We start from the raw sequence: 138,407 nt of genomic DNA on the forward strand, positions 1-138,407 counted from the left end.
GCGCAGGCTCAGCGGCCATGGCTCACGGGCCCATCCGCTCCGCGGCATGTGGGATCTTCCCGGACCGGGGCACGAACCCATGTCCCCTGCATCGGCAGGCGGACTCTCAACCACTGCGCCACCAGGGAAGCCCCCTTTTGTACAATTTTTAAAGGTTACTTTCCATTTACAGTTACTACGAAACATTGGCTGTATTCCCCGTGTTGTACAATCGTGCTGGTCTTTGACTTATTGTTTTTCTCTGGTTATGCCCTAGAATTCTTTGACTTTACCTACAACCTCAACCTGTGCGGGCTGACAGAGGACCCGGACCTGCAGCTTTCTGCGATGCAGCATCAGTCCGTGCTGGAGCTGACGGAGAGCGGGGTGGAGGCGGCTGCAGCCTCCGCTATCTCTGTGGCCCGCAATTTGCTGGTCTTTGAAGTGCAGCAGCCCTTTCTCTTTGTGCTCTGGGACCAGCAGCACAAGTTCCCGGTCTTCATGGGGCGGATATATGACCCCAGGACCTGAGACCTGCGGGAGGCCGACCAGGGCAAGCCCGACCCCTCTGGCCTCAGCTCTTCTAGTCGCAGCCCTGCTGCTGCCTGCCTGGACTTGTCCCCAGCTGCCTCGCATCTCAGGTCTGCCCTCCACCTGAAGGGCTCCCGTGGGGTCTGGTGAGGGGACCTGCTTCTATCATCCCTTCCCTGTGACTCTCCAAAGCACTTTTTGCAGCTTTCTCTGGTACAAATACAGCAGACCCTACAAATAAAACCTGGCAGACCATGACTTCCTCTCTCATCTGCCTTTCAACTTCAGAGGACTAGGGCTTCCGAGGCCCCTATATCGGCTAGCTATTGCTGTAACAAGTCACTCCAAACTTAGTGGCTTAAAATAGCAAGTATTTATTATTTCACATAAGTCTGGGGGTTAGGGCTGAGTGGTCTTGCTGATCTGGGACGGACCTGGCTGACCTTCCCTGGGCTCGCTCATACATCTGTAATAGTTGGTGGGTTGGTTGGGGATGACTGATCTACGATGGCCTCAGCTGGAACACCTTGGCTGTCCTCTGCATGTCTCCGGCATCCTTCCAGCAGTACTAGCCTGCAGTGGCAGAGTTCCAAGTGAGGAGTCAAAGACAGGCAGTCTTTTTCACACCCTGCACCTCTGCTTGCGTCACATTTACCATTGTCCCATCAGCCAAAGCAAGTCACATGGCCAGACCCAGAGTTAGAGTGGAAAGGCACTACAAAGTGGCAGGGCAGAGTCATTAAGTGGGGGCTTTTCATGCAATCCATTTATCACAGCCCCTATCTCGCTTATTTGTTTGCAACAACTGTGACAACAGTAATAACAGTAGCTAACATTGCTGGGAACTTACACAGGCTATCTGCTAAGAGCTTTGCAGACATTTAATCCTCACAACAACTTTATATGGTCAACTCTAAACTCAGAAAGGCTGTCTTGCTCAAAGTCCTGCAGTTAGATGGCAGAACTGGGATTTGAAAGCACATCCTTATGACTCTGAAATCTAAGCTCAAACCCACTCTCTTCTATGTCTCTGCCTTTCTATCTTCATGTCCTGCCTTTTCTTCATATTTTATTTGCTCAACCAACTGATTGAGTACCTAGCATGTGTCTGGCACTATACTAAGCACAGAGGATATAAAGATGACTTAAACCTAATGTCTGCCTTTAAAACCTATCGCTTGGGACTTCCTTGGTGGTCCAGTGGGTAAGACTCCACGCTCCCAATGCAGGGGGCCCAGGTTCGATCCCTGGTCGGGGAACTACATCCCACATGCATGCCTCAACCAAGAGCCCACATGCTGCAACTAAGAGCCCGCCTGCTGCAACTAAAGAGCCCACATGCTGCAACGAAGATCCCATGTGCTGCAACTAAGACCTGACACAGGCAAAATAAATAAATTTTAAAAAATAAAAACAAAACCTATAGCTTGATGGGGGAGACAGATAGGAAGATTGATTTTTAACACAGAGCACTTTTTTTAGATATTAAATATCTCTGAAGATATTTCTTAATAAGTTTTCCTGGGGGACTTCCCTGGTGGTCCAGTGGTTAAGACCCCACGCTTCCACTGCAGAGGACGCAGGTTTGATCCCTGGTCAGGGAACTAAGATCCCACATGCCACACATCGTGGCCAAAAAAAAAGAAAGGTTTTCCTCATTTCCAGCTTCTACTCTGAGACTCTGAAGCTCCAGCGCTTAGCCCTTCTATTTCCCTGTTTGCCGTCTTCTTCCTTCTCATCCTGTCTTTTTGTCTCAATCTCCTGTCTCTATTCCTTTCTTTGCCTCCATTTCTCCCCCACCGCCCCGGCCACTATGTCTCTCTCCTCTCCCATCCTTCCTCTCTCCTTGTTACAATGTTGTCAAGCCAAACATGCTCACTGATTTCTGGCTTTAGCCCTTCAGCTGCAGGTCTGGTCATCCTTGCCCCCTGCCACTTACCCCCCGCTTGCCCCTCACCTCCCAGCTCTCTCACACACTCAGACATTCAGGTTCCCAAGCACAAACAGCCCAGAGGTATGACTACTTTCCCAGGACAACACATGGGGATTCAGCCATCAGTCCACAGACATTTATCAGGTATCTGATTTAATTTTCTAATAGTGTCTCAATTTAGGTCAAAGTAGTCCTGCCTGAAATGTTTCTGTGGGGAGAGTGTTTTCCTTAAGGCCATGAGAGCCATTAGGATATACGCTTACATCACTGCAGCTCTCACCGTAGGGACTTCTATAGAATCTGGCTTCTCTGTACCCCTCTCACATACCCTGGTGATAAGGAGAAGCAGGCATGGGAGGGCAGTGCAGTAACTGACCTAGCTGGATACTGCAGCCACACTTGCAGCTCTCTGCCCTTTGGGCTGGTTTCCTTCTCTATGGCCTGGGAGGGGTGCCAAGATCAGGGCTGAAGTGCAGGATCGGTGGTGACCCAAGCTTCCTTTTTTTTTTTTTTTTTTGCCACGCCGCACAGCATGTGGGATCTTAGTTCCCCGACCAGGGATCGAACCCGTGCCCCTGCGTTGGAAGCGCAGAGACTTAACCACTGGACAGCCAGGGAAGTCAAGACCCAAGCTTCCTGTGTGCTCTTTCTAGATTATGCATGTTCTGGTTGAGGTCAGGGGTTTCTGAGAGGGGAAGAAAGAAGACATGGTGGGTGTTCATGGCTTATCCCCTGCCCTGTCGTTCATCTACTACTGCTTGCTTCCTGATCTTCAGACTGTGCTTCAGGACCCGGCTCCCCATGTGGACTGTGGGCAAAACCTAAGAATGGCAGGTCCCCAGCCAAAGGCCTTCCCTGCAGCTCAGTCTCCCAGCCAAGGCTGAGAGCCAAATAAGAATCACCCACACTTGATTTGTAGTTTGGTGGACATGGAGAGACCGCTCACATCAGGCTTCATTTGCAGAGTGATCTCTGTATGTCCTTCCCTTCTCAGTCTATTTCTCAGGCTGCTGGAGAGATGCCAAATTCCCATCTGGGGGGCTGGACTTACACTGAGCCTTATATGAGGAACTGTTGAAAGCAGTCACCTCTCAGATTCAGGAAGATTCCCCCCTCCTTGGGGGAGATCCTGATGTCATAAAGATGGTGCTCAGGGCCAACCCAAAATTTGACGGAGAATGTGATCCTGACCCATGGGCACAGAGCTTTACAAATTTTTTAACCCTCCTGACCATGCTGAGAGCCAGGTATTATTCCTGTTTGTGAGATAAGGAAGCGGCAACTCAGAAAGATTAACTATCCAGATATCACACATCTATAAATTGATCTCACATTGTCTGAATTCGAATGTACGAGGTGACTTATTGGGCCAGGTGTATTTCCTTTCTACTCAAACTAGACTATACATCAGATTTGGGACTTCCCTGGTGGTGCAGTGGTTAAGAATCCGCCTGCCAACACAGGACACATGGGTTTGAGCCCTGGTCCTGGAAGATCCCACATGCTGCGGAGCAACTAAGCCCATGCACTACAACTACTAAGCCTGCGCTCTAGAGCCCATGAGCCACAACTACTAAGCCCGCATGCCACAACTACTGAAGCCCACGTGCCTAGAGCCCGTGCTCCCCAACAAGAGAAGCCACCACAATGAGAAACCCACGCACCGCAACAAAGAGTAGCCCCTGCTTGCTGTAACTAGAGAAAGCCCGTGTGCAGGAACGAAGACCCAATGCAGCCAAAAATAAATAAGTAAAATAAATAAATTGAAAAAAAAAGAAAAACAAGAATTGCCTGCCCATGCACAAGACATGGGTTTGCTCCCTGGTCCGGGAAGATCCCACATGCCATGGAGCAACTAAGCCCGTGCGCCACAACTACTGAAGCCCACGCACCCTAGAGCCTGCATGCCGCAACTACTGAGCCCGCGCCTAGAGCCCATGCTCTAGGCGCAACAAGAGAAGCCACAGCAATGAGAAGCCCACGCACTGCAACCAAGAGTAGCCCCCGCTTGCCACAACTAGAGAAAGCCCGCATGCAGCAATGAAGACCCAATGCAGCCAAAAGTAAATAAAATTAAAAATGATAATAATAAATCGGATCTGTGTTTTTTATGCCCTGTACCATGTGCCCCACCACGCCTATCAAAGTGCCTTACATTAAAAAAAAAAAATCTATTAAGTGAATGAATGATTGAATGAATGCATCACCACATCCAGGTAGGGGCAAAGAGGAGATCCCTTTACATCTGGAAAGAGTAGAAAGTCTGAGAGTGAAGGGAATTTAAATGTTTTCTGTTCTGAGGCTTCTCTTGTAAGAGGGCACGTGTCCCTTTTAGGGGGTTAGTTTGTTGAAAACGATAAACATTTATTTAGCTCATGAGTCACTGAGTCTGTGAGGGCCTGGCAGGTTTAGGGTGGCCTTGATTATGTGTCTGCTGGACTCAGCTGGGTAGGTTAGCTGGAAGGTCTGATGAGGTTTGGCTTTGGGTTTGTACAGGCTCTTCCATACGGCTGGGACCTTGGCTGAAATGAATCAGCTCACCGGCTCTGCTCCATTTGGTCTCTCATTTTCCAGGAGGCTAGTCTGGTCTTATTCAAATGGAGGTTGCAGGGGTCTAAGAAAGTGGGCAGAAACACACAAGACCTCTTGAGTCTGAAGGTAGGAAGTAATATAACATCACTTCTGCCTCATTCTATTGACCAAAACAAATCATCAGGCCAGCTTAGATTCAAAGCGTCAGGGAAATGTGTCCACATTTTTTTTTTTTTTTTTTTGGCTGTACCGCACAGCTTGCAGGATTTTAGTTCCCTGACCAGGGATTGAACCCAGGCCTTCAGCAGTGAAAGCACAGAGTCCTAACCACTGGACCGCCAGGGAATTCCAGAAACGTGTCCACTCTTAAGACCTGCAGAGTCATTTTGCAAAAGGCATGCATATAAGGAGGCATGAATAACTGTGGCCATTTTTCTAATCTACCATAGTGGTCTTATGCATATGTAGAGAAAGTCAGTAACTTTCCCCAACAGCTTGCTACTCTGAGATTTTCCTTAAAGAATCAAGACCTTTTTGTCTGTATCATTATAATATTAGAAACAACTTATTACATGGAATGTGATGTTGCTTGCGTGTAATTTTACCCTTCCTTTTCTGCTATCTCTGTGGCTGGCATACTTAACCCCCAGCTCCTCCACCCACAGGGGTCCCTTTTGAGGAAGACAGAGGGCCATACACTCATAAACACACACATCTAAGACGCCCACCTCCTCGTCCTGCCCTGCAGTCCCACTCTGGGATAGGCAAAGTTCCAGTGATCTGCTTCCCATCCCCAGTGACACAATGCTCTGCTGGTGGATTTAGTCGAGGGTGTTCAGAGAAAGAATCTTCGAGTGGGATTAGGGTTGCATTGCAGTTAGTCCTTGCTGCCACATGGCGTCACTGTTGAAACTTTGTCCCGTGTAGCCTCTTGGACACATAATCTGTTCCAGATTCTTAAACAGCTACTGCGGGGATTTAAACTTTGATTCCAGAGTTAACAATTTACACTCATTCAGCCACTGTTTTCAAAAGTTCAATACCTTTAGGTTCTACCTGGATTCCAGAAGACTTCCCGACCTGAGCCACATGCTGTGTCAGAATCCCCCTGGTCCCTAAAAACCCTTAGGGCTGGGATTAAGAATAACTGTAAAAACTACCTAATATGCATTACGCATTTACCAAACTGAGACATTTTCATGGCGTACATAATTTCATTTAAGAGGAGATCACACCTTACGAAAAAGATATGCTACCGAAGACGCTGGATAATTCAAGACTCATATAATTTGACACTATATTTCCCAGAAGAGTAATTATAAAAGGTAGGGAAAGGAATCTTCAACTACTGTAGAATATGTTTGCCTTTGTGCTATTTTTTATTTACTGAACACTAAAAGTCTCACGTTTCACAGAGTAGGCGCTCCTAAACTAACTTCTTGGCATGTTATGACAGTTACTTGGGCTTTTTCATAATGTTTTATCATATCTAACTTCCATTACAAAGTTATTGATTTTGGAGAGCGTTTTTTGGCGCTAACGCCACCGCTTAATGAACTCTAAGATAACATCATTCTAGGATACAGAAAATATTTTATTTATTTATTTTTTTAATTTTTTTTTTTTTTTTTTTTTTTTTTCGGTACGCGGGCCTCTCACTGTTGTGGCCTCTCCCGTTGCGGGACACAGGCTCCGGACGCGCAGGTTCAGCGGCCATGGCTCACGGGCCCAGCTGCTCCGCGGCATGTGGGATCTTCCCGGAACGGGGCACGAACCCGTGTCCGCTGCTTCGGCAGGTGGACTCTCAACCACTGCACCACCAGGGAAGCCCTAGGACACCTCTTGTATCCTGACGTGCTTTGGCTACCAGGGACCTCAGGAAGGGGCGTGGTCATATCTGTTATTTCCTCCCTCAGGACATGGCTGCCTACCAGTCAAGTGACTTCTTCAAACTGAAAGTCCCCTTCAAGTGAACCCAACAAAAATCTAGCATTTGATGTATTCTTCTCATTGCATATTTAACCATGTCTTGACTAGCAACTTAGCACACATGCACACTCATATAGGTGTGTGTAAGTACACACAAACGTACATAGGTGCACATGCATGCATACGCTGATACCAGAGTCACAAATATACACATATATCTGCATTCACACCCACGTACAGAAGCACACGCACACCAGCCGCTGGAAGACTGTGCCAGAGTTTCAGGGCAAACTTTACACCCAGCCCCCGCCCTGAGCCCTGAGGAGGGCCTCCCAAGCAGGAGGAGCAGGGAACACTCCCCCAGGGGAAGGATCTCAGGGCCAGTTGGCACTAATTACAAGCCGTGGAATACGCTCGCTCATCCATCATCCCCGAGTGACAGTCTGCCCGCCCAGCCCCCTCCCCCATTCCATTCCATTTCTCCTTGAGTGACCGGGAGATCGGCTGTACAGCGTTAAGGGCACACTCTGGCTCAGCTGTTGGCCTTCTGTTCTTCCCTCTCCACACTCCAGGGGCTCTTGTGAAGCTCCCCACTCCTCTCCCTCGCTTAAGCCCCTTTCACTCGGGCTTTTATCATGTGCCCCACCCTGGGCTTCATTTTCAGTATTTCACTGAAACTTAGCAGTAATCCTGTGACTTGGTATTGTTTTGCCAGATTTGCAAATGAGGAAAAGCAGCCTCTCAGAAATGATTTGCTCAGGGTCACCCAGCTGGGCAGGCTAGCGGTGCTATTCAAACCAGATTCTGCCATTTGCGCAGGATCCCAGCGTATCTCCTACCCTCCCCCACCTCCATGCGGTGACTCCCCAGCTCGCCGTCTCAGGTTTGAAGAGCCTGCTTATTGCTGAGTGTTTCCTCCTGGAAACCCCACGAGCACTTCTTCCTCGTCTTCTGTCCTAAATCAACGAAACAGCCAGAGTCTGAAGGAGTCCCACAGTGGGAGACCAAATACCAGTCCCACGGGCCAAGGGTCAGGGGCTGAGCAGAAAATGCATGGCAACAGCCAGGTGGGTGAGACGGGCGAGCAAGGTTCTGGAGGATGGCCTCACCGTGGACACAAGGTGCCTGACTGGTGGCCAGCTCCAGGGTACAGCGTCAGAGCCAACTCCCCTTCTGCTGCCACAGCCAGACTGTCAGCCCTGTATCCCCAACCCCTGCTCATCAAGCTGTGCTTCGTGGGGACTGGGTGTCCTGGGGGTGCCTCTGGGCCCCTTCAGAGGGTGAGGCCAGGGCAGTGTGGGCCTCATTAGAAAAATCTGCTCCCCTGATGAAATAGTTTTGAAAACCTCCTGGAAGGCAGTGACTATGTCTTTTCGTCATTATCCTCGGCTTCAAGCATGGAGCCTGGCTCCTACCGAGTTGGCCCTCAGTACATATTGGCTAAATCAAAACAAAAGAAAACAATGCCTTTCTGAACCCTGTCCGCTTATTTAAATGCTGTCATTCTTCTAAGTCCAGGGCAAACCACATCCTCCCCTCCCCACCAGTAGTGTTCTCTACTTTTCCCAGCCAATGTCACCATGTTCGTGAGTGTTTGCCTTCTCACTCCAGCCACTCGGAAGCTCTTTGGGAAGCTGATTCAGTCCATGCTTCTCTGATACCATCTATGCCTATAAATGCGTAACAAATGCTTTTGATTCAAAGTGTGCAACACCCATATTTGGGTAAAGATTTCCTTGTATAATGATGACATTGACGTTATTCTTCTTTTCTGTGTCTCCTATCGAAACCACTGGAGGAAGGAACACCAAGGCGCAGCTTCTCATAGTTACTATCGCTAGGGTTTTGCCTGATAAGTTACTTCTCAACGAGAGAACCACACATTTGTGTTAGGTGGTCTTTCTTCCTTACTGCTGCTCGAGGCCTTTGATCCTTGGGGGTCAAGATTTAGGATTCAGGGGTGGATGGCTTCAGTCAGAACTCGACAATGGTTCTGCACCTTTCCTGTAAGTAGACATCTGGAGTCTAGAATTTTAGTGGCCCTAGGATTCAACAATGTGACAGCCCTGCAGCTCCTCTTATCTATTCAAATAGACCGCCTAAAGAGAATCTGTACTCTGTAAATGTCCTGAGGCACCTTGTCCCTTTCCCTCTAATTGATATGCAGTATCTGTAAAACTCCCAGATTCATCCACCTTGTTTCCACCTAAGATGTTTAACCTAACAATTATTTACACACAGGAAAAGAAAAAAACAAACCAACCATGAAGCTCCTCACCAAAGGATAATGAAAGAAAGAAGAGAACTAGTCTCTGATACTAAGTAGTCTCGTAAGAAGCACCATTCTTGCAGCATTAGCCGCAATAGCTCAGAGATGGAAGCAACCTAAACATCCACTGGATGAAGAATATGTGGATCGGACTTCCCTGGTGGCTCAGTGGATAAGAATCCGCCTTCCAATGCAGGGGACATGGGTTCGAGCCCTGGTCCGGGAAAATCCCACATGCCGCAGAACAACTAAGCCCATGCACCACAACTACTGAGCCTGTGCTCTACAGCTCGCGAGCCACAACTCCTGAGCCCGCGTGCCTAGAGTCCGTGCCCTGCAACGAGAGAAGCCACTGCAATGAGAAGCCCGTGCACCGCAACGAAGAGTAGCCCCCGCTCACCACATCTAGAGAAAGCCGGTGCGCAGCAACGAAGACCCAAATGCAGCCAAAAAAAAAAAAAAAGAATATGTGGATATAGAAAATATGGCATATCCATACAAAGGAATACGATTCAGTTTAAAAAAAGGAAGGAAATCCTGCCACATGCTACAACATGGATGAACCTTGAGGACATTATGCTAAGTGAAATAAGCCAGTCCCAAAGACAAATGATGTACAAGTCTACTGATGTGATGCATCTAAAGTAGTGGAACTCTTAGAGAGTAGAATGGTGGCTGCCAGGGGCTGGAGGGAGAGGGAACAGGGGCCTTGCTGTTCAACACGTGCAGTGTTTCAGTTTTGCAGGATGAAAAAGTCTTAGAAATCTGTTGCACGACAATGTGCGTATAGTTAACGCTTCTGTGCTGTACACTACAAATGGTTCAAAGGGTAAATTGTATAGATTTTTTTACCACAATTTTTTTAAAAAGCACCATTCATGGGCAACAAGTCTGTCCCAGGGATTTCCCAGGAAATCCCACCATAACTTTACACAATGGGCATTGTTTTCTTCACTTCAGAGAGGGAAGAAAGGAGAGGTCCAGAGACATACTTGAACCTGTGGCCATCTGACTCCAGCAGCTATGCTTTCTCACCACTGCACAGACCCCTCCACTCTCACGTGGGATTGGGCTGGTGACCACCGCACCACAGATGAGAGCAGTGAGTGGGGTTGTGAGTAGAGAGAAGTTTCTCTGGTTTTGTAAGACTTTCCAGGTCAAACCACCTCTCCCAACGTGTTAACAGTCTCCCCCAATATGTTCCCCACTTCTTCCTTTGTAATAGAGCCCCTGAGTTTTAGCTGGTTACCTGGAGGAAATAAAGATTTCCTCCCCTGAAATTAGCTGTGGCCATGTGACTAAGTTCTGGCTAATGGGATGTAAGGAGAAGAATCATAGGTAACTTCTGGAAAGTCTCTTTATTTATTATTATTATTTTTTAATTTATTTTTGGCCATGCCGTGCGGCATATGAGATCTTAGTTCCCTGACCAGGGATTGAACCCGTGCCCCCTGCAGTGGAAGCTCGGAGTTTTAACCACTGGATGGGCCACCAGGGAAGTCCCTGGAAAGTCTCTTTAAAAGAGGGGCACACCCACGCATTCATTGTAGGAAACTTATAAAAAGTGGACAAAAAAATGATAATGGTCCAAAAATAAATATTCTTAATAATTTAACGTAAAAAAAGAAAAAAAAAGAGGGGCACACCCTTCTTCAGTCCTTCTTCCTGCCTTCTATTGGCTGGAATAAAACATGATGGCTGGAGCTTGAGTGGCCATAATGGGTCATGAGGTAGAAACTAATATTAACTGATAACTCCAACCATAGCACGTTGATACCATCATGTGAGGCCCTTGCACACAATGAGGGCATCTGATTTATCGATGCTGCATATGTTACGTATGAGAGAAATCTGAAGTCATCCCATTGATCCTGACAGTTCTAGTAGGACCTAGATCCTTCAGTGCTTATGGTTGGATGAAATCACAAGATCCATGTGCCCACAAAGAAATGATAGAGGTTCTGAGGACAAACATTTGTAAGTTAGAAGCCGAAATCATTGACTTCTCCCGTTTTCCCATTCATTCATTCATTCATTCAACAAGTAGAAGTTGAGAGCCCACTATGTGCTAGGCACTGTTGTAGCCCTGGAAACATAACGTCAAACAAGACAGACAGAGTCCTTGTCCCCGGAGATCATGCACTTTTATGGACTGATAATATCTTCCTTCTACTTCCCACCGTGTGGTATGAAATGTCCCATGTAGTGGGAGGTGGGGGCGGGGGTGACTGGAACGTGGGAGGAATTTTGAAATGTGGCCAAAGGGAAGCAATTTTCTCTCACCCCAGATTTCCTGAGAAAGTCCATTTTGGTGCCACAGAGGAGACATTCCTATGTCTTGTTCCGGCTTGTGCTGGGGGTGGGGATTGAGTCAGAGCTACAATATGAGATCAATAAACTCACCTAAGAATCCACCACCCGAACCAGTTCTTTAAGTTTCTCCAGGGTCCGGACTCCCTGGTGGCGCAGTGGTTAAGAATCCTCCTGCCAATGCAGGGGACATGGGTTCGAGCCCTGGTCTGGGAAGATCCCACATGCCGCAGAGCAACTAAGCCCGTGTGCCACAACTCCTGAACCCGCGTGCCTAGAGCCTGTGCTCCGCAACAAGAGAAACCACCGCAATGAGAAGCCCACGCACCGCAACGAAGAGTAGCCCCTGCTCGCCGCAACTAGAGAAAGCCCGCGCGCAGCAACAAAGACCCAATGCAGCCAAAAAATAAAAACTAAATTAAATTAAAAATTTTTTTTTAAAAAGTCTCTCCAGGGTCCCAAAGGGCTCCAGCTACCAAAAATGATTCCTGGCATTAGTACTGGCAAATGTGGTGAGAAGTTCACCAGTGGGGAGGTTTTCTAAACCAAAATCATGGCACAAGATTTGAGAAGTTCCCATCCCTGTGGGGTCCACTAAAACTGAAAACTTTTGAAATCAGAACTCTCCCCAAATATAGATCTGGAGCCTGTGGCATTGTATCGTACTAGCTAGGCCCATCACCCTAAAATCCTTTTGCTGTTAGAAATTAATAAATCTTAAATTAATAGTTTGCAACACTATTCACAATAGTCAAGATGTGGAAACAACTGTCCATCGACAATGAACGGATAAAGAAAATGTGGTAAAGGCGTACATGGAATATTATTCAGCCTTAAAAGAGAAGAAAATTCTGCAATATGTGAAAACATGGGTGAACCTTGAAGATATTATGCTAAATGAAATAAGCCCAACTCAGAAAGACAAGTACTGCATGATTCCACTTACATGAGGTTTCCAAAATAGTCAAACTCTTAGAATCAAAGAATGGAACGGTGATTGCCAAGAGCTGGATGGAGAGAGAAATGGAAAATTCCTAATCAACCAGCGTAAAGTTTCAATTAGCAAGATGAATAAATCCTAGAGATCTGCTGTACACCCTTGTACCTATTGTCAATAATACTGTATTGTACCCTTAAAAATCTGTTAAGAGGGTAGATCTCATGTTAAGTGTTTGTTAAGTATTCTCACCAAAATAAGATAAATTTAAAAAAAACCCTAGCAGTGAACTAACAATTGATCCTGCACTAATCTAGGCATTCTGATTGTTGCTCCTGAGAAATTTTCGTTCCATCTGGGGAGACATAACAAGGAAAAATAAAAAAGCACAATCTCTGCTTTAAGGGAGGCTCTTGGCCTGGTGGGGAATCGGACATAAACTAACCATAACTGCACGAGGCAGAAGGTGCAGCTAGAAAGGCAGGTAGAGTTCAGTCTGGAAGGCATCGAATGCCATGCGAAGAAGTTTGGAATGTAGTCTCTGTATGAAGGTCTCACCCGAGTTGATGAGAGGCTATGTCATCAAGATATTTAGGAATATCTAAATATTCCATTTAGGAATATCTAAATATTCTATAGAGCCCACGTTGCAGACGCCAGAGGGATCACGTGATCCTCTTGAAATGTACACCAAAACACAAAATACAGATTTTTCCAGAAAGAGTTACCTTACCCATAGATTTCATCAGCTTTTTAAAAAAAGGGTCCAGAGACTTCGCTGGCGGTTCAGTCGTTAAGACTCTCCGTGCTTCCCCTGCAAGGGGCACAGGTCTGATCCCTGGTCGGGGAACTAGGATCCTGCAACTCCACGCAATGAGGCGAAAAAAATTTTTAATAAAAAAAATAAAGGGTCCATAACACAATAAAGGTTAGAAAGCATTGTCTAAGCACCAGGGAGCCATCACAGTTTGGGGCAGATGATCTGAAGTCTGTGTTGTCGACTCACACTCTGACGGAGTGGAGATTGGAAAGAAAGTTTTTCAGAAGATGATCCAAAACCCCAAGGTGGATATTGAGCTGACAGGGGAATGGAGAAAACAGGGCATGTCTGAGAGGTAGAATGCACAGGATTTAGGGCAATTCCGGATGAAGGCGGCAGAGGGAAAGGAAGGTAAAGATTAGAATTTTGATTGGAATTCTAAGGAGAAAGACGTCAAAGAAATTATGACTGACTTCCAAATGACACAATTCTTTTAGTCTGCCTTAGAGACAGAAGGAATATTTTCACAAAACCAGTCCGGGGTGCCTTCCAAAGGACACGGTCACCAGGCAGTTTGCCAGAATTTCACTTTGTCTATGGTATGTTTTGATATGAGGGTCAGATACAGTATTCTCATCCTCTGAATCGTGTGATTCACATCCAGAAATTCTGTAAGATTCTAATGACTTGGAGAAAAACCTAGTTACTTGTTTAGCTGTATAGTTAAGATTGTATTTCATTGGGTCACCTTAGAGCCTCCCCCATCTTTGCGAAGGAAAAAGGTATCTCCTACGGTTCTATAGAGCCCATGTTGCGTGGGCTATTCCAACCTCCACAGCAAGTAAGGAAGGGCAAAAATGACTTCAAGGTTTTCCCCCCAAGCAATTGTGTTATGCTTTTAAACTGCAAAATAGAATCAAGGAAGAGAAGCAGGTTTGTGGGGAAGATGAAGGTAAGATCATTAAATTGGGTTTGGGCAAACTGAATCCGAGGTATTTCTGAGACATTTTATCCATTAGGAACCTTTTGGTTGTGGGTGGCAGAATCCATCTGAAACCGATGTGAGTAGAAGGAATGTCCGGGCTTACATAACTGAAAACTCGAGAGGTTCTGCTGTAGGCATGGCTGTATCAGGTTCTCACATGATGTTATCAGGCATCTGTCTCTCCCCATCTCTTGCCTTCTTGTTCCTTATTATGTTTCCAGTTTAGGCAGATTCTCCTCTCCACGAGGCAGTGGTTATGACCAACAGCAGTTTCAAGCTTACCCTCTTCTGCCAGCAAAACTATGCCAGCAATTCCACTCTCTCCAAAGTTCTGGCAAACATCTCAGGTCTACTTCTTTTTTTTTTTTTTAATGCGTGCATGTTTTTGGTTTTTTTTTTAAATTAATATCAATTAATTAGGCTGTGTTGGGTCTTCATGTTGCTGCACACAAGCTTTCTCTAGTTGCGGCGAGTGGGGACCACCCTTCGTTGTGGTGCGTGGGCTTCTCACTGCGGTGGCTTCTCTTGTTGCAGAGCAAGGCTCTAGGTGCGCGGGCTTCAGTAGTTGTGGCTCGTGGGCTCAGTAGTTGTGGCTCACGGGCTCTAGAGCGCAGGCTTAGTAGTTGTGGCGCACAAGCTTAGTTGCTCCGCGGCATGTGGGATCTTCCTGGACCAGGGCTCGAACCTGTGTCCCCTGTATTGGCAGGCAGATTCTTAACCACTGAGCCACCAGGGAAGCCCCTCAGGTCTAATTCTGATTGACTTTGATCAGATACCCATCCTTGAATCAATTATTGTTGTTTAATCGGCTCAGTCTTCTGTGGTTGACAGCCTCAATTATGTCCCCCAGTGATCCTGCCTCCTAGATTCATACTCTTGTTTTATCTTCTCCTCTTGAGTAACTTACTTCTAACCAACAGAATATGGCAATGTTGAGGGGTTGTCACTTCTGTGATTAGGTTACAAAGACTTTGACTTCCATCTTGCTAGCAGACTCTCTCTTGCTGGCTTTGCTAATGCAAGCTGCCATGTTGGAGACACCCACATTGCAAGGAACCGAGGGTGGCCAACGGCCACCAAGGAACCGAGACCCTCAGTCCAACAGCACTTGAGGAACTGAATCCTGCCAACAACTCTGAAAGTTAACGTGGAAGCAACTCCTTCCCCTTTGAGCCTTCAGATGAGACCCCAGCCCTGATACTTTGACTGCAGCCTCATGAGAGACCATGATCAGAGGACCCAACCAAACCCTGCCCAGATTCCTGACCCACAGAAACTGTGAGAAAATAAATGTGTGTTGTCTTAAGCCACTAAATTTTGGACTAATTTGTTATACAGCCATAGACCTAATACACGTGGGTTGTGGGACTGCCCCTGAAGGGGTAGGTGAGGTCAGCCTCGTGTGAACCATGCGGAACGAAAGTAGAGAACAGCTGTCTCCCCAGAGGAGAGCTAAGGTGTTACTAGAAGCAGGATGGAATTCAGGCAGGCAAAAGCCCCTGATACCTACCTCATACATCTACTTGGGAATGTAAGGAAGCAGCTGCAAACATACCTGGAGATATATTAGGTTGGCCAAAAAGTTTGTTTGGGTTTTTTCGTGTTATGGGAAAACCCAAACGAACTTTTTTGCCAACCCCAATAGACTTGGGCAGCGATTCTTGCACAGGTGATTGTTGAAACTGTAAAAATGGATGAAATTGCCCTCAAAGAGAGAAGGGCCAAGGGCAGATCTCTTAGGAAGAGCAACAATTAAGGGGCAGATGGAAGAAGAGGCAAAGGTGAGTAGGTGAGGGGCAGAGGTATAGGATGATGTGCTCGATAGGGAACAAATTCAGCTTGTCTGGTCGCTAAGACAAGCACCTGAGGAGCTGCAGCACACTGTTAGAAATCTGGGCTTTCAGTTCGGAAGTTGTACATTGGGAAGTCATCAACGTAAATGAGAGTGTTAAAATCAGGTATGTGGATGATTTTGTCCAGTGAGAAGGCTTGAGGGGAGAAGAGGTCATGGACAAATCCTTGCAGAATGTGTATTTAAGCAGCAGGGGAGGGAAGAACACCCATGGGAAGGGACCTGAGGAGGAATAGTTGGAGACATAAGAGGCAGTTCAAGACTGGTCTAGTCTCCCAGAAACCATGAGCATTTCAAGACTGATACAGTCAAGAGAGGCAGAAGCTAAAGAGAGGTTGTGTGTGATGAGAATCGAGAAAAGAATGATGGGCCAGGGATGGGGAGGTCCGTGGTGGTCCCAGTGGGAAACATTCCAGGGGAAAGTAGGGGCAAAAGCCAGACTGCATAGGTTTAAGAGTGGGTGGGACATGAAGGGGAGATGTGGCAAACTGACCAGCATTGTGAGAAGTTTCACGGTGGGTTATGGGAAGATTTGAGCGTATCTGTAGGCTGAGGGGGAAAGTCTGGGCTGTGCCTTTCCACTCCCATCTCAGAGTAATTTCAGTTGACTTCCTTGAGTTCTGTTACAGCTTTCTGAGATGACAGGGTCCAAAACTGTTCACAAACCTTTGTTGTAAAGAGCGAGCTAGTAAATATACTAAGCTTTACCAGCCGTAGGGTGGTCTCTGTGGTGACCCCTCAACTCTGCCATTGTAGTGTGAAAGCAGCCATAGGCAATGTGTCACCAAGTGAGCAGGGCTGTGTTTCAATGGACCTTATTTACCAAAAAAAAAAAAAAAAAAGCCACACACACCAAAAACACAAAAAAAACCCCAACAGGCAAAGGGCAAGATCTCATCCGTGGGCTATAGTTTGCTGAACCTTGCTCTAGGCTCATGGAAGGGGATTGGAGATGCAATAAATTGGGCAACTGATGAAGCAAGGATAGCATCAAGACCTCGGGGAAATGGGTTTGCCTCCCAAAGAAGGTTCTTGCGTCTATTTGGACACCTGTCGTTCTCTGACTTTCCTCTTTATGTGTCTGCCTTGTAACCCTCAACTACGAGCACCTTGGGGCTAGGAATGTTTCCCAGCAATGATTCCAGAGGCTTCCACACAGGAAGCCCTCAGACACATAAGCAGCTGAGAGGAGACACAAAGGCGCCTTATTGGGAAGAAGGGGAAAGGAGAGAGACACATATGGAAAGGCCTGTGTCACCTCTGAGTTAGGAGCCATGAAGCCAAGTTCCCTCCACTGACGTTTAAGCAGAGAGGCAACATGTCTCTAATATTAGTTTCAGACTGCGTCCTTCCAAGAGGCAGAGGACTGAGGTAGAGGTCTTGCTGTCTCACAAGTGGTATACTGGAATCTGGGGAGGACTCCAGAGATTAGGGAGGAGGGCAAAGGGCCACCTCCAGAAAGATCCTGGACATACTGTGGGATGGTGAGGAAGAAAGGGTACTGCAAAGCCCAGGAGCACTCTGGAAGTCCCGAGGGGGGGAAGGGGGAGAAAAGAATGTAAGAGGGGCTGGGGCCAAATAGCTCCTGGGTACCTTTTTTTTTTTTTTGGCCGCACTGTGCATCATCTTAGTTCCCTGACCAGGGATCGAACCTATGCACCCTGCTGTGGAAGCACGGAGTCTTAACCACTGGACCACCAGGGAAGTCCCTTGGCCTCCATTTTAAACTCCTGAGATGGGATGGGGCTGTACAGAGGTTTAAAAGGTGGTAAGTGAAAAAGGAAGCCTTCTTTATGCAGCTCACACCTGGGCACAGGGAATCCAGAGACTGGAGACTGAGCTGAGAGGGACCAAAGAGAGTCCATCCCCTCGCGGGGAACCAGAGTCCACTCTGCCTTGGGAAGGGTGTTTGTGGAACACAAATGCCAGCCTTCAGACTAAGGTAGAAGCTGCAGAAACCTGAGGGTGGAGGCACTGGGGTAGCTTGATGAATAGGTAGGAGGCATCTCTTGGCAGGGGAAAAGGGTAAGGGCATCTTCAAGAAAAATGATGTCATTGGAGCTGAGCCTAGCCTAGAGGGAAGTGTTCAAGCCCTCCACAACCTTTCTCAGCCTGACTTTCCATCCTTGCTATTCTCCTTCCTATATCCTAGGTTCCTACTGAATTTACAACCCATTCTAAGCACATACCACCATTTCCCCACCTTCCAGCCTTTGTGTTGTTTCCTCTCCTTGCCATTTCCTGGTCTTCCTTCCTCCCATCTTCTTGTCTTTAAATCCTTTCTGGTCTTCAAGTCTTAGATGCTACTTCCTCCAGGAAGCCTTCTTAGATTCCATTCCCAACTGGGAGCAATCCTTCCCTCCTCCAAACTCTTTGTCTGTCACCAGAGAAGTCAATTAGCAATTTTCACCTGTAATAAAGAAGTGCTGAGGACAGAAGCCATTCTCCAGGCAGCTCTGTGCCTTCCCCTTACCCAGCGCACATTACCCAGGCAGACGCCCTCCACAAGTGGGGACTGGACAAGGGTCTGTACAAGCTCAGGCAGGTGCTACAGTCCCTTTTACCAGCTCCTGGGGCTGTTCTGTCTGCTGGGTTAGGGCCCTGTATGCACCAAGCCTGTAGCTACCAGAATCCTGGACACCCTGCACCCCTCCTCCTACAGAAGCCCCAGCTGCTTGCTAATTCTGCTTCCTGCTTTTAACCCAAGGATAAACCCAGGCTCACTCTTCTGTCTCTCGGCTGGCTTTCTCTCCTCATGGTGGGGAATCCCACAATGGGGTCTCTTAAGCACATTGATTTAGGAAACAGGCTCTGAGCTACCTATGTTCTTACAACCCAGGAGCTCTGGGTATTCACGTGCTGGTTGGACAGCCTGTCTGCCTCTCCCATGGAGCTGGCTATCCCTTGGTATCAGCCATATTGGCTGATTTCAACCCCAGTTCACTTTTGGCCTGGGCTAGAGAAGTGCATTTAGTGAATTAACTTAATAAAGTATGCATGGTGGGCGTATAAGAGCTCCAAAGAGATGCACTAAGTTTATTGTGTTAAATTGCTGTGTGCCCTTGGGCAAGTGACACCCCCCACCCTAACTCCTGTCGATATCTTGGCTTCTATCTTTGAAAAAACAAGAAGGTTGGGCAAACTTGCAAATCCTGCTAGCCCTAATCTTCCGTGTGTGTCGTGGGTGTGTGTCTCAGCTCCCACAGAGCAGATCGACAATCATAAGAAAAGGGTTCCTGACAAAGGTGACAGGGATTCGAATATTTCCTAGGCGTTGATGCCCTTGGTGATTTGCAATTTGCATCTGGGAGATTTTGCACCTGAAGACAAAGAGAAAGGATTATTTTTTTTAAAGAAGATGTTGGGGGTAGGAGTTTATTAATTAATTAATTTATTTTTGCTGTGTTGGGTCTTCGTTTCTGTGCGAGGGCTTTCTCTAGTTGTGGCGAGCGGAGCCACTCTTCATCGCGGTGCGCGGGCCTCTCACTATGGCGGCCTCTCTTGTTGCGGAGCACAGGCTCCAGACGCGCAGGCTCAGTAGTTGTGGCTCACGGGCCTAGTTGCTCCACGGCATGTGGGATCCTCCCAGACCGGGGCTCGAACCCGTGTCCCCTGCATTAGCAGGCAGATTCTCAACCACTGCGTCACCAGGGAAGCCCCAGGATTTTTTTTTTTTTTTTTTTTTCCCCAGCAAGATTCCTGGGATGTTGTTCTCCAGCAGGACCACAGGGATTCTGGGCCTGCGCTGTCCAGTATGGTGGCCACTGGCTACATGTGGCTATTTAAAAGTGATTAAAATTAAATAAAATTAGCAAGCCATTTCCTCAGTCATAGTAGCCACATTTCAAATGCTCAGTAGCCACGTGTGGCTACGTGTGGCTAGTGGCTACCATATTGGATGATGCAGTATAGAGCATTCCCATCTTCACACAGAAACTTCTATAGGAAGTTCCGGATCAAACTTCTGTAAATCAGGAAACTGAGGCCCAGAGAGGCGACATGACCTGGTGAAGCATGTTATGGCAGATCTGGGCCTAGAACAAAGGTACCCCGTTCCCAGGCCTGACTCATTGCCCTACCCCCTGCTGCCTCCTTCCTCTATGCCCCTCTGGGCTCCCAGCTCAGAGCCCCTCGTGGGTCCAGCACAGGGCCAGGCGGCTGCGTTGGTTGGTCCCAGGGGGTGTTTGTGACTGAGCAGAGCTCCAGATGCTGCACATTCCTGGTAGGGTCAGACCTGCCCTGCGGCGATCAGGGAATCAGCCTCTCAGAAGAGCCTCAGATATCCTTTCCGGAGCTGCCCTCTTCCTGCCCGGCCCGGGGGGCTGGTTGGTTCAGGAGCGCTCTCGGATCGTCTTGGGTGAAGCTGAAAGGCTGCGTGGATTCCCTGTTGGAGAGGTACTTCTGCTCAAGGAGGGTTCGGAGACAGGCAGGAAATTGCACCTCTTGCATCTTCTAAGGTCTCCAGGTCCAGCACGAGGGGCATCTGGGAACAGGGTTTCTGCCAGTCCACCCTTGGGGCCGCATTTGGCGGGAACCGGATCTGCCCTCACCTGCAGCCCTGTGGCGGGTGTGATGTTAAGGGCAGGGAGACCGGCGTCCGGGGGTGGAGGTACGGGGGGCTGAGAGGCCAGGGGAGGGGGCGCCCGGGAGCGCCCAGACCTCGCCGGCTGCTGGGAGGCGGAGGGGATGGGGGTTGGGGGAGAAGAGGGGAGCCTGGCAGCCAATGAGAGGGAGGATCTCGTTTCAAAAGGGTTAACCCACAGCCAATGGGAGCCTGGGGGAGCGGATCCTGCTCCCTCCATTCAAGAATCCCAAGTATTCAAGATGGACGGCAGGGAGTGTGGAAGGAGAAAGGGGGCGAGGGGGGAAGAGCGAGATCGGCAGAGGCCAGGGCGCGGCGGCCGCTTGGTCCCCGGACCTACCTTGGTCCCGGCCGGCGGGCGGAGGGGCGGCCGCCGGGGATCCGAGCCCGGCCCGGGAGAGGAGCCGGCGGGGCGCGAGAGGGCGTGAGAGAGGGGGTGCGAGGCCAGGGAGGGAAGCCAAGAGGGAGGGAAGGGCAGAGAAAGAGCCCGGGAAGAAGGAGGTGGCAGGCAGAGGAACGTAAGGAAGCGCACTGTGTAGGTATCTGAGCGCCCTGAGGGGTAACGCCACCGATTTTCGGTTTTATTCTCTCGGTGAGGGGAGGGGGCTGGTCTGGGCTCTTCCCTTCGTCTTCCTTCCCCCTCTTCGTCCTCCTCCCCTCGTGGGCATCTCTTCCATTTGTTCCTTTCGCAGCGCTCGTAACTGGCGAGCAGCAGGCACGTCGTGCTGGGGCGGCTTCGCGGTCCTTTTCCCGCGGGGCGGTGGTGCGCAGGGGAGGGCGGCTGCTGCCGGGCTGAGGCCGGGCCGTCTGGGGCCGGGCGTGCCGGGGACTTGGCGGGTGTGTGCAGAGGGAAGCGCCGTGGCCGAAGGGCTGCAGCCGGGCGGGGAGTTGTGCATCTTGAGAAGTTGTGGATGAGCCAAGGGGCTGTGTGTGCGTGTGAGGCCCGCTCTTGGGCTGAGAGTTGTGGGGTTTTGAGGGGTGTGTTCTGTGGAGCAGCTGTGGCTTCGCACTCCGGGGCTTGCTGTTTGGGTGAGTGTGTAGTGAGGGCTGAGTTGTGCAGCGAGTGTGGCTGGGAGTTTGCGTGTGCGCGCGTGTGTGGTCCAGCCTCTAGGTGTGTGTGTGTCCTGGGGGGGGGCACCGTTGGGCGTAGAGGGCGAGCGCGCCCCCCTCCCCCCACCTCCCCCTTCCCCTTTCAGCCTATTCACGGAACGGGGCTTTCAGGACCCTCCCGGGCCCCTCCCCCTCCAGTCGCCATGGCTGCGGGGAGGGGGGGAGGAGACAGTCGGGGCCAGCCCCTGCCCCTGGCGCTCCAGCTAACCCTCCACCTGCCCTTTCTCTCCCTTCCGCAGGCTGGGCCCCATCCCCCGCTGCTCCGGGGAGCAGGGCCCGGAAGATGGTGGCCAATGAGGAGGGGGAGTGGAGAGAACTTGAGCCGGGGCCTCCCCTCCCCCATTTCCTCCTCGGTCTCCACACCCGCCTCTGGAAGGAGCTGGGGGATGGCTCCTGGGCCCACGCTGGGGGACGGGCCCTGCTGGCTGCTGAATCGCAGGGCCCGCTCTGCAGTGAGTTGGGTGTGAGAGCCGAAGGGACCTTGGCCCCAGCCCCGTCTCCCTTCTCTCCCCCGGGAGAGATCTGGGAACTCCTTGGTGAGGAATCTTCCCCTCACCTCCAGGAACTTGCTGGGCAGTCCTGCCTTTGCTCCTCTGCCCCCTGTTGGCATGATCCAGTTCCCTGCTGGGACTGCTTTGCTCAACCCAAGAGCAGAGGCCTGGCGACTGGCCCTAGTGGGGCCTGGGTCCCCGTTAGAACGTTTTGCAGATTACAGGAACAAACTCTGCCTAGGAAGGCGGGAGAGAGGCTCTCCTGCTTCCTGAGGGGGTGGGAGGGGGCCGGAGGGGAAGCCCAGAGGAAGAGCTCCCAACTGGGAGTCTGTCCGCCATTCCTCCGGCTGCCGGCTGTGGAAGGCGGAGGTTATCTCCTGGAGGCCTTCCCTGTTCGGTGCACCGGGGAGTTACCCCACAGCCCCTGACCCTCTGGGCTGCACACAGTTCACCAGGTCAGAACTGGAGTTGAGCTTCCGGGGCCACAGCTCTAGCCAGGAATGTGCCACCCTAGAGCTCTGCCTGGCTCTGAACCTTTGGCTGCTGTCAGGATTGTTTATCCAGGGTTTAAGCCCGTTAGACCAGGCAGGATGGGGAAGTTCTGGGTGAGCTGAAAGCTCCCTAACTGGAGTCCCTGGATAAACAAGAAACAACTCAGATTCTGATCCCACTGCCAATGAAAGCCTATGTCTAATGGTGAGGGAATGAACCGCACCGTTTCGTTTAATGCTGAACCCATAAAGTGGATTTAATGACCTCCAGGAGGAGATGCAGAGGTGGGACTTTACCTGCAGCTTCTACCTCCAGAAGCACCTCCCCTCCTGTGCAGCCTGGGGACCCTGCACCTTTTCTCCACCATCCCTCTGGTCCTGAAGGTTCATCTGAGGCTGTCCCCTTAAGGCCTAGAACTTGCCTTTATCTAAACTAAAAAGGAGAGCAAGCTTTGGCATAGGGAGGAAGAGAGGGTTCTCTGGTCCTGGTCAGCCAGCTCCTCTCTGGAGGGAAGCTGCCGGAGATACAAATCCAGATGAACACAGCTTCATGTCACCTCCAGATTTCGGGGGTTTCTACCGCTCATTTCCTGTGAAGATTGAGTGCCAAGCTGCCTCCTTGGACCCTGTGCCCCCAGCCCCAAAACCTCAGGGAAAAGGTGGTCTCAATGCTAGGAAGGGCGTGAGGAAGAAGGCCAGAGGAATGGGGGGAAAATAGAGGACCTACGCTGAGAACGGAAGAGAAGGGAGGAAAGCTGTACTGAAGATGAGAAAGGGCAGAGGGAGGCCAGGAGAGCTGAGTGGCCCGGGGACTGGGAGAAGGGGCGAGGAGGCAGGGCCGGCATGCCTCTGCTGCGGGCCGGAGCTCTTTTCACATTGTGCTACTGTCTGCGCCTATCACTAGCAGTGCAATGTTAAAAGGGCATTGGCCGCGTAGTGCTACCCAGCGCCAGCTGCCTCCTCAGCGTTGAGACTTCTTCACCCAGAATCCTCCCTACGAGTAGTCCTACGAATAGCTCACATTTATGGAAGCGCTTCCACGTGCAGTCCACGTGCTAGACACTAGGTACATTATGGTGGACCTCTAATGACTTTGGCAAGTAACACCCCCATTTTACAGATGAAAAAACTGAGAGTCGGAAAGGTTTCAGCAGAGCTGCCAAAGTTTTACAGCTCTTAAATTGCAGAGCCTAGATCTAATCCTGTCCTAAGCCTGACAGCTCACCAGTCTCTTTGGAGAGGCTTGAGTGGATTCTCAACTGAGATTGCCGGAGCTGAGGGGTAGAGGGTTTTGATGCCACCTGCTGGTTGTATGCGAGTATCTTCCAAAGGTTCAAGCCTTTAAGGATACAAGTAGTGGCTTGCTGGCTTAGAAGGAGGAGTTCCCAGACTCAGTTTGGGATCGGAGTGTGGGTGGATAAGATTGGGAGAAGCACTGTTAGGACCAGAATAGACCTCCATGAGGAAAAGGGGATGCCCAGGAAAGGAAAAAGGGCTAACCTGAAAGGACTGCTCCCTGGGGACAGGAGCTCGTGTGCCCCTGGCATTCCACACCTGCAGCTCCCTCCCTGGCTCTTGGGCAGGAAAAGGAGACCTCATCTCCACCTGCAGTTCCCAGCATGACCCCTCTTAGTCACAGGGTATTTGACAGTGGTGCTTCTCCAGGGCACACCTGTCTGGGCATCCAAGATTCGGACAGCACTGCCCACGGCCTGATCTTGAAGATTAATAGGATCCCTTGAACCCAACTCGCAGAATGATGCTTCCGGGAGAGACTGCAAAGAACTTGAGGGCAATGACTGCCAGTCACTTCCCTGTTTCCCACAGTGTCTAGTTGGCTTAATAAGTAAATTGAGAGAGAGGCAGATTTGGGGAGCTTTAAGAAGGTGGCTAGTTTGTGTCTGACGTTCAAAGTCAGAGATTTTCAAGGACAAGCCTTCCTGAACTTTGGTGCAGGAAGTGGAACTGAGAGGGACAGCGTTTCTGGGTCGCTTGCTGGAACCTGAGAGAAGGCTTTAGGCATCACCAGGCATGTGGGAACTGAATGATGGGACAGACCCCCATCAGGCCTCTCAGATGGGGGTGCTGGACATCATTCCTTCATGGCTTATTTGCCTTCATCTAGCACCTGTGTCTTCCAGGTCTCTTCCTCCCTTCTGCCCAGACAGCCTCTCCATCCTGACGTTGACAACAGTAGTTGAGACGGTACAGTTAGCTTCATGTTCCTTTTTTTTCATTCTTAACATTTCTATTAGAGCCTCTTCTCTGGGCACAAAACAGCCATTTGGTGATGTGACTCCACTTATTAAGAAGCAAGAAAAGTTCAGTGTTTCCTCAATGCCCTTGAGATGAAATTCCTAAGTGTATTATGGCCTCTGCCTGTCTTTCCTGTGCTGTCTTATCACCCACTTGCATCTGGGCTCCAGCTTTGGAAACTTTCATTTCATCTAAACTTGAGCCACTTAACACACAGTTCTCTCGGCCTGAAATATCCCCCTCCCCTCAATCTTCCTCTCTGCCCACGTAACTTCTTTTTTTTTTTTTTTTACTATAAATTTATTTATTTATCTTTGGCTGCGTTGGGTCTTCCTGCCTGCGCGCAGGCTGTCTCTAGTCGCAGCGAGCGGGGCTGTTCTTCGCTGCAGTGCGCGGGCTTCTCTTGTGGAGCACGGGCTCTAGGTGCACGGGCTCAGTAGTTGTGGTGCACGGGCTTAGTTGCTCCGCGGCATGTGGGCTCTTCCTGCACCAGGGCTCGAACCCGTGTCCCCTGCATTGGCAGGCGGATTCTTAACCACTGCGCCACCAGGGAAGCCCCGCCCACCCAACTTCTCATCCTTCAAGTGCCGTCATAGTCATCACTCTGCAAAGCCTTCCTTGACTCCTTAAGTCTAGGCTAAGCCCCTCCTACAAGCTCCCGAGCTTACTCCCCCATCCCCGCTCAGAGCCCTTGTCACCCACTGGAATTGCCTGGTTCTCGTTTGTCCTCGCGCTAGACCGAAAGCTCCATGAAGTCAGGCCGTGGCTGCCTTGTTCTCCACTGCATCCCCAGTGCTGAACAAGGCCTGGCAAGTAAGAGGTGCGCTTACAAATAGTTGCAGTATCAATAAATGAATCTGTAAATAACAAGCTAGCTCACAAAAACAATGATTTTCATGATGCGTCCAATCCTCCCTGCAGATGTCGGTGACCTCACAAAAATAAGATCACATCACTGCCAAAAATTGCACTTGCGTCACGTGGTTGCATTGATGCTGCAGTTTTGAGCTATTTTGTTCCACTTTGTATCAGCTGCTAAGGCAGCACCTTGGCGGATCGATTTTCCTTTTAGCTTTAAGTGTGGCCATGAGCCGACCAAAACGTTCCAGAGCCAGGCTGAAAGGCAATGGGACCCAAGAAAACCCTTGTTCTGGAATAAACCTCTTCCAGGTGCCCGAACCAGGCAAAAGCAGATTCACTTGTCAAGGGCTCCAAAAGACAGGAGCTGTTTTGGATACTCCAGCTGGAATACCACTCACAAAAGCCATCTCTTATAAGCAAAACCTCACCTGAATCTCCATCCCCTGGTGTCTTGCCATTGACGAAGCAACTGCTGCCCCCTAGTGGTGTGAAGGGACAGGCCTGGGATGGGGGTGTTATGTGACCGGTACGGCACTTGCACGAGGAAGAAAAGTCAGAGGACCGAGTGCCTCACAGTTGCTTTCCCCTTTTTATTAAAAATAGACTCAAACACTTTATGTATCATACAAAAGTTTCGTTCGCTGGTGGCAGCCACGAGGAAGCCTGGCCCCGTAGCACTGATTTCCCGCCTTCCCCCCAAGGGACTGGGTGCCAGGGAGCAGTGGCTGGGCCTCGGAGAACGCCCACAACGCCGGCTTGCTCTGGAATCTGCCAGCTGGGGGTGAGGCTGTTCCAGGGCAACTCTCCCTAGCCCACGCAAGGGTCAGATACTTGAAAGTGCCTCTTCAGTGCCAAGATAAACAAGTGGAGTGAAATGGAAACCCCTGCGATTCTTTTATTACCCAGGACCTGGGATTTGGGATTTCCACCCCCAACGAATCCTTGCTTCTGCAAACAGGGGTGGGAAACTTCACCCTTAGAGACTCCGGGATCTCCCGGTGTCTGAGGCCAAAATTTCACTCCATCTCGAGCCTTTTCCCACCTGCTATTCTGTGGCCTAGGATCTACCAGTCCCATGACTCAAAGTTGGTCCTCTGTTCATTCACAGAGGTGGAGCAAACACCGATTCCTCCCGTGGTCCTCTCTGCCTGAGTCTACGCCCCGCCATCCCCTCAATTTTCAGGACCTTGGGGCTAGAAGGCCCCACAGCCAGCCCTTTCCCCCAGTCTGTCTCCCTGGCTGCTGCCCACTCCTGAGCCTTCAACACCCCTGGGGTACCCCAGGGCCCCGTTCCAAAGGGGCCTGGGAGTGGCGAGGTGGAGGCGGGGGAGGGGGTGGTGGGAGCCGGGTTCCCCCCAGGGGTGGGGCAGTACTCATGCTGGTATGGACGCTTCGCAGGGCCAGGGGACGGGGGTGGGGAGGGTGGGGCATGCGGAGGAAGGGCACAGCCTGCCGGAGCCCCTCAGTCCCAGCCGTTGTCCTTCACCATGTGTGACATTTCAATGATGTACTTCCCTTCTTTGTACTTCTGGCTCGTCTCAAAAGCTTGTTCCTGATGGAGGGGAAGCCGTGAACGCAGGACAGAGCAGTTCCCTCCCCGGCACTCCTGCTGCCACCTGTGTTACCCCTGATCCCCAACCCCGCTACCCCCCACCCAGTCCAACCCACTACTAGCTCCCTCTCCCCTCTGGATCATGCAAAGACCTAACATGTGGGCACCGGGGCTTGGAGGGCCACGGAGACTCCACTTCAGAGGGTGGCCCTGTCCCCCCGGTACTTACATATTTCCAGCCGAGGGTGGTTTTGCAGCTCTCGCAGAAGATATCAGCTACCGAGTGGAGCCCCGTGAGCAGGAGACGCTGCTCAGCTGGCCCGCAGCCCACGTTGACCCTGTCTCAGGAAACAGGAAGGACCCAGGACCCGGTGGGGTCGCTCTGTCAGCCTAGAACCCGAACAGCCCAAAGGACCTTCCATCTGGAGAGAGCTTAACCCTCCAAATGGAAGCCCCTGCCCTCAGCAATCCACCCTTTTCTGGCTAGTGCTTGGGCCTTTTTCTTCCGGTGCTGGGATTCCCCGCAGAAGAACTGTAGACTGAGTTCCTGAACCACTTCGCAAAAGGAGAGGCCAAGGCAGCAGGTGCAAAGCCGCCTTCAGATGGCTCACCCTGTTTCTCCCAGAGGAAAATTATTCACAACACAAGCACACATGCACAAGGAGAGAGGGAGACTCACACGGAGTTAAACAGGTAGGCTCGGCCGTGGCTCCCTTGGAAGGACTGCGGAGACATAGGACAGACGGTGACTACTGGGTAGCCCTTGACCCCAGGGTTACCCTTGCCCTGAGTCACCCCGGGACGCGGAGGAGGGAGGCTGGACTTCGTTGCCTCACCCCTAGGTGATGTTTGGACTACCCTGGGGGGAGAGCGGAGGGGAGTGGCAGGCCCCCACTTGGCGTACCTTGGAAATAAGCTCATCGTGTTTGGCCAGGTGTGCGCGGCAGTGGACGCAGCTGTAGGTGCGGTGGCAGCGGGGCAGGTAGCTGCGGAAAGTCTTGGTGGGGAGGCAGGCAGGGGCCGGGCCAGGGTCGCAGCTGGGCATGACGGGCTGGAGGACGATGCCCTGGCGGGCAGGAGGGGCTGGTGCCGTGCAGCTCCCACACAGACGGTCGCAGGTGAAGCAGCGGAGCAGGTTGGCTAGAGCCGTGTTTCAGGGCAGGAGAGATGTGGGGGGGCTGCCCGGCCAGGGCCCCCCCAGACGTGAACCAGATAGAAATGGAAGTCACCTGGGAAGAGGGGAAGGTGCATCAGGAGAGCCGAGACCACGTGAGGAGCCCCTCCTGCGGGGATGGAGAAGATGGGGCTCCGCTCACCTCCACCCCTACTCCCCCCCACATCGCCAGCAACCCTCCTCAGCGTCCGGTCGCACTGGGTCTCCCTGTCCCCTGGATGACAGTCTGCTCTGGCAAGCCTGGCAGCGGATCCAGGCCTCTAGCCCAGGAGGTGGTGTCTCTCCCTCCTGGGGCGGGAGCAGCCTCCACCATTTTCCACCGAGAGCAGCCCGCCGGCACCAGCGCTGCCATGGGAGCAACGTCATTTGCAAGCGTTCTTTCCTTGGTTTTCAGTTCTTTTTTGAGGATCTGCGTCCCACATGCACTGGTAGGCTCTGTGTCTCTGGAGCTCAGAGCCTTTAAAAAGTTGGGGGTGCCTGGCAGTTCTTCTTTCTCATGGCCTCCGTTTGCAATATAATTGGTCCATCACACATTTTGTGTGGGAGGGAGGGGCGTGATGAGAAAGGGAAGGAGAGCAGGCAGGCAGGTACACACACTCCGCTCCAGCCCTCTTCTGGGCCTGGAGTCCTGCATTCTGGGAACTAGAACTTGATGGATGTCTCATCGGGTACCAAAGACCTCAGACGTGGCTGCTGCCCGGTCTTGCACCTTGGTCCACTCCTTCTGGCCCAGAAGCAACACTGGGCTTGTCTTCTCAGCCTCTGAGGCCCTCGGTCTCTCTTTCCTGCCCTCTGTAATGGCTGCCTCAGCCCTCGGTTAAGGACTTGGGCACCCAGCCTAGGAGAGAAACTCTCTTTCCTTCGGGCGCATCTGACAGCTGGAACCAATGGGCAACGGGGACTGTGTCGGGGAGGCCAGCGCTCCTGAGCTGTGTCTGCAGGGTGGAGCAGCGTCTAAGATGGGCAGCAAAAGTGGAGGCCCTTATTTTCAAAACCCGTGCTTTGGGGCCCAAGGCAGAGGATGTTTCTCTTCACCTTCTCCTAAGGGCAGGACAAACAGCAGTGACTCTGTGGGTGACATGAGATAAAATAATTGCTGGGTCCTGATTAAGAATTTTGAGGAAGATGCCCAGACTCCAGACCTAGAATGGCTGAGGGTGCTGGATAACGAGGGAGGTGTCCCCTGTTGGTTCTGATAAGCGAGTGAGCGGCTGTCTTCTCCCTCCTTCATGGGGCCTTCAAGCCCGTGGTGGACGGTTCAGCCCAAGTCTGGTTCCGAGATGCCAGCTGAGTGCTTTGGCAATGCTAGGCCACTAGGCAGAGCAGAGGCAGTGGGACTGAGCAAGCCAGGGCGACGGGCTCTCATCCTGTCCTCTGCGGTGGCCGCCAGCACCCCTGCTGTTCCAGTGCTTCCTGGGGCCGCCAGGCACTCTCTCTACAAAGACCCCCTGGCAGAGACCATCTTCAGATTCAGGTCTTCTCCCCCTGCTGGGGCCCAGGAAGACACCGTGGGCTGTGCTGAGGGTGACACTGGGCTCTGGCTCTAGGAAACGGGCCTTCCTCACCAGCAGAACACTCTTCAGCCTCCACTTCACAGGGCTGCCTTCAACTTTGCCTGCAGGCTCCCCTCTGACGCGCTCCAACTAACACACCTTCGAGGGGCCTGGGGAGGGGGCCGGGTCCTAGCTCTCAGACTCCTTCCCCAGCCTCCAGCACGCCTCCCTCCCTCTCTCTCCCCTGCTTCCCCATCCAGCCCAGGAGAGGCTGCACAGAAGGCCGGAGAGTCACTCACGGGAGGGGAGGAGGGGTCACTTCTCTCCCCATCTCAGATTACCGAGAGAAGCGAGTAGAGCAAATGACTGGGAAAAAAACAAAGGCAAGCGGAGTGCGGTGGAGAGGATGCTCCCCCAAGTGAGATGGGGCTGGACCGTGGGAGGTGGGGGAGAGGGAGGGCTGGGGGAGGGGGATGCCGAGCAACCAGCGCTGACGGCAGAGGCGCCGAGGCGGAGGCTCCAGGAAACAGGTGCGAATCCCGTGCCTCTTAGGGGAACAAAAAGGGAGGGGGACACCTGCTCACAAAGGATTTTCTCATCTGCTCTGAGGCTTCGGCCCCCTCCGGGCTGGCATTCCTTAGTAGGGTAGGGTCCGAATAATTAGCAGCGCAGCCGGCTCCCAGGGCGGGCTTTGGGGGTCTGCACCAGCAGCAAAACAATAAACAGTGATGCCTGATGCCGCAGCCAGAGTTGCCGGGAAATAAGTGCGGGAACCGTCAGAGCTTGGAGAGGGATGAAGGAGCTGAGAGAGGCGCGGAGGCAGCGGGGAGGGGGAAGGGAGGACAAAGGGTGGATGAATAATGCTTTTGCAAAGGGGAGAAAGCAACACGCAGCAGAAGGAGGAAATTTGCAAAGGGAAAAAGATTCATTTGGAGAAGGGCTGCCCCCTCACCTTGAGGTCTGCTCCAGAGATCTCCGTCTATCTCTCTCTCTCTCTCTCTCTCTCTCTCTCAATCTCTCTGCTCACTCTTCTCTCTTCTCCTTCCGCTCCTTCAATGGGGAAGGGGATGGGGGCGGGGGGAGGGTAGTTAGGGGCTCAAGACTGGGGCTGCAAAGCTGGCCAGCTGCTAAGGGGCCAGAGGTTGTCTCCCGTCTGTACCTCGGGCTGTGGGTGAATGTAGCTGTATGTTGTGGAACTGCATCATAACACTGTGAGTCATCCATCCCCCACCCCCCTCACCTCCCACGTCAGAGCAGGGCTGGGAGACACAGGAGGAGGGTTGGGAGGAAGGGAGCGCGCAGGCATTGAGGGATGGGGCTGGGGGAGTGATGCAGAGGGATGGGAGCAGAGGGGCGGGACGGGAGGGGCGGGGGCAAGAGGAGAGGCTGGCTGCTCTGGAGGAAGGCGGTGTGGCCAAGGAGACTGCAAGAACCTGGGGGAAGGACAGGGCTGGGCAAGGATGGCGTACAGTACGGGTGGCAGGACTGGAGGAAAGGTGGTGGCTAGGCGGGTGACAGTGAGAGACGGGTGCAGAGTCAGGAGCGCGCGCGCACATTCAAGATGATACATCTCCCATTTCAGCTCTGGCACCAGCCTTGACGCAGGGAAAAGAAAGACACAGTAATTGTCACATATGGCATAGAGTGCCCCCAAGCTTGTACCAGGCACTTCCAAGCCTCCAGCTGAGTACCCCCGAAGGAGTCATAGACCAAATATGACATCTCACATGCAGGAACGTCTTATCACCTACCTCCAAATTACTTGTGCTACACCCACGTTACATAAGATTCTCTACTGGGCTATAAACTTTCTGAGGCAGGTCCTCTGGGAAACTCCTCTCTGCATCCCAGGACTGCGATGCCTAGCACAGAACTCTGCATACAGAAGATGCTCACAAAACAGCCGTTGAGTTGCATCTTCAGATGTTGTCCAGGTGTCTGGCTTTGGTCTCAGAGAGACCTGAGCTGGAATCCCGGCTCTGCCAATACACTTACCAGACACCACTGGGTGAGTTACTGATAAACTTCGTGCCCCTGTTTTGCTCTTCTACTAAATTAAGCTAATGACGTTTACCCCATGGAGACGTGAAGTAAAGCGAGACAACGTGTAAACACCTAAAAAACGCCTGGCACGTGATAGGCACTTAGTAAACCATAGTTGCTGTCATTTCAAAACAATGTTCTCAACTTAATACCCCTAAACCCAGAGCAGATTTACTATTAAATTCTGATAGCTCAAGAGACACATGCCAGATTTATGTCTGATGAAGAATTTAACATCTTTCTTGCTATTTTTGTATCGGTTTCCAGTTATATTTCAGTTGACCCAGAATATTTCTCATGGAGTGTTGCCCTATGCAAGCTGCTAAAGTAGGTGGACACAATATAACCCTCTAAGATAAAAACTCCCATTTCTAACCAAGGCTAACATTCAGAAAACAAAGTACTTTTCACAAGCAAGGAGGGGGAAAAGTTAAGGTAGGGAAATAAGGTTCATGGGAGGCACTGCTAGCTGGGTCTGAAAAAGTGAAAGGAATTCTGAATATTTAATCAGGGAAGATTCTGGGGTTTAAGGTAAATTCTGAAAACACAGTGTGGGTATCTTGAGCGACGTTACCAGAGGTTTGGAATTGAGAGGTAGAACTGAGTAAAGAAAGAGGGAAATATTCTTGCCTGGGCAACAGATGAGAAGGGAAATGTAAGTGGAGGAGGCATTTGTTGAGGAAAGCAGTGGGAAGTGGGAAAAGGAAGGTGAGTAGTTTTTTAGGGCAAGGTTTGGAAGTGTGGAAGCAAAAAAGGATGCCACTTAATTTAAATGAACTCAGGAAGAAAATTATCAAGGATTTAGCTGGAGAGGAGAATAAACAAGACACGTGAGGACAGTATTATTTGGGGGTGGGGTGGAGATGACAGCAGTGCTTGTTGAAAGATCGAAAGTGAGGAAGGAGAGTGTAGGGAAGCATAGATGCTTTCAATGTTCTGCCCTGACTCTGTTTAAGAAGCAAAATGGAGAGCAGTCCAAAGGAGGGGGAGGGGTTTCTTCTCCCTAAAGTCAGCTTGAGATGGCTATACAATACCCAAATTACGATGACCTTCAGATAACTGGGAGAAATTGCCTCAAGGGAGAGGCAAAGAAACAAATCTGGGAGATAGACTGCATGGAAACAGGAGAGGATGAGCTCCCTAAGGGAGAGAATTTTGCAAAGGGAAGACTAGAATTGAATTTTTGAAGAATGGTGAAAGATTAGGGGATACGTGGCAGTTCCCTGGAGAACTAATAGAGGCGTGGTGAATGAATTAAATAATTAAAGCAAACCACCAAAGAAAAAGTACTGTGAGAAGTGAGAAGTGAGGGACTTCCCTGGTGGTCCAGTGGGTAGGGCCCTGTGCTCCCAGTGAAGGGGGCCCTGGTTTGGTCCATGGCCGGGGAACTAGATCCTGCACGCATGCCCCAGCTAAGAGCCCGCATGTCACAACGAAGATCCCGCGTGCTGTAACTGAGACCCGGTGCTGCCAAAATAATTAAAAGAAGTGAGACGTGAGGAAGGCACGCTTAGGAAGGGAATGGTAAAATGGGGCCAGCCGGAAAAAGGCAACCCAGAAAATCTTACCAGGCTTTTGTACTCAGATTAACCCTGTGAGCTGGACTGAAAAAAGTACTCATCTCTAAAGCAGGGATGACAATTACAGTGTGTACTTCACAGGATTCTTGTGAGGATTTAATGGATTTATACCTGTAATGCCCATAGAACACTGTGTGGCATCTGGCACTATGCATTTGCTATTATTATAACGGCACTCAAACTCCAAAATCTTGGGTTTGAGTACTAGCTTGGGCAAATCGCTTCACCTACCTTAGTCTCCTACCTCACCTGAAATTGAAGATGATAACGCTGACTTTACTGGTGGCTGTGAAAGAGGATACCTGAAAGGGCTTTGAAAAATGTAAACTACAGATAGATGGCATCGTTATAGCTTCCCCTCCTCAACTTACAATAACTTAAGAGCTAACATCAGATGCTTTCTATGTTACAGGCATTGGGCTTAGTACTTTACATACATCATCCTATTCAGTCTTCAAAACGACTTGAAGAGGTTGGGTACTGTTATCGCTAGTTCACAGTCAAAAAACTGGGTCTCAGAGTGTTTAAGTCTGTGATTTGCCCAAAGAATACAAGATTCCGAAGTCCAAACGCATCAGAAGCTTAAAGACGTGGCCTAACCTGTTGCTTGTGGGGTTAAATGACTGACCTTGTATAACTGTCAGGGATTTAGGGCGGGAAACAGAGTCCCCAACAAAACTCCCCACTCAATAGGAGAGAGGTTGTTGGGTAATGATTGACTTGCAGAGTAACTGGAAGAAATTCTTGGACTTCTATTCGTTTATTTAAAAAATTTTTTTTAAATGCTCTCTAGGGGGCAAACATTGTGTCGGGTTGGGGATGACAGTCCAGGTTACTCTCTGATAAGCTGTTTTCCTCCACTTTCCCCACCCCTTGGTTTCCTCGTATCCAAATGCGGTTCTGCTAATTTCCCCGTTTCCAGGCGATCGTGGGACCTAGACCAGCGAGTCCCCTTCCCATCCCGCCGCCCTACCCCTTCCCGGATGGATGGCAGGTGAGCGAGAGTACTGTGGCGAGAGGCCCTGACCGCCGCGTCTCAGCAACCGTTGGCCCCCTCTGCTGGTGCCCGCCCCGCGCGGGGGCGTAACCGCCACTCCTCCTACTCCGCCCGCCCCCGGGCTTCGCGAACAATGACGGCCGCCGCCCGCCCACCTTTGACGTCACGATCAAAAACAATCCATTAACTACAAGTCCCAGAAAGCCGAGCGGCTGCGCGAGCTCGATCGCTCGCGGCTGTCTGGCACAACTACATATCACAGGGGGCATCGCGCGGCCGCGGCTTCTCCACTGCGCAAGTGCGGAAACGCCTGAGTTTCCGGCGTGGGTCTAGGCGAGTGAGGCAAGCTGTTAGGCTTAGGTCCTAGTTAGTGAGGGCTTTTTGGTTTACAAGTTTGGGCTCTTGGCTGTACAGGTAAGATAATAAGCTCAGGAACGCAACCGTCGCTTCCTTGGAGCCTGGGCAGGTTTCGGTGCCTGGGGAGGCTGGGACAGATGCTGGACCTAGAGCTGCGATCCGGGATCGGAGATGATTCTTCGCTGTTCCTCGGCGTTTTCTAGTTTATGTAGTGATTTTTTTCCCCCACTCCAGCAATCGCTGTTAATCCCCAGAGCAACACTTTGTGTGAGGAAGTGTAAGTTCCTCCAGTTGACAGCTGAGGAAAAGGTACAGAGAAGTTAAGTGATTTTATTTGTCTAAAGACACTGCCAGTGGTTGCTGAGCTGTTTTCTTATTGCTGTTTTGAGTCCGAAGCCGGTATTCTCTGCTTTGCATCCGGATTGCTGGTTCCCTTTCTTGTTGACTGAGAGGGTTAGGGATTGGGCATCTATTGCCTTTTTAAGTCTGGAGTATCCCAGTAGGGCGATGAAGGTGATGTAATCAAGTCTTTCAAACTGTAGATACCGTTTTCTTACTCCGAGTCATGTATTCACTGGGTGTTTCTATAGAGGTGCCTTTGTGTTGTCAAGCTGTACTCTAGGTACTAGAGTTACAGCAGCAAACAAAAATACCCCCCCTTACGTCCTAGTGAGGATAGACAGACAATAAACAAATATATAGTGAGACAGATGGTGATCGGAGGTAAGAAGAAGTATGAAGCAAGGTAAGGAGAAACGTCCACTGGAGGATTTTGAAGTGAGTCCTGACCTCTGTTTTGATCTGATATTTGTGTTCTAGGCACAGCAGCCACACAAAAAAGATGGGAGAGGAGGCCAATGATGACAAGAAGCCAACCACTAAATTTGAACTAGAGCGAGAAACAGAACTTCGCTTTGAGGTGGAGGCATCTCAGTCAGTTCAGTTGGAGCTGCTCGCTGGCATGGCAGAAATCTTTGGCACAGAGCTGACCCGAAACAAGAAATTCACCTTTGATGCTGGTGCCAAGGTGGCTGTTTTCACTTGGCATGGCTGTTCTCTACAGCTCAGTGGCCGCACCGAGGTGGCTTATGTCTCCAAGGACACCCCTATGTTGCTTTATCTCAACACTCATACAGCCTTGGAGCAGATGCGGAGGCAGGCGGAGAAGGAAGAAGAGCGAGGGCCCCGGGTGATGGTAGTGGGCCCCACTGATGTGGGCAAGTCCACAGTGTGCCGTCTGCTGCTCAACTACGCAGTGCGTTTGGGCCGGCGGCCCACTTACGTGGAGCTGGATGTGGGCCAGGGCTCTGTGTCCATCCCTGGTACCATGGGGGCCCTCTACATTGAGCGGCCAGCAGATGTTGAAGAGGGATTCTCTATCCAGGCCCCTCTGGTGTATCATTTTGGCTCCACCACTCCTGGCACCAACATCAAGCTTTATAATAAGGTCAGAGCTAGGGCCAAGGTGGGGTGGAGGGAAGGGCTGCTGTCAGGGTTGGAAGCTGTGCAGAAGTTTGCCAGTTAAAATTCTTTGCTCCCTCTCAGCTGGTATTATTGCCACATGATTTTGGAAAAGACGGTTTCAAAAATAAGTCAACCTCAGATTGGTACACGTTTCTATGGACCTGTTCTTAAGTGATTTATTAAATTTCTACTTAGGACATGAAACACAAGAGACAGAAGAAGCAACATAAAATAAAAATTAAATCCACGTTATGGGGTCACAACCACAGCCATTAAGAATGTCCATTTTTTTATATCTAATTCCACTTATTCTAAAGAAGGCTAAAAGAGCTGTGGGTTGGTTTGTTTCTGTGGGGTTTTTTTTTTCCCTCACCTCGATCCTTTCTTCTGCAGATTACATCTCGTTTAGCAGATGTGTTCAACCAAAGGTGTGAAGTGAACCGAAGGGCCTCTGTGAGTGGCTGTGTCATTAACACCTGCGGCTGGGTCAAGGGCTCTGGTTACCAGGCACTGGTGCATGCAGCGTCCGCCTTTGAGGTGGACGTAGTTGTGGTTCTGGATCAAGAACGACTGTACAATGAACTGAAACGGGACCTACCTCACTTTGTACGCACCGTGCTGCTCCCTAAATCCGGGGGCGTGGTTGAGCGCTCCAAGGACTTCCGGCGGGAATGTAGGGATGAGCGTATCCGTGAGTATTTCTATGGATTCCGGGGCTGTTTCTATCCCCACGCCTTCAATGTCAAATTTTCAGATGTGAAAATCTACAAAGTTGGGGCACCCACCATCCCAGACTCCTGTCTGCCTCTGGGCATGTCTCAGGAGGACAATCAGCTCAAGCTAGTGCCCGTCAGCCCTGGCCGAGACATGGTGCACCACCTCCTGAGTGTCAGCTCTGCTGAGGGCACAGAGGAGAACCTTTCAGAGACCAGTGTGGCCGGCTTCATCGTTGTGACCAGTGTGGACCTAGAGCATCAGGTGTTTACTGTTCTCTCTCCAGCCCCCCGCCCACTGCCTAAGAACTTCCTTCTCATCATGGATATCCGGTTCATGGATCTTAAGTAGAGACGAGCAGGAAGCTTTGCTGTCTGGGGCATAGAGATCTTCTGGCCATCACCTAAGGCAGATGGGCTGAGGTATGAGAATCTCCCGAGGCCAGGCTGACTGGTAAATGGTGGACTACTCGAAAGCATATATTCTACCTCTTAAAACAGGTGGTGGTAACCTAACTCTTCAGATCTTGAACCAGAAGGAAAACCATGAGAATATAATTGGTTTCTTAGATCACCTGAGTTGCCACTTTGAATGATCTGAGTTCCAGAAAAGTCCCATTTTTTTTCACTATGCTACTATGTGGACTAATTTACTACTGCTTTATATTCTGTATATAGTACTTGTTAGCTTGTTTGTCCAGGATGAGAGAGTGAATTCGAAGGACTCCTTCCAATAAAGTTCATACTTGGGGAAAAAAAAAAAAAAAGATTTTAATAAACATTTTTGCCATATCACAGAAGTTGGTGTAATTTTTAAAATTTTTGTTTTTCCCCTAAGCATTATAGAAACATTATTGGAATGATTTATTGCTGAATGCCTAGAGAAGAAGCAAGCCAAGAACACCTGTGAGCTAAGCAGGTGAATTTTTATGATGAGTCCCCTTTCCTTGGCACTTAGGTAAATAGATGCTAAATCTGTTGTTTAATTGGAACCAGACCGTAAGTCAAAACGTAAATTGAGCTTTCAGGTGGTAAGCTGGGAGAGCCCATTCTCTTTGATCTCTTGTAAATAATTGTCATTCCTGGTTTGGACTTGCATTATTGAATAAGTATCATGATGCCTTTCATCCATTCATTCATTTTTTTAAATAAATTTATTTATTATATTTTATTTATTTTTGGCCGTGTTGGGTCTTCGTTGCTGCACACGGGCTTTCTCTAGTTGTGGCGAGCGGGGGCTACTCTTCATTGCGGTGCGCGGGCTTCTCATTGCAGTGGCTTCTCGTTGCGGAGCACGGGCTCTAGGTGCTCAGGCTTCAGTATTTGCAGCATGCTGGCTCAGTAGTCGTGGCTCACGGGCTCTAGAACGCAGGCTCAGTAGTTGTGGCACACGGGCTTAGTTGCTCCGCAGCATGAGGGATCTTCCTGGACCAGGGCTCGAACCCGTGTCCCCTGCATTGGCAGGCGGATTCTTAACCACTGCGCCACCATGGAAGTCCCCATTCATTCTTTCCACACATTTTTATCATGCACCTATTATGTGACAGGGACCATTCTAGATGGGGGAACAAGATAGATGAAGTCTTGCAGAGCTTACACTAAACATAAAAAGATAAGTGCTATGCAGAGACTTAAGATTGGGTGATAGGAGAGAGTGGCTGGGAGGCTTTTTAGATTGGATGGTCAGGAAAGGCCTCTTCTGAGCACACATTTTGAGTTAGGACCTGAATGGCTGTGTGAAATTGGGGCAAAATCTTCCTGGTGGAGGAAACAGTGCAAAACCCTAAGAAAGGGGAAAAAAAACTTAATGTGTTGGATGAAGGGAAAGGCCAGTGTGGTTGGAGTGTAGTGAATCTGGGGGAGAGTGGTAAAAGTTGAGGCTGGGGTTGGGGGAGGGAGGCAGCAAAGACCAGATAATGTAGGGCTTTTGTAATCCAAGAGCAGTGGGAAATGATGGGAGAGGGGTAATGTCTTAGTCCCTTCGGGCCGCTGTGAAAAAATACCACAGACTGGGTAGCTTATAAACGTCAGAAATTTTTCACATTTTTGGAGGCTGGAATGGCCAAAATCAAGGCACCAAGCATGGTCACGTTCTGCTAAGGGCTGTCTTCCAAGTTGCAGATTGCCTGTCTCAACTGTGTCCTCACATAGTGAAAGGGGCAGGAAGCTCTCTGGAGCCTCTTTTATAAAGGCACTAATCCCATTCATGAAGGCTCTACATTCATGACGTAAGCATCTTTCAAATATTCCATCCCCTAATACCATCATCTTTGGAGATTTCAGCATAAGAATTGGGGGGGGGGGGCGCAAAAATTCAGGCCATAGCAGGTGGTTGGACAGACGAATGACATGATTTATCAATAATTTACATTGAAGAGATCGCTGCTGTGTGGAAAATGGGTTATAGAGGCAAGAGAAGAAGCAAGGACACAAGTTAGGAGACCTGTGGTAGCTTCAATGTGAGAATGGATTAGAAGAGAGCAGCAGAGGTAGAGTTGGTGAGTAGATTGCCTTGGGATATTTTGGAGGTAAAATTGATAGGACTTGCTGATGGGAGAGGTGAGGAAAAGCAAGTGGAATCAAAGATGATTCCTACATTTTTTTACTTGAGCAACCAGATCCGATTTGAGATCAGGGAAACTCTGGGAGAGGGGAAAAGGAAACCGCAGGAGTTCTACTTCGCCAGCGTTAAGTTTGAGCTATTAGTCATCTATAGGGGATGCCACATAGACAGTTGGAAACATGAGTCTGGAGGGTTGGGGAGAGTTAGGGTTGAAGGTTCGTGGGAGCTTTTGGCCTACAGAGGGCATTTAAAGCAATGGCATTGGATGAAGTCACTTAGGGACTGTGTAAGTGGAAATCAGAAGGAGGCAGAATAATGGGCTTTCAGGGCATTCCAAACATAAAAGGTAAATTATAATGGGAGCTAGCGAAGGAGACTTGACTATTGATCTGGAAGCATGGATGTCGGTGTTGACCTTGAAGGGTGTTGTCTTGGAATGGTGGGGATGAAATCCTGTTGAAATATATTGAGATAGATAAACAGAAGTGGAGATGACAACTATAGAGAACTCTCAAGAAGCTTTGCTTAGAAAGGAAGTGGGGGTGGGGTTATGGAGTCAAGGGAGAGTTTGTTGTTAGGTTTTTAGATAGGATGCCTCTCAGCATATCAACAGATTCTAGAGGGAGAGAATTTAATGATGGGTATGGGTGTGTTCTTTACATGGGTGTGTTTTTCATTTTTCAAATAAAATGTCAGAAAATTCAGAAGAAAATGAAGGGTGTGGGATCCAGAGCACAAGAGGGGAAACTGTGCCTTAACACAAGCAAAGACATTTCAGAAGGACAGGAGGGAAGGCAGCAGTATTTAAACATAAAAAGGTCTTTGGTGGTTTTGGTTGTGAAAGGGCATTCTTTGCACCTAAATCCAAGCCTAGCATTTTGTTCCTGTCTTCCTGTAAATACCAGAGAGTTGAACTAAAAAAAAAAAAAAAAAAAAAAAAAAGTCCCTGTAGTTTGCCATCTATAGACATGAGGAAATGCAAGTGGAGAGGATTTGAAGAAGTACAGATAAACTACACTAGAAAAAAAAAAACAAACTATAAGGTATTACTTGACATATATAGGAAAGTAATTTATTTGAAGTTCGGTGGTCTGGATATCTCATTGTTTTAGTCTAGATCAGTGGTCCCCAACCTTTTTGGCACCAGGGACCGGTTTCGTGGAAGACAATTTTGCCACAGAACGGAGGGAGGGGGTGGGGTGGTGTTAGGCGGTGATGCTAGCGATGGGGAGCGGGGGAGCGGCAGATGAAGCTTTGCTCGCTTCCCTGCCGCTCTCACCTCCTGCTGTGCGGCCCGGTTCCTAACAGGGGGTTGGGGACCCCTGGTCTAGTTTTTACTGTGCAGTACTTTTCAGAAGTGGCTGTCAGTTTAAACCTTATGTTCTATTAAACATCCTTTCCAGGAAATATCTTGCACGATCCTAAGGAAAACTGGATAAGAAAATGGAATCTCTCTCTAAACCTTGGGATAGTGATTATGCCACCATTAGTGCTCACCTATCTAAGAGCTTGGCATACAGTAATCCAGTGTCCTAGGGGAGTTTAGTATATGTGGTTGGTTGACAGAATGTAGGATACTCATTCCTATTTAGCACTGTCTAGCCAAGAGACTAAACAATTTACAGGTTGTTAGACTGTTGAAAGTGGGAAGAGAAAGATCCCTAATCCGTGAAGTTGGGTAAATGAAGTCTTAAAATCCAAGAAAAATATACAATAGGAGAATGACATTTGATTTATTCCTACGGAAACAACCTGATTTACAAATAGAAAATCCTCTATAAATAAAACAAATATTGTATCTCCAATACCTTACCTTTACCTTCTATAAGGTCTAAAGTTTTTAAATTTTTCATTTTTTAAATGAACACTGTCATTAAAAGAGAACTCTCCAGTGTGGTGCAATAAATGGCAGATTGAAGCCCTTTGCAAGAATGAACTAGAACCTGTTATATATGCCATGTCAGAGAAGGAACTAGACTAGACCTCAGAAAACAGAAGGTACACTTTCTCCTTTCCCTTCCTGCTTAGTGCTAACTTATCAGAGCACAGTCAAACCATCAACATTTGACACCAAAGCCGAGGACAGACCACAGGATTTAGAATCACACTTTACAGGTGAGACACCTTGGCTTCAGAGAAGTGGCTGGTGGAACACTTTTTTGAAAGACTATTATGTAATAGCCAGAGCCGCTTTCAAAAGAGAAATGGCCTTGAGCGAAATGAGAGAACACCGGGCCTTGCTCTTGGGTTCACAGCTGTGTTGGGCTAATTAGGGCAAAATGTGGCGCTGTGAGCTAAGTAGAGCTGGCCAGCAGCTCGCCAGGGACTGGAGCTTCTAGAGAACCTTTTCCTTCCTGTCTGTATTCCCGGATTGGGAGAGGTTAGGCTTGGGGGCGTCCAGCCTTTGTGTTGCGGTGAAACACAGGGAAATAAGCGGAGCCAAGAGCCGGCCCTCATTCCAGGGGGCTGCCACCACCTCAGCGCGTATTCCCTGCGCCTCCTTCCACGGTTGGCACTACGGTTCCAAGGCTCGCGGCCGCTCTCCTTCCTCTTCCTCCCGTGCCTTAGGCAGGAGCTTCGGCCCCCACTGACTCTTCCAGTCCCTGCGGCCCTTCCCTGCGGAATTCACAGCCCAGACTTTTCCATCATCCTGGGATTCTGCTGGTACCAAGGAACTCGTCGGAGTTCCATAAAGATGCTCCATAAAGATGGTTTTAAATAAAGTTTTCGCCATCCAAAAAGGGGGGAGGGATTGGGGGAGGGCTATTTAGTGGCCAAACCGCATTGGCCAATGCATGAAGGGGCTGAAGCAGGAAGACGCAGGGGCCAGTGGATGATTGGTTACGCCAGAAGCCTGTCTAGACTGTACCATACTTATTGGAGGGGGGGGTTTGGCGAATTCGGGAGGGTAGCTGCTTGTTCTTGAGTACTTTCAGTAAACACATATAATTATTTTTTACTTCTGAGGATTTCTGCTTCAGGAGGGGTAGAAAGCAGGACAAAGGAAAAAGGAATATTCGCTCGGCCATTTCCCCAGTTCCAACTCCTGCGCAGTACGCCCACCCTCCTCTCCCGGTTGCCTGCGGAGCCTGACGGCCCTGCGCGCGCGTTCTCGTTTTCTCGCGTGGTACGGCGCTGTGCTCCTGCAGCCAATCAGGCCGCGAGGTCGCCGCGGTCGCCAGGGTGCGCGCGCACGCCCTAGAGCGGAGTTGGGGTGGGGGCTATGGGTGAATGGGAGAGTGAGCGGGGGCGGGCACGGCGGCGCGAGCCGCATGAATGAGAGAAAAGTGCCCCGCGCGAGATGTCGCGCGCACCCGGGACAGGGAGCCAATGAGAACGCTGGGAGGGCTCGAGACCCGGCACTGAGGGCAACGGCCGCGCGCCGGCTCGAAGACGAGCGTCGCCGGGCCGGGAGCGCGCGGAGCGGGGCGGGCGTGGAGCGTGCGGGGGCCGCGCGCTGCCTCTCAGAGGCCGGACGGCGCTGCTGAGAGGCGGCGGCGACTACGACGGCAGCGGTAACGGGAACCGCGCCGGGGGTGAGTACTGGGGACACGGGTCCTTGCGGAACCGGAAGTGCCGGGCCAGGAAGGTGGGAGGGGAGAGTGACCTCTAGGGAAGGGGGACCAAGGAGGGGGAGGTGGCTTGAGGCCCCATTCCTCCCCCGGGCCGGGTCATCCAACTGCGGCGGGACCCTTGGGCCCCGGAAACGGACGACGCGTAGAGGCCGGGGATCCACGGCTGCCGGGGCTCAGAACGGGTTAGTGTCGGGCCGCCGGGTCCTAGCTCGGGACCCCGGTCCCTCCGCTCCCGGCGCCCAGCCGCCGCCCCTTCCGCCCCCGGCCCTGCGCCCCGAGGCTCTGTCGCCTCCCGCAGCCTGCTCCCGCAGCCCCAGTGGGCCCTGCTGCCGCGGATTCCGTCTTCTCTGTCTCGGCCAGCCCTGCCCCATACGGTGTTTCTCAGTGCCCCGGCTCCGCGCTGGGGACTGGATGCTGTTCCCTCCCTGCGTTTCACGTCCCCTCGCCCCATTCTTCTGATACTTATTTTGGCTCAAGCCTCATCCTGTTACCTGTTCTTTCGCATCCGTCCGCTTCCTCCCCTACCCCCACCAGCCGGGAGCTCCACGCTTTTAGTACTTTGTACTTTTTATAAGTGGGAACTCGAATATATTTGCCATTTTTTTACGTATAGGAATCTGTTATGGGACAGGGCAGAAAGTGTTTTACCCACTTGGCCGCATGAAAACATTGAAATGAGAAGTAAGAAAATGACAGCGTTATGAAAGGAGGTGTAGGATCACTTACATGTTATACTCTAGACCATTTTTCTGCCTTGCATTTTTCACTTACTGGTTAATGCCATCTCGTCTAGGTTGGCCTTATATTCTCATCTCTATCCTTTTATCCCAGTATCCCTTTGTACTATATTAAATCTCTTCAGAATATTCATTATCACTCGTTCTTTAAATGCTTACAAGATTTATATTGCCATGTACTTTGGTACCTCGGTATAAGATGATAATACCCATATTAAACTTCTGTTTGACTCTTCAGCCAGTATCTTGACATGTGGATTATTCCATGAAACGTTGATAACTGTGTTCAGATTTACTGTATTATACTATTATACCACTTTATTTCCACAAACAATACTTTTGCTCTCAGTCATGCTGCCATGTCCATTTACCCCTTTAAGGAGGTACTTGTATTAAACGTTTGTTAAAGCCTTGAAACCACATATTCTATAGTTTGTTTTGTATATACATATTACTATTACATAGATTAAGCCTGAAATGTGTCATACACATTCCTGTACACCTTTCTTACACTGGTATGGATCCAGACTGCTGGCTCTGATGAGCCACACTCACCCTGCAGTCTCATCCCTGCTACCCACAGTACATCCTTCTGCTAAGCCTTGGTGCATCTTTGTTATACCCAATACATTCTTAGGTTTTGTCTTGTCACTTCTAAAGCATATGCCCTAAACATCTAAGACACTGATATCTTTTGTTTCCCAGTATTGTACTCCCTAGATGCCGTGGCCTTTTATGTCTCTGAATTACTTTGGCAGTATTAGCCCATGTGACTTTTCTCCTGTCAGAAAATATAATCTGAAATAATATATGGTGTTTAACTGATATCCTACCCTAGATAAAATATAAGCAGTGCAATTTTCCATCTTCTCTAATCTTTGGGGTTTTGAGGGGCAAGTTTACTTTAATAGTACTGTCTGTAAAGCAAGAATTTGCTTCTCATTGTTAACAAAGTTACTTAAGCCTAAATTCAGAAAGTTCGGTTTTGATTCCTGTAGGAATCAATCTATTCTAATAATGCTGTTTGGCCCTCTAAAACTCTTTTTTTTTTTTTTTTTTTTTTTTGAGAGAGAGAGAATGAATGAATCTTGAAGGAAGGCACCTTAGCCTTTCATGCCACAGAAAAGAAAGGAAGTGCTAAGTTCCAGGGTACGTTGATATTTCACTATTCAAAACTTCTGGTATTTTAATTTCAGCCTTTGGAATTAAGGAAGCTATTACTCCTCTTAGGTGGAAAAAAACCTTAAGTAAATTTTTGGTCTGTAGATTCCAAGTTGTCATCACTGAGCAGGTAGTGTAGTGGGTGAGAAAGAGGTAAAAAGGGTTTGTGTCGGCAAAGGGGCCTGTGGACTCTTGGGTTCTGAACCTGACTGCTTAAGTCATTCAGTGGAATGGCCTCAGGCGTTCTCTAGACTTCAGTTTTACCAAGTGGGATAAGGAACTGTGTCACCAGATAATGAGTTAAATGCTTTGCAATCACTAGACGAAAAGCATCCTATAAAATCCAAAGTGCTAATGTTATTTTACTACTACCATCAACAGAAATAATTGTTATTTTTAATCATATAAGGGAAGGTGGGGCTCACTTGACTTCCTAATAGGCCAATGTAGGAACAAAAAACTGTTGAATTGGGAAGAAAAAGACCAGCCCCCCCCCCCTTGTTGACTCAGTTTCTCATAGAGGGCATCTCACCTTTCAGTGCAGGGACATTTCTCATCCAGCTCCTTTCATGAGTTATTTCAGAAGACCAGAAATTCAGCTTTTGCCTCTTCAAGTTTATAACTAAAAAGTATAGAAGGGTAAGAGTGAGAGAGACATACACAGAAAGGAAATGAGACTGTCCTAATTTCGTCCTACTTTTTTCTTTTTTCATTGTAGCAATAAATATTCTCTTTGTTCAAAGACAAGTCTCTTTTCTAGGACTGCCCTTCACTGCTGTGCCTTTGTTTGTTTTTAGATTTTGATATTCTTGGTATTTGTTACTGCCCATATGTGTCAGGTGAGATGGGCCCCATCTGTGTCAAGAGCTAGTTCTTTGATGACCTTAGGCCAGCTGAAGCCATGTTTTTCTTTTTTCAATATGAAGAGGACTTAGAAGAGTGAAGAATTCTGAACCCATTGTCCTCCCAATTCTCAGTCCTTTCCCACATACACATAGTGAAGTAGAAAATCATCTTTCTTTCAAAAGGCACTTTTTAACAGAGTAGCTTGTGGGGTTTTAGCCTTGCTGGTCTTAAGAAATGCCATGAAAAAATTTCTCTGATAAAGATATTTGTTTTTCTCCAGGTGAGGCACTGTAACACAGTTGAACTCTGCATCCAGAAAGCCCAAGATTGAAGAAGAAATATCAGAGACATTGACTAACCTGGAAACAGGGACCTCTTTGGAACTTTGCTTTCATCCACAGTAGCTTTTAAAAGTATCATCGAGTGGAACTGATTTCTTCATCTTATTTTGCTTATTGGGAAGAACATGGCTTCAGGGATTATATGTTTCCCTTTAGTTTTGCATGAACTCCGTAGGAAAAGGAGCCCTTAAAGGGTTTGGGAGTAACAAGAGACTGAAGACAGGCAAGCTTGCACCAGCTCGAGCTCTCTCTCTGTTTTCCCTCCCCCTTCAAAGAAAAGGATTTACAACTTAACCTTGTAACAGCTGCTGCCCAGCTTTAACCATCAAGAGAAAGTAAATAAAATTAAACCACCATTGCCAGACTACAGGCCCTGAAGTCAAGGTGTGGGAGTGGTGGCATTGAGAAAGCTGCCTGAAAGGGACAAAGACTGCAGTAAAAACGGCTTCTCTTTAAAGCTGGAAGGGGCGCCAGATTCCTTCTTGGATTGAAATAGAAACACCTCTTTTAGGTGCTGCTCACATCTTGTGGAAGTGTGGTAGTCGTGGAGGTTCTGTAGTATCTCCTCCAAAGAATTTTTCCTTGCTTGAAGTGTTCCGTCCTACCCTGATATCCTCCCCTTCTTTCCTTTGGAAGACTCGCCTCCCTCCATGAGCTGTTCCGTGATCTGTCTGACTGCCCATGTTCTCTACCTGCAGCCATTTTCATGTGTACAGCCTACTGTTTGTCTCCAGTTTTTAAGCTGTACAAGTTGTGTTTCTTAATCTCTCCTTCTGCCTTGTTCTGGGGAGGTGGTTATTCATCATTTGGAATCACCTTTCCCCCTCCCATGTGCTTTCCTTCATTTGAGATCTTTTGACCTTTGGTTTTATTTGGGAGGGGGAAGGGTGATAATTCTAAATTTTCTGCTTCCCTGGTTTCCTTCTGTACTCCTCTGGCCGTTGTCTCCCTCATCCCATTTTCTTGTCTGTTCTGCCGCTGTGTGGGCCTGGGCTATGCGGCAGGGCAGATCTTCCATCAGAGCTCCAACATGCCCGCGGAGTCTGGAAAGAGATTCAAACCCAGCAAGTATGTTCCAGTCTCGGCAGCCGCCATCTTCTTAGTGGGAGCTACGACCCTCTTCTTTGCCTTTACGTGAGTTTTCTCCCAGTGGTGGTATGGGCGGGGGAGCTCCATGGGAGGCGGGCGAGGGGGTATTTTTCCTCTGGAGTTCGGCTACTTACTTGCAAAGGCAAGTGACTGGGAGAGTTTGAGGTCTGATACAGGTAAATCCAGATCCCAGAGATGCGGCAAGAAGAGTAAGAACAGGCCTACCCTCTCGACCTTGTTAGGAATTTTACTCTGCTGACTCCTCTACTTTCCCCTGCCTCCCTTCCTTTGAAATCACAGATGTCTTCATATTTTCCTACCCAGTTTCATCGTTAGATGATTCTGCACTAGGAAGGAAATGGGAGGGAATCACCAGAGTCTTGAAGCAGCCTAAGCAGTCAATTCTGTGAGAGAACTGGACTAGATGAAAGGTTTTTCAAAAAGTAGTGGCTTTTCCCCAGGATATCTGAAGCTTAGATTTGAGACTGTGGGAACTGGGAGTACTAGAGAACTTCAGAGTTGATTTCGAAGGTATACCAGTAAGATGGTCTTGGCTCTTAGTGTTATCAGATGGTTTTCTCTGTATTCTTAAGAGCCAAAGCCTGGAGAAGTGAAGGCCACTGGGAAAGGGCAAGTTTTACTTAGGAAGAGAGTTCTAGAAGGCTTCCTTTATGTTAGTTCCTGCTGAAGGGAATGACAGTCATTTCTCCCATTCCCTGGTCCTATTAGGAAAAACAGTTGGTGTCGAAAGATTTCCCACTTAGGATATTCAGCCTTTGTTCGTCTGCTTGTTACTGGAGGAGACGTGAGTGATTTACATCTTTTTCCTTTTCCCTGGTATTTCAGCTGTCGACTACCTGGCAAGCGTCTTTGCCGTTACCTGTTTATAAATTAACAAGTACCAGGCTTCTGAGCCTTAAACTGTTGAGTCATTGAGTTAGTGTTCCGGTTGTGGCTCTTGGAACAATCAGAGCATGCTAGATTTTCTGGGGAGTTCACTTTGCTGTGATTCAGGCTCAGACCTAATGGTGGGGTGCTGTTTAGAGCCAGTGTGAGGTTGCTGGCAAGAGGAAGAGAATGAATTGACGTGGTAGGGAATAAAAGCAGTTTGGAGTCATTGAAGGATGAATGAGCAGGAGTTGCTGGGGTACAGACAAATTAAATCTGAGATAGGAGGGAAGGGGCACCCGCCCCCTCCACCCAAACAGAGCTTCTGATGCCAGAAGGAATTCTAAAAACTATGGGTCGTTTGGCCAAAAGAGTAATAATGCAGAAGTAAAGTAAATACGATGTTTTCCTATTTAGTTTTTAAACAAGGAAAGAGTGAATCTCTTATCTAAGGTGTGGGCATCATCCTGCTTCCCACCTCTTCTTCTAAAGAGTAGAAGTCCTAGATTCTTTGGCCCCCAGCTCTTCAGCCTGAGCATACCTGTTGAAACCCTCAAGGATTCCACTCCTACCCATAAGGAGTGAGTCTTCAGTGTCAGACTTGTTTTGGTTTCTGCTCTTATGACCACTAAGTGGAATCAGCATTTTAACCAAGGGACATTTATATGGGATCTTAGTATCTTTGTAGTTGTTGTGGTGCTGTATCAGGAGGGATAAGTACAACACCAATTTGACACCCTTAGACCTGCTTAATTGGAGAGGGTCTGTTTTCCTTTAAGAGGCAGAGCCTTCGGGAGTTAGGAAATTTGGGGAACTGGCTAAGTGGTTTCTCTTTCAACCCATCCATTCTTGAGTTTGGACAAGCAGAAACCTTGTTCTTAATTTGCTAATCTGGAACCATTGAAGTGTTTGGCTGGTTATACCAGTTTTGCCACAAAGAGTTGTCCTGACATAGACATTTTCTCAACTGAGAGTTGAAGCTGTTTAACCTACTTCCCCGTTGCCTGATGCTAGAAGAGTAGGGGGCCCTCCTTATTCCATGGTCTCTCAGCCCTAGGACAAAGAATTTTGGAGGACAGTATTGACTCTTATTTGGAATTACTGCCTCTAACCCAAAGTTAGAAGAGCCTTAGGTCTTAGCTAGAGTTCTCCCTGGCAGTTTCCTCAGGACACGTTTCTGGGCTGTCTTTTCCTCCCTAGGCTTTCCCCTGTCCACTTTGGGGAGACATAAATACCCTGTTTATCTTACCTAGCTCTTGGTACCTCTGAAATTCTCATCTCTTCCTTGCCATCTGACCATAGCAGTTCCTCTGCAAGTCTACACCTGGGCTGAGGTGTGCCGCTGTTCTCCAGAGCTGTTCTGTCCCTTTTGATGTTCAGTTCTATGTTTAAAACCATATACCACCTAAAAAAGAATTACTGGTTTCAAATAGAGATAAGAGGAAGGCTCTTTTTGAACCAGCTCCTATTTGGGGCCTTAAACCTGTAGCTACTTTGTCATCCTCCTGTTCTCTTCTCTAGGCTACAGCTGTCTGTTCTTACATCAGTATAAACCCCAGGTGAGAATTACTTTAGGACCTATAGGACTGGAGTAGGAGGACGAGCCCTTTCAGTTGGCAGACATAATTAGTGGAGGCCTGTGGGCTTCCACTAATTAGGAACAATTTACCCTCGGAGTCTCTCTGTCAGGTAGGGAGGGCTATGAGCAGAAATTATCAGTTGGGCTTCGTCATCAAAAAAATGGTGATCCTCTTCTGCCCCAGAGAACCTCGAATAGAACAGTTGAGGTCTCCCCCTTTGCCCCCATCCCTCTTATTTATAGGGTTTGTCCAGTACTAAAACTAGGCAGGAGTTATTGGGGAACCTGTGTTAATTCTTTTCCCTTTTCACTATTTGGGAAGGAGAGTGTCTGCTAAAGTAACCCTCCTGGTCCCCATTAGGTAACAGACACTGCATTTAAGATAACGGGCCTGGACCCTCATCTGGCTTAGTCTCCTTTTGTGATTGGCAGGGGGCAGTGCCAGGTGAGAGGAATAAGCACTGTTTGGGGCAAGCTGATTTTGGTAAAGTCTGTTAACCTTTGTGGACCTCTTTCTTCTGTGTATAATGAGGAAGTTGACCTAGAGCAGTTTATTTAAGCAATATGACCTTTTTTTTTTCCAAATGAGATCTTTTGGGGAACCCCAGTATTTAAAATGTCAGAGTAGGGCTGCTCTGGTTCGAGTGAGGCTGGTGCATAGAGGCCCATACACTGCGTATCTCCTCTTTGCCTTCCTGGGGACCCCTGAGACCTTCTTAGGGCTCCTGGCAATACCATTTGAAATAAATCGCAGACTTGTATCCCCTAAAGTCTCTTTGAGCTGTGAGTTAAGTCAGCTAGTTTCCCATATATCTGTTTCTAAAACTGATGAGGTGGGGACTTCCCTGGTGGTCCAGTGGTCAAGACTTTGCCTTCCAATGCAGGGGGTGCGGGTTCGATCCCTGGTTGGGGAGCTAAGATCCCGCATGCCTCGTGACCAAAAAACTAAAACAGAAAACAGAAACAATATTGTAACAAATTCAGTAAAGACTTTAAAAATGGTCCACATCAAAAAAAGAATCTTAAAATAAAATAAAATTGTTGGGGAGGACATGGGGGTAAAGTCTACGCTGCAAGTGATCCTCTGTGGGAAGGCTGAGTCAGGGTTATCCAGAAATCCATGATGGTCTTTCCAGTGTCCCATCCATGAAAGAGCTTTCTCCATTACAGTTTCTGCTTCTATCCTCTCTCAAGCATTTCATCCACAGAGTTAGTTGGGCAACCTCAGTGACTCTCCCTTCTGGCCCTTTTTTTCCATGACTGCAGAGGTGCTAGCACCTGATTTGAGTGGGAGCAGCCTCGTGATTTAGGGCATTAATTGAGCAGTGGTTGTTCTTTTCTTCCCCACGTTGTTTTCTCAACAAGGAATAAGCGCCCAAGTCCTGTATCTTGTACTCAGCTGCTTGAAAGTCTGGTAAGACAGGACAAATCAAGTCTCTTACGAGAAATTTATCCACTAGAAGCGGAGAGATTGTTTTCCTGTGGAATCTTGAGGATCCCCAGGGGCAAGAAGTGGGATATTCATTCTAGCCTTGCCTCATCACCAAAGAACACTAGTCACAGTGTTCATACACATAGTCAAAGTATGTGCTAGGCATGGGAGGAATGCATAGACCTGTTCTTTAGGAGCAAAGTGCCTCTGTTGTTAAATGTTCTTGAATCTAGTAGTTCAGAGGAGAGGAAGTGGAGTTAGCGATGAAGGTGGAGCTGGAATGATAATTGATGATGATGGAGATAGTTAATAATGTGGTTTTTTTTGTTTCTTCTATCCCATGAATGCTCAGTATTAAACCAGCTGGTTTAAAAAGAATTCTAGGCTCATTTAAGACACTGTCTCCTTCATTCTCGTACCTGTATTAGGTAGCTGACCTAACAAGCTTGGAGACTTTCCTGTGAATTACCTAAGGCTACAATAGCAAAGCATTGATCAAGACAGGGTTAAAATCCAAAGCTTCTTGACTCCTACTTTATTTTTCTTACCAGGAACTTATCCATTTTTTATAATGGGCAGAGTTAGAGAGGGCTAGGAAACAGATTTGCAGGAGTGTGGGTATTGAAACCCACTCTCCCAATTTTATTTGGCCTTGAAAACAGGAGTGCTAAAGGGATGGGCAGAAGAGCCTGTTCTCCCTGGGATGGTGTAGGTTTGGGAGTCTCATCGGTGAGTCAGCCAGCCTTCTGGGCTACGGCCACTCCCTCTGCTTTGGAGCTCTGTGATTATCGCCATCGGCTAAGGACGAGCCCAGCAGCTCCTCAGCCCAGCCCTCCTCTCCGTCCATCAAAGGCAACAGATTCAGATGGGCCACTTGGGGTGGTCACTTAGGAATCTGGCGAAGTTCTGCAGCAATGGCAAGCCTCTCCCGGAGCCAAGCAGAATGTGGGGTACAGTGGGAGCAGGCTTTGGTCTCACAGGCCTCTCCTTGGTGGGATGTTCCCTCAGAGTGCTCAGGTTGGAAGCAATGGTCTTTGACTTGAATCTAGGAGCGGCTGTTGCCTGTGAAGTTGAGTTATTTGCATCATTTCCAGATACTGCCACTGTGAGGGTAGGCTTTATTTTGGCAACAGATATTGGAACTTGATTCTAGAATTACACACTTCAGCTGGGATGGGTTGATATCAAGAAGGTTGTAGGGGTAAAGTTCATTATCTAGGGGCAGGTCATTGGCAGGCTGTCCAAGAAATAGAGTGATTTGCTTTGTTTGGAAATGCAGAAACTGGAGGAAGAATGGGTTCAGAAAGACTGACATCTGGGCCTGCAAGGGGACTGATGTCTCATTCTCATTCACCTTAGTTTCCCTCAGAGATGGAGAATACCCTTATTTTTTCAGAAGCTCAAGAGGCCATGTAGCCAGTTCTAGGAATGAGACATTTAAATCACGGACACCTCAGTGTTCTAAGGATTTCATTTCTTTTTCCCTTCTAATTATCTTCCCAGGCTGTAGGAGTCAAGTGAGTCACCCTTTCTCCTCTTCCCTGGGTGGAAATTGAAGTGACAGCTAAGTACTAGGGAGGTGCTCTGACCTGGACGACTGGTTTTCAGTTTCTCTCCCTCCCTCTTTAAGATCCTAGGAGGTCAGGCTTTGGGTGGGGCTGTGTAAAGACTCTTGCCTTCTTGCTTGTATTCCACCCCAAATCCTGCCAAGGTATGGGGACATCTTTTTTGAATGAAAGAACCCCCAGAGGAAGAGGCTTCCATAGGAGACTTTGGTAGAATAAAACTAGAGCTGTGACTGAAGGTCGAAAGTTTTTTCCTTGAAATCACTGCCTGCGCTCTAGCTTCATTATTTTGTCTCCCAATTATGTACTGACCCATAAAGAGAAGCAGAGTTAATTGATAATTACTATCTAAAAAGCCTGGCACATCATAAATATTTACTTAAAATTTTTTTTTTAATGAATGGCTAAATGGAATTTGAATAAATAGATGGTGCTGGTAAAGACTTGTGAGATGCTTTGTGACAATCAGTTTTACTTCTTATCATTAGTTTATTTTTCATTGAGGAGCTCAGTTCTTTTGAATTGTCCTGAATCACTATTCAGGGCTGTGCTTTTTATTTTTTAAAATTTATTTATTTCTGGCTGCACTGTGTCTTCGTGGCTGCGTGTGGGCTTTTTCTAGTTGCGGCGAGCAGGGGCTGCTCTTCGCTGCAGTGCGCGGGCTTCTCATTGTGGTGGCCACTCCCGCTGCGGAGCCTGGGCCGTAGGCGCGCGGGCTCTAGAGCACAGGCTCAGTAGTTGTGGCGCACGGGCTTAGTTGCTCCATGGCATGTGGGATCTTCCCGGACCAGGGCTCAAACCCGTGTCTCCTGAATTGGCAGGTGGATTCTTAACCACTGTGCCACCAGGGAAGCCCTGTTCTTTTTATTTTAATGGAGACAGATAACCTCTCAACAGAATCCAGGACTGCTGTGGATTAATTCTCCGGAGTCAGTTGCTGTCTTGTTCTCTTGGTCCCTTCTTCCTTTCCTTCACTGAACTCTTCCTTTCCTTCCGCTGGTCTAGATAAAGGGAACAAGGACAGATGCTGGCCTAATTCTGGAGATTAAGTTCTCAGCCACAAAGCAGATTAGGGTGTTTAGCCACTGTCTTGTTATGGGAAGTTCTTCCTGAGCTGAGACAGGAGAGAGGGTGTTTGATACCACTGACCAAGCAAGCAGCACATCACATGTTCTTTTGACACTTCCAGCTCCCAGGAACCATCTTCAGAGAAAGGGAGAGCTCTTGCAGCATTCCTGAGACATATATCCTGACAGAAACTGAGCTTAATCCTGGACTAGGTCACTATTTTGTCAAGGAAAAGTTACCTAAAGCATATCTCTTGATTTGAACCCTGTGGAATATTGGATATGTGTGGCCAGTTTCTTTTTCCTGCAGGATTTGGGGCTGCTTTGGTCTGATATCTTCCCTTTTTTTTCTCCTCCACTCTTCTGCTTCATTTATTCATCTCGGGGTCTAGTCCTGTGTCTTGGTATCCTTCCTTACCTGTGACTGGTTTCCTTTTCTTTACCTTGAGAACTAGCCTCTAGTTGAATAAAATTCTGAGGAATATCTGATGTATAATGTGTCTGGAGAGACTTTAGGCAGTTGAGAGTAGTTCAGAGCCAGCCGGGAGGAGGGAAGAGAAGCCAGAGAGGCAGGTGGTGTCCCATGCTTTGGGTGAATGTGCAGGTCAGTGGGGCATGGCTGGGGTCCAGAAGCCTCAGGCTGTTCCAGAGAAGGGAATGCAGCTGGTGTCAGTTACATACTTAGTCCCTAGCTCTTGTGCCTGGTTAAAAGGAGGTAAGGACAGAGTCCAAAACATGTGCAAAGATCCACGAGGTAAGAACACAGACTTTAGTGCAAAGGGTTATGAGTCTTGTACCTTGATCAAAAATGAGTATTTACTTATTTATTTTGGGCTGCGCTGGGTCTTTGTAGCTGCGCGCAGGCTTCCTCTAGTTGCAGTGAGTGGGGTCTACTTTTCATTGCAGTGCATGGGCTTCTCATTGCGGTGGCTTCTCTAGTTGCGGAGCACAGGCTCTAGGCACGCGGGCTTCAGTAGTTGTGGTGCGTGGGCTCAGTAGTTGCAGCTTGCGGGCCCCAGAGCGCATGGGCTTCAGTAGTTGCGGTGCGTGGGCTCTAGAGCGGGCGGGCTTCAGTAGTTGTGGTGCGTGGGCTCTGGAGCGCAGGCTCAGTAGTTGTGGTGCACGGGCTTAGTTGCTCCACGGCATGTGGGATCTTCCCAGACCAGGGATCGAACCCGGGTGTCCCCTGCATTGGCAGGCGGATTTTTAACCACCGGACCACTACGGAAGTCCTAAAATGAGTATTTCTGTGGGAAACTAGACCCACTTGTTGGGAAGGATAAAGATAATTTGAGACTTCAAAGGTGAACCACACAAGATTTATATATAGGTATGGGGACTGAATCTTTTTTTTTTTAATATTTATTTGTTTGGTTGCACTGGGCCTTTAGTTGCAGCTTGCCGGCTCCTTAGTTGTGGCATGTGAACTCTCAGTTGCGGCATGCATGTGGGATCTAGTTCCCTGACCAGGGATTGAACCCGGGCCCCCTGCATTGGGAGTGTTGAGTCTTAACTACTGCGCCACCAGGGAAGTCCCTGAATCTTTATAGATTTTTTTATGTGGTTGGTGTCCAAAGTGTTAGAGACAGCCCCTCACTTTCTTTATTATCTGTGCAGCTGTCCAGGACTAAGCCTCTACGTGTCACCTGCAGTGCCCATCTACAATGCGATTGTTTTTCTCTTTGTGCTGGCCAACTTCAGCATGGCCACCTTCATGGACCCAGGGATTTTCCCTCGAGGTAAGATCTCCCTCCTCTCTCTTGGAAGTATCTTACTGCCTTTGAAAAAGAATGATTTTTGGACATTTATACATTTGGTCTGGGGCCTTAGGAGTCTTGGGTTTTGGGATACTTTTATAGTCTAATGATGAAAAGCAAGTCAGGATCTTAGGAATATATGTCATAACTTCTAGGCATCTGATCCACTTTGGGTCAACTCTTTGATTTTCAGTTACTCATTCAGCAGAAATTTATTTCGAGCACATGGGTTGGGCATTGTTGCTAGTTTTGATACTATCTAAGATGAATTAGAGAGTGACAGTGTGATAACAAACTGTAACGGAAGCATGAGAAAGGTTCTCTGAGACCTTAGAAAAGGGCACTTATATCTGCCCAGATAAATTGGGGAAATGCTGCTGAAGGTAGGTAGGAAGGACTTTACCGAGTAGAGGATGGAAGGGAAAGGCATTCAAGGAAGAGGAAGCGGCATATACAGAATTGTAGCTGTGAAATGCAGAATTCAGTGGGTGGAAGTTAGAATGCATGGTGGGGCCAGAAGGGGCAAGAGATAAACCAGAGCCAAGTGTAAAAGACTTTATGTGCTAAATTAAATAGATTATAATTCTTCCTTTGGACAGCAAGACGTCTTTAATTGGGGGAATCACAGGATCACATTTCCTTTTACAATAATAATTCTTATAAGAATGTACAGATACCTTTTGGGAGGCTATTGCAATAATGCGACCAGATGAGAACTTGAATTCAAAGCTGGATTTACAGATTTTTCATTAGTAGACCCAGCAGAATTTTTCATTACTAATTGCTTACTAGGGGAGAGCGAGAGGGTGAAGGAATTGTCTAGGGTAGTTCCAAGGTTCCTAACCTGAAAAATGGGTTGTATGCTGGTTCTTTATAAACCAAGACCCAAGTTATAGACTGTTGAGTGGGTTTGGAGGGAAGACAGAGCATCTTAGACATGTTGAATTTGAGATACTTAATGGATCATTCAGGTAGTTACCCAATGGGCAGTTGAGTGGTCAGACTCATGGCAGAGTCCTCAGCCACGTAGTATTTGAAGCAACAGGAGTAAGATCGCCTAGAGAAAGTAGAATGAGATTAGGAAGGAACGAAAGTCAGCCTGACCAGCACTAACACTGTAATAATGAGGAGAAGGAGGAGCCGCTGAAGAGCCACTGAAGAGGGACTGAGCAAGGAAAGTTAGGAGGAGGACAAACCGGACACAGTGGGAACTGAGGAAAGTTCATGAAGTAGCTGATGGTTGGCAGTATCAGAAATTAGGTCCAGTAGTGTGGTAACTCAAAGTTGCCCATTGTTTTAGTGTCTAAGAAATTAGTGATCTTAACAAGAATAGTTTGAGACATCCCTGGTGTTCCAGTGGTTAAGAGTCTGTGCTTCCACTGCAGGGGGCATGGGTTCGTCCCCGGTTGGAGAACTAATAAGATCCCGCGTGCTGCGTAGTGTGGCCAAAAAAACAAAACCAAAACAAAACAAAAAGCCACACACACACAAGACTAGTTGTTTTTTGTTTTTGTTTTCATTGTTGTTTTTTTTGGCCACATGGCTTGCAGGATCTTAGTCCCCGACCAGGGATTGAACCCAGGCCCCAGCAGTGAAAGCACTGAGTCCTAACCAGTGGACTGCCAGGGAATTCCCAACAAGAATAGTTAATAGTGTGTTTATGTATGTATGCGGGAGAGAGACAGTTAAATTACCAAAACTATAATGGTTTGGAAGGCAGTGAATAGGAAATGAGGAAGCAGAGTCAATGAGTATTAAGATTATTCTTTCAGGAAGTTAAGCAGAGAAGGCAGAAGATGGACTATCTTAGGGCAGAGGGAGGAGTTTTGTTTGTTTAATGATACAGAAGACTTTAGCATGTTGATAGCATGAGGAGGTGGAAGCAGAAAAGAGGGAAGCAGGAGGTGATGAAAGAGGGTAATTGAAGAGTGGCCATCTGGAAGGAGATGCTTTCCTCTGCGTGTTGGAAGTGTTATGCTTACAGAAGTAGGCTGTTTCTGGAATAGGAGGTGAGAGTGAGGACCAACCAGCATTAGTGGAATAAGAGATAGAAAGAGAACTGATGATGGTTGTTACTGATGACATCTCATTTTTCTCTCAAATGTGAAGTTACCTTGTAAGAGTGAGGCAGGTGGGATTGGGATAGCAACTTCAGTGAGATGAGGTTTTTCTGAAATTCATTGTGCTCACAAAGCCTGTGTCACTGTGCATGGTGACTTTTGTTTCAAAGCGTAGATTAACAAAAGGTGCTTTGAGTCCCTAAAGCCAAGGAAGGCTATTTTAATGAGTGTTTAATGTTCATTTATCAAATATTTATTGATTATTATGATATGGTCATTTGGAATGATTATTATGATGGTCAAATAGCTCGGTCTTGAAGGGAAGATAGAGGAGACATTTACATAAATACACTGTGGTAACTTTAAAGAGTAATCAAAGAACTGTAGTACTTTAAGAAGAGAAAGCTCACTTCTGATACATGATAGTGTGGAAGAATCAGATATTCAATATAAGTAGCATTTGAATTTTTTTCCTTTAAAAAACTTTTTTTAAAAACGATTTTAATAAGTAGTGAATATTGATTATATAGAAAGTATAAAAAAGATAAATATATTTCCCAGCCCAGAGATAACTACTGTTACATTGTGGTATATTTCCTTCCAATCAATATTGTGAAGATTTATACATACAATATTTATTTATATATACCGTAAATCTGTAGCATATATATGTGTGTTTTTATTTGTTTTCAAAATGGGATCTTTTTGTTTGTACAGTTCTTTACCTTGTACTTTTTCACTTAGTTACATTGTTAGCATTTCCCTAAGTCAGTACATTTGAAAACTTCTAATTCCTATACCATCACTTACTTAATTTTTCCTCCTCACGGGTATTTTTTTTTTAGATTAATAATAAAAAATGAAAATTGCACACTATAGATGAGAAGGCAAATGATGTCCTTTAAGTTTTGAAGTGGGGTGGTGAGTTTCGGACAGCTGAAAATTGAAAGGGCATTCAGGTAAAGAGAATGTCTGCAACCAAGAAACAGTCCTGAAATGTATATAGGGAACTAGGGGAAGATCTTTTGGGCAAGGGTGTCTGTGTGTGGAAAAAAGGTTGATGTTAGTTCGTTACTTCCTCTTTCGGATTGTTGTAGTTCAGTCGTGTACTTGTAGACACTGAACTGTTACGCAAACTCATTATAGATGTACTTTGATATATAAAGTGTCTCTTTCTTTTGAAATATAATATGTAAACCAAGAATAGCAGCATATCCATATCAGAGCCACCTCTGAGTCATATTCTTAAACCTCGTTTCCCAGTGTAGAATAAATTGCTTCCTCATCTGCGTTTCCATAGTGTTGTATATAGAGCTGATCTCACCGTATTAGAGTTACTAGTTCCTAGTCTCTCTCACCATTAGACTGAATTCCTCGAAGGCAGAGGCCATATTTTAAATATCACTGCATCCCTAGTGCCTAGTACACAGTTCTAGCATAGTCATTTTTTCATTAACTTTTACTCTCTACAGCTGAAGAGGATGAAGACAAGGAAGATGACTTCAGAGCTCCCCTTTACAAAACAGTGGAGATCAAGGGCATCCAGGTGCGCATGAAATGGTGTGCCACCTGCCGCTTCTACCGTCCTCCTCGATGTTCCCACTGCAGCGTCTGTGACAACTGTGTGGAGGTAAGAACTCTGGGTGGGGTTAGCTGAACCTAAGTTATCTTCTTCCTACCCACAGAATAAGAATTGAATCCAGTGGATTCTTGGCCATGGACGAAAATGTAGCCCTGTCTGACTGCCTGGGCTGTGTTCTAGCTCTGGCAGAAAGTGTTAGCAACGATGTACACACGAGAGGTAGAGCATAAATATTCTGTTACAGGAGGAGCCCAAGTGGGTAGGCATAGGCTTTCCCAGCACCATTAGTCAGAGCTCCAGCCTTCCATCCCTGGGCTCATCTTTTCAGTTATTTGACCTGCTTAGTGTTCTCCATTCCTTCCACTTCATCATGCTGCTGCATTCAACCTTTCCAATTATATTTCTTTCTTCTGCGTTCCTTGTCTTTTATTTTTAACCCTTTTTTCAGTGCGTTGTTACTTAGCTGTAAGCAGTTGCCTGCCAGATTTTTCTTCTAAGCCTCTTTTTTCATGAATCTTAATGTTTCTGTAAAGCCTCTGACATTTGTACCTCTCAGAGTTCCTTGGTCACATAGGATAAACTGAGAGGTGGCCTTGGCCTTTGATCAACCTCTGGAACGTCTTCCTTATAGATTGATAGAGCAAGATAAACTGCATGAACTGTTTTTAAATTTTGTAACTAAATGGTGAACATGATGACAGATTATTAAAAGAAACACTTTAAGTTCTGCTGTTTGTTCTGCTTGACAGAAATGATCTAGTGCCGTGGTCCAAGGATGCCGCTCAGTCTGTCTCATTTTGCTCCTAGGAATTTGATCATCACTGCCCCTGGGTGAACAACTGTATTGGTCGCCGGAACTACCGTTATTTCTTCCTCTTCCTCCTTTCCCTGACAGCCCACATTATGGGTGTGTTTGGCTTTGGCCTCCTTTATGTCCTCTACCACATGGAGGAACTCTCAGGGGTCCGCACGGCTGTCACGTATCCTTCAAGGCCTGTGGGTTGCAGGAGTGGGAGGGGGAAGAATGTAGAAAGTTGAGTCCTGTGGCAGTGAGGGTCAAAGGGAAGATGGCTACAGCACGGGCTGGGGAAGGCGAGATCACGTTGCTCTGCTCTCCTTGATTGTCTGGCTTCAGAATGGCAGTGATGTGTGTGGCTGGCTTATTCTTCATCCCAGTAGCTGGCCTCACGGGATTTCACGTGGTGCTGGTGGCTAGGGGACGCACAACCAATGAACAGGTATGGGGAGAAGTGATGGGAGATCCCTGAAGAGCAGGGCATGTGTCTCTTGGCCCTCTCGTTAGTGTATACTTTTTATGATGAGGTGTCCAGGTTCCTCATGTAAGCATGAGTATGGGCCATTTCTTAGTTAACAGACATTTATAGAATGTCTGCTGTATACTGGTCGATTTAGGCTCTGAGGTAATAGAAACAGTAAAAGACCTGGGCCAGCCCTCAAGAAGCTTATAGTCCTGCTTAAAGGAAAACAGTTATTTTTGTGCCCATAACAATAGCTAACCTTACTTGCTTATTCTTACGTTATGTTATCTTAGTTTTCAATATTTAGAGAGCTATTTATCCCCATTTTACATAAGAAAACTGATGATTAGGGTCAGATAGCTACCATGAAGTGGACCCAGAATTTGAACTGATGACCCTGACTTTGGAGTTCCCATTCTTAGCTTATGCTTCTTTATGGTAGGACTGTATTTTACTCATTTTTATATCTCCCCGATAGTGGGTGCACAATAATTTGTCATTGATTTGTGTTTTGGCTTTTGGAGGTCAAGGTCCCATTTTTTGACTGATCTGGTCCTTTTTCCCTCCCTCTAGGTTACGGGTAAATTCCGGGGAGGTGTGAACCCCTTCACTAATGGCTGCTGTAACAATGTCAGCCGTGTACTCTGCAGTTCCCCAGCACCCAGGTACACCTACCCCTTTGCTCTAGTGTTCACCCTTGGTCAACACTTTTGTCTTCTTTGGGTTTGTTCTGGCTGCCTTTTAGGGAGGGTTCTCTTAGAATGAGAAGTGCCTACAAGGGAGAGGCACACCATCCTTTAATGGACCCTGTGAGTTCAGTTGTATTCTTTAGATGTTACTCTCTTTGGAGAACTGAGGATGAGATTTACTCGAGTGCCTTGAGCTAGGTGTATCTGCCCATAGGCCTGGTCTTGCTGTTGTTCTTGTTCTTCATAGAATCAAAGAAATCAGTTCAATGCTGATCTTTTCCCTGGCCTGGTAGGACTGTTTCTTGTATTTGTAAAACTGCTCTACACAAGGTAGGCAACCATTAGATATTTTGGAATGAATGAGTGAATGAAAGCCCTCTCACTCTTGACACTCAGGTATTTGGGGAGACCAAAGAAAGAGAAGACAATTGTAATCAGACCACCCTTCCTTCGGCCAGAAGTGTCAGATGGGCAGATAACTGTGAAGATCATGGACAATGGCATCCAGGGAGAGCTGAGGAGAACTAAGGTGAGGAGAATTTAGGGAAGTAAAGCTAGGTAATTTGGGGGGGGTCTCGCCCATGGCAAAGAGATGGAAACTTGCTTTGTTTACATCTCTCTTATAGTATCTATCACTTTCTGATTTGTGTTAAAGTTACTTAAACACATATCTTCTTTTTCCCATTAGATTGTAGGTTCATTGACAGTAGAAATTTAGTCCATTCATTTGCATGTCTTCATAGGACTTAACATAGCAGTTTATAGATGGTAGGAGCTCAACAAGTAGATGTTGGTGAAAATAAACAAATAAGTGACAGAATGAAACCCTTGTTGAAAGCTTTTCTTTCTCCAAAACCGTCCCCAAACTGATCTTGTGTCCTGTCTTCCAATTCCAGTTCAGAAGTATGTGATGACTCCCCAGTGCCCCTCTTACACCAGTTTCATACTTTGAGTTGCCCTAACGCTCAGTTCTCCAAATCTGATTTTCCCTCATTTATCCAGTCTAAAGGAAGCTTGGAGATAACAGAAAGCCAGTCTGCAGATGCTGAACCTCCACCCCCTCCTAAGCCGGACCTGAGCCGTTACACGGGGCTGCGGACACACCTCAGCCTGGCTACTAATGAGGGTAAGGGCAGAAGCAGGAGTGAGAATGTTATTTGTTAGCTGTGGAGATGACACAGGCAAGGGCTGGGAGATAATGCTTGTGTTGTGACTGAGAAAACCCAGCAAGTGGTACTTGAACCACTTCTTTGGACAGCCGGGAGAAAGGGGATGACATAACAGTTAGCTATTGGCAGTGAGTTGGACATCTCTGTGTGTCTGTGTGTACTCTCAGCATCCGGACAGACCAGAGAACATTCTGGGATCTGTTTGGTACATTCACTCACTCTGTGTTCTGGGCTGGTATGAGTCTGTAGTCTTGGTTTTAGCAAAATCATTATGCTCCTTTGCTTGGTATATCTTTTCCTACCTTGTCCTCCCCCGGTACTTTAAGGAACTCTAGCCAGGTCAAAAGAACAGCTTGTAAAGTGGTGCCCCCTGGGCCTTTTCTTCCTGCAGAGAGCAGCCTCTTGGGCAAGGACAGCCCCCCCACCCCTACCATGTACAAGTACCGGCCGGGCTACAGTAGCAGCAGTGCATCAGCCGCCATGCCTCACTCTTCCAGCGCCAAGGTACTGAGTACTCTCTAAGGAGTAGGGTTGTCATGTATGCCAGCTGTTCTGGGAGAAGGGGAGGAAGAAGCAGAGGGAAGAGAAGAAAACCAAAGGCATTTTACTAATTGTTGGCTTAGTAACAGCGTTGACAGTTTGTCCTTCATCCAAGAGAGGTCTCGGTAGCATGATAGATAAAAGCATTGATTACAGCATCAGATCTGAGTTCAAAACCCAGTTGTGCCATCACAGAGAAGTTCCTTAAACTCTCTAAGCCCCATTTCCTGCATCTTAAAATGAGATATTATTTGTTCCTACTTACAGATTTACTTTAGGGGTTAAACAGGATAATGCCTGTGAAAATTCTAAGCATATTGCTGGCACGTAGCAAATACTGTTTTTGACTGCCTCCTTGGGCTCTGGGGCCTACTGTCCCAAGAGGGGACAAGAGGGGGAGCACTAAGAACCTGCTTTGCTTTTCTCCCTCAGTTGAGTCGTGGGGACAGCTTGAAGGAGCCAACCTCAATTGCGGAGAGCAGCCGTCATCCCAGCTACCGTTCAGAGCCGAGCTTGGAGCCAGAGAGCTTCCGTTCTCCCACCTTTGGCAAAAGTTTTCACTTTGATCCACTGTCCAGTGGCTCACGCTCCTCCAGCCTCAAGTCAGCCCAGGGCACAGGCTTTGAGCTGGGCCAGTTGCAGTCCATTCGTTCAGAGGGCACAACCTCCACCTCCTATAAGAGCCTGGCCAACCAGACACGTAATGGAAGCCTATCTTACGACAGTCTGCTCACTCCTTCAGACAGCCCTGATTTTGAGTCCGTGCAGGCAGGGCCTGAGCCAGACCCACCTTTAGGCTACACCTCTCCCTTCCTGTCAGCCCGACTGGCCCAGCAGCGGGAAGCCGAGAGGCACCCACGTTTGGTGCCAACCGGCCCAACGCACCGAGAGCCCTCACCAGTTCGGTACGACAATCTGTCGCGCCATATCGTGGCCTCCCTCCAGGAACGAGAGAAGCTGCTACGCCAGTCACCCCCACTCCCAGGCCGTGAGGAAGAACCAGGCTTGGGGGACTCAGGCATCCAGTCAACACCAGGCTCAGGCCACGCCCCTCGTACTAGTTCCTCCTCAGATGATTCGAAGAGATCACCCTTGGGCAAGACTCCACTGGGACGCCCAGCTGTCCCCCGTTTTGGCAAGCCAGATGGGCTAAGGGGCCGGGGACTAGGGTCCCCTGAACCAGGCCCAACTGCCCCCTACGTGGGCCGATCTATGTCTTACAGCAGCCAAAAAGCCCCATCTGGTGTCTCTGAGACAGAGGAAGTGGCCTTGCAGCCATTACTGACACCCAAGTAAGTATTAGTCCATCCTGGCCCCCAATGGACTTAAAAGTAGCGTAGTGCCCTGCAGAAGGTATCAGGGCTTCACCTGTACATTTTAGTGCAAGTGGACCCAGGGTTATCCTGCTTGTAAGATAGCCCTTCATTTTCACTCTTAACTCCAGCTGCCTTCACGGGCTATTCCTGTTAAGAGACTGAGGATTAATACTTTTTTCTTATTTCTGTCTTCCTAAAAAGTAATTTATTTGCCTGAGAGTGAAAGGAATAAGTAGAGGAGAGAGGGTATCAGGCTGCTTGTAAGCAGGGCAGTAAAATAAAAGGGAATCTTTGTGTAAGAAAGTATATATGTAGAAAGCACATTTTTTTCTCTTAACTTTTTAAACTACCTCCCTTTTCGGTGCTGTGTGTCCCATTTCTGACACCTCTCTCTTCTTTTCTTCCCAGAGATGAAGTACAGCTCAAGACCGCCTACAGCAAAACCAACGGGCAGCCCAAGAATATAGGCTCAGCCTCCCCTGGCCCAGGCCAGCCACCTCTCAGTAGTCCTACAAGGGGAGGAGTCAAGAAGGTGTCAGGGGTGGGTGGCACCACCTATGAGATTTCGGTGTGAGCTTTGGGCAGCTCCCCTCCCCCACACCTCTGCGCCTACACCAAAGGGCCCCAGGTGGCCACCTTCCTTTCCTCAAGGGGCTCCCCTCCCCTGCATGGACATTTTTTAAACAACCGATTCCAAGAGGATGAGGACATTTTATAAAATGCAGTGGGGTTGGGGAGTTGGAGAGTTGGGGCCCTGAGACTGGGGTAGCAACCCCCTTCACCTTTTAAGACCTTCCCCTTCCTTAACCCCTGGACCAGACTCAGTGGACATTTGTGCAATTGCTCGCCTGGAGGGAACCAGATCATTTTTAAACCAGAAATAATTTTTTTTATTATTGTTACGGATTCTATTTTTTTCCTCTTCTGCGTTACCAGGTGTGTGTGTACATTATATATATATATATATATATATAAATATATATATATATATATAAAATAAATATCAAAGAAATTATATATCTATCCTGGGATGGGAAAATGAGGGAGGGATATGTATAAGGAGGGGGATTTTACTCTTCTTATTCCTCAGACCAGCAGGAAAAGAGGGGAGACATCGATTGAAGTCTTCCTTTCCCCCGTGGTTCCCTCTCTTTGTCCCAGTTACCATCTAAGGAAATAGCACCCCCTGTTGTTGGTGCTAAGTGACCAGGAAAGAAACCCAGGGAGAGGCGTGTCTGGGTGGGGTTCTGGTCAGAGGAGGGAAGGACCTGGAGAGGAGAGTTTGTTTTCTAGGCTCACTGGCACTTAGTTTACCCCAGGGAAGGGGTCGCAGCCCCATGACTTTGGTGGTGGTGGTGGGGAGATCAGGACAAGAGCTTGGCTGAGCTCCAGAAACAATACTGGATAATCCCCCCTTCTTGGGGGAGAGGAATTGTGGTGGGCTTCTTCAACTGGCCCCTCAAAGCCTTCCCCCAACTCACACGGTTGACATTATTTTTAAATTCAAGGCCGGGAGAGAAGAATCCAAAAAGCAATATTTCTCATCACATGCCAAAAACGGGATAGAGAGAAGGAGTGGCAGGCCTAGGCCCCTCCAGTTGTCCCTTGGGGGGTTACCCCTCAGCCCACCTCAGTATGGTGCTGGGTAGAGGGGATACCTGGGTTCTAACCTTTAAGTAGGGGAGACCCCAGCCTCTAAACAGAAGCCCTTTTATTTTTTATTCTGATTAGCCATTTTAAACCAACAAGGAATAAAAAGAAATCCTGATCTAACCAGCTCCCCCTGACTTGTGTTATTTTGTGTGGTTAAGGCAGGGTGAATGATCTCTGATGGGAAGTTAGTTACATGGAAAACTGCATAAGCGTCTCTGGTCCTGGTCCAACTTTAAGCAGGACTGTAGTGAAAATAACCACTTTAAACAAGAGGTCCTGTTTTTATTTCAGTGATTTAGATGTTTCAGAAAAAGGTCTTTTGGAACCACCAAAACTTGTCATTTCAAGGCTTAGAGAGCTCTTGACTTTTGCCACAGTTGTTCCTTAATACAGAATTTTGTCTCTGGAAAATAAAGCTCATTTTGGATGTAGTCAGAGCTGAGCCAGTGGATGATCACAGTATGAAAGCCTGTTAAAGGCAGATAGGCTAGAGGGATATATGGGTGGCAGTCTGACATCTCATATTGTCTCTTCCGTTGGTCGAAAGCAAAAGGCTGTGCCCTCACTTTAAAAAGGCACCATCAGATACTAAATCTCAGAAAACTGGCCAGAACCCTTTATTTTCACTGTCCATAACTTAAGTATTTAAACTCTTGCTCTGAAATCCTAGTTAAAACGAGCTGAATGAGTGGTTTTCCACCTGCTGATCTAGGTGAACAGTCTTGGCTCACTGCAGCAGATTTTAACTGTTCTGTGTCAAACTGAGCTTAAAGTCAGATTGCATTAGCTTGTTTTCTCATGGATGTTTCTGGTTATCTGGCCTGCTGCAAAGACTGAAGGGATTTATTTTACATTTTGCTAGTTTAGGCTACCTTTTTTTTTTTTCCTGTCTTAGACATGTTTTCACATCGGCCAAGTAATTTCATTGTCTTAAGGAATGAGGCAGGTCAAAAGTTCTTATAAAGAGAAGCATTTACCTTTGCTTGCCAGAGGTTTATTTCAAAAAATGATAGGCTTGACCAAGAAGCAACCTTGCTGAAATATGTTGGTGACTGTGGGTGCTTTTTCCATTGGCTACTCTGTTTCAACACAAAACTGACACAGAACACAGCTGAGACCTAAGTGAATCCACTCCTTGAGACAGAGCCTGAAGATCATCCAGGTTACTGGTTCTCAACATTACAGGCAGAGTGTTATGTGTCTGCTGTGGAAAGGTATTAGCAAGCTCTGCCTCGCCTTTGGACCATGTTCCCCAATCTCATTTTGGTTGTTTCCCTGCCTGCTGATGAGAATGTAATACAAGACCCAAATCCCCTCAGATCTTAGCATGCCTTGGCTTAAACCCTGACTCTCATAGAAAGGCACTTACCTCTTAACAGGCAGCCACACTTCAGCCAGTTTGATAAATGCAATTTTAAGAAAATAAAAATCCTAAAAAATCAGATAAAGTCCTAAATCAAGACAAATGGCACAAAAGAGATGAAAAGAAAGCTTCCTGGGAGAGGAAGAGATGTCCATGAGAAAGCAAACTGGGCTGAGGCTTACAAAAGCAGAGCCCTTCTCTCTTACAGTGTGTTCATCTTAACTGAGCACAGCAGGAGCTGGCTTCTGTCCCAGCGGCAGGGGATGCTCCCAAGGCGGTGGCCAAGAGCCTGCAAGGCAGCTTTGTCAGCGGGTTCAGTACAGCAGGAAGGTCCTCCTGGCAGAGTCCCCTGGTCCTGCTAGCGGAGGCTGCTGCTGCTGCTGGCCTGAGAGCTGCCCACGCCTGGGTGGTCGGGGCTGTGCCGGTTCTGGGGAAGAAAAGTGAGCAAGAGTAAGAGAGCCAGACTCCACCTAGGATGAGTGAGACGGGAAAACTCACCGGGCTGCAGACACCAGCCGCTCCCATACCTTCTTTTTCTTCTTCTCTTTCTTCTTCCGTTTCCGTTCAGGATCCTCTTCTTTTTTCTTTTTCTTCTTCTTGTGATCTGAATCAGATGGTGTTTCTGTAGGAGAGATGAGGAGCCTATCACCTGTCGAGTTCAAAATTCTCCACTGCCGTAAGTCTGAAGACTAGAGGAAAACCCCTAGTCAAGGGCAACTGCTTTTCTTCAAATGACCAGCAAGGATTTGGAGGCAGTGCTTAAGCTCCTGCCCCAAGGTCCTACTTGCCCAGGAGACCCACATTATGTCAATTTCTTCTTTAAGGAGAATCTGGGAGTCCAGGGCTCATAAGGAATTTGACTGGGTTTTTAACTGAGGAAGGTCAAAACAGATTCAGAATGTCCGGTTTTCTGGCTTTGAAGAGAACCACTTCTTACCTGGGGGGACCGGATCCTGGGTACGGCTCTGTTTGTGCTTCTGCTTATTCTTCTTCTTGGGAGGCTGAATATGCATCAGACGACACTGCTCTGGCAACTGAAGGAACCAAAGGAAGGTCCAGGTGAGTAGAGGGAGGGAATCCCCTGCTCCCATCATCTGTTCTGCTCAGTAAGTTATGAAGGAACAGAGGTAGACAGAAAAACCACCTCCGTGCCTCTCAGGCCTCCCCATGAGGGGACTCACCGGGCCTGTGTGGAGGCGGAAGCCAGCCAGCATGGTCCCTGTGATAGGATTAAAAGAGCCACCAAGAATAGGGGGCTTCTCAATGAGGGAGCGGAGGCTGCTGTTGTCATGGGAACCAGGCAGATCAATCATCCCTGGCAGGTCAGGCAGGAAGTTACTTAGCTTCTCCTTCACTTTCTTCCCACAGAATTTATTATAGGCATGTTCCAGGTTGTAGTGTGTGATCAGATTAGTGCTGCCTGTCAGCTCTGTGCTGCCTAGAAGATACAGGGAGAATAATAATAAGAAAAATTAGTACCAAGAGGAGAGAATTTTTTTTTAAGTCATTGACCCAGAAGGGAAAGTAAATTAATCTTTTAAGTGAGAATTACCCAAAAAAACATAATTTAAAAAATTATTTTTAAAGTAAGAAATAGCAAAAATAGGGCTTCCCTGGTGGCACAGTAGTTACGAATCCGCCTGCTAATGAGCAGGAGACACGGGTTCGATCCCTGGTCCAGGAAGATCCCACATGCTGCGGAGCAACTAAACCCATGCACCACAACTACTGAAGACCACGCGCCTAGAGCCCATGCTCTGCGACAAGCCACTGCAATGAGAAGCCCGCGCACCGCAACGAAGAGTAGCCCCGCTCACCACAACTAGAGAAAAACCCACGCGCAGTAACGAAGACCCAACACAGCCAAAAATAAATAAATAAATAATTTTATTTAAAAAGTAAGAAATAGCAAAAGTAAATAACATACAATAAACACTAAAAATATAATACTATAGAATGGTAGGTTGGAATGAGAAGGAGAAAAAATAGGCAAAAATCCAAATAGGGCAGCAGTGGAAACTGCTTTAACCCAATGAAGGATACGCTCGGACTAACCAGAGTAATAACTTACATGATGCTTATACTCTGTGTTAAGCACTGTGCACTGTTCTGTGTTTCATAAATGTACTAATGAGAAATTATACTTTTGGCCATGACCAGAATAATACAACCTCACAGCTCAGCTACAACCAAACTTAGGGTCAAATATGACCCAGTGGCTTGAGTGTCTTGCTTCCTTTTTTTTTTTTTAAACTAGCAAGAAACACTAATCACCTTTACAGAGAAAAACAGGAGATTTTTCTAGCTACTGCTACATAACTTTTGTTACCACCATCTTTAGTCTCCTAATAATACCAAATATGATAGCTTTGCCTAGAAGAAAGAAAGGTTTGATTAGAAGCTGGGCAACTAGATTTCTAATCCTAGCCGTCCTCTATGTCTCAGTTTCCGCTTATCTATGGAATGGAGTAAAAGCTACCTTAATTACACAATTTTTCTTAAGGTTCAAATGAAATATTGAAAAGTATAAAGTATTATATAAATGGAAGGCTTTATTAGTATAAATATTTCACAGCTGGCTTTTTTGAAAGAATACAAACTTATGAGTAATTTAACTAGGGTCCAGTGGCGAGGGTAGAAATATCTAGCCTACAATTTCATGTATAGTTATGATGAACACTCAGGGTACAAATGACAAAAGTGACTTGTTTATAATCATTCACTTGATAAAACTCAGGTTCTGAGCTATGAGCCCACTGAGGGCAGAGAAAATGCCTTGTTCATTCACGTACCACTGGTGCCCAGCACGCATTAAATGAACAATGTATTTTTCCTCCCCACCTTCAGGCCTTACGTTATTCTTTTCCTTTGTCTTCCCAAGCCAAATGTCTCAGAAGAGTGGTCCACGGTAATGGAAGGAGACTCAGTGCCCCCGTACTTCTCATAACTCAGCACTGCTTCCTGCCATTAAGAGTATCCTGATTTTTTTCCTCTCTGTCAGCTCTCCTTCCAGGTGATTATTCTCAAGGCTCAGGTGAGAAGGCACTCTGTGCTTTTTTGTAAATTCTTTAAGAGTCCATCCAACTTTCTGTTTTGCCCATCAGTTCTATGAAGATGACTTATAAATCTCTCTTCTTCAGTTTCCTCTCCTGACAACTAACCTTCCATTTCCAACATTGTCTTAGTTAATTCACTGCAGATTTAATTTTTTTTTAACTCCAAATCTTCCCCACCTCACTCATGGTTCCTTTATTCTAGTACATGGCACCCACATTCTCCAGATATCTTTAGAAGCAGTACTCAGTTCACATATCTCAATGGTTTCCTATTCCCTCAGGAAAAAGCTCAAATTCTTTTGACTGTCACTCACGGTTAAACACATCTTACTGTAACTTAGCTTTGGGGCCTGACCAACTGGTACTCCCCTATGTAAAATTTCTGATCCATCCAAACGGGTATCCATCATCTCCTGAAAAAAATACCCCTCGTATTGTTTCCTTTTAGAAAATTTCTTTTAGAAAAATTGACCTAATTATAGGAAAATTCTTCCTAATTTTCCTCACCAGTATGAATTCTTCAAAGTCCAGCTAAAGGGACAACTTATTCTTGCTGTCATGTTGAACAACAAGAAACACATTTTGAAAACCATTACGCAGTTCTTAGTAGTTGTATGTGAGGCATGACCAGAAAATAATGACATTGATCTTGACAAGAAATAACAGTCATTACTTTATCTTTAAACAACATACTTTTCATTCTTAAGTAAAATTAGCTGCTTAAAAGCAAGGACCAGGCTTACTGATCTCTCTTCCCTTCTCATCACATGCTTCCTTTTTACACACCCAGTGTTTGCCCAGAACGGATAGTCAATATCTATCAAGTGATTGATGTAAATAGGTACAATCAGAACAGGTTAAGGTTAAAGAAACTGCTGGTAGACATCAACCAGTAATTAACTAAAGTCAAGTCAACCTCGCTATTTTTTTTTTTAAGATTTAAAAAATATTTATTTATTTATTTGGCTGCGTCGGCTCTTAGTTGCGGCAGGCGGGATCTTCGTTGAGGTGCGCGGGTCCTCAGTAATTGCGGCGCGTGGGCTTAGTTGCCCTGCAGCATGTGGGATCTTAGTTCCCCGACCAGGGATTGAACCTGCATCCCCTGCATTGGAAGGCGGATTCTTAACCACTGGACCAGCAGGGAAGTCCTTGCTTCAGTTTTTTCAACTATAAAATGCAGATAACAATGCCGATCTCAAGGGACTATTTAAATATTAAATACTATAACATAAATAACTGCACTGTGAGCCTCAAAGTGTGTAACAATATTCATTATTATTTCCCTCAGCTCTTGATGTAGCAGTAGGACTTGGGATGAACTAAAAGGCATCCTGGAGACGTAACACATCCAGAATGACTCTTGAGGATCTCCCTGGTGGTCCAGTGGTTAAGAATCCGCCTGCCAATGCAGGGGACATGGGTTCGAGCCCTGGTCCGGGAAGATCCCACATCCTGCGGAGCAACTAAGCCCGTGCGCCACAACTACTGAGCCTGAGCTCTAAAGCCCGCGAGCCACAACTACTGAAGCCCACGCACCTAGAGCCCGTGCTCTGCAACAAGAGAAACCACCGCAATGAGAAGCCCGCGCACCGCAACGAAGAGTAGCCCTCGCTCGCCGCAACTAGAGAAAGCCCGCGCGCAGCAACGAAGACCCAACGCAGCCAAAAATAAATAAAATAAATAAATAAATGAATTTATTAAAAAAAAATTCTAATCACTTCCAACAGATGAGGGAAACGCCGAGGCCCAGATTAGGAAGGAAGGCAACACGCCCCAAACCAACAGGAAGTTTGAGGCAGATTTGAAACTAAGTTCGCAAGGATATTAAATCTGAACTCTCAAGTTGCAAACTCAAACTCTGGATAATTTTTAGGGAGCCATAAACCACTGTCAGGGACAGGGGCACGATAGAGCGTGAAAGGTGGTCACGGATATCCACTCTTCTCATTCTCAATCCATCCCAAGAATTCATGTCATCCCTTTGCTTGTGAATCCTCAGAGTCTCAGAGTCCGCTCCGATATACAGCTCTGGAATCCCCACACGCGTTGCCTACTTTATCCCTCACCTCTGCCAGCCGGCTGAGAGGCACGCCCATTCCCTCCTCGTTATGATCTGACTGGCTGGCTTTGGCCAGGCCTCGAACTCACCTGGCAGTTCCCGCATTAGGTAGAAGGGGCCACAACCTGCCGCTGACTTGTCAGCGCCGGAAGGGGCCGAGGCCGCGGTTGGGGGCGGGGCGGGGCCGGGCCCTCCACCCGGAGGAGGAGGCGGTGGGGGTGGAGGTTTTCCAGCTCCGAAGCCGAGTGCGGTTGGGGGCGGCGGTGGGTCAGCCTGAGCCCCGAACAGCGCCGTGAAATTCTCCATCGTCCCCTCTGCCCCGGCGCTGTCCCGGTGTCTGGCGTTAATGACTTTCATTGGTCAATCTTTTCCCGGGGTACCGCCCCCTTCCTCCAGGAGCCTCTTACCATTGGATTGCCTCGGGCCCTGCCTACCCTATTCCGGTAACTACTTCCGGCGCCTTCTGAGAACTTTCCGGAAGTATTACCTACCTTTATTAAATTCTCCTCCTACCTCCGTTCGCCACAGTCATATTCAATAATATGACACATAGAAAAAGCGACAGCTAGGTTAGCCAATAAAGTATCAAATCCCTTTCTCAGTTTTTACCTGCCGTAGAGGCCAATCAGATATCTAATTCCGGGTCCAGAGGTGGTGCATCCGACACTGGGCCCAATGGAAGCCTCAATGGTGGGAGAGGCGGGACCAGACCTACGGACGCCGAAGAGCGGTCGGCGCCCCAAGGGCCGGAAAGATGGCCGTCCTAGCACCTTTAATTGCTCTAGTGTATTCAGTGCCGCGACTTTCACGATGGCTGGCCCGACCTTACTACCTTCTGTCAGCCCTGCTCTCTGCTGCCTTTGTACTCGTGAGGAAGCTGCCTCCTGTCTGCCACAGTCTCCCTACGCAACGCGAAGACGGTAACCCGTGTGACTTTGACTGGGTGAGCGACCCCCGCCTTAGGACCCCGCGACCTTGACTGTCCCTGCCCCTGCCCCTGTGATTGCATCTGGGAGCCCCGAGGTTTACCTTTTTGAGAACATCTGAGGTTCCGAGCCTCTAGCGGACTTAACAGACTATTAGGAGTGTAGGGCGTGGATCGCCATCGAGCCTAAACCTCTTGTTTAGGATGGGAAAACATCCGGTTAGCCTGCACAACAGCCTAAGCCTTCTCCCTTTTGAGTCCAAGCTCCTTTCTGTCTCACAGTTCATAGTCGACAACAGACCTACCCAAACTAGGCAAATACACTGCTTTCCAGAGCTGCTCATTATGTAAAGCCTTTTGAGGAACCAGTGAGTTAAACAAGGCAAGTAGTATACTTGTTTTATTGATGAAGAAATTGATCTAGGCGTGGTTAGGCGACTTGTCCAAGGTCACACAACTAGTGAGTGACTAGGGCTTGAAACCACTCTTCGGCCATGGTATCAGCACGCTCTGTCAGCCATTGCTTAATTCAGTTAACAATTACTGAGTGAGGACTGTTAATGCTACGCACTGTACTGCATCCTGGGGATGTAAAAATGAATAAAATTGTTAGGGCTATTGAAATGGAATTGTAGAAAATACATTGCAGAGAAATCTATCTCAAGCCTCTTGCAGTATTCCCTGAGCTGGAGTGGAGAGACCACTCAGAAAAATAAGTTGAAGCTCTCTGACCTCTGCTGTGTAGCCGCATCTGTGTTCTGGGAAAGGAGGATCACCTGAGTTTTTGTCCTTTTTTGAGCCCCAAAATGAGTCTTGACCTTTAACAGAGCCCACTTCCTTACTTTTATTCTCCATCCCTTGTTTACTTTTTCATACTTCCTCTGTCCTTTCCCAGTGTTACTAATTAGCTCAAATGTAGCCATGCTACTTCAAAAGATTCTATTTTTATCTATACCACTTTAACCAAAATGAGACTCAAACATGTAAGTGGTTAGTAATAAAGATTTTAATAAAAGGAGGGACCTTTTATACAATAAATTTCTCTGTATTCTCTTGTCTTAATAATGTGCAAAATACTGTAAGGTTTTATATTTTCATATTACTCTGTTATGTTTTTTGTTTTTAAACTATGTAGGGTTTATGGCCAGTGTTTGTTTTCCTGGAAAATCTGTGTTTTGCTGATTTACCTTGGTGATTTGGAAATTAGAATATAAGGTAAATAATGTTAGCAATAACAGGTAAACTTCAAAATTTCAGTGGCTTAACAGAATAAAAGTTTATTTCTATTTTGTTAAATAAAAAGAAAGAATCAAGTATTTTGCTTTTCCTCTACATACTGTCAGAGTAACCAAATAATTGATATAGAAAAATTTGAGCTAATGCAGAAGGAGTGATAGCATTTAAAAGTCATGTAGCATTCTCGAATGCAATAATACATGTAGACAATGATCATGTAAAGCCATCAGATGAAAGGTTGCTATGTCCTCTGAAGTGATTCAGTAGGGAGTACCTAGTACCTCCTATGATGTATTTTTGGCAAAAGATTTGGATTTCATTGTATTCACATCTCTAGATTTCGTTACCATTTTACAAGAAATATGGGAAATAGAGGATCATCATCGTCAGAACGCATACCATGAGTATTGCCAGCAGCCAAATCCAAGAAAGTCAGACAGTTGACAGTGCAAATGACTCAAGGTCTTCAACAGATAAATAGCCTGGGATAGAAAGGAAGAACAGGTATCCTTTAGAGATTAAAGAAGACCAAAGAAACACATTGGCCAAATGCAATTTGTGGTTCTTGCTTGCTTGTTCCTGATTTGAACAAACAACTGTACAAAGTTGTACAAAATCTAATACTTTGTTCTTTGAATTTGAATAAGGGCCAGGTATTAGATAACAATAAGTAATTATTGTTAATTTTGTTAGGTATGATAATGGTATTTTGCTTTGTTTTAAAAAAGAAGTCCTTGGGACTTACCTGGTGGCTCAGTGGTTAAGAATCCACGAGCCAGTGCAGGGGACACGGGTTCAAGCCCTGGTCCGGGAAGATCCCACATGCCGCGGAGCAGCTAAGCCCGTGCACCACAACTACTGAGCCCACACGCCACAACTGCTGAAGCCCGCATGCCACAACTACTGAAGCCCGCGTGCCTAGAGCCTGTGCTCCACAACAAGGGAAGCCACTGCAATGAGAAGCCCACGCACTGCAACAAAGAGTGGCCCCCCACTTGCTGCAACTAAAGAAAGCGCGTGCGCAGCAATGAAGACCCAATGCAGCCAAAAATAAATAAATAAATGAATAAAAATTTTTTTAAAAAGTTCTTATCTGTAAGCAATACATATTGAAGTATTTACAGGTGAAATGATGTAGTTGGAATTTGCTTTAAGTTCCTCCAGCAAAAGAAATGGGTAGCATAGATGAAATAGAACCATATTGGCAAGATATTACTATTGAAGCTGAGTAATAGGGGTTTATTAAGGTATCGTAGGGGTCAGAAAAGAGTTTTCCCTTTACCCTTCTGAGGTCTTGCCTGAGACCCCCTAATAAAAGACAGATTAAAGACAAATACAAACAAGTTTATTAACATGTATAACTTGTATACAGGGGAGATACCCAGGGAAAAATCAGTAACTCAAAGAGGTGGCTTCCAGCTTATATGGCATCTTCAACAAAGAACAATAAGTTTGTGGAGAAATGACAGGATGAAGGAAAGAGTTTTAGGCTTGCAAGAGCAGAAAACTGTGGAAAGGTAAACTAATGGTAGGTAAAGGCTAGTTTGTTATGTAGATTCCTCTGGTGCTGTTTCCAGGTTGATAGGGTCTAAAGTTATCTCCCCTGATTAGTTTTGTCCTTGGTAGAGGTTGGAGGGACACCTTTGAGAATTTACGTCCTACCTTTCGACAGATAGGTAGAGGGCAGGGAGCTTTGCTTTATTCTACTTCTTCTGAATTGCCTTTAGGCTCAAAATAATCCTTATGTCAAAGTGGCATATTTTGCTACCCTCAGTATCCTCTCTGCTTTTGTGTATTGTTTGAAAATTTCCTTAATAAAAAGCTTGAAAACAATGAATAAACAAGTGAACAACCAAGGGGGCTCAGGTTTATATAGTTATTCTGGAACCCTGTCTCATGCTGTCTTCAACTGATGGCTTTAAGATCATCCCAGCATCATCAAGCCAGCAGGTGAAGAAAGAAAGCTGGACTGCAAGGGCATACATACCCTTTCTTATTTTATTTATTTTTTTTTGGTACACGGGCCTCTCACTGTTGTGGCCTCTCCCGTCGCGGAGCACAGGCTCCGGAAGTGCAGGCTCAGCGGGCCGTGGCTCACGGGCCCAGCCGCTCTGCAGCATGTGGGATCTTCCCGGATCGGGGCACGAACCCGTGTCCCCGGCATCGGCAGGTGGACTCTCAACCACTGGGCCACCAGGGAAGCCCTACATACCCTTTCTTAACCACCTGGACACAGAAGAGGCACATCACTTCCATTCACATTCCATTTAGGAGTACTAGTCACACAGTTCTCCCTAGATCGAAGGAGGGAGTCTACCTGCAGTATGCCCAGGAGAAAAAGGAAATAAGGTTTGGAGTATACATGGCCAGTCTTTACCACAGACCCATTCTCTCTCTTTAGAGTATGTTCCTTTTAGTCCTAGCTCTGGTCTCCTGATTGGCCATACTTCCCTTTTTAAATTCATCTTTCCATAATTATAACTGCCAATTCTAATCCAGCTTCATTCTTGAAAACTCTTCCTAATTTCTACTCGGATGTAATATTTAGTAAGGTCTGTCACATTCCCTACCCCCCACTTTACATGTTCATTTCTAAATCCAGTCAGTTGCTTTTTGTTGGAGATTGGGGCTAAAAACCTAAGTCCCTGACTGCTAGCTGTAAATCGCAGTTAATTGGTTCTGTCTGAAGTAAAGATTTGGATCCCTGTATTATAAACAGAAAGGTATGGAAAGCCTCAGACCCTCCCCGTATACTTTCTCTCACAAAGTCCTTGTTATTCTTCATTGCAGTCTTTACTCTTTGAAATTATGTCATGTTTATCGTCTGTCTCACTCATTCACATGGAGCTTACATTCTAGAAAGAGAAAGAACAGTAAGCCAAGGGTGCTGAAAACGATCTTTGAGAGCTTTGAAAGGCCTCCTTCAGCTCTCAAATTATATTAAAGGTGCATGGATTATCACTATGAATATTAGGTGGAGAGGAGTGATTTAACTTAAATAAAAACAAATGGAAGAACCATATGTTGTATTAATGGAATATTACTGAGAAAGTTTACCTGGAAAAGTGTTATTTTACCAGGGTCACACTGAGTTGATTGTAATAGCTACAGTTTTATACCATGTACTTTATATTAACTCTTTCATACTCATCTTATTTAATCCTCACAGCACCACTTTGAAATATTCAATCAAAGAAACCAAAGCTCAGAGGTTAAGTGCTTTGCTGAAGGGCACCAGCCAGTTTGTGGCAGGGATAGAACTGGAATCTAGATCTTCTGACTGGTGTTTTCCCCACTACACCTTAGCTGACTCCGGTTATTTCGCTATGGTTACCATTCCCAGTGTGGATCTCTGTTGGTTTTTATTACATATTTGGCTCCCTTGCTCACCCAAATCATTTCTGTTCATGGCATTCCTGTCACTCTGATTTCTGTTCCAGAGAGAAGTAGAGATCCTGATGTTCCTCAGTGCCATTGTAATGATGAAGAACCGCAGATCCAGTAAGTGTAGCCTGCTTCTCTGTCTCTCAAGATTAGGACTAGTGACCTCTGAGGTGCTTTCATCCATGTTATGAGAGGGGCGTTATTTGGTGAACTTGTCCATCATTCCGTGCCAAGGCTGAATTTTATCTTGGACTTTTTTTTTTTTTTTTTGCGGTACACGGGCCTCTCACCATTGTGGCCTCTCCCATTGCGGAGCACAGGCTCCGGATGCGTAGGCTCAGCGACCATGGCTCACGGGCCCAGCCGCTCCGTGGCATGTGGGATCTTCCCGGACCGGGGCACGAACCCATGTCCGCTGCATCGGCAGGTGGACTCAACCACTGCGCCACCAGGGAAGCCTGATCTTGGACTTTTATCCTCTTCCCCCTCTCCCATTTCAAAATACTCCAGGAACAGGGGCAAATAATAGGTCATAGGAGCGTGCAGCCCAGCCTGACCTGTGACATCTCTGTGTTTCAGTCACTGTGGAGCAACATATCGGCAACATCTTCATGTTTAGTAAAGTGGCCAATGCGATTCTTTTCTTCCGCCTGGATATTCGCGTGGGCCTGCTTTATCTCACGCTCTGCATAGGTAAGGAGACCGCAAGACTTGGTTGTGGGAACCAAATTCCATCCCCAAACCAGGTTCTCCATAACCTTCTGCCATATCTTATACCTAATTAATTATGTGTGAGCCTTAGATGATAAGAATCTACAGAGATTTTAAGAGGAAGGGAATGTGTCTGTGTATGTCCACAAAATGCACTCTTTGGTGCTTGAAATCTTTGAGTTGCTTTGAAAGTAAATCCGCTGCCCAAGGCCTTATATGTTTCCTGTGACGACTTTTTTCTGTGTTTAGTGTTCCTGATGACATGCAAACCCCCATTGTATATGGGCCCTGAGTACATCAAGTACTTCAATGATAAAACCATTGATGTGAGTACTCTTTCTCCCTCTGTTTCTTGGGTCCCTTGTGGGTGATTTTGTAGTTGTGCTCTCTACTCACTAGGAGGAACAGCGGTGCTTCAGAATGGAAGTCAAGGGCACTCGTTCACTGTGGGATCTAGAGGAGAGGTATAGGGAAGCCAGGATGAGGAATTAGGTGCTAAAGTCTGAAACTTTCCAGGAGCCTGTGTAATCCGGTTCACTGTTTGTTCTCTGTGTGTGACAGGAAGAGCTGGAGCAGGACAAGAGGGTCACTTGGATCGTGGAGTTCTTTGCCAATTGGTCTAATGACTGCCAGTCATTTGCTCCTATCTACGCTGATCTGTCCCTCAAGTGAGTAGGACAAAGGGAGGGATGACAGAAATTATACCTTCCCTTCCATTGTTTTTGGCCTTGATTTTTGCATATTGCAACCAAAGGCACTCCCACCCCCATCCCCAAATATCTGTACTTCTACTTCATTGATTCATTCTCTCTTCTTTCACCATGTTAAATAATCTACTTCTCAGGTACAACTGTACAGGGCTAAGTTTTGGGAAGGTGGACGTTGGACGCTACACTGATGTTAGTACACGGTATGTAAGGGCCTGGGCGGGGGATCATTCAGAGTGATATACACAGATGCATTTACAGAGCACCTTCTGGGCCCTGTAGGTACCAAGTGAGCATGTCACCCCTCACCAAGCAGCTCCCTACCCTGATCCTATTCCAAGGTGGAAAGGAGGTCATGCGGCGGCCACAGATTGACAAAAAAGGACGAGCTGTCTCTTGGACTTTCTCTGAGGTATATGAAAGAGTGGGCAAGTTTTGGAGGAGGGTGTGGAACAGTAGGTAAGTTTTAGAGCCTAACCTGGGTTTAATTCCTAGTTCTGCTACTTGCCCATAAGCTTTGAGAGTGTGGACTAGTTATTAGACCTCATTCATGAATTCACTTAGCAGATTTATACTGTTTCTACCATGTGCCAGACATGGTAGTACTGGGCAACAATTATTTGTTAAGATTTAGTCTCAATGGCTCTTGTACCTATAGTCTTTTTCCTTGGCAGTACATTGGAGATGGTAGCACTTGGCTCACAGGTTTTGTTTTGCAGGTTACATTAAATAATGTAACCATAATTCTTGGCATAGTGACCGGCACATAATACGTATATATCAGTTGACTTTTCCAGGTACCCAAAAAAGGACAGCTGGGTTAGAGTAGATTCCTGTCCTTTGCTTCCTCCTTTCCTAGACTGTGTCTAAATACAATTGACCCTTGAACAAATGGGTTAGAACTGTGTGGGTCCGCTTATGTGGACATTTTTCAATAGTAACTACAGGGCTTCCCTGGTGGCTCAGTGGTTAAGAATCCGCCTGCCAATGCAGGGGACAGGGGTTCGAGCCCTGGTCCGGGAAGATCCCACATGCTGCAGAGCAACTAAGCCCATGCGCCACAACTACTGAGCCTGCGCTCTAGAGCCCGCGAGCCACAACTACTGAGCCCACGTGCTGCAACTACTGAAGCCTGCGCACCTAGAGCCCATGCTCTGCAACAAGAGAAGCCACTGCAACGAAGAGTAGCCTCCGTTCACCACAACCAGAGAAAGCCCGTGCGCAGCAACAAAGACCCAATGCAGCCAAAATAAATAAATAAATTTATTTAAAAAAAAAAAAGTAACTACAGCACTACACGATCCATGAGGTTGGTTGAAGCCGCCACACGTGTGGAACCACGGATTCAGAGGAACTGTGGCTACGGAAGGCTGACTATAAGTTATAGGTGGATTTTTGACTGTAAGAAGGGTTGGCGCCCCTAACCCCACACCTTTGTTTAAGGGTCAACTGTACTTACTTCCCAGACATAACACCCCCTTCCAACCTGAACCCTGATGTGTGCACCTCTTTTGCGCAGGAGAATGTGATCCGAGAATTCAACTTGAATGAGCTATATCAACGGGCCAAGAAGCTGTCAAAGGCTGGAGATAATATCCCCGAGGAGCACCCTGTGGCCCCAGTGCCCACTGCAGTGCCAGATGAGGAGAGCAAGAAGGACAAATAGGATCCCTGCCTCCAGTACTTCATCTCCTGTCAATCCCAGGCACCTCTGAGGCCCTGCCCTTTCTGTAGCCACAAGCGTTGCCTGACGCCTTGGCCTTTTTTTTTTTCTTTCCCTGTTTGGCTCTGCCCAGGAGGGGCAGGATATTGCTTCTGATTTTTAAGAGGCATCCAGGGAAATGACAGGTATCCTCCAGGAAGGCCTCTACTGCTGTGGTCTGCTATTTGACTGGAAGGAGGGAAAGATCTTATATGGTGGAGGGGGAAATGCTTTCCTTCCAAGCTTGGGCCAGTGTGTCAACTGCTGTGTGCTGCCCACACGTCTCCATCACACGCTGGTTTCATTATTCCTCATAGTGGATATACACAGCCTGCTTAGATTAGATTAAACCCTAACATAACAGGCCAAGATGCAGAGTTAGTGCTAAGATTTTTCCCTCAAGACTCTTGCTTCTTTAAGCCCTTTTGGCTTGGTCTGTGGCCTATATTTAAAAAGTATAAGCCTGTCACTGGTCCCAAGGAGAAACCTTTAACCACAGAGTTTTCTCATTGAAGATAGTATTGAATTATCTCCCTATTTTATGGAGATTGGGAGGAAGGGGAATAGAAGTTTGAGACTTCCTTTGTGTGGTGGGCCCTGGAGGAGAAAGCCCCTGGGCAGGGTCTCACTCACCCTCCTACGTCCTCCCCACACCCAGTTGATGGTTTTCCATAATAAAGAGGCTGGGATTTACTTTTGATTGCGCCTTTGTGTGTTATTCACGTATTAGAAAAGCCGGGCAACTGCAGAGGAGTTGTCCATCTTAATTTCAAAGGGCATCCTGATCAGTTTCACCAAATGCTGTACATCGGTCCCCGGGATTGCGAAGAGCTGGCGAAGGTTTAGATTCCTTAACCCTAGAGTTAAGTTGTCTTGGTTTGGGATTGGTCCGCGGGTCCCCGGAAGGAGGTTTTGGGTAGGGATCGTGATGCACACCATTTAGCTGGTCGCGCGGTTACAGAAAAGCCTGTGTGAAGCCAGGCTCGTTGTCAGAGCTGCCCGCCCCCCCCCCAAGCACTGGTGGTTCGGTCTGGAGCCTACCTCCCCCGTCTCTACGTGCGGAGTGGCTCTGCCCGAAGGCTCCGCCCCCAGGCCACGTGGGCGCCCACCGCCACGCTTTCTGCAGTTTAAGAGGTTTTGTTTGGAGAGCAGAGTGGGTTGCGGTTTGGATCTTGGAGCTTGGCTGGCCTCTCCTCGGTGGCCGCGTCTCCACCCTATTCCCGCCCCAGGTCGGCTCGGTTCCCAGCCGGGCTCCAGGCGCCATGGCTTCCCGCGGGAGGAAGCGGAAGGCCGAGGCGGCGCTGGCCGCAGCGGCCGAGAAGCGGGAGAAGCCGGCTAGCAGCCAGAAGGAAGTGGAGGAGGCGAGCGTCGTTATCGAGCATTGGTGAGGGGGTCTGGGGAGTAATGGGGGGCGGGCAAGGGCGCCGCAGACCAAGGGTCCCAGTCTCTGACCTCCCCCATCTCTCCTTAGCATGAGCTGACGCGTCTACGGGCGCAACGCCGCGGCCCTGAGCCAGGCGCTGCGCCTGGAGGCCCCGGAGCTTCCAGTGAAGGTGAACCCTACCAAGCCCCGGAGGGGCAGCTTCGAGGTGACACTGCTGCGACCCGACGGCAGCAGTGAGTGAGGGCCCGGGGCGGGGCGTTGGGGGGCATGGATCCGAGGCGAGGAAGCGCTGGTCTCAAACCGCCGCCACCTGATGATTTCGGGGACTTGCTGGTGGATTGCAAAGTAATTTCGCTTCACGTGGACTTTTCCCAGGTGCGGAGCTCTGGACTGGGATTAAGAAGGGGCCCCCACGTAAACTCAAGTTCCCTGAACCTCAAGAGGTGGTGAAGGAGCTGAAGAAGTACCTTTCGTAGGGAGGTTTGGGCAGAAGTCCTCACGCTGAGGTTTGAAATGGGAAATGGGGGAGAGTGGACTGATCTCGGTGTGGCTATTGGCGGAGCAGCACTTACTGTTAAACCCCTTATTTCACGCAGGACCTACATTTTCATAACTCTTTTCTGCTCTCAGGATTTCCTCTAGTGGGAATACCTCTTCCCCTTACTGGTGGGAAAAACTGAAGTCCGCAAAAAATGATTTCTATCCAGTGTGCCCTTTGCTAACTCCATGTTTCATTCCATTGTCTTTGAGCTAAGTCGTGGAATACCGATGGTAATGTAAATGATTACAAAAATGCAAATTGTGTCCTTAGAGGATGCAGTTAATTGTTGCCCTTGGGGTGTAGACCAGTTTTATATGTTTAAAAAAACTCATTTTCCTGTAAATCCCACTTATTTATTGGGGATTCCCGTATTTATTGGTAAGGGTTATGATTCTCCCCTTTCCTGATCAAATCTTTGTGTAACTTCAGGTATGCCTACTCCTGTCCTCTTGTCTTTTTTGTTACTGGTGTGTTGTTTCTGTTACCACCCACGTAATAAGCCTGCATTGTAGTCCTCTCACTCCTGGTCACAGGATTTGACCTTGTCTTTATCCCTAGTGCTTCACAGAGTGCTTTGGCATGTTGTCAGGCACTTGATACGCTGAGGGAGATGTCGGGGGAGGATGCAGTCCTTGAGCTCTCCTGGGTTTGTGGGTTCAAGGGAGGAGGGCTGGCCATATGATTGCCTGGAGCCCTTCTCTAACTTTTTTCCCACTCTCATTTTCACAGCCTCTGTCCCTGGTGATGTTGGAGCATTTATGACGGGACATGGCCAAACTTCAGTCATGTGCCTGAAGCTGTGGTTTCTTCTCCAGAAACGGCGGTTCAGTTGTGAGGCAATCCTCTAGTAAGGCACTGAAAAGTTCTTGGATTGGTTTAATAAAAATTAAAGTATTTGAGTTTGATATAATCTATGAGTAATGAAGTAATAAAACTTAATCTTATGGTAAGGGATGCCCTAAGCCAGCCTTATGGGATTGGTCCCCCTTGTGTTTTTCATAACCTAAGGTCACCAATTAACCTGGAACTCCTGTGGTCCCTGTTAGAGCATGTGAAATACTTGTAAAAACTATGGGGAAAAACTAAATAATTTCTTTTTAAAAAAGCAGCTGTATCTTTTTCAACTCACTTCTCCGAAGAGATGATGGAAGTACATCTTCCTGGCCCCTGTGGAGGTTCTGGCTAGACTAACCATACTGGCAGTGACTAAGCCACGCACGTTAGGTACTAGACAATATCCTGTCACTCCCACCCACTTAGTGTTCCATCCCAGCATTGCTTCACACCTCCTTCTGGAACATTTTCTCTCCCACAGAACCCCCACCACAGAGGGCTGGTCTTTCTCAGCTCTTCCTGAGTTGCCTTTTGACCTGGGAGACCTGTTGGCTGTTGGCTGTTACCTATGACCCACTTAGAGTTGTGACACACAGTTTATTGTTTCACTTGTCACTAACTGCAAAATAGATTATAAAGAGGTAAGATGGTTCAAATTCATAATTTTCTACTCATGGAACGATTTTTGTCTGCCTCCAAAAGCCTGGGGAGGGAAGGAGAGCTGGGGGTATATCTGCCTCTTGTGCTAAGAGGACAGGGCATGTGCCAGCCCGCCCGTGTACCTTCTGTTAGCCAACATTTCCCACCCTCCCAGTCCCTCTAACCTGCCCTCCCCACTCCATTACGTTAGTATGTCCACCTCTGTTTCTGACTCTGAGGAAGGGTCGGGCCATACGGAGGGAATACTCATGGGCACAATTCCCTCTGACATCGAGTCCACCACATCAATCTCTTCCTCTTCAGGGCTAGCAGGAAGTGGATCCAACAACTCAGAGTTGCTAAATCCCCCCTTGCTTGCCTCTGGAGCAGGGTATAATACTTCATCCGGAGTTAGGGACACTTCCAGCCCAGTCTCCACCCAGTTTGAACAGGGAGGTAAGAGGTCCCCATAGGACCTTTGGGGAGGGTCAAGGGAGTTGATGTGGAAAAGTTTGTCTCTCTGACCATCCAGTGGCTGGGAGCTGGGAATTTCCAGGTCTGGAGTCCAAGAGCCTCCCATTGAAAGCACCTCCCCTTCACTCACCTCAGAGGCCATGACAAGGGGGCTAAAAGGCTCAGTTGGCCCTTTGTTCTCACCAGCAGGTTCCTTTTCCAATCCTGTGATTTCCCTGGGCCAGAGCTCCACGTCTGGCAAACACCATTCTTCCCCTTCAATCCAGTTCTTTCCTGTTTCTGTCAGGTGATAACTAGGGGTCCTGCAGCCCTCAGCCCGGGGACTCTCCAGAGACCCTATGGGTGGCTCGATGTCTGAGCCACAGAGCATGAAGTCCAGGATTTCCTCCAGCTCACTGGTGGCGGCAGCACTGGTGATTCGGTACTCCTCAGCCTCGCACGGCTGCCCGAGCAGGGCTGTGTCAAATGTATAGGGCTCTCTGCAGTCAATATCCAGTCCCGGTTCCTGCCCTGTCAGCTCTGGACTGGACCCAAACCCGGACTTCACCACTGGGTTGTCCGGGGAGTGGCTAGCAGAGAGCAGGATGTCTTGTAGCCTAGAGTGCATGGGGGAGTCCTCACACAGCTCTATTCTAGCAGATGTCACTTCCTGCTCGTTACCTGAGGACGGCCGAGTCCCTGGAGGCTCTTCTGAGTCTTCAGGTTCTGGGATCTGAGGGCTATCTGGAGAGTTTTTGAGGGGAGGCTCTTGAACTACCTCCCAGCAGGTCCCGTTGACGATCTTGCGAAGCTTCACTCTGCCGACCTGCCCCTCTGCGGGGTCTGAGTTAGGTGCCCTGACCTCAGGGCTCTGCTTCCTGTTCCCACCCGACTTTCCAAGACCAGACTGGCTTGGGGTGCTCTGTAGAGGACTAGTTCGCCCTGTTTTCTGCTTGTCCTCTGGTGCTTCTTTCTTTATACTCTTCTGCCGCCAGAGACGCCGGCCAGGGGCTGGGGGTACTGAGCTGGGTCCACTTAAAAGGCCGGCAGGCTTGGACGTACAGACATCAGGAGACAGCTTTGAGCGGCTCAGCCTGATCTTCCTGGGCAACAGTCGCTCGTCCACAGAGGGGTACAAGCTGGGTGGGGAAAGTGCTGTAGGACCAAGGGCAGGGTAACTTTTGTTCTCTTTAGGTCCCTGACTGTGGCTTGATGGTGAAGAGCCTTTTTCTTGTGGAGTTGGGCAGGCTCTGGCCTTCCTCTTGAGCAGAAGCGTGCCCGACAGGTTCTCTGTGTTCTGTCGGTTGTTCTCCTGGGGCCCCTCCTCCTTCCCCGAGGACTTCAACCTCACTGCCCCAAGAGGACAGGGAGTCTGGGTAACAGGCAGTGGAGTTCGCGGGCGGCAGATGGATGCCACCACCCTGGCAGAGATGGGAGCAGCACTTGGAGGTTGTAGGCACTCCCTGTTCAGTCTTCGACCCTGAGGGGCCTTCACCAACTTCCCACCCTCTAGATGGAGGGATTCTAGCTCAGATACACGGAGCTGCCGGGCAGCAGAAAGCACATCCTGGGCTTCTTCTCGAGATACTTCCATCTCTGAGGTATACAGGAAGTCCACCAGCTTCCTAAGTGTCCTGATCTTCAGGCCCCCCAGCTCGAGCACCACCTTCCGACCCTGAGCTGGCCTCTCCCGCTCCAGGCGCTCTGTGAAGAAGGGGCTGCAGGCCGAAAGGATGCAGCAATGGGCTGGGACTGCCTCACCTGGAGGGAAACCCAAACACTTTTTATCTGTCTCATGCCGACTGGCATGTTCACGGGTTAAGCACAGACATTACTACCTAAATGTGCTGCCTCTTCTCTCAGTTTCCCTCCACATTAGCTGAAGGATAAATTTAGTTCTTCTACCTGCCTGGAACATTCTGCCATTACCTAGTTAACTCAGTTTTTACCTATTTTAGGCTTTCAGAAAGCCTTCCCCCGCCCTACCCCGTCTGGGTTAGGTGCTCTGCAGCTATCACAGCATTCAGCTATCTGCGCTGTAAGTGTCCATCTCCTTCACTAAACTGTAAGCTCTGTGAGGACAGAGACCGTGTCTGTCTTGCTCACTGAAGTATATAGCCAGTGCTTGACACAAAGTAGGGGATCAAATACTTGCTGAGTAAATGTTTTTGACTCACACAAGAGTTTAAAACTTTCTGTAGAAGCTGCTTGTGGTCTAACAGATCATGAGCTCTGGATATGGACGATCAGGGCTCAGTTCTTTCCTGAGCTCTCTTCGCTGCCTGGTATCCACTGTCCTGAACAACCTTCTCATTTTATGGGCATTTCATGGGCAATTTCCATCTCTCCAATGGCTTCAGTTACCAAAGGCTTGCTGATGACTCCCAGATTCTACATCTGCCCAGGTATCTTTTCTGAGATATTAAGCATGCCGTAAGCCTGCATGACTACATGGAGGTCCCACAAGTACCTCCAATGCAACCTTTCTAGAAAGTGAACTCATCATTCCCCACACTCCAAAACTTCCCAATTTTTGCTTCAAAATAAGATAGCACATTCATCCAATTGCCCAGGCCTGAAAACCAGAAGTCATATTTGATTCTTTTCTCTTACCCACTGCATCTAGTCAAATATTAAGTTTTTTAAAAAAGCTAATACTTCTTGAGTCCTTATTATGTGCCAGGCGTCTAAGGATTTTATCAGCATTAATTCAATCTTCACTGCAACCTTGTGGGGTAGCTGTCATTACAGATGAGTAAACTGTGGCATAGTGAAGTAACATGCCCACAATTACAGTTAAGGAGCAGGGACAAGGTTTGAACCCAGGGCTACAGTCTATGCTCTTAACTGCAGCAAGTATTGTAAATTCTCTTGAATAGCTCATAAACTATATATTTCTTTCTATTCTCAGTGCCTTAGTTCAGGCCACCATTCCCTCTCTCCTGGATTCCAAAATAGCCTCCTATCTGGGCTCAATAACAATCTAATAATTCTTCTCATTGCAGCCCCAGTGCTGTTTCTAAAGCAGTTAGGACCTTCTTGAAACCTTTAAATACATTTCTCAGTGTGCTGAGGATAAGACCAACTTCCTTGGTATAACACTTCAGACCTGCTGATCTCTCTAGCCACACCTCTGATCAATACACTCATAGTCTGTGCTCTAGCCATAATGAACCACTCGCAAATCCCTGGTCACCTGTGTACATCTCTGTACACGCTGTTTTCTCTGCCTGGGAAAATCTTACCCATTTCCTCCTACTTCTATGTGTCCTTCACAACTCACCTATGGGGTTATTTATTTATTTATTTTTAACAGTTGATTTTTTTTTTTTTAATTTATTTTTTGGCTGCATTGGGTCTTCGTTGCTGCGCGTGGGCTTTTCTCTAGTTGTGGTGAGCCGGGGCTACTCTTCGTTGCGGTGCGCGGGCTTCTCATTGCGGTGGCTTCCCTTGTGAAGCATGGGCTCTAGGTGTACGGGCTTCAGTAGTTGTGGCACGCAGGCTCAGCAGTTGTGGCTTGCGGGCTCTAGAGCACAGGCTCAGTAGTTGTGGCGCACGGGCTTAGTTGCTCCGTGGTATGTGGGATCTTCCCGGACCAGGGCTTGAACCCGTGTCCCCTATATTGGCAGGCAGATTCTTAACCACTGCGCCACCGGGGAAGTCCCCTATGGGGTTATTTCCTCCAAGAAATTGTCCCTAACACCCATCCCCCAACCTACTCAAGTCTGTGAAGGATGCTCCTCTTTTGTGCTCCTGTATCAGCTTATACTCACCCCAGTGTTATTATGCTGCCCAGTTATCTGGAGGCACTGGTTATTTGAACGTCTCCCCTTTACATGGTTTCCTTACGAGGATGGACTTATCTTCATATATACTATATGCCATGCTAGTAAAGTACATTAGCATACACCGGGCAGTTGATACTTTTTATGTTTATTTTGAATTAACGAATGCATCCCAACTCTGCACTTCCTAAGAGAACCAATAGACAAGTCACTTAACTCTCTAGGCCTCAATTCACTCATCTGTACTGCTGGAACCATGTAACATTCCACATCTCACAAGGCTGTTGTAAGAATCAAATGAGACACTAAACTGTGCTATATGTGCTCTGCAAACTAGAGTGTTACACAGTGTTGGCTGTCATAATCCTTTTTGATAAATGAAGCAAGTGAACTGGAAAGAGGTGAAGTTACTTGCTCATTTGTTACTGTTAGTAACAAAACTAGGACTTAAACTCGGACTTCTAGTCTTAGGCCTTTTACACTATACCAGGCTCTACCCCAAGCTGATTTAACATTTCAAGTGTAAAGGGAAGGGGTGGAAATAAGCTATATGTTTTTAGGTTTAACAACAAAACAATAAAAGCCATCAATTTGAAGACAAGAAAAAAGGAAAATATGTAATAGTATCATTTAAGTAAGTATCTAATATTTACATTGTGCTTAGTACATTAAAAGTACTGTTCTAAGTGCTTTACGTATGTTAACTCAACGTTCACAACCATCCCACTACGGTGTATCCATGTTTTACCGAATTTCTGTGCTTACAGAACTTTATAATTAGTTTCATTTTTTAAGAGAAGGGGCATAATCTCACTTTCACTCATTGAAAAATGTACCTGTCCTGGAAACAGCTCTTTACCAAATAGCTTACAGCACTCAAAGGCAATAATTACACACTTTCCTGGTTTTGTCCTTCACTGCTTGGCCCTGAAGTCATTTTATCTTAGTCTATGGTGAGTTTTCAATTGAGTCCCTACTAGTCTCTTACCTTCTGCCTGCAGAAGGACATCACAGAACACACCACTCTGTTGCTGGTGATGAAGCTGCAGAAAAGCTAGCCGGAGGAACCGGGGATTCCTGTATAGGATTTTGGGACTGGCAGGAGAGGACATGTTGGTCTCTTAAAAAACCTAGGTTTTCATGGATCAGATTCCTGTGGGTGAAATAATACCTTTCAGAAGCACAATTACACCTAATTTTTTTTTTTTTTTTGTCTTTGAAATGACAGGGAAATTTTGAAAGTGGGAGACAAAAGCATGAGTTGAGGAACCATAAGCCCAGGAATTGTGCCAAGGGTATCTTAAGAAAGAACATCCTAGTGGTTACAGGTGGGAGCTCAGAAACAGCCTAGATTTGAATCACAGCTCTGTTATTTATTAGCTTAGCTGTATAATTTCAGGCAAATGACCTAACTTCTCTGAGTCTTACTTTTCTCATCTAGGAAATGGGAATTATAACAGTCTTGTACTTACCTCGTAAGGCTGTTTTAGAGATTTAATGAGTCAATTTTACCAAATTGCTTAGTCCTGTGAGTGTCTGGCGTGAAACTAGCACTCCAAAAATGGAGTTGTTGTTATCCTTAAACCTTCCTCATTCACATTGCCAGAAACTCAACTCCTATGGTGCTCACTACTCATATTCTTCCTGAGCACCACATTTCTGAGTTTCATGGGTATATAGTTCCCCAATTTAACACATTTTAACAAAACACTATGGAGTATTAAATGACCTCCAGGAAGTCGTACACACCTTCTTTTCTCTGAGCTCACTCTACCACACTAACCAGCAGAGGGTGCACAGTAAAGAAAAGAAGCTGCTGGACTTGGTGGGAAGGTCTCTCACAGCAGGAAGAATATTGCCACCGTGGGTTCAGATGTTCTTGACCGAAGTGAGCCTGATTCCACCTGGAAATGGGCAAAGAATCTGGCCTTTAGGTTTGTCAATCTGGTCAGTTCTCTGGCTAACAATAAAGGAAGGATAATTAAGCGTTCTACCCCTCCCAACACAAGCTGGGTATTCTGACTTCAGGCTCACTACGTCTCCAGCTTTTTGCACTGAGATCCCCACACTCACTGCACAGCTGGTGCTCCTTCCCTGGCACGCAGTTTTCTGTCAGGTGGCACAGAAGCTCCAAACAGTTCACGTCAAACTATCAGGAAAGAAAAGAGTGGAAAGGTAAATTAAGAAACTGTAGGCTCAGTTCCATCCCAGCCAGATAGATGGGGATATGGAGGATGGCAGCTGTTGCAAGGGCCCAGAGGTAGGCCCTGGGGAAGCTTCCCAATCCACCAGCACTGGGCCTTGTCTCCAGACCCAACCTGGAAGAGCTCTGCGGCAGGAGATGCTCCTGCTGTCCTCTCCGTGCTTGGGTCCTCGGTCCGGCCTGCCTTGCTTCCTCCCAAGGTCCAGGCTCGCGCGGGACGGGGCTGGGGGTGGGGGTGGGGTTTAGCAAAGCTGCACAACGTCCTGAGGGTTCTCCCCATCCAGAACCAAGGGAATCGGGGTTGGCGGGGGAGAGCAGGGCTTCAGGGAAGGCCCTGCAAAGCTGGGCGCCTCGGCCCAACTCCTTTGAAGAGAGAGCTCTCGGCGCAAAGGTTTCTGGGAATGGAGCGTGGGGATCCCGGAGGCCCTAATTCAAGGCTCACCCAACACCGTCACCTCCGGCCGCACGGGCTTTGCAGCCACTCCCCGGTGCCCTCGTCCTGCCGCAGGCTCGGGGATCCTTATGCACTGGGAAGTGGTGACAGCGAAAGCCTGAGGCCACGCGGCCGGTGCCACACACCTCGCGCCACCTTTCCGCTCACCGCACGTCGCGGCCCCGACGTCCTTCCTCCTCCCCCAGCTCGCGGGCCTACGTCTGCCCGAATACGTTATCCCTATTGGCCGAGGCTCCTCAAAGAGCCAATCACAGGACGAGCGCTTTGGGCGGGAGGCTAAGTCTCGAGGGACTTGGAGGCTGCGGGAAGGCGATAGGGCTGCAAGAGGAAGGGGGAAGGGCCCGCTCGGAAGGAATTCTTCTGGAAGCCAGCCTCGTCCTCTGTACCCGATGAAAACACACGGAAAAGGGGCTCAGGACTCCCAACAGGGCAGGCTCCAAGGTGGTAGAAGGGCATCTGCGGCTTCCCTTTGAGGAGGCTGCGAATGGCCTCGGCCTCACTAAGAGTGCCCCAGGCGTAATGGAGGAGAAGGCCTCTGGATGGCTCCAGCTGCACCTTGTCCCCCATGTCTCTCACTAGATGGCTCCTAAGGCCAGGAATGTTCTGGAACAAGGTCTTCGGGCTAGTTTCTGAATTCAAATATTTCACAGATTCCACTCCAGCCCCGCATCTCGGGGACCTGGTGACCCAGGGGGTGGCAGACCTTTCCGTCTGGAGGGGGTCACTGGTGTTGATTTCCTTCGCACACTTCCCGACTGGAAACAGCTGTTCTTAGGGATGATATCAAAAATTAGAAGATCTCGAGATTAAACATTTAGAGAGAATGCCAAGGCACGTTAGAAATCTGGACAGCTGCTCTCTCCCCCGTGCGCGTTAGGACCCGGGTCCCGGCTTCGGGTAGCTGCCTGGTATGTCCAGCGCTGGACAGAGCCGGCTGAATCCAACGCCACTGGGGACAAGGTGTGGTGAATTCGCCCGGAGCAGCCCCCGCGGAGGCCAACTGGAGGCAGGAAGGACGATGTCTGAGAGAAGGGGAACCTGCCCACGGACAAAACGTAGAGGGGTGAGTAGTACAGGGCGCTCAGATGTATCTTTACTGATATTTTACACCTTTTCAAAAAGCATTTGAGGTGGTTGATTGAAATATGCGGGGTGGGGGTGGATTTCCAAGTCAGGTAATATTTTCCCTAGTTTGAGGCTCCTGCTCTTAAAACGAAGAAAGAAACAAGGAACAGAAGACATTTTTGGTTGCCGTCATATTTTGAAGAGGTAACAGTTCGTGAAAGGACATAAAACTTAGCAGAAGGACAGGTTTTAGATGTTGTCAGCACCCACACACACACAAAGCGAGCAAGCAAGGAAAAACAGGCAGAACAATACTTGTTCACGCATCTGTTACTGTGGAATCAAGACTAGATTACGCAGGTGCAATACCACTATAGGTGATTCTTTGGGGTTGTAAAGAAAATATAAGTATTATATCTCCTCATGAATATATTATCAGGATTAGATTAATTTTCAAGAGGTACGAGGACACACTTTTTGGTTTTATGTTTTTTTTTTTAATCCAATTTTAGTTACATCTTGTGTTAGTAGATTTTCTAAAGGGAATGATAAATGGCCATCCTACGCAGGGCTTCAAAAATGACAAACTTTGTATGGTAATGTGTTGTCATCAGAGGGTAGAAAAGAGTAAAAATGTTTTGTTTTCCTTTGTATGGATAGCCAGTGTTTTTTTGGAGTTGGATTTTTTAAAATTTCTGGGCTTCCCTGGTGGCGCAGCGGTTGAGAGTCCGCCTGCCGATGCAGGGGACACGGGTTCGTGCCCCGGTCCTGGAGGATCCCACATGCCGCGGAGCGGCTGGGCCCGTGAGCCATGGCCGCTGAGCCTGCGCGTCCGGAGCCTGTGCTCTGCAACGGGAGAGGCCACAACGGTAAGAGGTCAGCATACCGCAAAAAAAAAAAAAAAAAAAATTCTTCTCCTTGGCATTTATAGTTTTAGTCTGTTTTAGAAGTAGAGCCATCACAGCACAATGCTCTACCCTACATAATATTTTAACACTTTTTTTTTTTTTTTTTGCGGTACACGGGCCTCTCACTGCATCGGCAGGCGGACTCCCAACAGCTGCGCCACCAGGGAAGCCCCCAACACTTCTTTTTTAAGTATAATTTTATTTCACGGCTCTTCTCTAATCTTTCACCATTTTATGGTATCTTTTCTTTGTGTGTATGTGGTGATGGTTGTTGGTGGAGCAGTTAAACTTTGAGAGCTGTAAGAGTGAGCACTGACTGTAGTCTTCCATGCATAAAAAACAAAACCAAAAAGCAAAAAAGGAAAGAAAAAAAAGCCCCAAACAAAATCAACCCTGTATCTCTGAACACATCCTCAATTCATTGACTTATCTCCATTTTTACTGCTACCGCTGTAGTCAACTCCATATCACTGCAACTTGACCTTCAAACTAATTTCCTTGCTTTCACTCCTGACCCTACTTTTTAATATTATTGTTATTTTTAAAAATTTTAATTTATTTTTGGCTGTGTCGGGTCTTCGTTGCTGCGCACGGGCTTCTCATTGTGGTGGCTCCTCTTGTTGCGGAGCACTGGCTCTCGGTGCGCGGGCTTCAGTAGTTGTGGCTCACGGGCTCAGGAGTTGTGGCTCACGGGCTCTAGAGAGCAGGCTCAGTAGTTGTGGTGCATGGGCTTAGTTGCTCTGCGGCATGTGGGATCTTCCTGGACCAGGGCTTGAACCCGTGTCCCCTGCACTGGCAGGCAGATTCTTAACCACTGTACCACCAGCGAAGTCCTCTTGCCCTTCCTTTAATCCATTTGTCACATAAGCAGCCAGATCTTTTCAAAATGTGGACTGGATTATGTCATTCTGCTGTTTAAAATCCCCTCAGGCTTTCTTCTACCTAAGAATAAAATCAAAACTCCTTTCTCTAACCTATAGAACCCTTCATATTCTGATTCCCACCTATCCCTCCCTCCTCATTTCCAACATGCTCTGCTGGATCCAGTATGTTTCAGCCCCACACTTTAGGGCTTTGGCATTAGTAGTTGCCATTGCTTATATTTTCTCATGGTTGGCTGCTTCTTACCATTCATATTTCAACTTAAATGTCACCTGTCCAGAGGGACTGTCCCTGACATCCAGTCTAGAACAAGCCCCAAGTCATTCTCATCAGTCTGTTTTGATCTCTGCATAATGTTCTATCTGACATCTTATCTGTTAATCTTCTGCAACCTCCCCCCACACCACCCCAACTAGAATGTAAACTTGAGAGCAGGAAACTTGTCTATTTCATTATCCTTGACGTCTGGAAGAGTGGGATGGTGCTCAGAATAACCCAGAAGGAACTAGTCTTTTTTCTGTTCACTGAGTATAAACAGTTTTTCTCTCAGTGAGTATTAATCCTTGTGATTCTTTATTTGGAGATGGCTGTTTGAGATAAATTTAAAATTTAACAACTTTTTCACCACTGAGTTAACTTTTTTGACTTGTATATAATTTTATTTTGAATGTTATCTACAAATTCATTAATGTTAAATGGCTTGTCCAGGATTATATAACTAGTAAGCTAACAGACTTCATTCATTTATTCATCTGTTGCTAAATATGAGATACAAGGCTGAGCTCTGGGGATACACCATAAACTAGAAAGACATTTTTTATGCCTTCATGGAGCTTATCTTCTGGTGAGGGAGACAGGAACACACACACACACACATACATACACACGAAAAAAGGAAGGCAAAATACTTGCAAGTTACTGGTGGTGTGAAGGAAAGAAGCCTAATCCATCTCTAGAAAATCATAGCATATTCTAGATAATGGCTCTGATCTAGGAACCAGTGAATCAACAAACATATGTGTTGATTGTTTTCCTTTGACAATCATCTTTGGCTTTTTTTTTTTCATCTTTGGCTTTTAAACTTGCTATGTAGGACTAGGAATAGATGGAAAGTAGAGGTAGAAGATGTGATAAGGTAACTGGAAAAGATTCTTAGACAATGAGAGTTAAAGGCTGTTTGTTTCTCTGTCAAATGTATTCATTTCCTATTCTATTCCAGTTTGTTTAAACCCCATCAGACAAGTGCTGTGATGTCTGTAACGTCTTCCAGCACTTGGCCACATTAGACCAAATATGAGGGTATATGAGACAATAGACCAAATATGAGGGGGTGGATAACGATCAGATAAACCTGATTAGAAGGGCACTTTCATCCTGAGGAGGAGCGGAATTTCAGTTTAGAAAGATAAGGAAAGGTCAGATTATGGTTAATAAGTGTTACTTTAATGTATTGGATGAATAGATATGGCATCTTGAAAACAGACGAGGAACCTGGCCTTTATCCCGATCACAGTGTAAGGTAATGGAAAGAGCATGGGCCTTGGAGTCAGACTGATGAGGGGCTCACTCCTTAGCCAGATGAGCTCAGGTTAGTTTCTTAACCTTGCTGAGCCTTGATTTTCTCGTCTCTAAACAGTGGTAATACTATCTCCACGGTGGTGTTTGAGAAGTTAGGGACAGTGAGTGCAAAGTGCCCTCACGTGATAGATGCTTCATTTATTCATTGCTATTATTGGGCAGTGGTGAATCACTGAAAGTTTTTTGGTAGGATAGATATTGGTAATAATAACTCATTCTTATTGAGTTTGTACTGTATGCCATGCATTATTTTAAGAACCTTATGTGTATTTTAATTCTCACAACAGTCCTGTGAAAGAGATATAGCTATTATCTCCATTTTATAGTTAAGAAACTGAGTCACAGAGAGATTATCTAACTTTTACAAGGTCACAAAGTATGTAGTACATTGACTTGATTAAGTATACTTACAGAAGAGAAGGTTTGAAGCCAGTCAGTCTGACTGCAGAACCTATGCTCTTAACTATTTTAGATTATGAAACTGTTATGAAGATTCATTTGGTAGCAGTTTACAGGACAGATTTTTCAGTAAGAAAGAAAAATTTCAATTTATCAGTATGATTTTCACATAGCTAATCCCCGAATGACCATAAAATACTAGTCTTTGTCAAGCATGTAAAAAAAAATTTTTTTCAATCTCTGTCCTTCATGGCCTAATAGTCTAAGAACATATTAAAGATAACTCTTAATTCAGAAAAAGAATACTTGCTATAATCCTTTATTTAGGCCAAGCATAAACAGAATGTATGAACTAGACAGTCTTAAGCTCAAAGTTAACAAATAAATTGAATTTTCTAGGTATGAGATTTTCTTTTCCTTACACATGCTCTCGTCTCCTCCAAATATATTGTTTATTGGATATCATTTACTCTCCCCCTCAAACCCACATTATTTTGATTTGGGGACAAATGGGAAGACAGTGTTTTTCCTCAACAGCCTAGTGGATTCAGCTTCCTTCTGGTTGAAAGTATAGACACTGAAAATTGTTAACAAGTCCAAGCATTAGGTTTTCTAATTAACTCTAATGCATTTAAACCAAAACAATAAAATTGAGAGTTTACCTCAGATATCCCCTACCGTCCCAATCAACACATTGTAGTCCTGTTTCTAGCATTTCACGCTCCTTCCCTTCCTGTCTTCCTTTGGGGAAATGCTTTGGGGTAGAAAGCAACAAACCAAATAGCAGCAGGCAAATAAAATCAGCTCTTTTTTGCTTCCCCACCCGGAAAGGAAGGAGGGAGCAAGAACCCTACCATCAAAGAGAGCCGAGGTTCTTAGGCATGCCGTTCTGAAAACCCCTTATTCCTTCAGCCCCCTTCCCCCGACCCCTCCCAGCTCTGCATAATTCCTCAGAGATCATATAGGTCTCCACTTTAAATATAAATATATATATAAAACTTCCCCCTGTCTTTTTCTCCTCCTCTTGCTCTCCCCCCCTTTTTTTTTTAATTTCCTATAATAAAGTTTCCTATTGGATAAAATCAGCTCCCTGATTTATGCCCGGCTCCTATTGGAAGTTCTCAGGGGCTGACATCACTTAGGAAAGCGAGGGGGTAGGGCTGCCAGATCAGTTTGTCACCACCCAGGCTCCCTAGCCTCTGGCTGGGTGCAACTTCCATTTTAGGTGTTGGATCTGAGAGAAAAAAAAAGAGGGAGAGAGAGAAAGAAGAGCAGGAAAGATCCTGAAAGGAGGAAGAGGTGGCGAAAAATCAACAACCTTGCTGGATTTGTCTTTCTCAGAACATTGACGAAGCCTTGGTTTTCTTTCTTAAAGGACTGGTTTTTAGAAGTCCACGTTTGAGGTGTGTGCCTTTTTAAAAAATATGTGTATAGACGGGTAAAGGAGGATAAGCCAAGTTGAATTTTTGTCTTATGGTAACCGAGGGAATTTAAAAACGAGAGGGTCTGTTATGCTGACGGGTAACTTTTAAGCAGTTAATTTTTCTTTCTACTTATTTTGGGGAATTTTGGTATTTTTATCATATTTAAAGCAAAGTAAAATATTCAAGACCCAGAAACAAACTTCTGGTCTCTCTAATGTAGGGAGATGAATAGATTCAGGGGGGTGAGAGCAATTCCATAAATTTACATTTTGGTGTGTTCTTTGATTTTATGTATTTTTTTTCTAGGTTAGGCTAACAAACTTCTGTTTTCAGAGCCCAAACCAAAAGTTGGTTTTTTTGGCATGTTGCGTGTGGGTTGGGAAAGGAATTTGTCCGGGTCGGAAGCTAGTTATACAGATGGTTCTTCATACGTTTCAAAACTTTTTTTTCTCCCTTTTATCATTAGATTTGTGGAAGTGGAAAGTTGCAGGGAGCTTTGCAGCTTAAATGGTGATATTTTTTTCCCATAGAGAGTTTGAACGGCCCAGATCGGTTTCAGCCCTGCTGTTCCTGGGTGGATCCTTCTTTTACTTTTCCAGGTGTGGTGGGTAGGAGCCTCATTCTCCTTCTAGACTTAGCCTCCCTGCTTTGCCTTATAAAAGAAAATAAATGGATCCATGGTAACTGAATTGCCATCCCCTTACTTCTAAAACTACCTTTGCTAGCAAAGATTTGTGGAGGTATTGTATGTTCAGTCTGCATATACGATAACGTTTGGTTTATGTGCTTAAAGGAGTAAGGAAATTCTAATCATGCTTGTTAGTTCACCTGAGTAAAGTGGCACATGTGAAAATATTTTCAGCTTTGTGCTCTCTGAAAGGGCCTTGGATTAAAATAAGGTTAGGCTAAGAGTAAAACACTTACACAAACTTTAGTGTTTAGGATGCAGTTGAGAAAGCACAAGGGGAATTCTTATTTTTAAACCAAACTGAAAGTTGTTTTTTGGAGGTGAGTTTTTTATTTGGTTAATTTGCCGTGAAATCAGAAGTTTTTAAGATCTGAAGGCCCATGACTGCTTTCATATCTTATATTTAATTTTAAGATTTGTTTTTGTTTTGCAAACACATTCTTGTAAAAATACTGATGCCAGATAACCATATAACCAACTCATCAGTGGCTGAAAACTGGATGTTCTCTTCCTTCTCCCTTTGAAAATGCGAATCATTTGAAAATTAAAACTGCAATAGATACTGCCTAATTGTAACAAGGTGGGCCTTAATATGTAAGCTGCTCATTAGCTTTAAACTGGTATGTATCTATAGTAATCCTCTGATTTTGTACCCCCCACCCCTTAATTCTTTTCAGACTAGAGCACTTCCTTGAATTTCTTTTCCAGACATGAGTATTTCTTGAAAGCTGATTTCATTCTTGTGAGGTTGTGGCTTCAGAGGAAGTGGAACTTTGTTCCTTCTTTTAATATAATTTATGCAAGGGCTACAGTAAGATTTTAATGTCTGGATCTCCTAATTATAGCAAGTGCAGTTAAAAAGAAAGAAAAAGGACAATGTGTACAGTTTGTTGGGCTGTAGTTCTTGTTTCATTTCCAGATTTTCAAATGCTCTTTCTGCCTTGACCCCAGCCTAGGGGTTTCTTGGTGGATCTTTGGAGAATTGGTCATGTTGCTACCGGAGTGTCAGTTTCCCACTCAGCCTTTAGGGGGAGGGATGAGGGAATCTGAAGAAGGAGTACAAAGGCAGTTTGAAAATAGATTCTGGATGACTGAGTGGTGGTGGTTTGGGTCCAGCTTTAAATGCTGGGCTTTGTGTAGCTGCAGTGAACATCCTAGTTAACTAGCGTCCAGGACTGTTTCACGAACTGAGGCATTGTTTTGACTGGTGTGTACTATTAGAGCCTTTTGGTTGATAAGATGGAAGATTTGTCTTTTACCTCACCTCTACTAGTTCTTCCCGGAAATATAATAAGGGGTGTGAATAAGTAAATCTTTTATTTTTTGTTTTGCTCCCCATTTTGGTTTTGGGGTAAAAAAAGACAAGTAAGTGAGAGTTGTGCAGATTTTTCTTTCCTTGTCTGACTCCTATATGCTGTTGGTTTCTTTGTTATATGACTAAGGTATGGTATGTTCCAGGTGGGGGCCTCCTTTGGGTGCTTAGAGCCCTAGTGCCTTTCTTAGGGTTCCAGTTATGGAGAGTTAGAGGGGTTAGAACATGTTCTTTCAGCTAGGATAAAAATGGGGACTATTGGAAATCTTAAAAATAAAAAAAAAGCTCCAAGTAATTGCAATTCAGCCTTGAATTGGGTTTATGAGGTAGTTGCTCTCTAGGGATGAGTGAGAGAGGATGGATGCAAATAAATTAAGCATAGATCACTATTCAATTGGAATAGCAAAATGATTAGCTCTGTAATAATTTATTGCTTTCTATTTTGGTACCTGGTGGTCCCTTGTTAAAAACTGCCCACCCTCCCTCCCCCACCCCCCTCCTTGTTTTTTTACTGAGTGCTAAGCATTTTGCATAAACTATTGTATTTACTTAATTTCCTACAACAACTTTTTGTTTGTTTGTTTCTTGGTTTATTTTTTGTTCTTTAAGGAATTTGAGCCTCAGAGAAGCTGAGGTTTGCTGAAAATTTCAGTGCTTGTAAGTGACCAAGGCCAGGATTAAACCCTGGTCTGACTAACTACAAAGTTAGTTAGACTTAACCACTAAAACACTGCCATTCTCCACAGAGAACAGAAACAAGAGCCAGAACTAAAATGAGCCCTTGCTAGAGGCTCATCTTGCTGAAGGTCAGTGCTCATTTAGATGTCCAACCCCCTCCGTGTTAGAGTAATGTACGGAAAAAAAATCCATTTCCCATAAAGCCTGTGGGGAGGTGGGGAGCGAGATATGTTAGAATGGCTATTATTTCAATCTTTAGAACAGGAGTCTTTCCATATGCACACCATTGCCCTCCTCGAATTTCTTAAACTTACTAGAAATGTCTCAAACTTCATTTGATTGTCAGTGAAATTTCTTCTTCCAGAGAATTTTCTGGCATGTGGTTTGGAATGATATTGCCAACTTGCAGGGAGAGGTTTGTAGCAGGTAGTTCAAATAATGTTTATCACACTGTATTAAAATTGTCTATTTATTTATTTTTTGAATTTTATTTAATTTATTTTTTATACAGCAGGTTCTTAGTAGTTATCTATTTTAATACATATTAGTGTACATATTGTCAATCTCAATCTCCCAGTTCATCCCTCCCCCCTCCCCCCACTTTCCTCCTTTGGCGTCCATACATTTGTTCTCTACATCTGTGTCTCTATTAAATTATCTTTTATTTTTGTCTTTCCCTCTGTACTGATCTGTTTGAGTGTAGGTACTGTTTTACCTCTGTATCCTCTTAGCACCTATCTTAGTGTCTGGGATATATTGAGGTGCTTAGTAAGCTTTGGTTAAATAGGCACTATGGGAATCAGTGAGGGACTTTTGTGGGGAAGGCTGAAAGGAAGTTGAAATAGGAATCAATTCAACAAAGATTAATAAAATTGCAATGTAATTTTGAAACTTTAGTCTGTAGTTTCAACCTTTTACACATCTCCCACCTTCCTTTTTTTTGTTTTTGCGGTACGCGGGCCTCTCACTGTTGTGGCCTCTCCCGTTGCGGTGCACAGGCTCCGGACACGCAGGCTCAGTGGCCATGGCTCACGGGCCCAGCCGCTCCGCGGCATGTGGGATCTTCCCGGATCGGGGCACGAACCCGTGTCCCCTGCATCGGCAGGTGGACTCTCAACCACTGCGCCACCAGGGAAGCCCGGGAACATAGTTTTGAACATTAGTGCTTCAAAGAAAGTATGTTTGGATATCATTGTACTTTTTTCACTGCTTTCACTGTGAAACTTCAGGAGATTTTGTTCACAAAGTGGGAAGTTCATGAGTTTAAGAACCCAAATTAATTTTCATGGGAAATTTGGAATAATAGTAACAAGAAATTTGCCTAAAGGAACAAGCCATAGGTTATCAGTATGTGATTTCATGTTCTCTTCCCTTGCAAAAGGGGTTAAATGCTTTGAGAAGCTGAAATAGGGATTGCTCTGCCTAAATGCAGCTGCCTCCAAGGTTTGCAATAGAGGGCATTGATGTAGCCTGGCAGGGAGATTGTGAAGGCGGGGAAGAAAAACTGTTCAAGTGGGATATAAGGGTATGGATTGATTTGTAGTTAGTTATATTGTATAATGTATTTTTAGAAGTAATTTTTTCCCACTAAGTCTACTTGGAATTGCGTGTTATTGATTATTAAATATTGAGTATTGAGAACGGGGCCCACATTTACTATTCTGGTTCAGGGACAGTGTTCCCCATTTTTAAGGCCATTTCCTCTCCAGTGAGTTCTTAAGCCTTTCTGGAGTGGTGTGGGCAATTTATTTTATTTTTTTAAAATTTATTTATTTATTTTTGGCTGCGCCGGGTCTTCGTTGCTGTGCGCAGGCTTTCTCTAGTTGAGGCGAGCGGGGTCTACTCTTTATTGCAGTGCGTGGGCTTCTCATTGCGGTGGCTTCTCTTGTTACGGAGCATGGGCTCTGGGCGCGCAGGCTTCAGTAGTTGTGGCACGTGGGCTCAGTAGTTGTCGTTTGCGGGCTCTAGAGCACAAGCTCAGTAGTTGTGACGCATGGGCTTAGTTGCTGCGTGACATGTGGAATCTTCCCGGACGAGGGCTCGAACCCGTGTCCTCTGCACTGGCAGGCGGATTCTTAACCACTGCACCACCAGGGAAGTCCCGGGGTGGGCAATTTAAATCAGGCATGTAGTGGGAACATTCTAAGGATCCAGAGTTTTCTTAAAGCCTTCTCTGATGGCTAACAGATAATTTGGGCATCACTTTCACAAAACTTGTGCCATTGTGTGATGATAAAAGAAACTTTAACTTTTTATTTTGAAAACATTTCAAGCTTACAGAAAAGTTGGAAGAGTAGCACAATAACTCCTATATACCTTTCATTCACCTTGACACCAATTGTTAAAATTTTGCCACAAATGCTTAATTATTCTGTATTTTTTGATCAATATGCTGACTAAACAGGGAATTTCCAATCTCAGTGTTCCATAAATGTAGAGAGGCAAGGCAGCTTTGCATGGTTAAGAGCATGGATGCCAGAGCCAGACTGCATGGGTTCAAATCTTCTACCACTTAACTAGCCAAGTAACCTTGGGAAAATTGTTTAATTGCTCTATGCCTTGATCTCCTTGTTTGTAAAATAAGGACAATAATATTAACCATCTCACAGGATTGTTGTGATGATGAAGTGACTTAATACGTGCAAAATTCATAGGATGTTGCCCAGCTCATGGGAACACCTTGTGTTTGCTATTAGAATGGATACTTTAAGTGAACTCAAACAAACATCATTTGTCTGTTGGACTAAGTTCCCTCTAAGGTGTCTTAAAACCTGAGACTCTATGGTGGCTATAGATGCTTATATTACAGAATAAATGGGCATCCTGGATGGATAGGCTGACTTTTTTTCTTTAATGGGGAAAAAAGTGCCTTTAGCAATAGGCAGGTTTGGGGAGTTACATGGGCAGGGTTGTCCAAAATATGGGTGCTAGGGGAATGGATAACCCTTAATAAAGTAAAGTAAGGTGTGAGTGAGGGAGGAGAAGCTGGTGGCAAAGCTTGAATCTCTTGCAGTAATTTCTTAGGAGTCTTGGATACTTTAGGGGAAAAAACAGCAATACAAGTTTCTCCCACCTTTTTGTGTCTACAAGAGACAGAACTCTAGCACCCAAGGATAAACTTCCTTTAATCTTGGCAGAGAGTGGGTTGAAAAAGCTCTCTTTGGGTTTATTATTCTTGACTTTGAACCAGATTCTTTTCCTTGCCGTCTCACTTGTCCAACCAGGATTTTTTAGGATAACGTTAGTTTTGAACGTACAGGAAACAGTTACATAGCAATGAAGGCAGTTTTTTTTTACTATGTCTTTCTTGAAATAAACCTCCCTTTTTTATGTTCAGGAAACATCATTTTCTATTTTCAACCTTTATTTAAACTGAGACTTGCAGGAATTTTGAGTTCATCAGTGCTTCCTATGAGAAGTGTGCCTCTAAGAAAAAAGTCTGCTCTTCTGTGTGGAAGAGCTAAACTGTGGCCTGTGGGAAATACATATGTGTTAGATGCAGCCTTGCCTGCAAACTTCTGGTTTCTTCCAGCCTAAGATTTTCCTTCTTTTTTTCCTTCCCTCATACTAAATAACCCATGAAGCTAGTGTTCTGAATAGTATTTAAACTTAATTTCTATTGACACTCTGTAGCTTCCTGTCATAACTCCTTCACCCAGCTCTCCATATTTTTTTTAAACCCCCATTTCCCTCTACTGATTCTCCTACATTTTCTTCTTTTCATTTGCTTTCCTCTTTTTATTTGGTGTCTCCCTTTGTCTTTTTGCCTCCCGTCTTTTTTCCCCTTAGATTGGTGGTCTTCATGGGCATCACTTTGCCTCACTGACACATAATGTGGAAGACATTTCTTTTTTTTTCTTAATTTATTTATTCATTCATTTATTTTTGGCTGCGTTGGGTCTTTGTTGCTGAGCGCAGGCTTTCTCTAGTTGTGGCGAGCGGGGGCTCCTCTTCGTTGCGGTGCACGGGCTTCTCATTGCGGTGGCTTCTGTTGTTGCAGAGCACGGGCTCTAGGCGTGCGGGCTTCAGTAGTTGTGGCACATGGGCTCAGTAATTGTGGCATATGGGCTCAGTAGTTGTGGCGAGTGGGCTCTAGAGCGCAGGCTCAGTAGTTGTGGCGCATGGGCTTAGTTGCTCCACGGCATTTGGGATCTTCCCGGACCAGGGCTCAAACCCGTGTCTCCTGCATTGGCAGGTGGATTCTTAACCACTGTGCCACCAGGGAAGTCCTGGAAGAAATTTCTAGTTCTTAAAATAGAATAAATTGTACTCATGTGGTGAAGGTACAAATATTAGGATACTGCTTTTGGTTTATTTCAATTAGGTCTAGATTAGGATTAAATGTTATGATTCAAGAAGATTGATTTCTTCTAGTAATTAAGATTTTATTTTTTCGATTTTCAAATCTCATCCACATTTACTCATTAATTACTCATTTTGGTTCAGTTGACAGTAGAGCAAAAGATACTTAGTTTTCCCAAAGTACATTGTCAATTTTGTGTGTGCTTCCCATGTTCTGTATTGGAATGTGGTCTCATATTGAGAGGTCTCTTTGTGGAGTGAAAAGGTTTTTGTTTTAGGGAGCTTACATTTGAAAAACCAAAATATATTCTGGTGGTTGAGGTTATAAGGCATTGTGGTAGAAATTAAGTCAACTTCTCGGTACTTTTGTCAAGGCACCTACAGTTCCCATTTCATTGCAAGTGAAGTAAATCTCATTGAAATAAAGTAGCTGGTGTATATTCAGTACACTTTTAAAAATAGAGTGGTCTATTTTAAAGGAGAAATTGGTGCCAATCTGATTTCTTTCCATTGTTTCTTTGTTGGAATGGGGGAAGTACTGTAACCTCTCTGTTCTTCTCTTCTCTGTTGACTACTTTGTAAACCAGGGCAGAATTGGCCATTTGAATGTCTACCCCGCTGAAGGTCAGCCAAATCTGCAGGTAAGGCTACTGGAGACCCCAATTGATGGGCCTAAGGTCACAGTTAGAAAAAATGTGTAGAAAGAAAAATGAAATAATACTGATTTATTTTTCTAAACTTTAACTTTTTGTTTTCATTAAAAAAGTAAAACATCTTCATTCATTCATTCAAAAGAAATTTGAGAGCCTGCTATGCACCAAATAGACCTCACAGAGCTTACATTCTAGTTGGAAGAGATAGATATTAAGTAAGCAAGTAAATATATAGTAAGTCAGAGTGTGATAACACTATTGAGAAAAAAATAAAGCAGAATATGTAGGGTGGTGAATAAGAAGTGCAGGGGTGGAAGTGAGGTTGTTTAATACAGAGTGGTCAGGGAGGGCCTCACTTACAAGGTATGTTTGAAAGAGACTTAAGAAATTAGAGATTGAAGTCCTATAGATATGGGTACAAAGTGCAAAGGCCCTGAGGCTGGTTTGTTACCAGCAAGCAAGAGAGATGGGGGCAGTATATGTGTTCAGAGAGGTCCAGTGGGTGTGTGTTGGAGGTAAGGGGGGACACAGTGTAGGACCTCCTCCTGCACTATACGGTACCAAGAAAAGTCTCCTCGCTTCAGACCCCAGAGACAACAGCTGTTAACGATTTTTTGTGTAGGCTTTGTAAGGAGTTGAAGGAACACCTGGCCCAGCCTCCATCTTCGTCCCATTGTAGAAGTTGCATGTGAGTATAGTCAGCACATAATTTGCAAAGTAGCAGAATTTGCATAGGTTGATGACCCTTGTCTTGGAGAATGATAAAAGTAAGGCAGCTACTTAGAATAAGCTTGTATGTGTTTGGGATGGGAGATCAAAATTTTCTTCCCTAGAGAAATCTATTTCTCTACCTTCTTATCTACAGGTTCAAATTTCTATGAATAGTAGAAGTGACAGCCTTCTTTTTGAGTACATTGAGTTTCCTTTTGAGTACATTTGTTGATTTGGTTTATGACCAAATATTATGCCTACCCCGCTTATCTGCTGCTTTTCGTTTTGCTCATTAGACCAAAAAGCTCCTGCTTCCCCGCAGCCCTAATCATTGGAATTAAATGGCTTCAGGTACCATTTTATAGGTCACCGTATCCACATTTCTGTCTGGCACATCAGGGGACGTGATCAGTCCTGATAACTAACCGTATGTCTCTTTTCCCTTTCTATATGTGTGTTTAAGCAGTAATGGTTGTTAAAGCGTGTTGCTGAACCACTTGGCCTGGTTGGCTTTGGTGGGATTGAAGAAGAAGCACCAACTGTTTAGTGATTGATGTTCTGTGGCAACCCCATAATGGAAAGTAAAAGGATATTTGATTACCAGAGTAGCTGTGTCTTGAATCACCCATTCTTACTTTCCCTCTCAAGATTTCTGGTTTAGCTAGCCTGTCCTTCAGTGAAAGAATTTCTCTGTCTCTCTCTGTTAGGAGTTTAGCCCTAGAACTTGACCTGGTTACCCTCTATTCTTCTTTTTAATTATAACTATCTAGTTGTCATTCTGTTACATAATATCATCCTTGGGCCATGACCTCAATCAGGAAACATTTTTCCCCCTTCCATCCGCTTCCTCTTTGGTCAGGTAACTGTATATCATCTTGCAGGAAGTACTCTAGGTAATCAGGTTCCCCCAAATTTTGAAGTTGCTTTAAATAACTGCTTGATGTATATTACTTCAGCATTTATAGATGTTTGTAGTTGTCTTGAAAGTATGTCTTGCCATGCCATTCTTCTTTCCTAAGTCTTCAGTGACATGCTTCTTTGTGGAAATATTTCTCTTTATGCCTCTTCTAAAAACATCTTGCTACTCACTTGCCCTTACTCAAACCAGAAGTTAGTGACTTGGATAAGTGTCAGAGGTAACACTTGAATCCAGAGTTTCTGGTTACTTCTATTGTCAACTGGGCTAAAATTATCTAGGGTCTTGAATGCTAGATTTAGGACTTCGGACTTCTTTGGGGATGGAATGTGGAACAGTCTTTGAAAATGTGGCACAGCTCTTTGTTCCTTGGAGGAAAGTTAAACTGAGTCATTTAAAAAATAACTGGGTTTACAAATTGGTACATTGTCTTCACAACAGTTGCAGGTTACATGGTGGCACATTTTAGATTATTAATAACTCGTATTACTCTTAAATATGTACATATGTGACAACATGCATGCAGTATGAAATTATTATATTGGCAACTAGATGAACATTGAATCCTAGAATTGTGTATGGTTTCATTTTTATAAAAATATTTAATAAGATTTGGTTGGATTTTCATATTATTAAATAAAAATTCTAGCTCTGTATGTTAAATTAAAAAAAAAAATTGGGGTTGTCCAATCTGCAGTGTAAATAGGGATGTCCACCACTGTAGCAACTCAGGATTCCAAAGTGAGACAGTTCTTCCTTTTAGGTTCTGAGTCTAGAATATAGCATTTAGGATTGTGTCATTCTGGCCATTTATATATTTAAATCCATGCTTTCAAATCCAGACTGAACAATGAGCTGTCTGCTGAATAGTAAAGCAGGTCCAGATAATTTATTTTATAACTAATGCTTTTTTGGGAGAGGAATGTGGTGGTCAGAAGGTTGTCAGGGATAGGCCACTACGGTGGTTCCCAGTAGCTGACTCTCAGAATCACTTTGAGGGCTTTTTGCAAACATGAATTCTGAGGCATTCCCTCCAGAAATTGAGGTATGAGGGTTGGGGAGGTAGATTTGGGAGATTGTATTTTTAAAAAAGCTTCCCAGGTGATTCTGATCACTTAGGCTTGAGGACCACAAGATCTGAACATTTGAGTTAAGCTACATATCTATATGATTTCTCAGATGGGTGGTTATTTACTTAGTATAAGAAGTAGAGAAGAATAGTTCATGGTAGTAGACACGGTAAGAAGGTGGCTAATTTGAAGTTTTCTACCTCTGTATCCCGTATTATTTTGGAATTACAGATGCCACTGCCTGATTTGGGGATTCTGCCAGCACTTAGTATGGAATTGAGGACTTGCCTCTTAGGGGGAAGGGAAACTTTTAGACCATATCTCCATTTCCCCTCTCCATTTTGAAATTGTGGAACAAATTCAGGAGAGGATGTTAACATTGAAACTCAGCTGGACAATTTGTTTAAAACTCGACAGGAAGGGCCAATGTTACTTCCTGTCTGAAAAGGAAGTGCTGGCTTCCTTCCCTTCCTCCTTGGCTAATGCTGGTCAACTTAGAATATGGGTGGGGGAGGGGCTGATCACATTACTACTTCAGCTGGCTGTTCGTTCCATGGGAAATAGGGCTATCATCAATGTTCAGTAGCACAAGCATTTGCTCCCTTCTTTCCTTGCTTGTAACATGGTGATGGGTGCTCTGTGGGCTCCTGTCTACTTGCCCTTATGTGATAGCCCTGTGCTAGGTTTGGCTGTTGCAGTCCAGGAAGGCTTCCAATCTCCCAGACATTATTTTACATTCAACCTTATACCTCCCCTGTATTCCCTGACATTTGAAAATAGATCAAGGAGTTGTAGGGAAGAAACTGCAATCCATTTGACACTGAGGGGTAGGTTGTGGAAAGGAGAACATAATTGGGCAGAGGGGAGTGGATGACAAAAGTTTCTTATTTTAAATTGAGCCAAGAAAGCATTCCTTCTAAGTGGGGCCAGTTGGCACTCTTCCTGCTATTTTAGTTCTGGCTTCTCCTTCCTACTGGCCAATTGTATTACGTGTTTGATGTGAGTTTGAACTGTGGTCTCTGGGGTTGGGGGGAGGGAGAGTGGTGGAAACAGCTGGCGCCTTCATCAAGCTATCTCAATTATGCTGCTTTTCAGGGTGCTTAGGGGGAGGGTGGTAGAGGAATTGGATGTGTGTTAGCAGAGTCCTAGCAACTCGCAGTAGTGGGATTGGATTCTTGGGCACTCTTAATGCTATGTGGGATGCTGGCTACTTGGAATGCAGCAAAACCTTTTCCCAATCACATTCTTTTCTCTGCCTCCCCTCCAGTTCTTTCAGCTTTGGGCCTGACTTGGAGAGAAAGGGGGTACGTGGGAAGTTATATAGCAAAACAAATTCATACTTTTCCAACCATTGAGTATTCAGCTTAAGTCTTGGGCCCTTCCATTGACTTTCTCCTTACCCATTTGTTATTCCTTTGGTTGGGTTTTCTAAATGTCTGCAAACAGCCAGAGATACAAGTAGACCAGGACTTTTGAAGAAGTTGTGCTGAATTGCGATCAGTTGGCTATACTGGTCTCCTTCCCTCCTTCCCATCGTGGGTTTCTGTATTTCTGAGTCAGCGTGCAGTTTGTCTCACCTACTCAGTTTGAGGCAGAGAACCTGCGGAGCATCCTTTTGGAGTAGCAGTAGCAGCATTGATACGGATGTGTCCAGTTCTGTCTGGGGTGTGTCTTTTATAACCCTCTTTTTTTTTTTTTTTTTAAGTATCTCAGAAAACTCTTCTACTCTACTATTTTTATCTGCTTTTTATATAATCATCTCACACAGTAGTACTTAATTGACTGATTTATTTGGCCTGGGCTATGAATAAGGGAGAATTGGATAAGAATACCAACAATTGTAACTAATTTTTAAAATTATTCTTGAGTGAAAAAGGGAGTTAGTCCGATTTAGTGCTAGGTAAGCGATCTCTAACTTTTTTGTGTGTGTACTTCAGTGATAGAGTTTGCAGTGGCTAGGACCTGCTGTTAAGTTCTGTTCTAAAATGTAGTGTTGCTCAATATTCTTTTTTCTATCCCGTTCTAGAATGGCTGACTATTGTGTATATACCTGCCCCACTTCCTTTCATCTGGTTATATCATAGCCAGATATGGACTAATTCCTTCTAATTGTGCTGTTTTAGACTTATCTCCTTTTGCATCAGCATGTACTATCCGAATCAGGCTTCTGCATGGAGTACTTCTAGCAGATCCAAGAAGAAGGGGAAAGGAGTGTAGGAGAAAGGGAGGAGAAAAGATGAGAAATGATAGTGTATTACTAGTTAGTTGCCTGGAATGTCCCTCTGGTTTGAGAACTCTGTGCTGAGCCTTATACTACGCTTTATGCAAGAATTGAGCCCTGGGGGCAAAGGGTGTTGTTTTGGATTTCAAGAGTCTTTGGCTAAATAGAGCTTGACTTCTATCTGCATCTTTGCTTCTGAAGTTTAGAGCTGACGTCCAGTGGGCTTGTTTAAGATAGCAGAAAAATGTATCATTTATCCCATTCTTGGTGTCAGCTGCGGACCCTTACTAGGAAGGGAGGCTTTCTTTTCTGATGAGGTTCCAAGTCTACAGCCCCTGATCCACTCCAGGGGGAGTAGTGAGCGGGAAAAGCTGTTTGTTGTGTTGACTTTTTTTTGCTGCAAGAACTACTGTGCAATTCCTAGTGGGCCTCCTTTCATTCCCTAGGGAAGTAGATAACTTTGCTCCTAGCATCTGCTGATACCTATTCTGCCTCTTCGTAGGGTGGAGTCTGCTGCCTTTGTTTGTTCTGTTTGGGGCCTCTTAAAAAATCAGCTTTATGCTTGTGGGGAAAAGAGTTTGAAAGACTTTGAAAACAGTAGAAATGGGTGATAGAGAAGTTGACAGAGGATGTGTCCTGAAGTAGTTTTTCCAGGTGGGAATATTCCATTGACTGAATTCAGGTTGGTTATCAGATTGCCACGATGAAGCTTTCTATGAGATGTATCGCACGTAGCTGAGCTGAGTATAACACCAGTTTTAAGATCCGCGGCCCCCAAAGTGAAGAAACTAGCTAAGCGGGAATGTTGAAAATCCCCTCAGCCCCTCTGAACCCTTAGATCTTCACACAGTATCTTTCTGATGATTCTTAAAGGCCTGAGCTTTGTCCTGTGTAGTGTTGGCTTGGGTCGGGGAGGAAGGTTGTTTTCCCTGAACATGATAAGGAATTGAGCAGGGCAAAGTGGGAGCTCTGGCTGGTGATTGGTAGACAGGATGCCCTGGAATGCAGTTGGCTTGAAGCCCAGAATCCAGCACTTTGTATTTGTTTGTTTCTGGGAGACTGTGGTCTGGTGCTACTGTGACAGGAAGTGAGAAAGCTGGGAGTGGGGGAATGGAGAGGGGCGATGTCTTTGTGGTTCTCCTGTGAAATCTCTTTGTCCCTGGAGAGCAGCCCTGCTACAGGGCTCTACTGAGAAGAGAGCAGCCTTTGTGTGTCTAATGGGTCTCAGAGCATCTAGCTACTCCGAGGGATTAGGGAGTGTGAATTCTGACTGTGGCCTCTTGCGTTTTAGCACTTGAGTTATATAAATGGCTTCGATCTCGTAGCATTGGGGATCTCACTGACTTTTATGTGTGCTACTATTATTTACAGATCTCTAGGATTTAATTAAGAAAGGAATTTTAGAAGGAGATAGATGTTTATTTGTATTATGTTTATTCCCTGTGTATATTGCAGATACCTTGTTGAGTCTGAAAGGAATAGAGAGAACCAGGCAATGCCGGGCCCCTACATTTTAGGTCTCATCCTTCCAGTTGACATCTTACTACATACAGAGCTGGAGAAACCTACCCATTTTTTATTTTAGTATTGAGAGGTACTGGCAATTCTCTGTTTGCGCTTAACTAGGGAATGGTTGGTAGTTTCCTAGGATTTTTTTTTTCTCCTCTGTCTAGACTGAAATAGCACCTGTAACATTCTCTGTCCCCGCCCGCCGCCCCCCACCCCCTCCCGCCGCCTTTTCCTCTTGTTTTGTGTTTTCCCTGCCCTCCATTCCAGCTGTGAAACAGGCATCTCTTCTCACTTTGTGGATTGGGTGGCTGAGTCCTCAGCTTCTTGCCAGGCTGGCTAGTCCCTGAGCACACACACAAGCCGGCCTTTGATTACCCAGGAGGACAGCTGCCCTAGAGGCAGATTGCTAACATACCGCTAGAACAATCCCTCCCCTCTGTTCTGATGCTGGCTAGCACAGTCTTCCCTGCTTCTAGTTCCTTCTGTTTCCCACCCCACCTCTGATCTGATCTTTGCTTTTGGTTTAGTGAGATGTCACGTTAAAAATGAGAGTAGGGATGTTTGTGATTAGATTTCTTTCTTGAGCTGTGATTAGAGAATGTGGCAAGTAGTCAGATTTCTATAGCGGGCCAGTCAGTGGAAAAGTAGGTGATTGTGTACCAAGTAATACCATTACTTTTGCTCCTCTCACCTTTTCTCCTGAGTTCTTTTTCCTTTTAAAATGGGAAATCTGAGGTATTTCTCAATTCTGGCTGTTCTTCTCCAGAATTGAGTGAGGTCTTGCTCTTTAGAATGAAGGCAATACCCAAAGGTCTAGGTGCTTCCACCTCATCCTTTCTCACTCCCCTCCCCCCCTCCCCCCCAAAGTTTACTTTTGGTCACCTTCTCTATTTGAGTTAGAATGACTTTTAACCACAGGAAGCGTAGAAAGTTCATACTCATTTCACTCTATCAAGGAGAAGGAACATGGACTTGGAGTAGAAGAGATGCGTTTCTACCACTTACTAGTTATATGATGACCTTGAGCGGGATAGTGAATACTTTTTTTTTTTTTGTGAATACTTTTTTAAAAATTAATTAAATTTAATTTATTTATTTTTGGCTGCATTGGGTCTTTGTTGCTGCACACGGGCTTTCTCTAGTTGCGGCACGCGGGCTTCTCATTGCAGTGGCTTCTCTTGTTGCAGAGCACTGGCTCTACGAACAGGGGCTTCATTAGTTGTGGCACGCGGGCTCAGCAGTTGTGGCTTGTGGGCTCTAGAGCGCAGGCTCAGTAGTTGTGGCGCGCAGGCTTAGTTGCTCCGCGGCATGTGGGATCTTCCCGGACCAGGGCTTGAACCTGTGTCCCCTGCATTGGCAGGTGGATTCTTAACCACTGTGCCACCAGGGAAGCCAGTACTTCTGATGCACAGTTTACTCATCTATAAAAGGGGCCAACATTACCTCAGAGGTTGTTGGGAAGAGTATCTGTGAAAATTTATAGGGGGAGGTCAGTAATTAATGACTCACAACTTCTCTCCCCCTGTAAGGTCAGATTTTCTTCTTGTAGATAGGGAGAAACATTTCCTTCAGCTATCTGCCCTGAGCTGAAATAGGACCTTCATATTTCCTATGATTTCTTCATAGACTCACACCTTCTCTCTCTTGCTTGTCTCAAAAGGGAGGCATACTCTAAACCTAATGGAAGGGGTGTCTTGTTGCTCTCTTCAGGGCTCAGGGCTTTCTTAGGAAGCTGGACTGTAACTATGATTCAGTTACATGCTTTCAGCTTTTCCAAGTCATCTTCAAATGATGGGCAGAGAGATGGTGGGAATGCCAGGGATAGAAAGTTAGGAGGTTTGGTGAGAAGCTGCCACTTTAAAAAAGGACTGTGAGCTCAGACAGTTGGGTGGCCTCTAGTAAACCTTAAGGTTAAGCTTTTTTTCCATGAATTTTTTCCTTCTAGCCTAGGGTAGGGAAGAGTGTAAGGTGTCCTAGTTAATTTTAGGATTTCTCTTTTATGACAGGAGTTAAACACTACTGTTCCATTTTGACTAGACTTTTTCTAATTTCCCATTGTATACCTGACCTCCTCTCTTTTCCCCTTCTTTTGTAGAATGGAGAAAGGCATTTGGCCTCTCCCCTTCCTCCAGTCTGACACCTCCCTCTGTTTTTTGCCCCTCCTTCTTATCTTTGTTTTCTTATTGGCCTCTCCCTAAAGCTCTGCTTTCTCCTTATAAGGCTGCGTGAGGTGCCTTTGGCAGGGTTGCAACAGGGATACAGGTAAGTAACTTGATGTGTCTCAGAGGCTCAGGATTGAGAGAAAATTCAGTGTTATCTGTCCCAGTGGAAGGCCTTGGAGAGGCACGTGGGTGGTGGGGGAGGAGAAGGAGGTGGCCTGGCCTGAGAGATCAGAAGGGCTTGTTAGACCAGTCCTGTGTGTGTGTCATACACTCTCCAGAGAGAAGCAGGTTTTGTTTCTTTCCATACCCTTTCAGTCCTGGGCCCCCTCAGGAGCTGAGAGCCACACCCTTCCTTTGCTTCAAAGCCAGTCTAGCATTTAGACATTTTAGTATCTTATGGTTTGGGGGGTTCCCAGAATACTTGGGAGGGGAAAAGAGAGCAAGAAGAATGTTCCATCTGGTTTCTGAATTTAGGGTCAAGACGGTGGAGGTGATTTTTTTTTTTTCCTTTTAAAGTCACAGTAAAAACTTTAAATCCTGACAGGTAACTAGAATGTTTACGGTGTCCTAGTGACCTATAGAGATTGCTAGCTCAGCCGCCTTGTAACAAGTATTTCTTTAAAAAAAAAAATCCTTTCATATATTTATTTTCCCTTTTTTCTCTGAAACTCCAATGAGATAGAATGATCACTCCTTCCTAAGAGGAGGGTGATTTGCCGGAGACTCCCTTAATTCATCAGATTTGTGTTGGACACAGTGAGACCTAGTCCTTCCTTGTAAAACTGAGACTCCTTCAGTCAGCCTTTTGAGTGCTCTTAAGTGGAGAAGCTGAGCCTATCATAAAGCAGATCCCCAGGGAAGCACAGAAACTGCTAAACACCTAAGACAATGCCATTTCTGGAATGTCAAGTTTTGTAATTCTGAGAAGTGCCCAGTTGACATGAGACTGTGAAGTGAGCAGAGTCCTTTCTCCATCTTATTGCAAGTCACGTTCAGAGACTTGGGGTTAGCGTGGGAGTGAGTTTTTCCAGCAGGGAGAAATATGAGAGTTGTTCTGACTGAGCTTTGAATTGTTCTAAGCTTTGGATGGTGGAACTTCAAGTGGTGGGTGGAGTACTAAGACTTTGGACTTTGGTATAAGCACTCTGTGATAAGAAGCCATAGAAAAACTATTGACAAAACACATTCCTTTTGATTTAAAAATAAGGTGCCAATTTTCTCTGTTTGTGGTTGAACAGCATTAATTGCTTTGAACTTGCGGCAAATGCCAGTTAACGCAAATGAATGCCTTTTCGGTGTTTGGAAGACCTACCTTTTTTGGTTTGAATGTTATGTAATACAGTTCTGTGGTGTTACAGGTGCTATATTTTATTGATTGGTATTCTTTAATAGAAGGCTCAGTGTGCTTTTTAAAAAAGCAGTTTGAAATCCCTAGGGTGATGTAGAAGAGGAATTTTGCTTATCATTGCATTTAGAGGGAAGGGATAACTTTCTGATAATCAAAAAAACTTTCTGATAATCAAAGGGATAATCAAAATTGGTTTTGATTTCATAATGAAGAAATAGGAAGAAGTGAAGAGGGCTGCGTTTGGACCTGGCTCTACAGAAGATAACACTTCTTTCCTAAGAACCCAAAGACTATTTTTCGGGGTTTAGAGTTCTCCATCTGAAGACACGTAACTTTTCTGCTTTCCGCAGAGGCCTCTATGCCTGATCCTGCTCATCTCTTTGGATATACTTCTCTGAAGTGCATGGAGGCGGCAGACACGTTCAGAGTTACCCAGCCTGTAGTTTTACATATATTAGCCCATTAAAGCTAAACTCTGAAAAGTAATAAAAAGTAAAACTTACAGGGGTTATTTATAACTTCTCCAAGGTCTCACAATTTGTTTTCGGCAGAGCCAGGACTTGAACTCCGGGTCTTTTGACCCCTGGCCTGGAGTTTAGTTTTGTTTTTTTTTTCCCTTTAAGAGTGTGAAGGATTCCTGTAGTTTACAGAGCTACAGTAAGTGGGAGAGGGGAACATGTGGAGACGTGTGGTTTATTCAAAAGCCCTAACAACACGACCAAAACTCTAGTCTCTTGTGTTAACTGTTTGTAATAGTATTGTATTGGTAGCAGTAGCTTTCTGTGCGTCAAGACATTTTCTAAGTACTTTCCATGGATTGTCTCGTTTAATCATCACAACCACCCTGTGTATTTTATTTTTCCCATTTTACAGAAAAGAAACCTGAGGATTAGAGAGATTTGCCCAAAGTCATATAGCTAAGAAGCAATGGAGCTGGGATTTGAACGCAGTCAGTGTGATTCCAAAGTTTATGTTCTTAACCTCTAAAAATTAAAATTTCAAATTATATTTCTATGGCCAATTTACAGTAGAACAAGTCATTGTGGGGACTGTGCTATTGGCAAGTGACTTTCTTCTTTTCCTCTTTTACCTGGTTGGCATTGTCAGACTGTTTGGTCTTTCTGGGTATTTGATTTAATTCAACTTCTTCTGGTTCAGAATTCTTACAGAAGAGATTGAATGTTTACTGTTGTCATTGCTTGAATGTGGGAGCCTTGTTGTAGACTCGTAGGTCTATAGGACCTATGGCTTGTTAAGAGTAAAACCAGGGCTTCCCTGGTGGCGCAGTGGTTAAGAGTCCTCCTGCCAATGCAGGGGACACAGGTTCGATCCCTGGTCCGGGAAGATCCCACATGCCGTGGAGCAACTAAGCCCATGTGCCACAGCTACTGAGCCTGCGCTCTAGAGCCTGTGAGCCACAGCTACCGAGCCCTCGTGCCACAACTACTGAAGCCCACACGCCGCAGCTACTGAAGCCTGTACGCCGCAACTACTGGAGCCCATGCTCTGCAACAGGAGAAGCCCCCGCAACGAGAAGCCCGTGCACCGCAGCGAAGAGTAGCCCCTCCTCACCGCAACTAGAGAAAGCCTGCACATAGCAACGAAGACCCAAATGCAGCCAAAAATAAAAAAATAAATAAAATAAATTTATTTTTTTTAAAAAAAGAGTAAAACCAGTTACTCTGAGAAAATCTACTGTTGGGGAATTGCAAGGTTCACTTGTTCACTTTGCTCCTCTCCCTCACCCTGGCAATTCCTTGATGATCTTTTTTTATTTTTTGGCTGTGCAGCTTGGCTTGCAGGATCTTGGTTCCCTGACCAGGGATTGAACCCGGGATCACGACAGTGAAAGCCCCAAGTCCTAACCACTGGACCACCAGGAAATTCCCGATGAACTTTTTTTAAGTGAGGACAAGTGTAATCCATAGTAAGTGGCCAGCCTGTAAAGACGTTGGCCTGTAGTCTCAAGGCTTCCCTGATTCTAACTGCCAACATCAGTTAATGGTTTGCAGATTCTGGTCTATAGTATAATTTTCTTATGATGTGTATGTTTGGCATGGAGAAGACTCTCAAGTCTCTGAGTTGTGAGGTGGGGTACTATATATCTTGCCTAACTGCTTCGTTCTCTTCCCCCACATATGCTTTCTTTTTCCTCCCATTTACTTCTTTTCTCCCACTTATTTCTTATTTGTAGACATTATGGATAACCCTTTAACCTAAAGATAAATGGAAATTTTTTCTTTTCCCTTTTTCCTGTGATGTTTGGGTAGAAAGCTCTTAAGAGTTGTAAGAGAGAGGTGCTGGACTGTCCATTTTATATTGGACTTAAGTTCAAAATTTGCTATTAACTGAGACCTTGGGTAATTTCTACACCTATAGCCTGTTTTCTCATTTGCAGTAAAACTTCCTTAGAGTTGCTGTAAGGATTGCCAGGATAGTAAATGTAAAACATTCAGTAATTGCTAGTTCTTTTCACCTTCCCTTTCTCCTTAGTAATAAACTGCTAAGGCCTCACACAGGGAATCGAGAGCTCATTGTAGCAGATGTGTAATTCTGTGATAACTGCCAGGCACTTAGGAGAAGCACCCTGTGTCCCAGAAACACTGGTCTAGGTGGGACCTCCTAGTAAATAGTGTTGGAGTAGGGAAACCAGCCTCATCCTCTCCTTAGAACCCAGTTATGCACTTGATCCAGTTAATTTCGTCTACTAGTTCACAAAATAGTTTTGGGCTGAGGCATTACTATTAAGTAATGTAATTGGAAGATAGAAACTAACTCTTGAAACAACTTAATACCTCACATTTGTATAGCATTAAATTCTCAGCCGATCCTCACAGCAACTCTGAGTTAGACGGGGCTGGTGGTATTGGCATCTTACAGATGAGAATGTGGCAGTGACTTACTGCCATTGTTGGCTAGTGGCAGAGCCAGGACTTGGACCTGTCTTCTGAGTCCAGTTCTGTCCTACAAAGCTCTGCTTCTGCCCTCTTTCAGGCAGAAAATTTCCCCCATGCTGTTAGGCCTAGGAATCTGATCTTCTTTTTCTTAACTTTTCTGCCTTCTTCTCCAAATTAGAGCCAGGTGGTCAGCTTTTAAAGCCACGAAGATGGGAGAAGCTGATGTTTTTCCAGATATTGCTTCCCGACCTAGAGCCCTGGGTAGAGGCCCTACTGCCCTTCCTAACTCCCTGTATTGTATTAGCTAAAGTTGTGGGGGCAGAAAGTGGCAATTTTATGGAAGGGTGACAGTTTCTCTGTGCAACAGGGAGTGTTGGCACTGTATGCCTGAAGTAGTGGTAGTTTGGTCTTTTATTAGCAAAGAAGATTACAGGGCAGAGACTGCCAGAGTGCTAACTACAGTTCAGACAGACCCTGTTGAAACCCAGAACTGGAAGAATCTCCCCAGCTCTGGGTCCTCTTGGTGTGGAAGGTTCATAGGTCATTGTACATAGCAGATGAGGGCAAGTGCAAATGAAGTAACAGAGATGAAAAGGGAGCAACATTCAAAAAAAATAAGGCTACTTATTAAAGACCTTTGAGTGGCCTGTTGGAGTGCAGGGTGGGAATTGAGAAAGTGACAATGGGCTTTGGACCTAAAGGAAGAACAGGAGTTGATAAGTGACTGCGGGAGCCCAGAGCCTGGGTAGGAGGACTTTGGAAAAAAGACTGCCACATTCTTGGATTTAGATCCACTGGAAGGAGATCTAGATCCACTGGAAGGAGTCTTGGTGATGGAGAATTAATTAAGGAGTTTATTGGGTACCTATTTATCAGTTCCTCTGGGTACTCTTGCTTGCTGAATACTACATATACTCTAAAGCAAGCAGGCCCAAGCGATTGTGCTTGGTTTAGGGCTCTGGGGAGCGTGGGAAAGGGAACTGAAGCTAAAGGCTTAGCCTAGGCTAGTCCCCACATGTCTTCCCCACGACGACTATTGCATTGGTTTCTCAATATCTTTGTGGGCATGCTGGGACTGGGCTCTGAGGTTTCTGCCTTAGGGGTGGGAAGGAGGGGGAAGGGCATTCCAACAGCCATTTTTTTTTTCCTTCCCAATTTGGTTGCTGGGAACAGGGGGTAAGTGAATATATATCCATATTATGACCTGCTCCTGGTTCTCTACAGAAATACATGTAGAGGAACTCTGACATGACAGTAGAATCCAGGTTTTAATGAAAACTACGACCAAGGTCCAAGTATTTGAAAACAGAGCAAAGTCCAAAGGGCATTTGTCACATTAAGCAATTCCAAGTCGTATTTTAAATTACTCCCTTCCATTCCCAGATTGTTTTTTCCCCAACACGTGCCCTTGCTGCTCTTTTTTTTTTAATGTATTAGGTATATTTTATTTTCCTCTCATTCCTATTTTTCCTCCAAATATTTCTACAGCTCTCTTCTTCCTGCTTCCTCCTTGCTGTGGTGGCTGGGATGCTTCTCCCATGATATTTTGAATCTAGACTGGGCTGTTCTCTGTTAAACCAATCAGTTACGACCTTCTCTAAACAGGTGTGTATGTAAATATGTTTATTAAGAATAAAAAAAATTTTTAAGTGCCTTTTTTCTGGAGGGGTTGAGGAGAGGGTGGGGAATAGGGGAGAGGGTTTATTCTAAAACCTGCCTTTCAACGTGGTATATCTTGGGCTGACCAGAAAGTCTCTTATAGCCAACTTATAAGAGAGAAACCCTACTAAATCCAACAGTATGACTACAATGCCCCTCCACTTACTAGCCAGCTTGCAGATTATGTAATAGGGTATGGGGAACTCTTCGCTTCTGAATATCATTTATTGTGGAAGTGGTACACATAAACCCTCTAGATACTTGGATATTTACCCTTAGTTGGAATATGTAAAGAGGTAAAAATGTAGCCTGTTTAGAGCTTTCTGCAGGATAACAGAGATGTAGGAAGTTCCAGCTATTAATTGAAGGTTAGAATACGAACTACTTCAAGGGGTAACTTTATAATTTAATATAATGCTCCTTTTCCTACTCCACAAAGAGATGTGAAGGTCACTGAAAATGTTGCCTTTTTACACATAGACTTTTTTATTCTGTTGCTTTCTTGCCTCTGTTAGCCAAGGCACACATTCTGCCCTCAATATTGTAGTATAGTGTTGCTTTTTTTTTTTTTTTGCGGTACGCGGGCCTCTCACTGTTGTGGCCTCTCCCGTTGCGGAGCAACAGGCTCCGGACGCGCAGGGTAAGCGGCCATGGCTCACGGGCCCAGCCGCTCCGCGGCATGTGGGATCCTCCCAGACTGGAGCACGAACCCGTGTCCCCTGCATCGGCAGGCGGACTCTCAACCACTGCGCCACCAGGGAAGCCCTGTAGTATAGTTTTTAGAAGTAGAAAATCCCTTTATAAATGTATCCAATTTGAGGGCTTTAGTTTTATTTCCTGCCTTTGATGGTGGGAATTTTTTTTACTGCATCCATTTCTTACCGGCGTTTTAATTTAGCATATTCATTTAGTATATTTTGCCACCACTCCAGCAATTTCAGTGTTCAGATTTGGGAGAGGTTAAGTAAGATCTGTACTGCCCCTGTATCTCAGAGGTGGCTCGCCCCAGCAGGAGAGCGTGTGCTTGTCTATACTGTGGAGTTACATCTTTCATTGAGTTGATGCCAGCAAATTTTTCCAGGGGAGAATAACCTAATTTTAAACTCATGTCATGACTACAGCCCCTAGGCACATTCTCCCTTGGATCTAGTTGCACTTTTCCTTTCAATAGGTATTTCTTGTGGGGTGTTGAAGAGGGTAATGGCCAAAGGATCCTGCTTGAACAGACACTGGTGGTGGGTCCAGGCTTGGTGGTGGCTCTCTTTCTGTGCTGCAGTAAAACCACGAGAGGGCATCTTTGGCTCTGGGATTAATAATTCATCTGTCTTCTCTGACCTGTGACCTTTTCTTTCTCTCCTCTCTCTTACCTTTTCCCGGTAGTGTGAAGTGAGGGAGGCCTTCTCCCTCCTTCCTCCTCCCCCTGTGATCCACCTTCCCTTTTTACCCTGCCCTGCGGCGGCTCTGCCCCTTACCTTCATGGACGACTCAGAGGTGGAGTCGACCGCCAGCATCTTGGCCTCTGTGAAGGAACAAGAGGCCCAGTTTGAGAAGCTGACCCGGGCGCTGGAGGAGGAACGGCGCCACGTCTCGGCGCAACTGGAACGCGTCCGGGTCTCACCACAAGATGCCAACCCGGTCATGGCCAACGGCACCCTCACCCGCCGGCATCAGGTAACCCCTCTCTCCATCAGACCTGCAGGTAGGACTTTGGCATGGTCATAGAGAGACTATGATCCTTCTTGGGAAACTACTCTCCTCGTGGTTATGGGCTGTCCAGTGCCCATGCCTCATGATAACCTTTACAGGCGTGATAAATGCTGATTAAGAGATAGGGAATATTGCTGCTGTGCTGAGTTGGGTGGACTTATCTCTAGAAGCATCCATCTGACTTCTTGTTTGCTGGAGTGGGGTTTCTGGGATGCAGTTCTAGTAATGGCAGATCCTATAATTTGAAGCTGTGCTCAGGTTACTTGTTTTTTTTCTTGTATGTCCCCCCCCCCGCCCCCATATCAGAAATTAAGGAAATTAAATGCCTACTTAGTGGTTGGGGCAGTTGGGCATCTTGTATCCTCCCTCAGAGAACAGTTTGCTCAGAAGGTGTGGCAGTCAGCGTTCATAAACTGTGCATCCCTGCGCCATGCTCTTCTTGTTGGCTGTGCAGATCATTCCTTGGAGGAAGGGGTTATTGTTAATTCTTTCGGTTAGAGTTGGAGAGCGAGCATCATGCTGCTGTTTAACCCAAATAACCACAGGAGCCAGTGGTCTCTGGGTTGGCTGACTCTGCTGTGACTTGGGAGAGTTGGTGTTAGAAATGAGAAGTATCTTGTGTTTCCTATGGTTTCTGTAGTCTGACTTCGCTGTGATGTAATCTGTCTGAGGTTTTTTGTGTGTGTGTGTGTGTGTGTGTGTGTGTATGTGTATGTAGTAGGCATTGCCTGATAGACTTCATTTTAAGAGATCTCTGATGGGAACGAAGAACAGTGCTCATGCTCCAATAAGTCCTTTCATTGATTACTTATTTATTTTTTAAGATGGAGAAGGTCCCTCATGCTAAGGAGCGTGTTGAGTGAGAGGATATAATTCCAATTGGGGATGATCAGGAATTTGGAAGCAGTGTGTTTGCAGTGTTCCTAGGATTTTTATAGGAACAAGAATAGAGGGTTAGGGTTGAGGGAGGGGTATGTATTGAAAAGGAGAGCAGGATTGCTCAGCCTTGGAGGTGGTGGGGAATTCCAGGATTTAGTACGTGGATTCTCTCTCTCTCTCTCTTTCTCTTTTATTTTTAACTTCTGCTCAGCAATGAAACCACACCCTTCCTTCTTCCTGAAAGTAATGTTTAACTTCCTTTCCCTACAGCATTACACTCCCTATGTAATGGGAGTAGGGTGGGGGAAGAGTCTCCCAAGGTGGCTGAATCTCACTGTATTCTTTTTGAAGGGGAGTAGTCAAATGTATTTTTACGTAGTATAATGTTATTAGATTATTTCCTGCTGTTTAAGACAGAGCAACTTAAGAATGACATTTTTGAACGTGTTCTGTGGCTCTAATAATTGGTGATGAAGATACTGAGACACCTGCTTGAGGGGAGTTGAGATACTTGTTTTCTTTCTACTTGGAAAGAGAAACTCATACTTCTTGCCTCTTTCTTTAAAAAGCTGCCTGGTATGGGAGTTTCCAGTGGTTGTAGAGCATGAAGATGCATGAAACAATAAAGAAGGCTTTGGAAACCCCCCAACCTAGGCTTTCCAAGTTTCCTTATGTTCTTATGGCTTTCCAAAAAGATTTCGTGGGGAACTTATCTGAGTCTCTGCTGTTTATTCAGAAAATAGTTTTTGAGTACCTATTATGTGCCAGGCACTGATCAAGGCACTAGGGAGACAGTGAACAAAACTGACCAAAACCAAAACACAATAAACCTCTGCCCTCATAGAGCTTACGTTCCTATGTTCCAGAGACCCAGTCTGCCAGAGTTCTAGGCCCGGTTCCAATTTTGAGGTGTTAAGTCTAAGGAGTGATGTGCTTCTTTTATCTGTACTGACAGAAGGACTCCAGGCCACAAATGTCTTCTTGAAAGGCCTTTTCCTGTTTGGAACAAAGATCATTTGTCTTTGATAGAGCAAAAGAAGGCCACAAAATGAATTGTCTTCTTGTGGGCTATGTTTCAGAACGGCCGGTTTGTGGGCGATGTTGACCTTGAGCGACAGAAATTTTCAGATCTAAAACTCAACGGACCCCAGGTAATTCTTTTGGCTCAAGGTCTGGGTTGCTTATTCATATCTTTCTTACTTCCTCAGCTTAAGAGCATATTGGTGTCTTCTAAAGTGCCTGGCACATTGTAAGCGCCCATTAATTAGTTTCTTTCATTTAGGAAAATTAAAAAATGGAGTTTCAAAGTATAAATGTAGTTTTATTTTGGAATTAATTGTAATGCCCATTGATCCAGTATTTGATCTCTCAATTACTGCATCCCTTTTCTAGAATGGGCGTGGTTCTACTTTGCAGAAAACCATGCCTAGAATCTGGCTGACCTTGAGCCTTAGGCATATCTGAAGAATAGCATAGAGCTATTCAGAAGATAGCTCTTATTGGGGTTTTCTGGTTCATCTTAAAAGTTCTTACTGGGTGAACTTTTTTTTTTTTTGAAGGATCCCTCAGATGTAGATGTAGCTGCAGTTTAACACGGTTCATATTCACTTAGATGATCAGAACTGGGAAGTTATATCTGCTGTCTCTGTCACTTGGGTGTTGATGTAGCTATAGCTAACTCAGTTCCTGTTTGTTAAGTGACTAGAACTGGGAAATTATGTCTTCTGCCCTTTTGTACAAATTCAAAAGTGGGGACAGGCACCCCTCTAAAAGTCCTGGGGCCCATGGAAGGTGCAGTGTCTTTAGGGAGGCAGTGCCTCTCATTGGGATGGATTGTTAGTATATGTGGCTTAATAATAGCTCTTTCTGTTTTCTCTTTTCCATGTAGGATCACAGTCACCTTTTGTATAGCACCATCCCCAGGATGCAGGAGCCAGGGCAGATTGTGGAGACCTACACGGAGGAGGACCCTGAGGGAGCCATGTCTGTTGTCTCTGTGGAGACCTCGGATGATGGAACCACTCGGCGCACAGAGACCACAGTAAGCTAAGACTTGTACAAGGTCTGGGATGATGGGGAAGTTCTTCCTATGGTCTTCATTAAGGGGAGGGGCTGAGCACTTAATTAGGGTGGGTGAGGAGCCACTGATCTGTGGTAAAGGCATAGAGAAAGTGATCTCTGGGTAGACAGAGAAGATAGAAGAGATATGGGAAGATCTAATGGAATGAGGAAGAGTCTGCAGTAGCTTCCCTTAGAGGCATAGTTAACTGCCTGTGCAATTTTCCTTGCCTGGAGAATTCCTATAAGATGGAGAGAAGGGTAGGTGGTAGATTGCATGGCATTTCTAGGTAAAGCGAGCTGGGGGTAGAGGTTCGTTTCTTTTCTTAGAGTGGTCTAGAATTTAAGCTTAATTTGTTCACTTCATTAATTTTTCTTTTCTCTTTCTTTACTTGAAGGTCAAGAAAGTAGTGAAGACTGTGACAACACGGACAGTCCAGCCAGTCCCTATGGGACCAGATGGGCTGCCTGTAGATGCCTCATCAGTTTCAAACAACTATATCCAGACTCTGGGTCGTGACTTCCGCAAGAATGGCAACGGGGGCCCTGGCCCCTATGTGGGGCAAGCAGGCACTGCTACCCTTCCCAGGAACTTCCACTACCCTCCTGATGGATATAGCCGCCACTATGAAGATGGTTATCCAAGTAGCAGTGACAACTATGGCAGTCTGTCCCGGGTGACCCGCATTGAGGAGCGGTATAGGCCCAGCATGGAAGGTTACCGGGCACCCAGTAGACAGGATGTCTATGGGCCCCAGCCACAGGTTCGGGTAGGTGGGAGCAGTGTGGATCTGCATCGTTTTCATCCAGAGCCTTATGGGCTCGAGGATGACCAGCGTAGCATGGGCTACGATGACGTGGATTACGGCATGATGTCTGATTATGGCACTGGCCGTCGGACTGGGACACCCTCTGACCCTCGGCGACGCCTCAGGTAGGCAAGAAAAAGGGAAGAAAAGGGTCTTTCAAAGACAGCAAAAAGGGGTTGCTCTTCCTTCTCCGTCTAAGTGCTTTTTGGGATCAGAGGTAGTTGTGGCCCCCTCCTCTGCCTGTTTTTGTGGAAGACCACCCTTTTCTTCCCTTTTCTGATTTTACTAAGTATTGACATGCTTTTTTGTCTCTTTTTCATTGTAGAAATTATATATTTTAATTATAGAAAACAACTTGTGATGGTTCTTGGTCTGTGTTCTGAAGAGTGGCCTTTGTTTCTGTGCCAAGAGTTTCTATATTTTCTGCCTAAGATTTGACCCCCTTTTGGAACCTGGTGTCTGAGGCTATGGAATATTTGTTCTTGTGAATTTCTTCAGCTTCTGGTTTGGTGTTAAGAACAAGGTTGAGGGTTTTAGGCCAGAATAGATAGTTAAGGGTATATATAAGAACCTTCGCTGTGATGGTTTTAATCTCAAATAAAAACAAACCTTGATCTCACGAAAACCCTGACACTTTGTGCTTAGGTGCTTACATTTGATTGTAAAGTGAAATGGGGGTGGCTTCCTTAGAGGGTGGTACATTATTGACACTCTGAAAGGTCACTAATTCCGACTTTACTGTTTATCCCTGGGGATTCTTTGGTGATGTGAAAAAGGTAGTAATTGACGTTTGGACTGGTAGATGGTTTGCCTTGAAAAAATGCTTTAGAATGCGAGTTGGCAAACCTTTTCTGTAAAGGACCAAATAGAACTAATTTAGACTTTGCAAACAGTATATCGTTTTTGTTGTATGCCGTTGTTCTTCTTTTTACAACCTTTTAAAAATATAAAAACCATTCTTAGTTTAGTTTTGGGACTGTACAGAAAACAGGTTTGGCCCATGGGCTGCCAATCCGGCTTTAGAATAAATCAGAGACTGTTTTCCAGGCAAAGAGAAACGATAAGAATGAAGGGAGAAGATTTATGGATGTCTTAATGGTAAGGATATCCTAACAGCTGTTGCTGAATTTCTGTATGAGGTCATGACTTTCTAAAACAAATGCCTTGGTGCTCATTTTACTTATATGACGTAGCTTTGGTGAACAGCAGACTGGGCTGGGCCCAGGGGTAGAGGCCTCATTACCTAAGCCTGAGTCACTCACCTTTCAGGTGTCTTTTGGACAGCAAATCCACCTCCTATGTGATTCATCTTTTATTCCTGGGGTGGGGGCACATCAGGCCTTAGTTGGTGCAACTTGGAGTAGTGGTAGATAACAGCTATCACCAAAGGAGTCTGCCTAGGGTGTTGGCTTCTTCTCTTTGTTGACAAGTCTGCTTTTTCTGACTTCCTCATTAGTAGAGGGATTGGATCTAGGTGGGTGCTGGTGGCCAGGTCATTCTGTGTTGTCCTTGCTGTGGCAACTGACATAAAGAAAGAGGGCTTGGGCTTGGTTCTTGGGTTTATTCCAGGGTGATACTGGACTTGGAAACCTGCTTGACTAGCAAGAACATTTGCTGCTTCCTGTTCTGGGGCTAGGAGAGTAATACAAGGTCAAACGAAAACAGTAAGGCAGAATGATTTGTAGAAAAAGCACTGAACCAGAAGACCTTGGTTCTAGTTGTGCCTTTGCCACTAGCTGTGTAGCCTTAAGCAAGTCATTTAATCTTTCTGGGCACAGCTTTGTTATTTGTAAGACAAAGGAAAGAATGTCATGATCCACTTGTAAAAATAACTTGAGTGACCAAAATCTTCAGTTATGGTAGTTGTTTTGTAATTGCTTATATTAAAATAATAATAAAAGTAAAAACATCATCACTACAAAACTAGATAAGCACACCATCCATTGATAAAGAACTACTGTTAACATTTTGATGCTTTTCCTTTGAGTTCTTTTTCTTATACATGTAAACACACTCTGACTTTATTTTTCCCCTACTGAAATGGAATCTTAATATGCTGTTTAGTTGCCTACTTTTAAAACTCAGCTATATAACCTGCTTATTTTGTTTCACTGATATTGCAAAATAGTGATCTTTTACTAACTGCTTTGTCCATTTAAATCACTTTTGAGTGGTTGATGTTGACAGCTATGAGGCAGGCCCTCTGCTCAGGCTAAAACCTTGAGGGTTTGGTGACAGTGGGAGTGGTTTTGCGGAACAAACGACGGGCTTATTTGGAGAGTTCCACACAATGGATTCTCCTCTCTCCTGTGGGAGCCACAGAGTGAGATGAGCTCACTGATAATGGGTCTCTTCCTTCCTGGTGGTTATGAATAAATAATAGTGTGACAGACTCACCCTCTAGTGGTCGTTGGTAGTACTGAAATAGGAAGCAATATCTCTGGTTAGATGTTTTTCTTTACCTGCAGTTGCTCTGTCTGTTCCTTTTCATAGTGACTGGGTATCCCAAATGTGATGGTGGTCAGTAGTATCTATTTTGACAGAATTGGAAGTATTGTCTTTAGAAACTGGAGACTAGAAATTATGTCTCAAACACATTTGTTGAGTAGCAGAGATGACCTTGGGATGAACTGGTGCAAACTAATGTTCAAGCTTACACCTACCTCATCAATACCAAAGCCAAGTCCTCACACGAGGTGTTAAGACATCCTTTACTGCTTTTACTCTATCATCTCTTTTGTAATAATTTCCAAAATAGGGTAAGGAGAGACTTAAATGTGAAATGTGTTTAAGGGTCTTATTCCACCAGCTCTTTCCTGTGTGTAAGTAAATGCCTTATTTTCCCTTTAGCCTAAGACCTTATGAGAGCTGTTCTCAGACATTGTTCGCTAATTTCTGTGGTACCAAGTCAGTTGGTTTCATTAACTCTGCTGTCTGAAGGTTTATTTCAATCTCTATCTGGAGAAGTTTAGTAGGTGTCAGATATCATTCAAACGCTAAGCAGTCAGGATTTGGTTCTTTTTTGTGATTAACTCTCCGAATGCTTGTTGCTCCTCCAAGCTAGTAAACTTCACAGAAAAAAATGGCAGCTTTAATCTAATTGCAGATGCGTTTAAGATTATTGCCTTATCTCATTAAGAAAAATTGATCGGTATATTTTTTATGCAAAGGAGAGATAACATCTAGTGTACTAGAGCTGGGGTTACTCATTCCTTGAAGATGAGGGGTAATGGGAGCCCCCCAAGAAACCAGGCTTAACAACTTAATGTATTCCTTTTTTCTTTCCGGTTCTTCCAACACTGCAGGAGCTATGAAGACATGATTGGTGAGGAGGTACCATCAGACCAGTACTATTGGGCTCCTTTGGCCCAGCACGAACGGGGAAGTTTAGCGAGCTTGGATAGCCTGCGCAAGGGAGGGCCTCCACCCCCAAATTGGAGACAGCCAGAGCTGCCAGAGGTGATAGCCATGCTAGGATTCCGTTTGGATGCTGTCAAGTCCAATGCAGCTGCATACCTGCAACACCTGTGCTACCGCAATGACAAGGTGAAGACTGACGTTCGGAAGCTCAAGGGTATCCCAGTACTGGTGGGCTTGTTAGACCACCCCAAGAAAGAAGTGCACCTTGGCGCCTGTGGAGCTCTCAAGAATATCTCTTTCGGGCGTGACCAGGATAACAAGATTGCTATAAAAAACTGTGATGGTGTTCCTGCTCTTGTGCGATTACTCCGAAAGGCTCGTGATATGGACCTCACTGAAGTTATTACTGGTGAGTTCTAGGCCCAAGGGAAACTGCTAGGTTAGGGTCACTGTTATCCCTTAGAGAGATTGAGAACTAGAAGGATTTCTAGTCCTTTGACTGTTGATTAAATGTTGTGGCCTTTGGGTCAGATCCATCTCACAGATTTGGATCATGCAAGGTTTTCCAAATTTTAAAGCATTGTTTGCTAATGTTTTAAACGCAGAAGATTTCACTTAAAATTCCAGATTCTTGCCTTCTATTTTAAACGTGCGGGAACTGGTAGCAATGGATCTATTTTGCTACCTGGCAGTAGCTGGTCTGAGCTGATTGGGGCACGTGCTCTCCAGTTCGCAATAATTTCCAACATGTTATCTCTGACCAACTGCCACTACTTAGGAAGTTGTCTCCCCAGAATTGAAGCTGAGTGTCAGTTGGCACTTAACCCATATTCTTGTAATTTCTTTAAAATACCTGCTTGTCCTGACTCACCTGCCTGGCATGTATAGGCATTTGTGCTTGTGGTCCTTGCTTTAGAAGAGTGGTTTTTCAGATTGTGGGTCATACTCCATTAGTGTGTATTGAACACAACTTTGTGGATCACAATCAGCGTTCCAAGAGAAAGAAAGAAAGAAAGAAAAAGAAATAGCATAGATCATTAGTTCTCAACTGGGGGTGATCTTGCCCCCCAGAGGAAATTTGCAATGTCTGGCGGTATTTCTGGTTGTCATAACTTGGGAAGGTTGGGAGGGAGTGCTATTAACATCAAATGAGTAAACTCTGGACATACACTAAACATTTAATGTTGGGCAGGACAGCTCCCCACAACAAAGAATTATCTGGCCCAAAATGTCAGTGGCGCTGGGATTGAGAAGTGGGTGTAGATAGCCTAGAGGGTATGGCTTATAATAAGTATTGTTTTATGAAACCTAACTTCATGGGATGTATATTTGTATTGAGCCATAATGTACAATGTATTATTGTGGGTCACAGGCTAGAGCTTGAATATCATTACAAGGTATTTGGTCATTGGGGAAGACTGAGAAATGTTGGAATAGGGCATTCTCTTCGGCATTCTTCAAGCATACTGTCTTGGGTGCTGGAGAGCTATCTGATGAGTTGTCTCTGCCAGGAACCCTGTGGAATCTCTCATCCCATGACTCAATCAAAATGGAGATTGTGGACCATGCACTGCATGCCTTGACAGATGAAGTGATCATTCCGCATTCTGGTTGGGAGCGGGAACCTAGTGAAGATTGTAAGCCGCGCCACATCGAGTGGGAGTCCGTGCTCACCAACACAGCTGGCTGCCTTAGGTAACATGAGGGTTCTGAGAGTATGAAGGTAGAATTTTTGAAGACTAACTTAAATTGCTTTTAAAAAAAGTTTAAACTCCTTACTGTCACTCAGCCTCCGTTCCTATTTGTATTGCATACTATGACTTCAACCTGTTTTTCTACCTTTGTCACTACTCCCTTGCATATCATATATGCCTTATGTGGGGAACGGCAAGTAAACCACATATCTTCCTCACTTCTGTGCCTCTTTGACTTTGTTCATATAATTTGGTAAACATCTGTTCAATACCTACTCCACGTAAGGCAGTCGTTTAGTCCTAGGCTTGTGTGTACCTGTGTTCTTGCCTTCAATTATTTGTATTTCAAGTCAGGCTGCGATAAATGCAACAAATGGAGTACAAACTACTAGAAGGATAGAGTGAGGAAGAGCTCTTCCTCTGTCTGCAATGCCTTTCTCTGCTTATTTATCTTTTGAAGCTAAACTCAAGTGCTTTTATTTCATGTAAGTTTTCCTGATTTCTTTTTCTAATACCCCGTAAATGTGCGATATATTCTTTCTTTGGAATATACCCCTATGTGCTCTGCCCCTATTCTTCACTTGTACTTCCATAGAAGAAGTATCTATTCTGTCTTAAATTATTGTTGTTGGTATACTTTATTTATACACCCCTCTCCCTGGCCTGGTTATAAATGTCCTGAAAGCAGGAACTGTTTTATTCAACTTTCTGTCAACTCCAGTGCCTTCCTTATAACAGGTACTCGTTATTTGTTACAGTGAAAAGAAAAGATATTAAGGGGGCTTGTAGATGTTAAGGATATTAAGAGAGGGTTTCTAGATTTTAGTCATCTTGAAGCCTCTCCTTTTCCCCTCAGGAATGTCAGCTCGGAGAGGAGTGAAGCTCGCCGGAAACTTCGGGAATGTGACGGTTTGGTGGATGCTCTCATTTTCATTGTTCAGGCTGAGATTGGACAGAAAGATTCAGACAGCAAGGTAGGTTAATGGGTGAGAATTCCATTTACAACAACCGTGAGGTACCCATAGTGCAGACCTATCATCTCAGGCTTTCAAATAACATTAGATACCTATACCAGCCCCCACTCCTTAAAGTGGGCGTTCACCATAGACGAAAACTGTTTTCTTTAGAATTTCCTTCACCTATATATTTTAAAGCTGTTTAGCCATACTTGCATTTTTTTTCTGATTAGGAAAAAAGTCAGAGTGAGCCTGAGTTTTGTGTTAACACACCAAATGGTAGCAGAAACCTTCTGTTAGCCTGAGGCTACAAGAATTTTGAGAAGCGTGGGCACTTGAGGTATTGTGAGAGATGATGAATTGGGCTGTGCTTTTGAGGATAAATATTTTAATACGTGCATTGTGGAAGCCTGTACTTGCTAGGAAATCACTATAGTTGTTCTCTTCTCTCATTGAACCTTGTATTTTGTGATCCCAAGCTTGTGGAGAACTGTGTTTGCCTCCTTCGGAACTTGTCGTATCAAGTTCACCGAGAAATCCCACAAGCAGAACGTTACCAAGAGGCACCTCCCAATGTTGCCAACAGTACTGGGCCACATGCTGCCAGTTGCTTTGGGGCCAAGAAGGGCAAAGGTGAGTCTTGGTTCCTTGTTCCTTGCTCTTTAATATAAGGATGGGGAGAGGAAGGAACATGTTTAGCTTTAGGTGCAAAATACTTGCTGAGCAAGTACAGGAATCAGCCCAGTCAAGGGTGTCTTTTTGCTCTGCTGCCGCTTCCCCTGTGTCGTGTGCTTCATGGTGGTGATGATGGTGGTGGTGGCGGTGGTGGTGGTATTGGCATCAGTAATTGGGCAGTGAAGGCCGAGAACTCAACTAATCTGGGGCCTTCTCCCCCATTCCTCCTTTGTGTTTCCTGTGTTTTTCTTTTCCTCTCCGCTTTCCTGCTTGTTTTCCCATGATCCTGTTGACATCTCTCTGCCGCATTTTTCTTCCTTCATTTCTCTCCTCTACTTTCCACCTTGGGTGATGCACTGGAAGATGAGTGGTTCTCCAGAGGTGAGTGGAATCTTTTAAGGCGCTTACCTACTTCTAATTTGCATGTTTTGGTTTTAGCTTCCCTGGTATTTCTTTGCCTAACCCTTCCCTGTGGATGCATGTAGGAAAATTCAGTTGAGGATGGCCACTGAAACAAGTTTAGCTCTTCTGAGCTAATGGCTCATGGCATGCTATTTCTGGACAGCAGCCCCAGTTATCAGGACTCAGGACGGCAGCAACAGTAGTGGTTATCCTTGTCTTACCCACGTGCTGCCTGTTTTCTGTTCTTGTACCTGATAGGGACAAGCTGGGGATCCTGGTGTTTTGTCTGTTTGTCTGTTTTCTTGTTTTTTGCCCCTCTTGATGCATCTCTGATCCAAAGATTTTGACTGAAGAATAAAAAAATATACTGGGTAGACTCTTCCCTTTCTTAAACTCTTTACCCCTTCCCCCTTTTTTTAATTTCCAAAGGGAAAAAACCCACAGAGGATCCAATAAATGATACAGTGGATTTCCCTAAAAGAACTAGTCCTGCTCGAGGTAAGATATGTTTTTCTTCTCAGGCTCCATAGAGCTCATGAACATAGTCCACAGATAGGTGTTTGGCAGCCTAACAGTAGGCTGTACAGTACGTTCACTGTTCTGTCTTCTCTGACTTAAGGATTTGAAGTGATGACAGAAGTATTTGGAAACTAATAACAGGAACTTTCAAAGGACTTCTTGTTATGGCAACTCTTCAGATTACTTGAGGATAAGGACCTGATGGTAGTCTAGACCAGAAACTTAAGTACCCTAAGTAGCCACTAGTTCTTGGGACTCAAACTTTACTTGTTATAAGAAGTCTCTTTATCACAGTTTGGATCTTTATATTCATCAATATGGTGAGTCCAAAATTCACAGCTCCCCGTGGATATAAAAATTCAGATGTTATTAAATTTGAGCCCCTTTCACTTAATCATAGTTCAGGTGGGCAGAATGACTCACTTAAGTTAGAAATAATTCATCTGAGATGAGGAATCTTTAACTCTGAGTGCTATCGATGAGTAAATGAATCCCTTCAGTGCCAAGCAAGGTCAGAGTAAACTGTGGGAGGAGAGAAGAGGCTAGGAGGAGGGAGAGACAGGAGTTGCATATGAGTTGATATCTGTTTTGCTCTTGCCATGGTTGATTTATTCTTAAGGCTACATTCTTAAGGCTACATCTGACTACATCAGATGTAGTAGTCAGACCTCTTGAGTTTGCTGTTGGGTGAGTGGGAGGGGTTAGAGAGTTTACTGGTATTGGAGCATAAACCCATTAATCCAGAGTACTAACACTGGAGTTCAACCAGCCAGAGCCTGGTTCGTAGGTACTGATGAGTGTCCTCTGCTTTCTTGTCCTTTCTTGTGCAGGCTATGAACTTTTATTTCAACCAGAGGTGGTTCGGATATACATCTCACTCCTCAAGGAGAGCAAGAATCCTGCCATCCTAGAAGCCTCAGCAGGGGCCATCCAGAACTTGTGTGCTGGGCGCTGGACGGTGAGTACCTTTTACAAAATGGATTTGGAGATGGGAGGACTTAGCTAACTAGTTTGCTACCATTTATAATCTGTTCTACTTCTTTCCATGTGCTACTTGCAGTATGGTCGATATATCCGCTCAGCTCTGCGTCAAGAGAAGGCTCTTTCTGCCATTGCTGACCTCCTGACCAATGAACATGAGCGGGTCGTGAAAGCTGCCTCTGGAGCCCTGAGAAATCTGGCTGTGGATGCTCGCAACAAAGAATTAATTGGTGAGGAGCCGTTACCTTAGCATCTAGTACAGCACCTTTGATCCAACAGGTGCTAAATAATTTATTTGTTGAAAGGGCTGAGGAAGAATCCTAGTCCTCCGTAGTTTGTGAATCTGGAGGTTGGAGAAGGTTATAGTTCAATGGTTCTTGGAAAGACAAGAGGGGCTGATTCTTCAAAAATAGAATAACAATATCTATCTATTGAGCATGTACTTTGTTACTAGGGATTGTTAAGCATGTCTGTATATTCTCATTTAAATGTCACCACTTTACAAGGGTCCTTTTTTTAAAATTTTTTGTTAGAATAAGGAAACTGAGGGTCAGGGAAGTTAAGTAATTTGTCCGGAGTTAATATAGCTCATAAGTGACAGAGCCCAGTTTTTGTTTTTCTTAAATTCACAATGACTGTTCTATTAAGCTATAATAGTAGTATAATATTCTGTAGTATAGTATTCAGTGTACTATTTTCATTAGACTATCTGAATGGACTGTGTAGCATATTTGAGATAAAGTATTCAGATTGTTTTAATGTGACTGAAAGAGAGAATAAATAAAAGAATAGGAAGGACAGTATATCCATGGCTATTCCAGGTCCTTTGCTCTTTTGAAATGATAATCCTACAGGAGAAGGAAGTTGATTCATGTGGATAGTATCTATGCTTGATATGAGCAATGCGATTAAGTGTAGTGTTAGGCTCCTAACAACCTGACTCAGCTTGTTCTCCCCGCACACATTCCTCCTGTCTCACCGCTATAGGTAAACATGCTATTCCTAACTTGGTAAAGAATCTGCCAGGAGGGCAACAGAGCTCTTCCCAGAATTTCTCTGAGGACACTGTGGTCTCTGTTTTGAATACCATCAATGAAGTTATTGCTGAGAACTTGGAGGCTGCCAAAAAGCTTCGAGAAACACAGGGTATTGAGAAGCTGGTTTTGATCAACAAATCAGGGTGAGATTAACACTTAAAATTACAACTGGAAAAGTTTGAATATGAGAGAGGGGTTGCTGGGAAGGGGCTTTCCCCTTTTGCTTTTTAAGGTTATTTTCCCTTATTTACATGGAAAGTATAAAGAGGTATTGCTCTTTTTTCTGTCTTCATGTTGATCCATAAATTGATAAGACTCTTACATCAAACATTTCTTTGTGTCACCGTTTGAGTTAAAACATGAGACTTGGTGAATACTTGATCTTGCCTGTTTTGGGATTTATATCCGTACGTTACATTATATTAGAGAGTACAAGTTTTCAGCTTCTTCCCTCGTCTTACATCCAAATTCCATCTGGTGTTACTTTCCTCAAAAGGAACCGCTCAGAAAAAGAAGTTCGAGCAGCAGCGCTTGTATTACAGACAATCTGGGGATACAAGGAACTGCGGAAGCCACTGGAAAAAGAAGGATGGAAGAAGTCAGACTTTCAGGTAGAATAACTCTTGGGACTGAGACTTTCACCTTTTTTTCCCCTTGGTCTCAGGTAATGCTTTTGTCTTTGGTTCTTCTATTTCACTGTCACACTGAGTCTACTTTTTTGTTTTTTTTCTTTTGTATTTTGACGGCATGTGGGATGGTTCCCCAACCAGGGATTGAACCTGGGCCTCCGCAGTGAAAACGCTGAATCCTAACCACTAGGCCACCAGGGAACTTCCCCTGAGTCTACTTTTGCCCCAAGTCACTGTGTGTAAAGAAATAATTTATTAACTTTCCCCCCAAAATGGTGCCTATAGTTCATTTGCTGCTGAAATAGCTCTGGTCTTCCTCTGTGTCATAGCACAGTGTAAATGCCAGTGGTAATGAAGGATGATGATGGCCTTTTTGACTTTCTCCGAATCTGCCTTAGCCCTTTGAAGGAGTTTGCCATTTTCTGAACTGTCATTTTCTGAGACTGTATCTCCTTGATAGCGTGAGTGTTTGATACCTTTGTAATCTGTTCAGAACACAAATAGAAGCCTAATATCCTAGTTTTTTTTTTTTTTTTAATTTATTTTATTTTATTTTATTTTTTTGGCTGCATTGGGTCTTCGTTGCTGCAAGCGGGCTTTTCTCTGGTTGCGGCGAGCGGGGGCTACTCGTTGTTGTGGTATGCAGGCTTCTCATTGTGGTGGTTTCTCTTGTTGGGAGCATGGGCTCTAGGCGCGTGGGCTTCAGTAGTTGTGGCACACGGGCTCAGTAGTTGTGGCTCGCAGGTTCTAGAGCTCAGGCTCAGTAGTTGTGGCGCACAGGCTTAGTTGCTCCGCGGCATGTGGGATCTTCCCGGACCAGGGCTCGAACCTGTGTCCCCTGCATTGTCAGGCGAATTCCTAACCACTGTGCCACCAGGGAAGCCCTAATATCCTAGTTTTGTTTCACTATATAGGTGTTTATTTAACCCTTACGAGTTACCTATTCGGGAATAAGGACCTAAAAGTCTGAGCCCATTAAGAAGTAAGATAAGGGTGAATTCAGTACTCTGTGACAGTATTGTGTTTTGTTTGCCTCCAGGTGAATCTAAACAATGCTTCTCGAAGCCAGAGCAGTCATTCATATGATGATAGCACTCTCCCTCTCATTGACCGGAACCAGAAATCAGGTACAGTAACCAGGGGACATAGCCCTCTGCTTTTATTCCACTTCTGCTATTCTTCTGCTCTTCTTTCGTTAGATGGCTTACCATCTAATGAAATAGCATATATATTTATTTCTGAATGAGCTTGTCTTTTGGTGGAGGGAGAGTAATATTTCACCTCAGGATTATAACCCAGAAGCTGGTAGACCTGAGCATCAGCAAATAAGACAGGCAGTTAGCCTGCGTGTGACTCCCCCATCTTTGCTTGTGGACTTAAAATGACCAGGGAGCGAACCCTACTCTGTTTCCTCTATTTACGATATACTCGGCATATAACAGTGTATAAATTTAAGATGTACAGCATAATGATTTGACATATGTATATAGATAGTGCCTGACTTAACGACGGTTTGGCTTATGATTTTTCGACTTTGTGGTGGCGCAAAAGTGATGTGCATTCAGTAGAAACTATTTCAAATGCTGAGTTTTGCTCTTTTCCCTGGCGAGCGATAGCATGGTGGGACAGCGTCTCACACTGCAGCATCGGCTGCAGCTCCCAGTTAGCCATGCAGTCATGAGGGTGGACAGCCGATACACTTACAGCCATTCTGTTTTTCACTTTTAGTACAGTATTCAATAAATTATATTATGAGGTATTCAACACTTTATTATAAAGTAGGCTTTGTGTTAGATGATTTTGTCCAACTGTAGGCTGATGTAAGTATTGTGAGCACGTTTAAGGTAGGCTGGGCTAAGCTATGGTTGGTGGGTTAGGTGTATTAAAATGCATTTTCAACTTATGATAGGTTTATCAGGATGTAACCCCGTTGTAAGTCCGAGGAAGATCTGTATATTGCAAAATGATTTTTTTTCCCTTTTGAATTTTCATATAATACCAAGTAGTATGTGTTTACTGTTGAAAAATTAGAAAATACAAACCAGAAAAATGACAACAAAAAAAGTCACTTATTTCTGTTATCCAGAGATAACCACTCCTATTCTATCTCCTCTAAACACTGCCATGTGAGCAGATACATTTTTCTTCAAAAGACAAATCATATATTTAGTGCTTATTATAACCCTTTTAATCTTAATGACACTTGGGTTTTGCCTCAGTCAGGGTTCTTAAAATGTGGTCTGAGGATCACCAAATCTGTTGACATTTGTGCTGATGGTGCATAAGCAGTGGTGGTGCTTTATTGCTGGAGGCTGAGTGTAAACCAGGGCGATGACACCAAACCAAACTAGTTGTTGTAGTCTTTGTTGCCATGTACTTGCAGTTATAAGAAGGGCCAGTTTCTGGAGGGTAGGGGGAAAAAAAGGAGCCAAGTTCACTTAAGAACGTACTTGATGGAACTGTAACAATGTTAATTTTATTGTTTCTGCTCTTGAGTACACAGCTTTTTAATAGCCTGTGTTGATGATATAGGGGGTACTCATAAAGCACCCTGCAGCATACCAAAGCATGATGGTAATCTTGAGGAAAAGCACTTGTGCTATTGTTGGAGTTACTAGGTACACTAACCACTTTTTTTTTTTTGGAACACTATTTTTACTTAAAAAAATAGACATTTTCTTGAAAATGAACACAATGAGCTTGTCAGTTTGAGGAAAAATAACTGACAGTACTTGCCTGAATTTTCAAGAGAAAATTTTATTTTTATTTATTTATTTTTAAAATTTATTTATTTATTTATGGCCGTGTTGGGTCTTCGTTTCTGTGCGAGGGCT

General features: G+C 45.9%; 9 protein-coding genes across 20 annotated transcripts in view; 6 read left to right on the plus strand and 3 right to left on the minus strand.

Moving 5' to 3' along the window:
* The window catches only part of SERPING1 (serpin family G member 1), a 12,163-nt gene extending 11,395 nt beyond the window's left edge, over positions 1-768 (plus strand). For both annotated transcript variants that reach the window (XM_060018924.1, XM_060018925.1), the window contains exon 8: positions 257-768. In XM_060018924.1, the coding sequence (XP_059874907.1) occupies positions 257-510 (254 nt within the window). In that variant the 3' untranslated portion in view covers positions 511-768. The remainder of the gene's footprint in view (positions 1-256) is intronic.
* Positions 769-26,384: 25,616 nt separating this feature from the next.
* Positions 26,385-31,110, minus strand: YPEL4 (yippee like 4). 3 transcript variants are annotated; one of them, XM_060018930.1, is made up of 5 exons: positions 30,980-31,110; positions 28,265-28,589; positions 28,040-28,083; positions 27,590-27,698; positions 26,385-27,360 (listed from the first exon to the last, which is right to left on the minus strand). In XM_060018930.1, the coding sequence occupies exons 2-5, from the start codon at positions 28,403-28,405 to the stop codon at positions 27,271-27,273; spliced, it is 384 nt and encodes a 127-aa protein (XP_059874913.1). In that variant the 5' UTR covers positions 28,406-28,589; positions 30,980-31,110; the 3' UTR covers positions 26,385-27,270. The 3 variants fall into 3 exon arrangements, with proteins under 3 accessions (XP_059874913.1, XP_059874912.1, XP_059874914.1); XM_060018929.1 differs by lacking the exon at positions 30,980-31,110 and adding an exon at positions 30,327-30,409; XM_060018931.1 differs by lacking the exon at positions 30,980-31,110 and adding an exon at positions 28,677-28,769.
* CLP1 (cleavage factor polyribonucleotide kinase subunit 1) lies at positions 30,521-38,339 on the plus strand. 3 transcript variants are annotated; one of them, XM_060018928.1, is made up of 3 exons: positions 30,521-30,557; positions 35,824-36,451; positions 36,862-38,339. In XM_060018928.1, the coding sequence occupies exons 2-3, from the start codon at positions 35,846-35,848 to the stop codon at positions 37,531-37,533; spliced, it is 1,278 nt and encodes a 425-aa protein (XP_059874911.1). In that variant the 5' UTR covers positions 30,521-30,557; positions 35,824-35,845; the 3' UTR covers positions 37,534-38,339. The 3 variants fall into 3 exon arrangements, with proteins under 3 accessions (XP_059874911.1, XP_059874910.1, XP_059874909.1); XM_060018927.1 differs by lacking the exon at positions 30,521-30,557 and adding an exon at positions 34,970-35,061; XM_060018926.1 differs by lacking the exon at positions 30,521-30,557 and adding an exon at positions 34,976-35,749.
* Positions 38,340-42,983: 4,644 nt separating this feature from the next.
* ZDHHC5 (zinc finger DHHC-type palmitoyltransferase 5) lies at positions 42,984-66,174 on the plus strand. Of its 3 annotated transcripts, XM_060018934.1 has the most exons (13): positions 42,984-43,280; positions 45,125-45,205; positions 46,344-47,538; positions 55,642-55,763; positions 59,314-59,471; positions 60,231-60,403; positions 60,559-60,661; positions 61,256-61,347; positions 61,768-61,900; positions 62,374-62,497; positions 62,932-63,044; positions 63,513-64,372; positions 64,805-66,174. In XM_060018934.1, exons 3-13 carry the CDS (start codon positions 47,435-47,437, stop codon positions 64,968-64,970), a joined length of 2,148 nt encoding a protein of 715 aa, XP_059874917.1. In that variant the 5' UTR covers positions 42,984-43,280; positions 45,125-45,205; positions 46,344-47,434; the 3' UTR covers positions 64,971-66,174. The 3 variants fall into 3 exon arrangements, with proteins under 3 accessions (XP_059874917.1, XP_059874915.1, XP_059874918.1); XM_060018932.1 differs by lacking the exon at positions 45,125-45,205; XM_060018935.1 differs by lacking the exons at positions 42,984-43,280; positions 45,125-45,205 and adding an exon at positions 43,364-43,501.
* Positions 66,175-66,236: 62 nt separating this feature from the next.
* On the minus strand, positions 66,237-72,868 carry MED19 (mediator complex subunit 19). Its single transcript, XM_060018936.1, has 5 exons — positions 72,617-72,868; positions 68,594-68,850; positions 68,350-68,446; positions 67,940-68,034; positions 66,237-67,839 (listed from the first exon to the last, which is right to left on the minus strand). The coding sequence occupies exons 1-5, from the start codon at positions 72,831-72,833 to the stop codon at positions 67,771-67,773; spliced, it is 735 nt and encodes a 244-aa protein (XP_059874919.1). The 5' UTR covers positions 72,834-72,868; the 3' UTR covers positions 66,237-67,770.
* Positions 72,869-73,238: 370 nt separating this feature from the next.
* Positions 73,239-81,890, plus strand: TMX2 (thioredoxin related transmembrane protein 2). 2 transcript variants are annotated; one of them, XM_060018937.1, is made up of 8 exons: positions 73,239-73,470; positions 78,129-78,189; positions 78,652-78,765; positions 79,033-79,109; positions 79,345-79,451; positions 79,628-79,693; positions 79,773-79,902; positions 81,010-81,890. In XM_060018937.1, the coding sequence occupies exons 1-8, from the start codon at positions 73,282-73,284 to the stop codon at positions 81,154-81,156; spliced, it is 891 nt and encodes a 296-aa protein (XP_059874920.1). In that variant the 5' UTR covers positions 73,239-73,281; the 3' UTR covers positions 81,157-81,890. The 2 variants fall into 2 exon arrangements, with proteins under 2 accessions (XP_059874920.1, XP_059874921.1); XM_060018938.2 differs by lacking the exon at positions 81,010-81,890 and having other exon boundaries at positions 79,628-79,682; positions 79,773-79,897.
* Positions 81,891-82,276: 386 nt separating this feature from the next.
* Positions 82,277-84,027, plus strand: SELENOH (selenoprotein H). Its single transcript, XM_060018940.1, has 4 exons — positions 82,277-82,576; positions 82,664-82,809; positions 82,952-83,082; positions 83,847-84,027. The coding sequence occupies exons 1-3, from the start codon at positions 82,455-82,457 to the stop codon at positions 83,050-83,052; spliced, it is 369 nt and encodes a 122-aa protein (XP_059874923.1). The 5' UTR covers positions 82,277-82,454; the 3' UTR covers positions 83,053-83,082; positions 83,847-84,027.
* A 129-nt stretch (positions 84,028-84,156) lies between these two features.
* BTBD18 (BTB domain containing 18) lies at positions 84,157-89,940 on the minus strand. The gene is made up of 2 exons (XM_060018939.1): positions 89,817-89,940; positions 84,157-86,804 (listed from the first exon to the last, which is right to left on the minus strand). Exons 1-2 carry the CDS (start codon positions 89,938-89,940, stop codon positions 84,793-84,795), a joined length of 2,136 nt encoding a protein of 711 aa, XP_059874922.1. The 3' UTR covers positions 84,157-84,792.
* A 7,573-nt stretch (positions 89,941-97,513) lies between these two features.
* The window catches only part of CTNND1 (catenin delta 1), a 46,302-nt gene continuing 5,408 nt past the window's right edge, over positions 97,514-138,407 (plus strand). For 2 of the 4 annotated variants that reach the window (XM_060018942.1, XM_060018943.1), the window contains exons 1-16: positions 97,514-97,720; positions 119,697-119,813; positions 121,248-121,538; positions 123,533-123,604; positions 124,342-124,494; positions 124,910-125,445; positions 128,626-129,089; positions 130,192-130,375; positions 131,231-131,348; positions 131,810-131,963; positions 132,837-132,905; positions 133,757-133,884; positions 133,987-134,137; positions 134,895-135,087; positions 135,441-135,555; positions 136,613-136,700. In XM_060018942.1, coding sequence (XP_059874925.1) covers positions 121,344-121,538; positions 123,533-123,604; positions 124,342-124,494; positions 124,910-125,445; positions 128,626-129,089; positions 130,192-130,375; positions 131,231-131,348; positions 131,810-131,963; positions 132,837-132,905; positions 133,757-133,884; positions 133,987-134,137; positions 134,895-135,087; positions 135,441-135,555; positions 136,613-136,700 — 2,620 coding nt within the window. In that variant the 5' untranslated portion in view covers positions 97,514-97,720; positions 119,697-119,813; positions 121,248-121,343. The remainder of the gene's footprint in view (positions 97,721-119,696; positions 119,814-121,247; positions 121,539-123,532; positions 123,605-124,341; positions 124,495-124,909; positions 125,446-128,625; positions 129,090-130,191; positions 130,376-131,230; positions 131,349-131,809; positions 131,964-132,836; positions 132,906-133,756; positions 133,885-133,986; positions 134,138-134,894; positions 135,088-135,440; positions 135,556-136,612; positions 136,701-138,407) is intronic. The other 2 variants (XM_060018944.1, XM_060018945.1) reach the window with 2 other exon arrangements.

The sequence above is a fragment of the Delphinus delphis genome, chromosome 8 (genome assembly GCF_949987515.2).
Source record: "Delphinus delphis chromosome 8, mDelDel1.2, whole genome shotgun sequence".
In the NCBI taxonomy this organism is placed as follows: domain Eukaryota; kingdom Metazoa; phylum Chordata; class Mammalia; order Artiodactyla; family Delphinidae; genus Delphinus; species Delphinus delphis.

Excerpts from the sequence above, each read along its gene's own strand:
- YPEL4 (XM_060018930.1), bottom strand. The coding sequence starts at position 28,405 with ATGCCCAGCTGCGACCCTGGCCCGGCCCCTGCCTGCCTCCCCACCAAG. Across the intron at positions 28,084-28,264 it reads ACGATGAGCTTATTTCCAAG|TCCTTCCAAGGGAGCCACGG; the intron begins GTACGCCAAGTG and ends ATGTCTCCGCAG. Across the intron at positions 27,361-27,589 it reads CCACCCTCGGCTGGAAATAT|GAACAAGCTTTTGAGACGAG; the intron begins GTAAGTACCGGG and ends CCCCTCCATCAG.
- CLP1 (XM_060018926.1), top strand. The coding sequence starts at position 35,715 with ATGGTGATCGGAGGTAAGAAGAAGTATGAAGCAAG. Across the intron at positions 35,750-35,823 it reads AAGAAGAAGTATGAAGCAAG|GCACAGCAGCCACACAAAAA; the intron begins GTAAGGAGAAAC and ends TTTGTGTTCTAG. Across the intron at positions 36,452-36,861 it reads ACATCAAGCTTTATAATAAG|ATTACATCTCGTTTAGCAGA; the intron begins GTCAGAGCTAGG and ends TTTCTTCTGCAG.
- ZDHHC5 (XM_060018934.1), top strand. The coding sequence starts at position 47,435 with ATGCCCGCGGAGTCTGGAAAGAGATTCAAACCCAGCAAGTATGTTCCA. Across the intron at positions 55,764-59,313 it reads CCCAGGGATTTTCCCTCGAG|CTGAAGAGGATGAAGACAAG; the intron begins GTAAGATCTCCC and ends TACTCTCTACAG. Across the intron at positions 59,472-60,230 it reads TCTGTGACAACTGTGTGGAG|GAATTTGATCATCACTGCCC; the intron begins GTAAGAACTCTG and ends TTTTGCTCCTAG.
- MED19 (XM_060018936.1), bottom strand. The coding sequence starts at position 72,833 with ATGGAGAATTTCACGGCGCTGTTCGGGGCTCAGGCTGACCCACCGCCG. Across the intron at positions 68,851-72,616 it reads CCTAATGCGGGAACTGCCAG|GCAGCACAGAGCTGACAGGC; the intron begins GTGAGTTCGAGG and ends TGTATCTTCTAG. Across the intron at positions 67,840-67,939 it reads AAGAGAAGAAGAAAAAGAAG|AACCGGCACAGCCCCGACCA; the intron begins GTATGGGAGCGG and ends TTTCTTCCCCAG.
- TMX2 (XM_060018937.1), top strand. The coding sequence starts at position 73,282 with ATGGCCGTCCTAGCACCTTTAATTGCTCTAGTGTATTCAGTGCCGCGA. Across the intron at positions 79,110-79,344 it reads TCAATGATAAAACCATTGAT|GAAGAGCTGGAGCAGGACAA; the intron begins GTGAGTACTCTT and ends TGTGTGTGACAG. Across the intron at positions 79,452-79,627 it reads TACGCTGATCTGTCCCTCAA|GTACAACTGTACAGGGCTAA; the intron begins GTGAGTAGGACA and ends TCTACTTCTCAG.
- BTBD18 (XM_060018939.1), bottom strand. The coding sequence starts at position 89,940 with ATGTCCTCTCCTGCCAGTCCCAAAATCCTATACAGGAATCCCCGGTTC. Across the intron at positions 86,805-89,816 it reads TGTCCTTCTGCAGGCAGAAG|GTGAGGCAGTCCCAGCCCAT; the intron begins GTAAGAGACTAG and ends GTTTCCCTCCAG.